Source organism: Heteronotia binoei, chromosome 4, assembly GCF_032191835.1.
Source record: "Heteronotia binoei isolate CCM8104 ecotype False Entrance Well chromosome 4, APGP_CSIRO_Hbin_v1, whole genome shotgun sequence".
Classification (NCBI taxonomy): domain Eukaryota; kingdom Metazoa; phylum Chordata; class Lepidosauria; order Squamata; family Gekkonidae; genus Heteronotia; species Heteronotia binoei.
In genome coordinates, this window is record NC_083226.1 from 62,490,813 (window position 1) to 62,612,708 (window position 121,896).

A 121,896-nucleotide genomic window follows, 5' to 3' on the forward strand; every position below is an offset into this window, starting at 1 on the left:
TGGACTAAATTGACATTTGTTTGGGTATTTCTATTTACTTGGAATGTAGAAGAGGAGGTGAACTAAGAAACCTAAAAACTATTTTAAAGGAATGGATTAAGATTACCTTCCTGTATATAAAAGGTGTTTATATAACTGAATCAGCTAGAATTTCATGATGCATGCAATTTGTAATTTATATAATATCCAGTGCTACATTTATTAAAATGGGGTTTACTGTTCCTGGTATCTTCCTTTGTATTTTGAACACACAGGCACAAATTGCCAAAACCACCTCCATGAAATAGTTACTACATATGAGCAGAAGTAGTCTTGGCACCACACACATTTTACTCATGGGGTGCTATTAATAGCAAAATGGCCATCCTCCCAAGACTGATCCTAGAAATACAGCAGGAAGGCTACCAATGAAAGATTGGATGCACAAGCTCACCTGCCTATGAAATGCAAATGTTTGCCAGCACACACGAAACACGCACAAGTTTCGGCTTGGAGAGGCAGGAGTGGCCACAGTAACAGCAGAGTGGCAAATTGACACTTGTTTTGGTGCCTGCAGAGCAGATGCCATTCACCATTCTCACAATATGTTTGCCTTGTTACCAGGGTGTGCATATGCGTTCGTGAGAATGGTGAATGGACAGGTTTCAAGCCTCCCCAATGCATTAGATACTAAATTTCAACAACCCCCCAGAAATTACAAGAGAGACAGGAGAAGCAAATCCCACCTCCTGGCCTCCAGTGCCTCTTTCACTTAAGAGTACAGTCTTATTCTTGAGCTACCCTCTGCTCCAACTGCGCTTTTGTCACAATGGCAACAGCAGCAGCAGCAGCAGTAGAAGCAGCAGGGCATCCAACTGCAGTAGCAAGCTGACAAGTGTGATAAAATGATCTTCCTTAACTAAACTCGTAAAGCACTGGGCAATAAAACTCAATCTTCTGTAAAATCCAATTAAGTCATTATCTGACTGATTGTATCTTTAATTGAAAAGAGAAGTGACAGTAAATTTCTGTGATATATCAGGATCAATCGATACCGCTATACGATTCAGCCCCGAGAAGTGATTTATAATGTCAAACCCATATAGGTAACTCCACATTATTCTCTCTAAAACCACTGGTGGATGAAATTAAGAGTAAGTGCATTTAATAAAAAACAAGATGGTCAGGTTATTGATTACAACAGATGGGGGTGAAATCAAATAGATGTTTTCAAAGCACAGAGTGAAGAAAATACAAGTAATTTCTTTTCCCCCCCTGTTTTAATGCAGCTCACCAACTATACACACAAGGAAATTTGGTCATCAATAACATTTTTATTTCAGGTACTGCTGCAACTACAGTGAACAATGAATACGATTTTTTTTAAAGACTAGTTTCATTTCAGGTTGGCTTCTGTAACCCAAGGAAAGTACATGCTAAGCAATTTTTAATACAATGCTGCAAAATCCATAGTAACTTTTTAGAAGATACTGCTCATATGAAGCTAGGATCGTAGCCTAATGCAAATAGGTTAACTCATAAAATGCAAAATTATGTTAATGTCATGTTGCTGAGAGAACACATGCCTGTTCAGAGACTGGCATCTTCCAACAAGCAACCATAAAAGTAACTGAATTGCAGAGGGTTTTTCCCCTCCTTTAAAAAGCTATCGTTCTTAGACATATTTTCCCCACTGGAGTTTGTAAACCCTGGAGGAGCCCTATATCTTCTGGGGATCCTTTGCTCTTCTGTAGCCTCTTAAAAGTTTTAAGTGAAAACATTTACTTTGTGCAAAGAATTTATGAACCTTTTATGGCAGTTCCTAAAATTCTCACTGCATCTAAAACTGTATTTATCTTCTTCTGAACATTGTTAAGGCATTAACTAAACCTCTTTGCACTATAGAAATCTTATATACACAAATTTAAGTATCTTATCAGTTCATCCAACTGTGATTGCATGTTATTGGCAAAATACCCTGTTTTTATAACTACAATTATATCTCGTAATTTTTGTTTAGTGTCCCTTGAATGGACAGCACAGAAATGGCCACAGCAATCTGTATGGCTGTGGTCCTTCAACTAGTGTAGCAATCTGATGTTCAGTACCCACCACAAGCATAAAGGGGATAAATCAAACATTTCTTTTCCAACAGTTACTTCTGCATCAATCATCGCAAAACAGACAAACACAACAAGAAGGCACTTCTCCAAGGGATCCAGGATTTGCTCAGCATCGCTTATTCACCATCTTCCAGGACAGCATTAACGGTGAACGTACCAGAATCGGAGGTCGACTCACACTCCAGAACAGCTTTGGTGCTCTCATTGCTGATGGGAGAACTGCTGGAAAGGGAAACCAAGCCAGAATCCTGACTACTGGGTGGTGAAAATACTGAGGAGGCAATGGAGAAGAGGGAGGGTAAAATGAAAAAACCACAATTAAAGAGGGGGAAAAAGAGAGCGCATCACATACACACACAAAACCACAGCAAAATCAGGCCACAGGAGAATCACTCCCACCTCTTATCCCACCAATGATGCATCTCTCCCACTGCTGTTGGGGATGGAATGTGCCCCTTCATTTTTGGTACTTTGGGTTACACATGTGATAAAGAGTATTTCCCCCTCCAGCACCCATGAATCAGAAATTGCACCCTTATTTCCTTCCACCAGGACACCCTTTTCCCAATTCCTACTGAATCTATGCTGACCACTGGGGGTGTTTTATGACTGCTGCTTCTTCTCAGAGCTTGGAATCAAGGACACTTAATGAAAACTGGATCAGAAAAGGGTTTCTCTCTGGGCACAACTGTGATTTCTCCTGTAATCCTGGAGAACAAAATAAAAAAGCTCCAAACAGCACCCATGGCATTCCTAAAGCAGTTGGGGCAATCTATATAAGTCAGTGCACCTGGATCCTTCAGGAAAGCATATAAAAATTTTTCATGTAATTGTTGAAGAAGTCTGTCCATATTAAGAACTGGCTCTTGAATTGGCTCCTAAGTTATATTTGAACAGCATCCAACATCAACACAGTTAATGATATGCCTTAGAATGTACTGCTTATCAAAATATAGGACATAACAAGGAATTGTCTCTTTCATTCTGTGTTGGACTTTGGAAAAGTCAGCAATGATGATCTGGGCTGCTCTGCTCCCAACAAAAGGCTCAAGAGAGGAAAGAAACTTGTGACAACCACATGTAATCACTGATTACTAAGCCATATCTATTATCCTTGCTGATCCCACACAATCAAGGCAATGAACATAAATTTCTGCATGGATTCATGTCCTGCTTTTGGAAAGTTTTAGCTGAGCACCAAAAGCACAACAGAATCCGGGTCAGTGCTACTCAGTAGGCCACCTCCTAGGGAGCCATCTGGCCACAGGGGCGGTGAGTGCCCCCTCCCTGTGCACCACCTTGGGCCCCATCCCATCCCCTTGCACTTGCCGTTGCCTGCCTCTCTGCTGTCCTCCTCTGCCTCACATGGAGTGCTGCAGGTGGTGGCGAGGAAGGGGCTGACTTAGGCATACCACAGTTGCTGCAGTAGGACGGGGAGGGGGAAGCCTGAGGGTAAACTGAGGCCATCCTTTCCACACCTTCAGACTCTTGGCAGCTTGTGTGTGTTAGCACCCAGCCAGCAAACAATTTATCCCTTGCTGTGGAAAGGCCTGGATGCATTCCCTCATCCCTCCCTCCATCTGCCATTGCCACTGGCAGTCCCACCCACTTCCCCATGTGCAGAACCAGACTGTATGCTGGAAGGTGGAAAAGGCCTGACAGATGCTGCTTCTAATGGTCTTCTTTCAAGCCATGGGGTCTGAGAGCAGTGGCAGCATCTTTGAGTGGTCACTGAAAACAGGCCTGGTCCCAGGCACTTTCCGCAGCTTAAGGAGATCAGCAAGGGGGTCTTCTGGAAGGGCATAAATTAAAAGATGGGGCTTTGGGCTCATGAGAGATGGAAAAGGTGGGCTACTATCCTGTGGGGATTGTTGAATGCTGCTGGCTTCCCTTCCTCCTTGGAAATGCGGAGCCTCACTGTCTTTCTCTTCAGCACAAGGATGAGAGAATCAGAAATAGCTCAGCCAGGGGAGATAGCTGTGCTGTGAAGGAAGGATTCCTCGAACTTGCATGCCACCTGAGGGAAGAGGCAGGCAAGGGCAGCCTCGCCTCTCGGGCCCGCTGCTGCACTTGCCTTCATCACCTCCAGTTCCACACCACCACCACGCCCCGCCCAGGCACACACGGTGGTTGGTTTTGACTTTACCCATGGGTGAGGGGGAGGAAGGGCACAGGCAGCGGGGCAGGAAGTCAGGGGGGGGGGCCTTGCCTAGGGTGCCAAAAAACCTGGCACTGGCCCTGAACAGAATAAATGCAACACTTTATCATCTGTGTTTGCTTTAAAAAAAACTTTACTAAGAGATAAGAGAGGGAAGGGTGCATTGGAACTGAAAATAACAAAGCATGAACAGACTAAGTAGCTTCTGCTGATCTAAACTCCATCCTGGCTAAAACTCTTGTGGTCTCTAGAACAAAGAAAATGAAAGTTCCTCAAAGCTGCCTACATGACTAAAAGCAAGCAATAACCCCAGTAAAACTGCTTAACCAATAGAGTAACTTAGATATCCTTATTTAGAATAGCTCCTCCTTCTTCTCTAGAAGGAAAATCTACATGATGTGTAATTGGCCCTATGCTAATAACTAGCTGTAAACACAAACTCTTTCATGACACAAGTGGATTCACTCGCATATTCTAATACCTGCTCTAGTGTGAGAAGTACCCAAGTGATGCGGGTCCATCATACACTAGACTAGAAGAAGTTTTCACATGTCCCTCTGGAGACATCTGAGTTAATCACAGGGAGGTAGTTTTGTACTTGCAGCCACATTGCCAAGTTTACGCAGATAGTAGGTCCAAATAATTGGTGCTGGGGAAGGAGCACATTAACCAAAACAAGACAGGAGGGAAGAACCCCATCTGCACAATAATAAAGCAGAACCTCAAAATGGAAGTATTAAAGAATATAAAAACAAAAACAGTTCAAGAAATATTTGCAACATTTCCTTCTACAAAAGATACAAAAAACAAAGCAAAAGGGTCTGTGACCTTGCACACCTTTGATGAGTCAAGATCCACCCACAGTACTCCCTTCCTGCCTAGCCGGGATGTAATTAAGGAGAAGCTGCAGTGGTAATTTCTCTCCTCATTAACTTCCTGATTGGTTTGAGGCTCAGAATTCCATCGGGCTGCCGTTTGTCACCAAATCCAAATGGCCAATCGTTAAGACTAATGTTTGTGTAACTAACTGCCAGCATCTGTCATGGCTTCTTGTACAACAATAATAGTGAAAGGGTAACATTCATGCTCCTCTGTTAATTCAGCATGTATTCATCAATAAGGAAATCTATGATGTAATTAGCAAAATGCATTGGTAGACAAGTGCAAGAGAGTCATTTGTAGAAAACTAAATCACAGGAGAAGTTGCAGGAGTCCTTAATACTACCCATAATACTTACTCAATTTTCAGTGTTTATAGTTTAGCAGAGAGTAATGCTAAGATCTTTTCGTTACAGAGCAATTCAACTCCCCTTGACTTCACTGATTTAAAGCAGCTGGATTTCACCCAGTATTTTCAAACTATGGTGGATCTAATAAAATCCCTTACACACAAGGGGTAGTGTTAATGTCCTTAACTCCATCATTAAACCATTAGGTGTTAAAAAGAAAGATGCTGACATCACTGAGCATGCCAATTCACATGCAAGAATCCATAAAGGGGGCATTTAAGAACTATTTTAAGTATTACTAAATGACAGATCCTCAGCCATCTGAGGCTCCACAAACTTGCAGCTGCTGTCCCTAATCTTGTAAAAATCTAGATTCTTCCCTTTGTTCCTTATCTGCAAACAACGGAGAGGGATCATGTCTAAGTTAGGCCACTCTGAGGCATACAGCAGTCTTTCTGTGGAGATAGGAAAGAAGAGGGAGAGGGCAGCTCCTCACAGAGAGGGAGCTTCTCCCATCAGAGGGATAGAAACCTTTGGCCTACTCCCACCCCTGGATGCGGAAGGGAGAAGAAAACTCATCCAAGGAAGTCTTCTGTCACTGCTGAAGCACAATCTTCTTATCGCTTTTTTCCAATCAAGTCACAGCTGATTTATTATGACCCCATGAGATTTTCAAGGCAAGAGACATCCAGAGGTGGCTTGCCATTGCCTGCCAGCACATCACAACCCTGGCATTCCTTTGACACCTCCCATCCAAATAGTCTCCAGGGTCAACCATGTTTAGATTCTGAGATCTGATGGCATCAGGCTAGCCTCAGCTGTCTAGCTCTGGGCTCACATCATTTAATGCCATTAAAGATAATGAGCAGTGCAGTGCTTTATGAGTCCTTCGAAGTCTAACGCAAGAACAGTAGTGGTCATCAATTTATGGGTAGGTGCCATTTCATTAATTGGGAGGTGCTTAGAAATGTACGAACATGTCTACATGCTGAAACTGAGTCTTTTGGTTGGTTGACATTGCTAGGCAAACTGTTTGGACAGAATTACTAGCTGCGAAGGACAGAACTGTGGTATCCTTTAACAGTTGCATTTTTAAAAGGATTTCAGTAGATGTAGTTTATTCAGCCTTCCTGACAAGCTGTGATTGCCAAAATTTTCCCTTCAATGTAAACACTAAAATACAGCAGTCTGATTCTCCTTTGCATCTGACTCTGCCTTGACATTTAACTTGAACAGTTAAGAACATAAGAGAAGCCATGTTGGATCAGGCCAATTGCCCATCCAGTCCAACACTGTGTCACAAAGTGGCCAAAAAACCCAAGTCCGTCAAGAGATCCACCAGCCCTTCCATTGTGCCCCTCCCCCCAAGCACAAGAATACAGAGCATCACTACACCAGACAGAGAGTTCCAACAATAAGCTGTGGTTAATAGCCACTGATGGACCTCAGCTCCATATGCTTATCCATCCCCCTCTGGAAGCTATCTATGCTTGTAGTCACCACCACCTCCTGTGGCAGTGAATTCCACGTTAATCACCCTTTGGGTGAAGAAGTACTTCCTTTTATCAGTTCTAACCTGATTGCTCAGCAATTTCACTGAATGCCCGAGTTCTTGTATTGTGAGAAAGGGAAAAAACTACTTCTTTCTCTGCCTTCTCTATCCCATGCATAATCTTGTAAACCTCTATCATGTCACCCTGCAGTTGACATTTCTCCAAGCTAAAGAGCCCCAAATGTTTTAACCTTTCTTCATAGGGAAAGTGCTCAACTCTTTAATCATTCCAGTTGTCCCTTTCTGCACTTTTTCCAATGCTATAATACTTTTATTGAGGTGCAGTGACCAGAATTGTACACAGTACTTCAAATGAGGCCGCACCATCAATTTATACAGGAGCATTATGATACTGGCTGATTTGTTTTCAATTCCCTTCCTAGTAATTCCCAGCATGGCAGTAGCCTTTTTTATTGCAATCGCACACTGTGTTGACATTTTCAGTGAGTTATCTACCACAACTCCAAGATCTCTCTCTTGATCAGTCTCTGCCAGTTCACATCCCATCAACTTGTATTTATAGCTAGGATTTTTGGCCCCATTGTGCATTACTTTGCACTTGGCCACATTCAACGTCATCTGCCACGTTGACGCCAACTCGCCCAGCCTCAACAGATCCCTTTGGAATGCCTCACAATCCTCTCTGGTTTTCACCACCCTGAACAATTTAGTGTCATCTGCAACCTTAGCCACTTCACTAAGTTTCAGTATATTGTTTTCTTCCAAGGAGGTCAACTGTTGCAAAATTTATGTGGACACTGGAAAATTGAGGAAGGCAACAATCAACTTAGAGAGAAAAATCCAGGCAGCCTATGTGTGGGACCAGCCTCAAAAAACATTCAAACACCCTCCCAAAAAGTTATCATTTTCTCCAAGATATAATTTTGTTCAACTTTCTTCCCTTACTCATTCTCCAAAGGACAAAGACAGGTTGCTTACCTGTAATTGTAGATTTTCGAGTGGTCATTCACACTCATGGGATATAGCGCCTGCACCAATCCCCCGAATCGGTACCTAAAAAGCCCGGGATTTTTTCACGCTCGGCACCAGTGAGCATGCACAGGCATCCCAGTATGCATGCTCACCGGAGCCAGCGCAAGGATCCCACCAGTTCCTTCTTGACTGCTGGAAGCCCCTAACATAGGGAGACCATCAGCAGTGGGGAAGGAGGGCGGGTAGTGTGAATGCACAGATGACCACTCGAAGATCTACAGTTACAGGTAAGCAACCTCTCTATCTTCTTCGTGGTCTCTGTGCTTCACACTCATGGAAGATTAGCAAGCAAGACATACCTGGAGGCGGGAAGACAGTCAACCAGAAGACACAGCTTGCAGCACCGCAGTTCCCAGATGAGTCCTCTGCTGAGCATGCACATCCAGAGTGTAGTGCTTCATGAAAGCATGCAGAGGACCAGGTGGCAGCCTTGCACACATCCGTCAGGAAAACGCCTTTCAGGAACACCACCGATGTCACCATCGCTCTAGTAGAGTGTCCACGAATGGGCTTAGGCAATGGCTTATTTGCCAGCAGGTAGCACAGTTTGAGCCACTTTGAAAGCTGCTGAGATGAAATTCTGGAGCCCAACTTAGGAGCAGCATAAGAAACAAAAAGATGCTGGTCCTGACGGAAACTTTTAGAACGACTCAAATAAAACAATAACGCACGCTTAACATCCCAACCGTGCCACCGACGTTCCTCATCCGAGGAAGGCAAGGGATAAAACGCGGGTAACCAAATGTCCAACTTAAGGTGAAACTGGGAAACCACCTTGGGAAGAAAAGACACATCAGGAGCCAATTGACACTCAGGACTCCTGAAAAACTAAATATGGGTAGTCACAACGAATAGTCATGAACTCCCCTACATGGCGTGCAGATGTGATTGCTACCAAAAAGGCAGTCTTCCAAGACAGAAGCTGTAGCGAACATGTTGCCATCGGCTCAAAGGGACGCCAAGTCAACCTGTCCAACACTAAAGTCAAATCCCACAACTGTGGGGGTGACCTTGACAGAGGATGCAATCTGAGCAGACCCTTTAGAAGCCTCTTCGAGTGAGGGTGCGCAAAAACTGAATGCCCCTCCACGGACTCATGGTATGCTGATATTGCTGATAAATAAACTTTAACAGAAGAAAAGGAAAGTCCAGCATCCACCAGAGATAACAGAAAATCAAAAATCACTGATAGCCCCACCTGTTGGGGTGAGACTGCAGGGTCAGGCAAAAACTGAAGAAACTTCCCCCACTTCCTGTCAAAGGAAGTATGGGTAGACAACTTCCTATTATTTAGGAAGATGTGTTGGACTCTGCTGGAGAACTCACAAGGTCGATAAACCACGCCATCAGCTTCAGGTGAGGCACGTTGTGATGGAACACGTGACAGTCCTGGGCTGACAGAAGGTCCGGTTCTGCCAGAAACTGATAAAGAACCCCCCTCATTAGTTGAAGCAAGATCGGGAACCAGTTCTGCCGAGGCCACCATGGTGTCACTAGGATGCAGCGTAGCCTTTATCTTGCAATTTTGTTGACAACTCTTGTCAGCAGCGACAGAGGCGGAAACAGGTATAGGAACCAGTCGTTCCTCAGGAACATCAGGCCGTCTCCCAATGATTCTGGATCCATGCCCCCACTGGAACAGAACAGAGGACACTTCCGATTGCTGGCTGTGACAAACACATCCACCTGAGGATACCCCCAGAGCTGAAACACAGGTTGAAGAAAGCGCCACTGTATCTCCCACTCGTGCGGAGATGCTGCTCCTCTGCTCAATGAGTCTGCCTGCAGATTGTGCACCCCTGGAAGGTGTGCAGCCTTTACGTAGATGTCGTGCTCCAGGCACTCTATCCACAGTTCTAGTGCTAGAGCATAGAGCCATTGAGAGACTGTCCTGCCCTGCGCCTGTTGACATAACAAAGGGCTGCAGTATTGTCTGTCAACAGGGCCACCGCCTTCCCCGCCACCATGGGATGGAAAGATCAAAGGGCGAATGAATTGCCAACAGTTCCAGATAGCTTATATGGCAATGAGTCAACTGCAGAGGCCAAGGGCCCCCCACACACAGAGTCCATGTAAGCACCCCAGCCCCACAAATACGCATCTGTGGTAATCGTCACTGTTGTTACAGGTAGGTGGAAGGGAGCTCCCTGACAGATGTTGTCTCTGGATTTCCACCATTGCAGGGACCGGAGGATCGAGGGTGGAATTGTGAACCTCTTCCGAGGTGAGTCCCGTAAAGGCCGAAACTGTCTGAGAAACCACAGTTGAAGACCTCTCATTCTCAATTTTGCAAACAGCAGCACACTTGTAGTTGCTGCCATCAGCCGCAACATCCGCTGTAGCTGCTGTGCTGTGCCCCATTTCCGACTCTGTAAAAGATTTACAAGATTGATAATGTCCATTGCTCTCTGCTGAGGCAGAAAAGCGCGGTGAAGGCTTGTGTCCAGCAAGGCCCCTATAAACTGAACTGTCTGTGATGGTGTAAGATGAGACTTTGTCATGTTGACCTGCAGACCTAAGGTGTAAAGAAGACGAAGAGTAGTTGTGATATGGCTGGATAGACGTTCTTCCGACTCCGCCACAAGGAGCCAGTCAATATATGGAAATACGACTATACCTTGAAGCCGGAGATGTGCAGCTACAACACTCATCATCTTGGTGAACACCCGTGGTGCAGTGCACAGGCCGAATGGAAGGGCTTTGTAGTGGAAGTGGTTGGAACCTATTGCAAAACGAAGGAAATGCCTGTACGCTGGGTGGATGCTGTCGTGGAAGTAGGCATCCTTGAGATCCAACGTTGCCATCCAATCTCCTTGGCTGATGAGAGGAAGGATTGTTTGCAGAGTGGACATTCTGAATTTCTGGTACGCGATAAACTTGTTCAGATTCCGAAGGTCCATAATTGGTCTCAATCCCCCATCCCGTTTGGGAACCAGGAAATAACGAGAGTAGAACTCCCCCATTCTGGCCTCTACTGGGACTGGTTCTATGGCTTGTTTCTGCAAGAGGTTGCTCAGCTCCGCCAGCAGAGGTGGGGAAGGGTGTGTGGTGACAATCACTGACTGAGTCGGAACCTGAATGAAGTCTATCTTGTATCCTTCTGCTATGATGGAAAGAGCCCACCTGCCTGTGGAGATGGACTCCCAAGCCGAAAGGTATTGACAAAGGTGGATGAGTGATGAAGGAGGGGTGGCAATGCGTGCTACCGAAAAGTCAAAGGTCCTGCTTTTGTGGGCAAGCACCCTTAGATTTGCCAGTGGTTTGGGATGCTGAAGCAAACCTGTTTTTTATTGTTTCCCCTATAGGGAGACCTACTTTCTGGTTGGGAAGAGCGAGGTCTTCACGGCTGGTCAGGGGAGAATTTTTGGTAGGGCCTCTTGGGCCAAGATTTATGCCACTGCTTAGGCTTGCCTGCCCCAGAGGAGGCTTTCTTGAGGTCTTTATACTTTTGTCCATCTCTTGGAGGACACTGTCAGTAGTTGAACTGAAAAGACCTTCACCTTTGAAAGGCAGGTCTTCAACAAAGGTCCTGGTGTCAGGCTGAAGAGCTGTGGATCTTAGCCAAGAGTAAAGGCGTAGGGAGACAGCAGAAGTGATGGTTTTTGCCAATACGTCCACCATGTGCTTTGCTTGGCCACAGCAAAACCCTCCTTTTGCAGCTTCCTAAATGAAGATCTCTTCTCCTCGCTCAGAGAGGACAAAAGGGGTGTGAGCTGCTCCCAAATGGAGTATTGGTAGCGGGTTATGCACGCGGCATAATTGGAGACCTTCACTTCCAATGCTCCTGCTGAATAAAATTTCCTTCCTGCATTATCCAACTTCTTGCCCTCTTTGTCAGGTGGGGAAGAATGAGTCTTGCGCGCCTTGGATGATGAGGAGACCACCACCGAGTTGGGCTTGGGGTGGGAGAACAAAAACTCAGCACCAGCCTCCTGGACCTGATATATATGGTCCAGTCTCCGGGAAGAAATAGGTGTAGATGCCGGTTTCACCCAAGGCTCCTTCACCGCCTGCAGGATAACTTTTGTCACAGGCAGGGCCATAGCCATCAATGTGTCCCTCTGCATAATATCGAAGACCGCGTCATCAATGACTGGCTGCGGATGAACCACTGTGTGAGAGAGGGAGTGTGCCAACCGCTTCACCAGGTCCTCGTAAGACTTCAAATCTTCCAATGGAGATATGGGAAGATTCTCAGCAATAAGCGACTCTGGCGACGGTTCCACCGCTCTGTCAGGGTCATCGGTACCGACCTCGGAGCTGGATGATGAGGAGTCTCTTCTCACAGAGTGCTTGGAGAGTATCGGAGTCAAAGTTCACTCGGGTGACCGCAGAGATACCGACGACCGCGCCTGCACTTCCTCCACCCTCTCTTTGCGTCTCTCAGGAGGGATCGACACCAATGCCAAAGCTCGCTGCCTTGAGTGATGGGAAACGTTCAAGAGATGAGAGGCTTTCAACCGCTGATCCCGTTTGGGGAAGTCACGTGCAGGGTACCACTGTTATGGCGGGTATGGGTAACCATAAGAGCAAGGCCAGTGACGATCACACGGCGGAAGTGGCGGGAAGCGTCGAACCATAGCAGCTGGTTCCAGCTCTCTTTGTCCCATAGTCGGTGCGAGAGGTGCCAGGGGGTTCATTCGGTACCAAAGCCTCGATCTCCGATATCAAACCACTGTTGCTCTGACGACGCGATCCCGATCTTGATGAGTGGGTGCGCTGGGTCAGGTCTATTTCCTGCTTCGATCCCAACAGGCAGATGGGCTACGAAGCTCTGCTTCTCGACACCGAAAGACTCCTTGGACGTGGAGATTCCAGGATTTTCCGGGGTGGAGCAGCTTGCGTCGATACCGAAGCATCCCGAGTAGGAGAAGGAGTGCAGGAAAGTCTGTTCCTTCGCTTCTTCAACTTCTTCAGGAGGGACAATCCCCGAATCGTCCCAACATTTCTTGGCCGGAGTCACCACTAACCCTTCAGAGGGCGTTTTTTGGGCTGGCCTCACTTGGTTGGCATATCGGCCTGTATCAGTGACGACGGATCGACTGATGTAACCGTCGGAGCCAGGGTGGCTTCCCCCATTGATACCGACAGGCCCGTTGCCATTTTCGGCGGACAAAGAGCCGATTCCACAAGTGCTGCCAATAAGCCTTGCCGCCCGGTTTTTGTGGGTTTGCTTTGAGAAGCAGAAGCAATGCAGGCACGAATCGACACGATATCCCTCGCCCAGGCACAGTAAGCAGAGGGAGTGACCGTCAGGAGGTGCAATTTTGCTACCACACGGCAACATTTAAAAAAAACCCAAAGCCTTTCCATAGGCACTGGAATCCACACAGAACAATTTCTGAGGGAATGGGGGAAAAAATAAAGCCCCGAGGGGCAAAGTCCAACAACAACAGTCTTTTTTTTTTCCAAACAACAATAACTATCTATAACTAACTATTAACTAAGAAAACAACAAACGGGCTATATCAACAAGAAAAATCCAAAGGATTACAGTACCGATCAGAGCAAACGAAAGGAGACCCTCTCAGAGCAGCGGTCAAAAAGGAACTGGCGGGATCCTCGCGCTGGCTCTGGTGAGCATATGTACTGGGACGCCTGCGCATGCTCACTGGTGCCGAGTGCAAAAAAATCCTGGGCTTTTTAGGTACCGATTCGGGGGATCGGCACAGGCGCTATATCCCATAAGTGTGAAGAACAGCGACCACGAAGAAGATCAGCCATTATTTTTCTCTTTTCATAGGGATCATAGGTAGAGAGGAATTTTTCCAAAACTATTTAGTAGTCAGTCCATCCTGGAACTGAGATATGGATATGCAACTCTCAGGATTGAGCCACACTTAGTGGAATCTCGTACTGTTGCATCTTCTTTGGTATGTGTCACAATCATCTGTATTTAATTTAGCCAATATCACAGTGGTAATGCAAAAAAGAAAGTACACAAGCACCAAACTCAAGTCATTAGTGGACTGACGTCGTACAAAGAACTTGAATGATCTCCTGTAAGTCAATGGCCTGGAAAACATAAGATGCTTCTAGCGATGTGAGAAGCCACTAGGATAGTCATGCTTGGAAGGCAAAATGTTCTTTGTGTTTACATTTAAAAACCATTAGACTCTTTAATAAGAAACATTTTAAAAAAGATTTAAGCTCTCAAGTGGTGCAGTTCATTTATTTAAGCTCTTTCACCTTCTTATTCAGGGAAGAAAAACATCTGTTCTCTAAGCTGCTCGGTATTAAGGAGCTAAAAGCTCAATTCTAACTGAAGAAAACAAAAAAAACAAAAACAGAAGTATACAAAAAATGGGGTGGGATCTCTATCATTTCACAGTGAAAAATGTTGTGATATGATTGAACTTGGCTTGGTGATGTATGGATTATGGGATGCAGACACATAAATGATGGATTAGCTCTAGTTTGGAAGTGAGACATGTAAATGCCAAGGGGCACTATTTTGGTCTAAAGCAGGGGTGTCAAACATGCAGTTCGGGCCTCCAAACAATTGGCTGTCATCTGCTTCCTTCTCCCTCTCTCTTGCTTCCTTCTGTATAACAACTTGCTTTGCAAAGCTTGCTCAATCGCACAGGAACTACAGAGCAAAACCTCTATTTTCTCAATTGGCTAAGGCTCCTTCCTTGGGGAGGAAGGGGGGAGGAATAGTTTCCTTTGCCAGATTCTCTCAATCACACAGTTGAGTTACTGAGGCAAACCTCTTCCTTCTATTGAATGAGGCTCCCCCCGCGCCACAGTCCCTAGGGAAGGAAGGAAAGAGCCAGAGCTTCCTTTGCCCAGTTCCCTGGAACCCATGAGGGAAATATAAAGAAAGCAGCTTTAAAACCAACAAGTGCTAACGTTTTAAGCATGTTTTTTTAATATATATATTTGTGTTTGTCTGTGTCCTTTATAAAATTGATATCTCTGCTACCTAATCTTAAATAGGTGCATGGCTCAGCCCAACATGGCTCGGCCCAACCTGACATGGCCCAGCCCTTCAGGGTCTCATTTATGTCAGATCCAGATCCAGCCTTCATAACAAATGAGTTCAACACCCCTGGTCTAAAGCATTTGCTATTTGAGGAAGCTGTCACTGGTTAAAAACAGGTTTCTTACCTGTGATGATGATCTTCGAGTGGTCATCTGTGCAGTCACACACATGGGTTATCCTCCAGGATCGAACCCGACCTCGGAGAATTCAAAGCAATCTTGGAGCGTTAATTTTGGCGCACGCTTCCTCTCGTCCCGGGGAGGAGGCATCCATTGTGCATGCCTAGATGAGAGGGAGGCGCTTCACCCACCCAGTTTCTTCCCGCCGCCGCATAGGTGGAAAATTTTTATTCAGGAACAAGAAACCAGCAGCAGGGAAGGATGGGCGGGCGTGTGTGACTGCACAGATGACCACTCGAAGATCATCAGTTACAGGTAAGAAACCTGTTTATCTTCTTTGTGGTCTCTGTGCAGTCCCACACATGGGTGACTGGAAAGCTATTTTGTCTGGAGGCGGGTGCTGGATCTGTAACCAAAGGAAGGTTAGTTATGCATATAAGAAGCAATATCATACTTACAGTGTAGGTAACTGGGGGCATCAGTCGAAGATGGATTGTAGTACAGTCTGTCCAAAGGGCGTGTCATGCCAGGCACAGACATCTAAGGCGTAGTGCGAGGCAAATGTAGATGGAGATGACCAGACCGCAGCGGCACAGATGTCATCCATCGAAACACCCCTACAGAAGGCTGCTGAGGTTGCAACGGCTCTAGTAGAGTGAGCTCGTAAATGTTCAGGTATAGGCTGTTTTGCCAGTCTATAGCATAATGTAATAGCAGCCACAATCCATTTAGAAAATCTCTGCGTTGAGATTTTAGTGCTTTGGTTGTGGGTTGCGTATGCTATAAAGAGTCTAGTGTCCTTTCGAAACTGGCATGTCCTTTCGATGTAAAAAGGCAAGGGCTCTACGTACGTCCAGGTTATGTAAAGTTCGTTGACCTGCATCGGTAGGGTGTTGGAAAAAGGCAGGTAAAGCCGCAGGCTTCTCCCAGATGAAATGCTGAAACCACCTTTGGTAGAAAGGAGGGGTCAGGGCGTAGAATGACTCTGTCATGATGGAAAATGGTGTATGGCAGGTCTGCTCTAAAAGCACAGATGTCGCTAGCTCTCCTGCCAGAAGTAAGTGCTACTAGTAACGCTGTCTTCCAGGACAAGAGATGTAAAGGGATGGATGCCATGGGCTCGAAGGGTGGCTTTATTAGCTGGCTCAGTACAAGTGACAAGCTCCAGGTGGGATGAATCTGGCGGATTGGAGGATGAAGGTGGAGGATTTCTTTCAGAAAGGCTTTAGTAGCATAGTGGGAGAAAACAATGCAGCCTTCAATATGCAGATGAAACGCAGAGATGGCCTTTAAGTGGACTTTTAGAGAAGAGTATGAAAGTCCTGAGTTAGAGAGAGATAAGGTGTAGGCTAAAATTTGAGTGATAGTGGTGAGTTCAGGTCTGAAGTTATGTAGAACAGCATACGCCGAAAAAGTTTCCATTTCAAGAAATAAGATTTTCTGGTAGCAGGTTTTTTGGCGTTGAGTAAGACATGCCGAACATCTGGAGGAAAATTCAGAAATCGATTTTCCAGGCAGTCAGACATAGAAGTGCTGGGTTGTGGTGTAAAACCTTGCCTTCTTGTTGTGAAATCAAGTCCTGAACTTGGGGAAGTCGGAGGAATGTGTTGTCTGAGAGGAGAAGAGAGGTGAACCAAGGTTGACGGGGCCACCATGGTGTAATCTGGATGCAATTGGTCTGATCTGACTTTATCTTTTGTAATACCCTCGTGAAAGAGGGATTGGTGGGAATAGGTAGTGTAGTGTCCCTGACCACTGCTGGAGGAAGGTGTCCCCGCCGACAGTGGGGATGGAGGGCCCCGAGTGTGAAAACACGGGCACTGTGTCTTGTCTGGAGATGCAAATACATCTACTGTCAGAGTTCCGAAGGTCTGGAACACTGCGTGCAGGTAACAACGGTTGAGGGCCCATTCGTGGTCGTTGACTAGATGGCGACTCAGCGTGTCTGCTTGGACATTTTGGACTCCTGGTAGATGCACCGCTGTCAGGAAAATGCCGTGGGCAATACTCCAGTGCCATAAGGATAGGGCTCGTTTGCACAGTAGAACAGAGGCTGTGCCTCCCTACCGATTGATGTAGAAGATGGTGGCTATATTGTTGGAGGTGACCTGAATGTGGTGGTTGTGAAGAGATGGAAGAAAGGATCTTAGGGCTCTGTGGACCACCGGAAGCTCTAGACAATTGATGTGAAGGGATCTCTCGTAATCCGTCCATTGTCCCTAAACTGTCAGTGCTCCCAAGTGGGCTCCCCATCCCCACTTGGAGGCATCGGTCGTGACAATCACAGAGGGCAGTGTTCGTACGAACGGCATTCCTGCCAAGAGATGATGATCCACTGTCCACCACCTTAGAGATGGGATAACGTGAGATGGAACCATAAGTAAGGTCAGTTGGTGTTGTCGTTGTGGATGAAATGTCCAAACAAACCATAGTTGAAGAGGGTGCACGTGAAGTCTTGCAAAACAGAGGACAGCGGTGGTGGCCGCCATAAGGCCTAACATCCTTTGAAAGATGAGGGCTGTTTGGGAACGATGTGTTATGATCGTATTGGCTAAGGATTGGATATGCTGCACTCTGTCTGCTGGAAGGTAGGCCTTGTGAGATATCGTTGACAGGCACGCTCCTATAAATTGTATGTTCTGAGTGGGATTCAGGTTGGATTTTGCATGATTGACCTGAAGACCTAGTACAGACAGGAGGGACAGGATAGATGAAATGTCCTTCTGAAGTGGTTCCTTTGTTTGGGATACGACTAGCCAATCATCTATATAAGGGTAAATGGAGACCTGTTGTCGAAGTACTGCTGTCACCACAGCCATACATTTTGTGAAAACTCTTGGTGCTGTAGAGAGACCGAAGGGGAGAGAACAGAACCGATAGTGCTGATCTCCGACAGCAAACCAGAGGAATCTTCTGTGATGGTGACTGATGGTGAGATGGAAATAGGCATCCTGTAGGTCTATCGACGCCATCCAGGCCTGCTCTAGAATCAGTGGTAGGATAGATTGTAGAGTAACTATGCGGAATTTCTTGTAGTGGATATGAAGGTTGAGTTTTCGAAGATCCAGTACAGGGCACAGCCCCCCGTCTCTCTTCGGGACCAGAAAATAACGGGAGTAGAATCCCGTGTGATGGAACTGTGGTGGAACTGTTCTATAGCTCCCTTGTCCAGCAAGGTGGCGATTTCTGATTGTAGAGGAGGAGATGGGTGTGTAGGTATGAACCTGTGGAATTTTGGAGTCGAATCGAACTCTATGATGTAACCCCTGTGGATGATTGCTGGGATCCATGAATCCGATGTTATGGATTGCCACATGGGGTAGAATGGTCGTAGTCTGGTGGTGGCGTCTGGATGGTATTGTGGCTGGTCGAGAGGTGGAGGGAAGAAGTCAAAGAGACTGCTTTGGGGCCGCTGCTGACTTTTTTGAGGTTTGTGGACGTGCTCTCTGCTGAAAAGGCTGTTTTGTCAGAGGAGCCTTACGTTTCCAGAATTCGGCTTGTCAGGGGGATTGAGAACGTTTGTAATACGAAGGTTTCCAGGTTCTCTGCCGATTAGGCTGGGATTGTGGTTGAATAACTCCCAATCTTTTGGCCCGTTTCCTACTGTCGTCAACAGTGGTCAAAATGTCATCCGTGGTGGCATTAAAGAGGCCCTGCCTGTCAAAAGGTAAGTCCTCTATTTTGAATTTGATGTCAGGCTGCAGTCAAGAAAGCTGAAATAAAGGTTGTTGGAGTGTGCAAGTTCATCCTTCAGTCCTGAAAGAGTTCACTAGTTTATGCATGCATGCAAAGTTAGTTATTTAGATTAGGACCAGTTAGCTTTTACACAACCTCCCCGAAATGTCAGGGATCCTTCCGTTATGACCCCCGGTTAGCTCTCAAGAAATTAAAGCACCCATAGCTGAGCTAAAAAATGGAAAGGCACCAGGATTGGATGGTATTCTCTGAAGTCTTAAAAGAAAATTCAGATTGGTGGACACAATTTCTTGCACCCCTGTCCACATATATTGAACAATCTGTCTGTGTCCCTAAGCAATGGGGAAAACTATTGCCGTTCCTATTTTCAAAAAGGACAAAAAAAGTGACCCTGCAAATTACAGTCCTACTAGCCCCCTAAATATTATTAGTAAATTGTACTCAATGCACCTTTCTTGATCAATTTGAAACTTAGATGTAACAAGAAGAGATCATTTCAGCAGAACTAGCGGGTTTTAGGGCAAGGAAGATCAACAACGGAGCATTGTTTGAACTTCAACACCTAATAGGGAAGTATTGTGCCAAAGGACCAGATTTGAAGGCAGCCTTTGACTCAACATCATGACAGAGATTATGGCAGAAATTAGAATGCTCCACGATAGATTTATTTATTGTTTCGATTTATATCCCGCCCTCCACGCCAAAGCAGGCTGAGGGCGGCTTACACGTTCATGTATATACATGAAATATAAAAATACATGAAGACATAAAAAACATAAAATCATAAAAATATTAAAACGTTTCAAATGCTATAGATTTTTAGATGGTGATCTGTTTAATAAAATGGATAGCTGCCTATTCTGTTTTATATTAAGTTTAGATAAAAGATTATTATTTCTTATATAGGCCCTATATGAGGAATCCTCTCTTAGGGTGAGATATAACAAGGACACCTTACAGACCCACATTTGGTGGGTGGATTTCGAGGCATGTCATTTGTTTAACCACGCCACTGATACAGTAGTTGAATAACGTAGGGGCCAAAATGCAATCCTGACTTAATCCTTGTTTCTTTTCACTGCTTACTGATTCACCAGCCTTGTATATATGATGATCTTGGTTGTATTCTGACATTATAAATAAACTGTTTGAAAAGTTTTTTTTTTTAAGAAATAGTAAGACAGGATGTTTCTTATTTTTCTCCAAATGTAACCCTTTTTTGTTTTCTTATATAGTAAAGCTTTTTCTTGAACTCGTACACACATCTGGCTGCCTTCATTACTCTGCTAAATAGTCCAACATAAGGTTATGGGCCCAGCACACTTCTGCTGCGAGGCAGCTGTGTATATTTGAGAGGTAAGGATCTGAGTATTTTTTAAAGGAGCTTTTTTTGTTGTTCCTGGATGTGCATTCCTCCCAATCTCCTTTGGATTGTAAATTGAAGGACTAAGTCCCTCACCAGTTCTCATATTTACCCCACAGGACAGCTGAAAAGAAGTCCTCCATCTGCATATACCAGGGCAGAGGAAGAAAGCAGCTTCCAGGTACAACATCACCCAAAGAGATGAATGACAGAAACAATGCAAACAAATGCTGCCCCGCTAGCTAAGCAATTTGTAAGAGAATCCCCCTCCTCTATCAGTCAAATTCCAAAGCTAGAAGAACAGAATGATCTAATGTGGAAAGCCAGAACTTTATATGCATTGGAAGGGCAGAATGTTACCAATGCAATTGATAAAGATTTCCCAATCAAGCTGAATTTAAGAAGCTGGATGCTAAAGCAAAGCTCCTCATTTTAACCTTTTTAAATAATGAAGAAAGCCCTTTGGTGGCTGAATGTGGCACTGCTAAAGGTGTGTGGGAGAAACTTAAACAAAAATTTTCTCAGTGCACAGAAAATCAAACTCTGTTTTTAAGATGAAAACTTTTAGGATGCATGAATGACAGCATATATCTACTCATCTAGATAAACTGATGGCAGCAGTATCAGAGCTACGGGCAGCAAAAGTACAGTTATCAAAAGGGGAGATAAATGCTGCAATTTTAAATAGCCTTTCAAGATCTTTCAGGAATCAGGTAGCTGTTTTGCAAGCAATAGGAAAATTCAGACATTGAACATACATTGCATTACCTTAAAGGATGAAGGTGTGAGATGGATGGTTAAGGAGGAAACACATTAGATATCTGCTTTAAGACTGAAACATTAAAAAGGAAGTGTTATGTTTTCATTGAGAAAAGAAAATTCTACAGATCAAAGAGAAATGCTCAATAACCTAAAGAGTGAAAAGCAAGCTCCTGCACTCAAAGCAGCTGTTTCAAAGAGCTGAGAATCAAAAGAATAGGAAAACTAACAAACTATGCCTATGTAGTTGTGGGAAAATATGCAAATGTAGAGAAAAACAGGTTGCTTACCTGTAACTTATGATCTTCGAGTGGTCATCTGTGCAGTCACACACATGGGTTTTCCCGCTGGAACGAACCCGACCTCGGAGAATTCAAAGCTAGCCTTAGGCGTTATTTTTGGCGCGCACTTCCTCCCGCCCTGGGGAGCAGGCATCCACTGCGCATGCCTGGAGCGGGGGGAAGGCGCTCCACCCACCAGTTTCTTTCCAGCCGCTGTTAAGTGCAAGATAGTCTGAGAAATGTAGAATCGCATAAACAGCAGCGGGGACGGATGGGTGGGCGTGTGTGACTGCACAGATGACCACTCGAAGATCATAAGTTACAGGTAAGCAACCTGTTTATCTTCTTCGTGGTCTCTGTGCAGTCCCACACATGGGTGACTGATAAGCTAACCTGCACGGAGGTGGGTGCTGTTTCTGAAAGAGAAATTTCAGAAGTTAGGTTATACATAACAGATGAGTAAAAGGTACTCCCACTCACCATTGGAGAGCATGGCATCTCAGTTGAAAATGGAGCGGAGTACGGCTTGCCCGAAGGAAGAATCTCGCCGTGCATGAATGTCCATAGCATAATGCGTGGCGAAGGTGGACGATGAAGACCACACTGCTGCTGCACAGATGTCTTCAACGGGTATGCCCCTCGCAAAGGCGGAGGATGTGGCTAGTGCCCTAGTAGAGTGACCCCTTAGAGGTTCTGGAGCTGGTTGTTTAGCTAACTTGTAACAAAGTGATATAGCTTCAACCAGCCACTTAGACAGTCTCTGTATAGAGAGTTTCTGTCCCTTCTTGTGGGTTCCGTAGGAAACGAACAATGCAGTATCTTTACGGAATGCAGCAGTCCTGTCCAAATAGAAGGCAAGGGCTCGACGCACGTCGAGGTTATGGAGAGATTTCTGTCCCGAGTCCGAGGGGTGTTGAAAAAAGGATGGCAACGTGGTTACACTTTGGAGGTGGAAGGGTGACACCACTTTAGGTAAGAAGTTTGGGTCCGGCCTCAGAACCACTCTGTCGTGATGAAAGACAGTGTAGGGCGGATCAGATCGAAAAGCGCAAATGTCACTGGCCCTTTTAGCTGAGGTGAGTGCAACTAGCAGGGCTGTTTTCCACGATAAGAGGTGCATGGGGATAGACCCCATTGGTTCGAAGGGGGGCTTCATCAATTGACTAAGCACGACAGATAGACTCCATGTAGGGCAGAATTGCCTCGTCGGCGGTTTAAGGTGGAGAATTCCCTTCAAGAAGGATTTCGTAACAGGATGTGCGAATACTGTGCGGCCCTCTATGCTCTGGTGGAAGGCGGAAATGGCGGCCAGATGCACCTTAAGTGAGGAGTAAGTGAGGCCAGATTCCGAAAAACAGGTTGCCTACCTGTAACTGATGATCTTCGAGTGGTCATCTGTGCAGTCACACTGATGGGATTCAGGCGCCTGCGCCGACCACGATCGGTAACTTCAAAAGCTGCGGATTTCCGCGCCCCCGGCCCGGTGCGCATGCGCACCGCCCCTCCTGCGCATGCTCACCGAGCCCGGAGCGGACATCCCGCCAGTTCCTTCTGACCGCTGCATGATCCGCTGATGGACCGGCAGCAGTGGGGAAGGTGGGCGGGTAGTGTGACTGCACAGATGACCACTCGAAGATCATCAGTTACAGGTAGGCAACCTGTTTATCTTCTTCGTGGTCTCTGTGCATCACACTGATGGGAGACTAGCAAGCCAATATCCTACCTGGAGGAGGGTGCTCTGGTCCATCAGCAAGACAGCGACTGCAGCACCGCTCGGCCAACCGAAGCTCCGCGATGCCATCTCAGGTCCAACGCATAGTGCCTGACGAAGGTATGCGGCGAGGACCACGTGGCTGCTTCGCAAATGTCTCTCAAAGGCACTCCCTTCATGAAGGCCGTCGAAGTGGCCATCGCTCTGGTGGAGTGAGCTCTGATGGGACCCGGCAAGGGCCTCTTATTTAGTAAGTAACAGAGTTTAATGGTCTCCGTGATCCACTTAGAGATCCTCTGAGCCGAGACCTTGCTCCCTTGTGATGCTGGGGCATACGATAGAAAAAGTCTGGAGTCTTTCCGTAGCGGCCCCACTCTGTGTAAGTAAAAGGACAGCGCTCTCTTGACATCTAGTGCATGGAGTCTGCGCTCTCCGTCTGTAGTAGGGTTCGGAAAATACACTGGCAAATATATTTCCGTGTTTAAGTGGAAAGACGATATCACCTTTGGGAGGAACCTGACATCAGGTCGCAGCCAGACCCCTTCCGCACTAAACCGTAAGTAAGGGCTGTCACAACGGAGAGCGGCCAGTTCCCCAACTCTCCTAGCTGACGTGATGGCTAGTAGGAAGGCCGTCTTCCACGTTAGTAACTGAAGTGGGCACGTAGCCATAGGTTCAAATGGTCTTCCCGACAAAGCTTGCAAGACTCCCGGGAGGTCCCACGCTGGAGCCGGAAACTTTATTGCAGGGTAAAGTCTGGCAAGGCCACGAAGGAATTTTTTAGTGTCTGGGTGAGTAAACACCGAGTGGCCCTCAATGTGCACATGCTTAGCTGATATGGCAGCCAAATATACTCTGACTGAGGATACTGCTAGACCCTTATCAATCAGGGCGAGGAGGAAGTCCAGCACAGTGGGAAGACCTGCTCTGGAGGGGTCTACCCCGTACAGTGAGGCGAATTCTACGAATTTGGCCCACTTGTAGTCATAGGACTTCCGAGTGGATAGCTTCCTGCAATTGAGAATGACTTCCTGCGCCCTAGCTGATATTGATGCTGTTATAGCTTCCACGCCGTCAATTTCAGGTGCGGTGCGTCGTGATGGGTCACCCGCCCCTGATGCGACAGTAGCAGATCTGCGGCTGGGGGAAAATGATGAAAGACCCCTCTGGAGATGCTCAGTATTGGGGCAAACCAATGTTGCCTTGGCCACCAGGGGGTGATAAGGATCCCCCGCGGTCGTTCGCTGTGAATCTTGTAGACCACCCTGGTGATGAGCGGAATGGGGGGAAACAGATAGATGTGTTGCCCCTTCCAGGGGAATAGCAGGCCGTCCCCCAACGATCTCGGATCTGCTCCCCCTCTGCAACAGAAGTTCTTGCACTTCGAGTTGTTTCGGGTAGCAAATACGTCCACTTCCGGGGTCCCCCATTTCTGAAAAACTGGTTGAAGGAACCGCCAGTTGATTTCCCACTCGTGCAGCATGGCACCTCCACGGCTCAGGGAGTCCGCACGAGCGTTGAGAGTGCCGGGGAGATGTGCTGCAGTCAGTGTTGTTTGAGTCTCTCTGCAAATCTCCCAAATGCGAAGCGCAAGCAGGCAAAGCTTTCGGGACACTGTACCCCCCTGCCTGTTTATGTAGGCAAGGGCTGTTGTATTGTCTGTTAGGATCGCCACTGATTTGTTGGTCAGTAGCTTCCGAAAGGAGAGGATGGCGTGATGGACTGCCAGTAGCTCTAAAAAGTTTATGTGGTACCGTAGATGGCATGGTGGCCACCTGCCCCCAACGCACATGCCGTTCAGATGTGCTCCCCATCCCCATAGGGATGCATCCGTGGTTATCGTCAGGGATGGTGCCGTTCTGTGAAATGGAGCGCCTTCTATTAGATTTTGCCTTCGGTGCCACCATTGTAGGGAAAGTAGAACTGGTACTGGAAGGACCATTCTGCGTGACGGGTGGTCCCTCAGATGGTTGAACGTTCTGATGAACCACAGCTGGAGACTTCTCATGTGGAACCTTGCAAACTGGATGACCGAGGTGGTCGCGGCCATCAGCCCTAGAAGACGTTGGATCTGTTTCGCTCTCACAGTGGGGTTGTGGAGGAACTCTGACACTAACGAGATAATGTCGTTTGCTCTGTTTGGTGGAAGAAAGGCCATGCACCTTCTGGTATCTAGGATTGCTCCGATGAACTGCGTCCTTTGGCAGGGTTGGAGGTGTGACTTCCTGTTGTTGACCTGCAGTCCCAGTTCCTGTAGGAGGGTCAAGGTTATCTGGATGTGGTGTAAAAGACGATCCCTCGAGTTTGCTACCAGGAGCCAATCGTCTATGTACGGGAACACTGTTATCCCCTGTAATCTCAGATGTGCTGCCACTACTGCCATGGTCTTCGTAAAGACCCTTGGAGCTGTTGAAAGACCGAAAGGCAGCGCCCGGTATTGGAAGTGAGATTTCCCGATAGTGAACCTGAGGAATTTTCGATGATCCGGATGTATGCTTATATGAAAATATGCGTCCTGCAGGTCCAACGTGGCCATCCAATTGCCCTGGTTGAGAAGAGGTAGAATGTTTTGCAGGGAGGTCATCCTGAACTTGTGATGAGCGATGAAGATGTTGAGCGCTCTCAAGTCCATGATAGGCCTGAGGCCACCATCCCTCTTGGGGATTATAAAATACCGGGAATAAAAACCTTGTCCTTCCTGACCTGGTGGAACCGGTTCTATTGCGTCCTTGTGTAGAAGAGCTTGTACTTCCTCTTTTAATGTGGGGGATGAAGTGGTGTAAACAACTGTAGGGATGGAAGGGTATTGCTGGAACTCTATTTGGTAGCCTGATTGAATTATAGACAAGACCCATTTGTCTGTTGTAACTCTGTTCCAAGCTTGGACGAAGGGATAGAGCCTTGTCTGGTTGCCAAGGGACGGGGATGGGAAAGAACACGGTGGGGGACAGTCAAAGGCCCTGTTTGGGCTGTCGGTTTCCCTTTTGGCGGGTAGTTGGGGTTGAAGTTGGTGAGTACTTCGTTTTAGAGCTATATTGAGTTTTGGAGAAGGAACCCGAGCCCTTTGGTCTCCACTGTTGGTCTCCTTGTTGTTTCAAATATGGTTTCTTGTTCCAAGTTTTTGACCAGGGTCGTTTGGTCTGTGACTTTGATGAGGTAGATACTCCTAAATTCCTTGATGTTCTAATACTTTTATCCATTTCTTGTAAAACGGTGTCAGTATTAGCGCTGAACAGTCCGCTGCCATCGAATGGCAGATCTTCTATATAAGACTGGGTATCTGGTTGGAGGGCTGTAGATCTCAACCACGAATGCCTTCTGAGTGTCACAGCCGAGGAGATGGTCTTTGCCCCAACGTCTCCCACGTGTTTTGCAGAGCTTATCTGTTGCTTTGCCAGTTGGATGCCTTCCTTCTGCAGTTTCCGGATCGCTAACATTGGTTGTTCCGGAAGGGTTGGTAAAATTGTGGAAAGTTGGTCCCACAGGGCATATTGGTAGCGTCCCATACAAGCTGTGTAGTTTGCCATCTTCATACACAGTGAGCCTGCTGTATAGAATCGCCTACCCAAGTTGTCCAGTTTTTTGCCCTCCCTATCGGGGGGGGTAGAATGGGTCTTCCTAGCTTTAGACGAGGAGGCAACCACTACCGAGTTTGGTTTGGGGTGGTTGAAAAGGAATTCAGCAGTAGACTCCTGAATTCTATACATGTGGTCCAGCCTGCGTGAGGATATCGGTGTCGACGCAGGCTTGTCCCATGCAGATTTGGCCGTGTGCATCATTACTGTTGTTAGGGGTAATGCTACTGCTGTGGAGGTGTCGAGTTGCACGACATCAAAAACGTTGTCCGTCACTACCGGTTGAGGTTGGATAGTAGTGAGGGCTAGTGTCTGGGCCATCCGCTTAATGAGGTCACCGTAAGATTTTAGGTCCTCGGAAGGGGATATCGGTTGTTCTTCCCCGACCTTCTGAGAAGGTGATGGTTCTTCAGGAGAAGAAAGGTTGCCCTGTTCTTCCGAGGTTGATTCTCCCTCTGACTTAGAGTCCTCCGGAGACTCTGAGTGCTCCGACCGGGGTTGTGGTGTGTCCGGGGTTTTGCTAGGTTCTGGAGTCACTTTTTTGTGTCCTCGGGGCCGAGGGGAGCTCCCCTGCTTAGGGGGTTTTTCGGTGTCGGGAGGTTTCGACAGCGACGCCGATGGTGTATGCCTTGGTGTATGGTACGATGTCCTTGATCTCACCGACGCTTCAGATTGTTGGTCCCACTCCAATTGTCTGGGGGGCAGCCAAGGGAAAACTGACGGCATCGGATAAGAACCATACAAGTACTGCCACTGTCTCTGGTCCCACGGTATCGGGGGTGGTGGCTTCGGTAGCGGTGAGCTTCCTTTAGGTTTCGACCTCGGTGAGCGAGTGACCGATGATCTGGCTTCGGCCGAATCTCTCGATCGGTGCCGACGTCTGGGGCTTCTGGAGCGACTGTGGGATCGGTCCCGACGTGTGCTTCGGGAGCGGTGGCGTGGGGTAGTAGATCTGCGTGGGCTGCGCGATCGACCCCGTAATGGAGTGGTGCGATCGTCTCCCCTGGGTTGAGGGGATGGAGTTCGCGGGCGACGATCTTCGATCGGGCTCTGTTCCGTTCCCGAGCGTTGCGCAAGCTCGATGTCGCGGTCGGAGTCCGACGAAATCGCTATTTGCGTCGACATGGAGGAGAGTGTCGGTGGGCTGAGTCGCCGTCTCGGGGAGGCAAATAGTTTCAGAGGCGGAACTGAACCTGTTGCCAGTCGCGCTGGCGATGTCGGGACGGAGGCCGCAGAGTGCCCGCTGAGTTTGGGCTTGTCTGCCTTTTTCTTCTTCTTCGCCTCGGTGTGGGCTACCTTCTCCTCTCTAGGCCGTTTCGCAGGCGTAGAGGAGTCCGACTTCGGTGCCGAGCCCGCTCTGTTGTTGGGGCGATCGGCGTCGGTAAGGGCCCTGTCGGCATCGACCGACTCTGATGTCGATGTGGTCGACATCTTCTTTGGCGAAAGCGCTCTTTCCATTAGTGCAGCGGCTAGACGGGCTGCGCGATTTTTCTTTGTTTGCTTCGAGAATTTCGAGCAATGCGAACAGGAGTCGGGGATGTGGGACTCTCCCAGGCAGAGTAGGCAGAGGGAATGTCCGTCTGGTGGGGCTATCTTGCTGCCACACCTCACACACCTCCGAAAAAAATCCCCAGCGCCTTTCCATGCGTGGCGGGAAGGATGAGGGGGAGGGGGGGATGGGAGGGTGGAAAAGAAGCGGGAAAATCCCGAAGAAAATCGCCCCCTTTTTCTTCAAGTCCAACACAATAAACTAAAATAAGAAAGATAAAACAAGAAATTGGAAATCCACAATCCTAATATATATAAGGACAAAAGCACCGACCGTAGCGTGAAGATCAACTGATCCAGGCGGCGGTCAGAAGAGAACTGGCGGGATGTCCGCTCCGGGCTCGGTGAGCATGCGCAGGAGGGGCGGTGCGCATGCGCACCGGGCCGGGGGCGCGGAAATCCGCAGCTTTTGAAGTTACCGATCGTGGTCGGCGCAGGCGCCTGAATCCCATCAGTGTGATGCACAGAGACCACGAAGAAGATAGAGAGACGGTGTAAGTAAGGATCTGCGAGATGGAGGAGGACGCAGGGTGGAAATTATTGCGCATGGCATATTGAGTAAAGCGTTTCCATTTGGCGGTGTAGGATTTCCTAGTAGAAGGCTTCCTGGCGTTCAGAAGGATGTGTCTGACATCGTCAGGAAAACCTAAAAACTGATCCTCCAAGCTGTCAATTTGAGGACTGAAGGATTGTGGTGTAGGACCCTGCCCTTCTGTTGTGACAGAAGATCCTGTACCGGCGGGAAGCAGTGATAAGTCCTGTTGGATAGGAGGAGTAGAGTGGTAAACCACGCCTGGCGCGGCCACCAAGGAGTGATTAAGACACAGTTCGTGTGGTCCAGCTGCAATTTCTGAATTGTCCTTGTTATGAGCGGGATCGGTGGAAAAAGGAAATGAAGTGGGCCGTTCCACATTTGTAGGAACGCATCCCCTGGTGACAGGGAGGATGGGGGTCCTCTCATGTAGAAAATTTCGCATTGAGCGTTGTCCGGGGACGCAAAGACATCTATGGTTGGGACACCAAACATAGTGAAGACAGGGAGGAGATACTTCCTGTTGATAGACCATTCGTGATCGTTCACTGTCATCCTGCTCAAAGTATCTGCTTGCGTATTCTGCACTCCTGGTAGGTGCACTGCAGTCAGATGGATTTTGTGAGCGATGCTCCAATGCCACAAGCGTAGTGCCATCTTGCAGAGACGGGAGGACGCGGTCCCTCCTTGCCGATTGATATAAAACACAGTCGCCACATTGTCCGATGCTATTTGTATGTGGCGACCGTGCAGAGATGGCAGGAAGGATTTCAGTGACCTGTGAACAGCAAGGAGCTCGAGACAATTGATATGCAGGAGCTTTTCGTTCGCCGTCCACTGACCTTGGGCCATCAGAGAATCGAGGTGAGCTCCCCACCCCCACCTCGACGCATCTGTGGTGACAACAGTTGAAGGTGATTGTTTCAGGAATGGCATTCCTTGTAGAAGATTGTGCTGGCTTGTCCACCACTGTAGGGATGGCAGAATGTGGTTGGGAGCTGAAAGTAGCGTCTGTTGTGATTGGCGCTGTGGGTGAAAGGTTTTGACGAACCACAGTTGAAGAGGTCGCATGTGGAGCCGAGCATACGAGAGAACAGCGGTTGTTGCTGCCATCAGACCCAACATGCGCTGAAACACGAGAGCTGTTTGCGTCGGATGGGAGATTATACTGTTGGCCAGGGTTTGGATAGTCGTGACCCTGTCCATGGGTAAGTATGCCATATGGTCTGTGGTGGATAGATATGCCCCGATGAATTGTATTGTCTGCGAGGGGGAGAGTTGAGACTTTTGGTGGTTGACCTGCAACCCTAGGGTAGTGAGTAGATGAAGTGTTATTTGAACGTGGTCCTTGAGCTGCTCTTCCGAGGCTCCCACCATCAACCAATCGTCTATATAGGGGTAAAGGGCTATGCCCCGCTGACGGAGGAACGCTGCTACCACTGCCATACATTTTGTGAAGACCCTTGGTGCGGTTGATAGGCCGAAGGGGAGTGCCCTGAATTGGTAGTGGGCATCCCCTATGGCGAACCTCAGGAATCTTCTGTGGCAGCTGCTGATGGTGATATGGAAGTACGCGTCCTGCAGGTCTATCAGGGCCATCCACGCGTCCTTGGGAATGAGTGGCAGTGTGGACTGTAGGGTAATCATACGGAATTTTGTGGGACGTATGTATTTGTTTAGTCTGCGTAAGTCCAGGATTGGGCGCTGGCCCCCGTCTCTCTTCGGTACCAGAAAGTACCGGGAGTAAAACCCCGTGCGATGGTATTGGGGGGGGGATTGGCTCTATGGCCTGTTTGGCCAGAAGGATGTTGATTTTGTCTTTTAGAGCCTGTGAGGGGGGCGTTACGAGGAAATGCGAGTTCTTTGGTTGTGAGGTGAACTCTATGAAGTAACCCTTCTTTACAATTTGCAGAACCCAAGAGTCCGTTGTTATGGACTGCCAGGTCGATAGGAAGGGGAGGAGTCTGGGAGTGGAGGAGGTGAAGTCAAAGAGACTGCTTGTTTGGAGGAGTGGTCTTTTTGGGAGCTTGCGGTCTTTGGCGTTGTTGAAAGGGTTGCTTTGCAGGGGGTGCCCTTCTTCTCCAGTAATCAGATTGCTTAGGGGATCTGGTGCGCTTGTAAAAGGGGGTCCTCCAAGGTCTCTGCCTGTTACCCTGAGGTTGCTGTTGGGTTACCCCCAGTCGTTTCGCTCTCTTCCTACTGTCATCCACGGTGGTAAGGATGTCGTCCGTGGTGGCATTAAACAGGCCCTGCCCATCAAATGGGAGATCTTCTATTTTATACTTAATGTCCTGTTGTAAGGAGGACGAGCGAAGCCAGGCGTGTCTCCTGAGAGCTATTGCGGTTGCCATTGATCTGGATGTGCATCCGACTGAGTGGCGAACAGTGTTAATCTGTTGCTTGCTAAGACGATTGAGCTCTCTTAGCAGTTTGGTGGCTTGTCGTTGTGATGTTTCAGGTAACGATGGTACCAGAGTGGTGAGCTGTGTAGCAATGTTGTGTGCATATGCCGCAAAATGAGCCATGTAATTATTGATTTTTACTGATGCTGTGGAGATTGAATAAAGTTTTCTCCCCAGTGTATCTAGTTTACGCCCCTCTTTCTCCGGTGGTACAGGGTGGCGTGTTTGCTTAGTTTTTGACGACGAATGCACAATCATAGAGTTAGGCGCTGGATGGTTAAACAAAAATTTTGACTCCGGGGCGTGAATTTTGTACAGTGACTCGACACGTTTGGATGTTGGTGGTATAGAGGCTGGCTTATCCCAGGCCTCTTTGAGGGCCTCTAAGTGGACTGGAAGCATGGGCAATGATGAAGTAGCAGGTAGGTCTGCATTGATCAAATCGTGGACGACATCGGTAACCTTGGGAAGGTCGGTGGTTAACTTAATGTTCAAAGTTGTGGCCATGTCGGTTATGAGGTCCAAATAGGACTTGGCCCCTTCTGAGGGAGAGAGATCTGCAGGCTTGACTATGTCAGAGGCTGGGGAGGCCGGCTGAGATAAGGACTGTGAAGAGTCTGAAGCCTCAAGGTCTGACTCGTCTTCGTCCCGTGGATCCTCGGGATCCGGTGGTAAGGGCGGTTTAGTTTGCTTAGATGTTGATGGTGTAGGAGAGACTGGAACTCGATGGCGAGGCGATACCGCATGTTCGGAGCGAGATGACAGGTGGCGTTGGTACCGTGCTGGACTTTGTTGTTGTTGGTACCGTGCTGGACTCTGCTGTTGTTGGTACCGTGCTGGACTTTGCTGCTGTTGGTACCGTGCTTGACTTTGCTGTTGTTGGTACTGTGTTGGGCTGTGCTGTTGTTGGTACCGTGCTGAATCCTGTGGTTGGTACCGGCCCAATTCCTTCTGCTGCTGGTACCGTGCCGGGTCTTGTTGTTGGTACCTAGACGAGTCGTGTCGTTGATACCGGCCGTGGTACCCTTCTCGATGTCCCACATCCTGGTGCCGTGAGTCACGGTGTCTACGGGTGCGGTAGGATTCTATAGAAGGGGATCTTGACGGTGTATAGCGCGGATAGGAGCAGCGGGATGGAGAGCGTGATCTGCTATAGTACCGACTCCCCTCGTCTCTACTGAGGGATCGCTCACGGTATCGTGTGGTCTTCTCCCGGTATGGGGATGTCTGGTACCGGTGCTTCATTCTAGGGGACGCCAGATGTCTGTCCCTAGAGAGTGATCTTCCGTGACGTCTATCGGGTGCGTGGTCTCGATGGCGTGGAGAGTCGAAGCGAAGTGGAGACACCATAGCGTCCTTGTAGGTACGAGGGACAGTAACGTCCCGGAAGGAGTCAAGGTCGAGCTGTTTTTGCAGTTGCTGTTGCTGTAGAGCTTTTTGCTGCTGCAGTTGCTGTTGCTGAAGAAGCTGTGAAGATGGCTGTGTAGGTTCCTTCGCCAAGAGGTCCTCCGGCAGGAATTCCTGTATTGAAGGCGAACGAGAGCCAATTCGGATGACCTCGGATTCGATAGCATCTACCGGAGTCAGGACTGGAGGCGGTGTTGGAGCCGTGAGCACTCGGAGTGAAGAGACCGCTAAGGCGGCTTTCGCATCCGAAGCTGACTGGTGAGGCGAAGAAGATTTCTCTTTTCCCGTCGAGTCACCATGTTGTTTCTTGGAATCATGGTGCTTCTTCGGGTGTTTTGAGGGCTTAAGCTTCCTGGGAGTCATAGCCACAGAAGCTGCCTGGACCGTACCGACCCTCTGTGGAGATTTCTGCGGATCAGAAGACTGAGACATAGCTGGGCGCAGAGATTGGGTCAGTAGGTGACTATTCAGTCTAGCGGCGCGGTTCTTTTTAGCTTGTTTGCCGAACTGGGCACAGTGAGCACAAGCGTCAATCCTGTGGGTGTCGCCCAGGCAAATTAGGCACAAAGCGTGGCCGTCTGAGGAGGGGATCTTAGTCCCACAGCGAATACACTTTTTAAAAGTGATTTTAAGTACTTTTCCTTCCATACGCCCGGGGGGAGGGGGGGGAAGGAGGAAAAGGGGAGAGATAAAGGAAACAGGAGGATATAACAAAGAATTTTTTTTTCTTTTTTTTATACTATACCAGACAGAAGTAAACGTGGGGAAAAATGAAGGAAGACGTTAGCGGTAGCGGAGAAAGGACAGTTGAGGAGGCTAGTTGAGAGGAGACGCAACGAGGAAGGACTATCCCGGGCGGCGGTCGGAAAGAAACTGGTGGGTGGAGCGCCTTCCCCCCGCTCCAGGCATGCGCAGTGGATGCCTGCTCCCCAGGGCGGGAGGAAGTGCGCGCCAAAAATAACGCCTAAGGCTAGCTTTGAATTCTCCGAGGTCGGGTTCGTTCCAGCGGGAAAACCCATGTGTGGGACTGCACAGAGACCACGAAGAAGATCCTCTGGTTGCTTGATTCTGGATCTCATTGTCATGTCTCTCATGACAAAAGTTTTTTGTGGAGCTGGATGAAAATAAAAGACAGTCTTTAGTTCAAGCAGATGGCAGTCGCCAACTCATGGAATTGGTGTTAAAAACCTATGAGTTTCCAGCACAAGAGGGGAAGTGATTGAAATCTTGTTGGAAAACTATGCACCTCTGGCAGACCAAAATTTGCTGTCTGTTAATAAGATTGTATGACAAGGGAATCATTTCATTATGCAGTATCTTTCATCTTGAAGGCAATGATTAAATACTAGCTGAGGAAAGTGGTAGATTTGAGAAATCTGAGAAATGTCACTAATCAAGTGCATCATATTAATCAGCAGAAATGTCTGCATACTGACTACATGTAGGCATGCATTAGAGGCTGGGCTCCCATAATATCAAGTCTACAGGACTGCAAAATTGAAGTAATTGGATGTGACCGAATGCAGGGTTGTTGTGATGTCTGCCTTGAAAAGGGGACAGCACCTAATTATAGCAAACAGCAGTGTGCACAATGAAAAGCTATTGGAGAAAGTCTACTCTGTTGGTCCTCCAAGTTGGTGGAAATATGTACATCCTGACATTCATGGTCTCAGCAAACTGTTTTGTCTATGTGTCTTTGATTAAGTCTAAAGACCAAGATTTTGGAAAACTTAAGAACTACAACTATGCTGTGAGAAATAAGTGTAATAAGGCTCCAGAGAAATAGTTTACAGACAATGAGACTGAGTATTGTAGCAGGGAGTTCCAAAGGGTTATTATTTATTTTTGGATTTATATTCCGCCCTCCCCATGTGGGCTTACGGCAGATCACAGATAATAATGAGGCTGTTTGGCAAACATAATAAATAATTAAAATACATATAATAATTTTTTAAAGTTGCACAATTTATTGTGCATACAATCTCAGATACAGGGGCTTCTAAACTTTAATGTTCATTTATTCTGGGCTGCATAGAAAAAATAGTGTCTTCAGTAGGGGAGACTTTTTTTTAATTGGATGCCCACCGCCCCAGCCAAAGGCCTGGAAGAACAGCTCCATTTCACATGCCCTGCAGAATGCTAGAAGATCCGGATCTCATGCAGGAGTATGTTCCACCAGGTTGGGGCAGGGCAGAAAAAGCTCTGGTCCTGGTTGAGCTTAGGTGGATGTCCCTTGGGCCAGGGACAGCCAGCAGATCTTGCTTGGCTGAGCACAAGGCTCTCTAGGGCACATATGGAGAGAGGCGGTTCCTCAGGTATGTTGGTTGCAGGCCACACAAGGCTCTGAAGGACAATACTAGTACCTTGAAGCGGATCCAGTACTCAATTGGCAGCCAGTGCAATTGGAGTAGCACTTGCTCCTCCCGGAGAAGGGAGGAATAAAGCAGGGGTGTCAAAACTCATTTGTTAGGAGGGCCAGATCTGACACAAATGGGACTTTGTGGGGCTGGACCATGTGTGTCATAAAATGTAATGTGTCGTAGTGGAGACATAAACTTTATAAAGGACAAAGACAATTAAAGGTATTATTTTTAACTTAAAATACAAACATACTTAAAACTTTTGCAATATTTTGTTTCAGATGGAAAGGTAGGGAATAGTGAGATTTGGCAGCACAATTTTAAAAATAAAACATCAAGAAAAAGCACAGGTATCACACAGCAGAAAGTAAAAATATAAAATGCTCTGAGCCTGGGAAAGCAATGAAATAGATTGCAAGCTTCTTCCCCGCCCCCACAGGGTCTCCTCAGAATGAAAATGGCTCTCCAGTGTAATATTTCCCTTTGGCTCTGGGTTCCCAGGTACTCATTAGGTCAGGTCCACTGAGCAGACACAAGCTGGCTCAAGGCATCAACCCTTTATTTGTAAGGACACAACTCTAGGAAGCATGAGCTTCAGCTGTCTATATAGAAACATTGAAAGCGAAACTGATCTCCACTTCATTGAAACACATTGCAGCACAGATCTCCACTCCACTGAAACACATTGCACCACGCTGAAACTGATCTCCATTCCATTGAAACACATTGCACAACATTTTGCATGGAAAACGTGGAATGGAAACATGCAACATTTTGCACGGAAAACATGGAATTTTTCATTAAGGCCTATCTATCTGGGCATAGACAACATAATGGGAAATCTATTCCATGTTTTCCTTGCAGCTTTGCTTCCTGTTTCAGCCTGCAAAGGCAAGGCAGAAAAGGCAGGGAACTGAGAGAGCAGGGAACTTCAGCAGCCTTGGAGATTCAAACGGTGAGGACAGGAGGGAGAGGGGGAGAAAAGAGCTGTGGGGGCCTGATTAAAGCCCACAAGCCAAAAATTTGACACCGCTAGAATAAAGCATGATTTATTCTCAACAAAATGGGTCAGCTGAGTGCCTTAACAGGACCCTAATGGAAATGGCACATTGCCACCCTGCCCTGGATAGCCTCGGCAAGTCAAATATCAATCTCAGAAGCTAAGCAAGGTTGACCCTATGGCAAGTTCTTGGATGTGAGAACTCCGTGGAATACCAGAAGCAAGAGGCAGAGGCAGGCTGTATCAAGCTATTTCTCTGAACATCATCCATGCCCCAGTAGGGGTTGCCATGACTTCCAGGCTTGCATGCACACACATGCACAATACAAGAAATACTGAAAAAGAAAGAAAAAAAAGAAATGGTATGTTGCTTACTCAAGCAAGAACCAGTAAACTTAGCAGTCTATCTCCACAACAGAATCTCTTCCATGTCCACAGGAAAAACTCCATTTGGCATGGAAATAAGGCAGGCCTTAAGCATTTGAAGTCCAAAACAAATGTATCCAAGGAATGATGGGGGAAGCTGGATCCCAAAGTTGAAGTGGGAATCCTAGTGGGATATGCTCAAGGTACAAAAGGATACAGAGTTATGAATCCTAAGACTTTTGAGATGAATGAATATAATGCAGTGCATATAGATGAAAGTAACATACTCAAAGCTCCTAAGCCAATAGAGTTCACAGTGCAAGGAAGCCAGGATGCTGAGGATGCAGTCTCTTTCAGTGATATGGCCATTGCCTGCTGGATATGCCAACCAACAGGAGATCCCTCAATCAGAAGGGAAGGTGGAAAAGCTGGGCCAGAAGGAAGAAACCATTGCTGTGAGAGAGTCAGCAATAAGCTATAAAGGAGTACCACTACCAAGGCATGGCTTGTGTTCAAGTGTGCAACCTAAAAGTGCATCCCCAAGCTGCAAAGAAATGATTGAGCAGCCTTCTTCTGTTGTCAAGAGCACCACCTGCAGAATTCTTCTAAGTATTGCAGCATCAAGAAGAATGTATGTTGAGCATCTGGACACTGAAACAGCACTCCTCAATGGAGACTTATCTGAAGTCAAAACTTTAAACAAGGAAAGCTACAAAGTCAAAACTTTAAACAAGGAAAAGCTGAACCCTTTCTATTTGCCAGACTTAAAGGTGGACATTATCAATATATGCTGACTAGGCTTGCCAATCCCCAGGTCCCAGCAGGAGATCCCCCAGTTTTGTAGGCTCCTCCCCACTGTCTGCCAGCTGGCTGGTGGAGGGAAGCCCTACCCCCACAGCCACCATATGCCTTTCTACCTTGGAAAGCTTAGAAGACACTTGGCAGCTCCTTGTGTTTTGGAAGGTGTGTGCACCTTTAAATCTCAGCTAGTGGAAACCGTGAGTAAATGTGAGTAAATTGAACCAGCTTACCTCAACCTCAAGAATGGAGTCTTGCATGACAGCAACCAACAATACAGAGAGGCAGTTGACAAGCATCTCTATCTAAGCTCAGTGTGGAAAAACTAACCATGTGAAGCTGACATTAGATGTTTCCCATCTATGACTGCTATCAGGCCTGCTAGGTCTCCACTGTAATCTGAGTCTGTCTAGTGCCATCCATATTAATCACCGATGGAAGCTGATGCAGGTATTATGTTAAATGCTTTAAATAGGGGCAGTTATCTGTTGTTTATTTATTCTGCTATGTAGTCCCGGCCAGTCAACCTACCAATCACAACAGTTTAAAATAGAAATGTAGATATACTTAAAAACATGTTCCTTTTTGTATCTGTGGTCAAGTAATGATCCCAATTATCAATCAGAACCTGAACAACTGTTAAAACAGCACAAAATAATTTTACCTGGTATCTCAGCAGCTATACTTACACTTCCTGCACAAAGAAGCTAAGAGCTCAGCCTCAGAGCTAGCAGGCTGGGGATAAACAGGTTGCTTACCTGTAACTGATGATCTTCGAGTGATCATCTGTGCAGTCACACACATGGGTCTTGCCGCAGGCAACGGATCCGTACCTCGGAGCTCCAATAGCTCGCCTATAGCGTCTTTTGGCGCGCTTTCCTCCCGCCCTGGGGAGCAGGCAGCGACTGCGCATGCCTGGAGCGGGGGGAGAGCGCCCATTCCACTCAGTTTCTTCCAGCTGCCGTTGGCACTGACACTATACAAAGTTAAGCAACGATTAAAAGAGGCCAGCAGCGGGGAAGGCTGGGTGGGCGTGTGTGACTGCACAGATGACCACTCGAAGATCATCAGTTACAGGTAAGCAACCTGTTTATCTTCTTCGTGGTCTCTGTGCAGTCCCACACATGGGTGACTAGCCAGCTAAATGTCCTGGAGGAGGGTGCTGGTAAAAGAAAGAAGTTAGTCACGTAATCCAATCACATAATATTATGCAACATAGAGATGGAAGCGGATGCACTCACCCCTGACTTCAGTGGAAGATGGATCTGAGGACCGCTTGACCGAAGGAGGCGTCACGTCTTGCACGAACGTCTAAGGCATAATGGGAGACGAACGTGGATGGTGAGGACCACGATGCAGCTGCACAAATGTCCTCTAGGGAGACGCCTTGCAGGAAAGCCGAAGACGTCGAGACCGCTCTAGTAGAGTGGGCCTTAAGACCTTCGGGCAGAGGCTGTTTAGCCAGTTCGTAACACAACCTGATGGCACTAACTACCCATTTAGATAGTCTCTGGGTAGAGATTTTGTGTCCTCTGTGAGGATTTCCGTAGGCCACAAACAGATTGGGGTCCTTACGGAAAGGTTGTGTACGATCAAGGTAGAAAGATAAAGCTCTTCTAACGTCCAGAGAATGCAGGGCTCGTTGTCCCTGGTCGGATGGGTTGAAGAAAAACGTTGGTAGAGAAGTTGAAGTCGATAAGTGGAACTGGGAGACGATCTTTGGAAGGAACGCAGGGTCCGGTCGCAGAACAACTTTGTCCTTGTGGAAAATAGTGTAGGGAGGATCGTGACGGAAGGCGCATAAGTCACTTGCCCGTTTACCTGAGGTAAGGGCTACCAGCAATGCAGTCTTCCAGGAAAGAAGGTTAAGGTCTATGGTAGCCATTGGTTCAAAGGGAACTTTCATCAGGCAGGAAAGAACTAACGATAAACTCCAAGTCGGGACGAAGGGCTTAACAGGTGGATTGAGGTGCAACATGCCCTTAAGAAAGGACTTAGACAAAGGATGGGAGAACACAGTTTTGCCATCAACCGGGTTATGGAACGCAGAAACTGCAGAAAGGTGAACCTTTAAGGAGGAATAACAGAGTCCTGATTTCTGTAGAGAAAGTAGATAATCAAGGATCAGGTTAAGGGGTGCTGACTCTGGCTGCAGGCGATTAGAAGTCGCGAAAGAGCAGAAGCGCTTCCATTTGCGTTGGTACGAAAGTCTGGTGGAAGGCTTCCTTGCGTTGAGGATGATGTTGGCTACCTCTGTGGAGAGGCAGGAGGATGTATTCTCCAGGCTGCCAAGGCCAGAACCCGAGGGTTGTGATGTAGAACCTGACCACTGGCCTGTGATAAAAGATCACCCGCCGGAGGAAGGCGGCGGTACGTGTGGCGGGACATTTGCAGAAGTCTCATGAACCACGGTTGCCGAGGCCACCATGGAGCAATGAGGATGCAGTGCGTGCCATCTCGTGCTATCTTTACCAACACCCGTGTCAGAAGGGGGGTTGGTGGGAAGAAGTAGTGAAGAGGACCTGTCCAGCTGTGAAGGAAGGCATCGTTGCCCCTCCTGGAATAAAAACGAGGACATTTGGCATTCTCCCTGGAAGCAAAGACGTCCACCTTGGGCGTTCCGAAGCATCAGAAGATATGACGAAGGTAGGTCAGATTGATGGACCATTCGTGGTCGTCTATGCGAATCCTGCTGAGGGAGTCGGCCAGAATATTCTCCACACCCGGGAGGTGAATGGCAGTCATGTAGATGTTGTGCTTGACACACCATTCCCAGAGCAGTACGGCTATACGGCACAGGCGGAGGGATCTGGTGCCTCCCTGCTTGTTTATGTAGTAAACTGTTGCCATATTGTCCGTGGAAATCTGAACGTGTCGGTCCCTTATCAGAGGGAGGAACGATTGGAGGGCCCTGTGTACAGCAATCAGTTCTAGGCAGTTTATGTGCATGGCCCTCTCGGAGGGAGTCCAAAGCCCCCTGACGGTCTTGTCCTCTAAGTGGGCTCCCCATCCCCACTTGGAGGCGTCTGTTGTCACGACAGTCATCGGAGGAGTCGGTAGAAACGGCATGCCTGCGAGCAGATTGTCGGGTACAGTCCACCACGTGAGAGATAGAAGTGCTCTCTGTGGAACAGTGAGTAAAACGCTCTGCGATTGCGCCTGAGGATGGTAGGCTCGTACAAACCAGAGCTGTAGTTGTCGCATCCGTAGCCTGGCAAAGTAAAGGACAGACGTTGTGGCGGCCATGAGGCCCAGCAGGCGTTGGATTGTGAATGCAGACTGACGAGGCTGTTGTTGAACTGACTTGGCTAAGGCAATGATAGTTAGTGCCCGATCCTCGGGGAGGAAGGCACGATGGAGAGAAGTGCGCAGAAGGGCCCCTATGAACTTGAGGTCCTGGGTAGGTTTGAGATGAGATTTTGAAGCATTCACCCGAAGGCCCAGGGATTTCAGAAGGGTGAGAGCTGTGTTGAGGTTGCTTTGCAGTCGATGTTGAGTCGGAGCTATGAAAAGCCAGTCGTCGATATATGGGAAGACTGGGATGTTCCGGATGCGAAGAGCAGCGGCCACCACTGCCATGCACTTGGTGAAAACGCGGGGTGCAGTGGAGAGGCCGAATGGTAGGGACACATATTGGAAGTGGTCCTGGCCCATGGCGAATCGCAGATACCTCCGATGCTGAGGTCAAATGGTCACATGGAAGTAAGCGTCCTGGAGATCTAGAGAAGCCATCCAGGAATTCCTGGGAATCAGGGGCAAGATGGACTGCAGGGAAATCATTCTGAACTTCCTGTATTCGATGTGTCGGTTGAGGTTTCGCAGATCTAGAATGGGACGCTTGCCTCCATCCCTCTTGGGGACCAGAAAGTATCTCGAGTAGAAGCCTGTCCCTCGATGTTGAGGAGGGACGGGTTCTATGGCATTTTTCTGGAGCAAGTCCAGAATTTCCTGATGGAGGAGTGTAGACGGGGGGGTAGCAATGAAGTAGTGGTGGCGAGGTGGAGAAATGAACTCGATTGCGTAACCTAGGCGCACGATGGTCAGCACCCAGGAGTCGGTTGTGATCGAGTTCCAACTGGGAAGGAACGGAAGGAGACGTGTGCTGTAGGACGGTGGGGTTTGAAGAGCAAGTGGGTTTTTGAAAGAGTCAAAGAGACTGCTTAGTCTGGAGGGAGGTCTTCTTGGTTTGCTGGGGCTTAGGTCTCTGTTGGAAATGAGGTTTTTGTTGTGGACCCTTTCGCCTCCAGTAGTCACTTTGTTTTGGTGACCGTTGTCGTTTTGGAAATGATGGTCTCCAAGTTTTCGGTCGATTGAACTGCTGGGAGTTTGGTTGGGAAAGAGGCCTAGGCCGTCGAAGGGTAGGTCCTCTATCTTCTGCTTGATGTCGGGCTGCAAGTTAGTAGAACGCAGCCAGGAATGACGGCGCAAGGCGACGGAGGAGGCAAAGACTCTGGAAGAGCAGGAAACAGCATGTCGTACTGTGTTTATCTGCTGTTTGGAGACTCTGGACAATTCTGAGACCAAATTGGAGGCCGTTCTCTGAGAGGTTTCAGGGAGAGAAGGGATCAAGGGTGTGAATTGATTGGCTAGATTGAAGACATAGGCAGAAAAATAAGCCAAGTAGTTGTTGAGCTTAGAATTGGTAGAGGCCAGAGTGAATAACTTCCGTGCCAAGGTATCCAGTTTTCTCCCTTCGCGATCTGGTGGTGTAGGGTGTCGTGAGGGCTTGGCCTTAGTTGCAGAATGAACTATAATAGAGTTGGGCGCTGGGTGAGTCGCCAAGAATTTAGCATCCGGGGCATGAACCCTGTAGAGCGAGTCAAATCGTTTGGAGGTAGGTGGGACAGAGGCCGGCTTGTCCCACGCCTCTCGCAACCCCTCGAGATGTACAGGTAGCATCGGAAGGAGCGACCCTGGTGGGAAGTCAGCCTGTACTAAATCATGTACAATGTCTGAAACTTTAGGAGAGTCAGACGGCAAGGCAATTTGGAGAGCGTCAGCCATAGTGGTGATGAGATTTAGATATGCTTTGGAAGCATCTGATGGTGAAAGGCGCAGCTGTGGTGCAGACTCCGAGGCAACAGAGGCAGGGTGGTCCTTCGAATCCGATGAAAGGGAGGATTCCCGATCAGACTGGGAGTCGTCAGCATTGGGTGAGTGGTGCGGAGCAATCGATTCCGAAGCCGAAGCCCGAAGCTTGGGAGCGTGAGTGTCCTGGGCTGGTCGAGTCGGAGAAATCCGGATGGGAGCCGTGGGGGCTCCGGAGGGAATAGTAACGGGCTTGTTGAGGTCCCGAGGACGATCAGGAACTGGAGACAGAGCCGACTGCCGAGGGAGGTGATCGGATTCTCGAAGCTCGGAAAAGTCTCGGAGTCGATCGACTTCACGGGTTCGAGGAGAATGACGGATTGGAGGAAGGTCACGGAACCGACCGTATGCTCGGGTTCGGTGAGGATCATATGCTCGGGTTCGAGGAGAGTCGTCATAGCGGATCCGAGGGGCAACGACATCACGACCGAGGTCTAGATATCTGGAGCGGTGAGTTCCCTCGTAGGAAGGAGAACGAGATCGGCGATGATGAGACCTAACCCTTGGTGAAGGTGATCGTGACTGAGAAGAGTAGTCGTAGCGCGGACGAGCATACGGGTCATACCGGTCATAGTAGGCGGAGGAGCCGGAATCGCGGTGTCTCCGCGGGGAGCGAGAGCGAAACCGAGGAGGCATAGGTGTCAGGGAACGTGATCGAATCCGACGCGGTATGTGCTGGGTCTCTGGAGAATGCGAACGAACTCGATGAGTAGAGTTTTGGGTCGCTGAATCCCTATAGAGGGGGGAAAGTGCGACGTCCTGGAAAGATTCGATTCGAAGTGAAGACTTCGCGTAGTGTTGAGTAGGATCGGATGGGTCGGGTTCCAAGAAGTCCGATGGAACCACGCTGTGGACCGACGGTGAACGAGACTGAATAGGAATCACTTCTACGGCCGTAGAAGACTGATGAGTGAGCTGCGGCATGTCAGTGATTACATCTGACGGAGCCGAGAGTTCCGACGGGAGCCGGAGTTGAGCAGTCGAGGAGGCATCCATAGGGTCAGGAGCCGAAGTCGAGGCCCGATGCGAGTGCGAGGTCGGGTGCGACTCGGTCGAGTGCGGCTCGGAAGACTTCCTCGGAGTCGAATCAGTCGCTTTCGAATGACGTGGTGCTTTCGGCGCCAAGTCCTCGGAGCCAGAGTGACGCGACTTTTTTGAAGACTTATGGCCGGTCCCGGCGTGCTTCGAAATTTTCTTTACGGACTTGTGCGTCTGCTTTTGAAAGAGAGGCACGTCCGAAGTGGCCGAATCTCCCGCTCTAGGTGGGGGAGGCGGCGAGGCAGATGTGGGCATCGCCCGCAAAGACAATTCAAGCAGAAAGCTCCAGAGCCTTGCTGCGCGATTTTTACGAGCCTGTTTTCCGAAATTCGCACAGTGTGCACAGGAGTCGACCCGGTGGGCTTCTCCAAGGCAGAAAAGGCAATGGCTGTGGCCGTCAGTGGTGGGGATCTTAGCCCCGCAGCGCCTGCACTTTTTGAAGGTAACCTTCACTTCCATGCGCTCCGGACAAGGGAGGGGAGGGAGGGAAAGAAAAGGGGAAAGGAAGCGCAGAAACGGATTTTTTTTTTTTTTGTATTTTTAAGGGACGAAAATAGCAAGGAATAAAAAGGCGAGTGAATACAATACCAGATGGAGATAAGGATGAAGAAGAAAGCGAGCTAAGGAGGAAACGCAGCGAGGTAGGTGATGTCCGGGCGGCGGTAGGGAAGAAACTGAGTGGAATGGGCGCTCTCCCCCCGCTCCAGGCATGCGCAGTCGCTGCCTGCTCCCCAGGGCGGGAGGAAAGCGCGCCAAAAGACGCTATAGGCGAGCTATTGGAGCTCCGAGGTACGGATCCGTTGCCTGCGGCAAGACCCATGTGTGGGACTGCACAGAGACCACGAAGAAGATATCATAGAATCTCAGAGTTGGAAGGGGCCATACAGGCCATATTGTCCAACCCCCTGATCAATGCAGGATCAGCCTCTAGAGCATCCAGCAAAGGATGGCCAATAAGTTCACCAGTTTTAGCATGTGGATTTTCCCCCTGCAAAACTGGGGAGTTTGGATTTTCAGAATCCTGAATTTCAGCTGTGGCAGGCCCCACTGTGCAGATTTGCCAATCTACATGAAGGCTAGCCCTTGGCTGCTAGTGGTTTTGTTTTTATCCAGGAGAACAAACCTTGCTCAACACACAAGAGTTAATGCCTTACACCATTCCCACTTCCCAACCAGTCACTTTCAGTAAAATCAATGAGCAACTAATATGCACTGTTACTTCAACAGAAACAGACTACCTCAATTCTTTTCTTTTAAATGACAGGAGAACAAAAAAGAAATTGACACTTTTCGATTGCAGAGGCTGAAAATGGTGCTGCTAGAAAATATATGATGTCACGCATACCTGTACAGCCATGAATATATTTCTATTTAAAATATCACTGGCTTTCAAAAAATGTAAACAACTGTTATTCTACAGTGTGAAGAATTAATTATTTGGCTTTACCCTCAGCTAAACCTATTAATTTAAAAGATCTGGCATGCAGGCTTTACATGAAAACCTTTGTCTAAGTAACGCTGGGATATCTGGTTCATGAAGCAGACATGCACAAAAAAATTATGGACAAGCTTTAGGAAAATAGCAGCTTTGGCATTTGCATGCCTGATCTCCTTCAACAGGTCTACAGAGGAAAGAAATATCATTTATGATCGCTCATTTGGCTCAGCAACAATTGCTTTCAAAAAAGGAAAAGGAGAACAGTGTAATTGAACATAAGTGCTCTCTTTAGTGGTTTAGCCTCCGACAGCCTGAGGCAAGAGCTATGCTGATGTCCTACAAGGCCTGACAAGAGTGCTGACTGCTAGAGCTAGCAATTACCCTGGTATTTAACCAAATCTATCGCTCATCAGCACAGCGTTTAGTGCGGGAGTCGGAGCGAGACAGGCTGACATGGAGCACAGTTACTTAACTGTCCCCTCCAGCGATTATGCTTTTTCCGCAGCTCAAGAGTCATGTCAAATTAAACAACAACACATTGACTTTTCACTTCTAGAAACATTAAGATGTGATTGACAACTCCAGGATGCTATAAGTCAGCCACTATAATCAACAAATGGAGGTTCTGCTTATTTGTGGGGCAGATTTCTTCATCTCCCTGCTTCTGCCCTTCTCCCAGAGTATTTCCTCCTGCACTCTTTTGCTGTCTTCTCCAGTTTGCTTCATGGGCTCTCTTTGTAAACAACTGATATTTTCAATCTGAGAAGTAGAAGGTGGGGATAGAAGAGGAGCAGAAATGATTACTGGTTTTAGGCAAGAAGCTGTTTCCTTTCTCAATTATATACAATTCATTTTGCAGAGCCTGAGCAGCCTCAATGCAGGCTAGTGTTTGAAAAGTGGCCATATAAGAGTTCTAGCTACTACTATGAATGGCTGTTTCCTCTGTGTAGGTTCCAACCCCTAATCGCTGCTGGTCTAGCATGTGGACAATAAGCGACAGGGGCAGGAGAGACTACACACATTTCAGGTATCAGGATTACAGTATGAACATTAATGTTTCAGAGGATAGTTGTGTGGGTCTGCAGTAGATCATTAGGTTCAAGTCCAATAGCACCTTAAAGGTTTTCAGGGCATGAGCTTTCAAGAGGTCTGATGAAGGCAGCTTTGATTCTCAAAAGCTTAGATCCCCAAATTTGGCTGGTCTTTAAGGTGCTACTGGACTTGAATCCTGTATGCGAAAAGCCTCTTAAAACGTGCTGGTAACTTAAGACCCAGAATGCAGTACCAACAAACCACATATGACCTAGTTCTGTCTCCTTTTCAGTCAGTAAAGGAAGGCCATGCAAATAGAGGTGTGTGTGCTACACAGATAAGGTCTCCAGTTTTTCTCATTGGGTTCTATGTGTACAAACACCTATTCCAGACTTCTGACCCACATGACTATCAAACCATGCAGGTCCCACACCCCTGCAAATAAACCTCCCTGAGGACAGAAAGGACTGGTGGGTAGATGTAGATGGAGGGAATATCTGTGATCCTTAAATCCATAGACTGCTGGATCAAACTTTTTATCAGCAGGCCTGTTTCCATTATATGCATCTTTCCTTTGCTACACATTTTTATACAAGCCAGTTTTCAGTTCTCATCTTTTAGCAGCACTGACATTCTGGCATTGTGTGTCCCCTGCCATCTGGGGCATGCACAGTGGAAGCCAACATGACCAAGCAACAGAAAACGGGGTGAACACAGAGATGAATGGTCTCCACATCAAACAATGCCATGGCAAAGCTGTCAGCAGGTATTTGTGCAATTTGAAGCAAAACTTGCTTCCCTGGATAGAACACAAAGCACTATGTAAAATGGACCAATGGTCTGATTCAGGGCAAGGAATGTCCATATAGCATCTATCTATGAAAACTGGGTGGCTTCCGCAGGATGGAAAAAGCATCCAAGATCATAGCGTCTCAGGCCCTGTATCAGGAGTTGGCATCACCAAGCATCTGAAATTCCTAATCTGGCAGAGCCCTTTGAAATGACTGATCAGGAATGCTGACAGTTCACTGTTGCCATTACCAGTGTTTCCCTTTCCTCTCTGTCTGGTTTTCAAAGCAGCCTTTGATTCCCAGTTCCACCCATGAGATGCTGGCAGTGGCTGATGCTGTTACCTACACCATCCCAAGGGATCCAGACCGAAAGACAAGGTGGATAAATGCCCCTGAATTGGACCGAAACAAGAAAGTGAGCAGAAATGCAGCCAAAGATTCCTGAAGGGGCCAAATTGCTGTGCGAGCAGGGCAGGGCTGGAGGAGGTCCCCTTCCCCTCGTTCCAGCAGGAGAACGGAGGGAGCCTCAGGCGACCGTGTTTGCTGGCCCTGCATCATCTGGGGAGGCCAACCTGGTTGGTCAGTTCTAATTTTGGCAGGTGGTGACATGGAGCCTGCTGAAGGTTATTTAAAGCAGCAATTTTTCATGGGATACCCACCCACCCATTCTCTTTTTTCAGGTTCTGGTGGTTTCTTTGTCACAGCTGGCAGTTTTTTTGCCCATCGGGACAGATCCATTTGGGGGAGACAGGCCTGCATGCCCACCTCCTCCCCTTATGGGTACTCCCTTAAGGGGTTTGGGGTGTGAGCCACCAGCAAACGGGCTGTGGGATGGCTTGATCGAACAGCAGGTGGGTTGTTCGATTTCTTTGGATCCGCCCCAATGCTTCGCCAATACTCCCTGGTTTGTAATCAATAAAAGCTGTAACCTGATTTTATTCCAAAAAGATGTGTGGTGTTGTTGTTGGGGATCTCCATAAGACCTCGCCTTACTAAGTCCTGCACCAGCAATGCAAGAGGAGGGGTTGGCAAGTGCAGCAAGAAAAAGGAGCACCTTCAAGCATGGCACCAGGGAGAGAGAATCCCCAGCCAGTCAGCTCACCTCTCCCCAGGTATGTGTCAGTATATACTTGGGGAGCAGTACTGTGGGTCTTTTGCCAGGGCCTAAGAAAGCAGACTTGTTCAGTTTTGCTACACCACCCTTCATGTCCCATCTCACAAAGCGAAGAAAACAGACAATATTAGCAGGCCCTCTTCTCATACACACCCCATCTTTTTGTTATGTTCCTTCTCTCTTCTTGTAACTTGGATATGGAATTTAAGGATCAAGCAGCAAATCAGGGAATATGCTTGCTTCATATAATATCAATTCCTGATTACCAGGCTTCTGTAACAAACCTTCAGGGAGATTATTTTAAATACCACTCCTTAGAAGGCTGGGATGCTTGTGTGAAATGATTTTTAGCATCACAAAAGCACCATAGCCTTTCCACAATGAAAATCCTGAATGAAGAACCATAAACTGAATACTAGCAATGGCAATTTTTAAACTTTGAGGCATACTTTCTTAGATGAGCACATCTCCTGAGTAGGCACTGTTGACTTGCATATTCTAAGTGGGAAGAGTTAAAAAGATTTGTTGCTGTTGTTTTAACAGACTATAATACAAACATAACAAACAGGAAGGCAAAACATTGTCACTCAAAAACAATGAAGTTATTTGGACTGGATTGTTGATAAGGCATATGGCAAGAACTGCATCCCCCTACACCAAAGGTTTCTAACTAAAAGAACAAGCTAGAAGCTGAAAGGACACTGCTGTGGAAAGTAATTTTTAGGACAAGGATGCCCCAGCACCACCTTGCAATATATGATGCTACAGCAACATAAATGTTGAATGCAGTTCTGATCATGAGAAGGTCCTTGCCAGCAAAGTTGTTGAGGATTACAACCAACAAGACTAGCATTTCCGATAAAATGTAATTAAACATGTAAAGGACAAACCAATGATACATATGCAACAACAAAGAAAAATGTATGTATATTTACAGATACAGCTCCTGCAACTCTGTGCATCACACAGAAAAGCTGCATGCAAACAAGGCTATATGCATATACGTATCCTTATTACAGCTACCTATGAGCAAGACAACTATACAAGTCTCCCCCACCCATATCTGTATATGTAAAAAAAGTATATTATATATTACCTAAATACATATAAAGCTAACTTTTCAGTCTTGAGAAAACAAAAGCTATCCCCATATAACAACCAAATTCCAACATAACTCAATTTCGACATCTCATCTGGTGTGAACTGCACTCATTCCTAGTGTAAACCCCACCGCGCTATGCAATGATATACTGTAATGTCACATCGCAATCTGGATTTACTATAAAGGGCTTCTGACGAGTTTCAGAGCAGTAAACATTGCAGCGAGGTGTATTTCACACTGAGCTGGTTTTTATGAAGAACACTTCACCGCCCAGCCACGGCACCCAGATGATGAATGGTGAAAGATGCATGACAAGCTTCATCATTGTTTGTAAATCTTAACTGTTCCTGCTCACTAACTCTGGAGGCAATTTTCAAAGACAGCGGCCGACAGAAGGACAGCACAGCTTTCCTGAAGGTTATTCAACTTGTACTTGGCCTAAGCTCTGCCTCTGAGGAGCTATGCACTGGGAAATAAACTTGCTGGTTACCAGAACCATAGCATTAAAGCCATGTTGACAAGAGCAAATCTGAAGAAATCACATCAACCAGCACATTTTCCTTGGATAACCTGAGTGGTTAGATCCACAGAGTGAATGTGAGGTCAGGAATTTCTAGCTAGCCATCAAGTGCTAATGAGTCTATCAACTTACTTGGAAATCAGTTATGGAAAAATATGGCATTCACTGCCCAATACTATAAATGCTTACTCAGATATAATCTCTACTCAGTTCATTGGGTCTGTATTAAGTGAGCACGGGATTACACTCCACGAGATTTAACCATACTTTTTAATGTCATTGGGATGTTACAACAATACACAGGTTCTGTATTTATTTATTTGGAATAACTATCACTACCTGATCTTAAATCACAATAATCAATGCAGGTTACAATGTCAGGTTTATCCATTAATTTCCCCTCAAAAATATTTAGAACATATGCCATCTTTGATTACTTTTCCTCCACCCTGGCTACACTTAGAACAGCTAAAATATGTTAAAAATTGGGCTATGTTATTACACTTAAAGAACTTGCACAACACACATACCTCTCCCAGCCTCCTTCATTTATGGCCTGTCTTAGTTACTTTGAAGTAACAACTCCTTTGGCTTTCTTTCAACCTCTGATTCTTTGCACCATCAGAAATAGTGAAAACTAATTCTGCTTTGTTACCTTGAATAAAGAACCCTTCTGTCCACCTGCTCCAGGAATCCCAAGGTGCTTAGCCTCTTCTCCTTTGGATTAATCAATAAGAGTTGATTGAAATGACTGAGTTGACAGCAAAGGACTAAACAGACCTTCAGTAATTAGATGGTTTCAAGTCGCCATTATTCCACCCTGAGGGAAACAGCAGCATGCTTGATATCTCAGGTATCTCAGCTAGGATTTCAGAAGCCACTGCAAGCTCATAGCAACCCAAATAAATGAAGATGGAAAAGAAGCTATAACACTTATGGATTTCCTGTCTGTAAACACTTCTCATCTGAGCAGGGCCTTCTGAGGGTGCCACCCTTCACAGGCAAGATCAACAAATGCCTCTACATCTGCATTCTCTGTTGTGGCCCCCACCCCCATCATTTTATCTACCTTCTATGAAAAGTTTCTACTTTAAGGCAAACTGTTGCACCTCACAGGACAAAAATTATATGCTCTGTAAGCAAAAAGCCTTGCGTGAGTCTTCTCTTTCCCAGATTGATTTCAGAGAGGTATAGCCATAGCCAGCAGTGGGGCGGGGAAGTGCCCCCTATAGAATCGGCAACATAGGAGAGATTAGGGAAGATTGGGTGGAAGGTACTGCAGATTCTATAGGGGGCATCATTCCTGTGCCCCCCTGCTGACTATGGCCCTGCAAAGAAGGGAGATTGTGCTGGATTTAAGCAAACTCCCCTAACAGGTTTCCCGTTATTATCCTCTGTTCAGAGAACAAGACTTGCATTTTTTTGGAGCACCTGGAACCAACAGTTCTATTATTATATTATCACTGAAAGTTGAATTATTGAATATTGGACAGTTATATTATTATATTATTGAAATTACAAGTCACCTCCATGGATCCTAAACATGGTTATAAATGCTATTGAAATAGATGCTGTCTTTGGGGAAATACATTTAGTACTGAAATGCTGAAGTAATCTATAATGAGGGTTGTTAAGGAAGGTTTAATAAGCAAAAGTTGTCCCCTCAGAATTTGTTTTGTCCTTCCCTATTTTCTGATGTTGTCACCCCAGTAAACCAATAAGAAGTTGGCAGTTTCAGTACTGCTGGGGAACTAAATAATTAACAAGATTTGTTTTAAATATTGTTTTAAATCGTGTAAACGACTGTTGTAAGCCGCACTGAGTCCGCTTGCGGAGAGGGTGAGATAAAAGTCTATCAGTTTATCATGATTATTTTCTGATGTTGTCACCCCAGTAAACCAATAAGAAGTTGGCAGTTTATCAGTTTATTAGCAATATTGCTGGGGAACTAAATCATTAACAAGAGAGATATGTTGCAAGCAAGTCTCATTTGAGGCCAACTGAAATCCTCAGAGTTTCAAATTTATATTGTTCCAATTCCAAATTCTTAGTGCTTCTTCTGTTAAAATGAAATAATATCCTCAACCCTTTTAAAATGTATGATTTAAAGCTGAAAAGTAACAAAACATTACAGAAACATCTGAAGGGTGAACTACTACCTGTTACAAAGCAAACACCTCCACCCCATGTTTTGTTTTGGGATTTGCCTGAAGAATTCACAATTAGAAGGAAGGTGCTTAACTCTTCCCATAATTCTCTGTTTTTCCCTGATGAGCTGCCTTTTTGGTAATAGTTTCTACCTCAGTCTCCAAGATCACCTGGGGACAAATGGCCACAGGAAACAGAATCAAAAGGTGTGAAAGAGTTAAGCACCTGTGCCTCCTGCAAATCTTCCTCCATTTTCCTTGGTTGTCTTGTTAACAGCTAGATGTGTGGCAGCAAAGGAGACAATATAGAACAAGCATTTCATGAGGGAATAGCCAATTTACAAAAAATTAAGATCTTCTTTCTCTATTGTGATATTGTTGCTAATGACAATGTCTTACTTTTTAAAAGAAAAACCTGCAACACCAAAAGATTAAGCAGCCTCTCTGGTCTCAGTCCTCTTTACTGTGAGCTGTGACAATCTGCACTCTAGTTTTGGCCATTGGAATTTTGGTGGAGAGACTCATGCAGCAGCAGGGCTGGAGTGCAGCAGATGCATACTTTCTCTGCATGTCAACCTCAGTCCCCATTAAGCAAAAATTACATGGGAGTGGTGCAGCAGAGTTCCCTTCTATGCTTTTATTTGTAAAGGGGAAGACAAGAACAGAGGCAGCACACTTGTAGGGGAAAGAGGCAAACGTACAGTGTATATATGTCAATAGGAATGAAACCCTGACTCTTTCATATAATTCATCTTACTTACATGGCTTTACAGTAAGGAGGCAGAGCTAGAAGAAAAATGCTGAAATAAACTAAGTGCAGTGAGACAAAAATAAGGCAGGAGTTCAAGTCTATTTCAAATTGAGCACAAACTCCTCTGGTGTTCAGATCCATTTCCAAAATGACATTACCACTTGCTGTCACCTTCTTCTCCCCACTTTTACTTACCCAGCAGAAACACTGGGCACAGTGATAATTTATATTCACCCTTCAGAGGTTTCTATAATGTTTTGTTACTTTTATTTATTTTTATTTATTTATTTAGAATTTATATCCTGCCCTTCCCACAAGTGGCTCAGTTTTAAATCATACATTTTAAAAGGGTTGAGGATATTATTTCATTTTAACTAAGAATTTGGAATTGGAACAATATAAATTTGAAAGTCTAAGGATTTCACTTGGCCTCAAATGAGACTTGCTTGCAACATGTTTCTTATTTATTTATTTACTTATATTAGACTTTTATCTCACCCTCTCTGCAAGCGGACTCAGGGCGGCTTACACAGTCGTTTACACGATTTAAAACAATATTTAAAACAAATCTTGTTAATGATTTAGTTCCCCAGCAATAATGCTAATAAACTGATAAACTGCCAGCTTCTTATTGGTTTACTGGGGTGACGACATCAGAAAATAATCATGAGGGAAGGACAATTCTGAGGGGACAACCTTTGCTTATTAAACCTTCCTAAACAACCCTCATTATAAATCACATTAGCATTTCAATACTAAATGTATTTCCCCAGAGACAGCATCTATTTCAATAGCATTTATAACCATGTTTAGGATTCATGGAGGTGACTTGTAATTTCAATAATATAATAATATAATGATCCAATATTCAATAATAATAATATTCAACATTCAGTGATAATATAATAGAACTGCTGGTTCCAGGTACTCCAATAAAATGCAAGTCTTTTCTCTGAACAGAGGATGATAACAGGAAACCTGTCAGGGGAGTTTACTTAAACCCATCACAATCTCCCTTCTCTGCAGGGCCATAGCCAGCAGGGGGGCACAGGAATGATGCCCCCTATAGAATCTGCAGTACCCTCCATCCAATTTTCCCTAATCTCTCCTATGTTGCAAATTCCATAGGGGGCACCACATACCCCCGCCCCCACTGCTGGCTATGGCCTCATGGCAAAGGAGTATCAGAAAGCCCAGTATGCCCTGGTGAGAATGTCACACCCTAGTGCTTGAATACCATCCCACCCCATGGAAGCTCTGCTGTGAGGCCCTTTATCATCTCAGCTGCCTTGGGCCAAAGGAAAAGAGGAGACAGTTCCCAAAAAAGCTCATGGGAGACTGGAAGTGGCGCTTTGGCTCTGTGCCACCCCTGAGGATGCCATTTGAAAAGAAAACTGTTTCTCAACACCCTTCCAAACTGAGTTTGAGGGGGAAGAAGGGCTGTTGCCCACAATCCACTAGGATCTGAGAGAACCAAGTGTGATTACCTTCCCTGGCATGGGAACATACTGAGTAACACTCTCAGCCTAATCCAATTCACAGTGAGTGGTGGGTGGTGAAGGTAAGTAGCGGAGGGGAGAATTATGCTGCAAACTGTTTTGGGTCCCCACAGGGGAGAGAAAAGAAGATGACAAATATATGTTATGGATAAGTTTTTTCAGGATCACAGTCTTTGTATTAACCCCATTCTAGTTTCTTTATCAGTTATTTTTTGTCCCTCCCCCCATATTTTTAAGAAAGATATGACTGGCAGACAGAATCCCTGTCAGCTATGCAAATTCTATTCAGAGTTGAACAGAATCGAATTCAGAGTGGTGTGCCCTTTATCTGTAAAAAATGTCTCTAGCAAATATCGTCTGACCTGTTTCAGTGAGAATCAGAATATTTGTTCAAACTTCTCATCCTTAATAAAAGAAAAATATAAATCAGAGGCAACTGATCTTTCCATCCCATCAACAAATATGCAGAGTACATAGGGAGTTAACTTGGCAGAACACTATTAATGAAATTGTTGGCCTAACAGTGCTAATATATGAACTGGCAAGGCCTCCATAAAACCGTTACACCTCAGAGGTGAGCACAAGACTTCATGAATTATAAGAACAAAACCTTGGCTGTTAGCTGTGGTTTAGAGGACAATCATCCCTCTACTCTTCTTCTGACCAGAAATCTTGCTGCCAATGGTCAGTGCTGCATCCTCCAATCACCAAACAATTCAAGCAGTGGTAACTCCAGCAAATATTTCTGCTTTAATGACTATTGCATTTCCTGTTTCTCTCATGGTGTTTCTATCCCATCTTGCTACAATAAAACAATTCACCTAAGGACCTGTTTGCTTTAAGGCATACAGACAAGGTAAATTTAAAAGAATGTACCTTGAGAGAAAGAAAGATAATAAAGATGGTGAAATCTGTGACTTTTATTTAGCTTTTCTTTTAGTTTTCATTATCAAATGCGGAGAATTAAGGCTACAACACCAGCAGTATTGCCAAGGGCAATAAGAGATTATGTTGTGTTGATGAAGCTCCTGAGCCATGGGTGGTGTCAGCAGTGGGCAGGGCATTTGCTCCTTTCTCCCAAACTTAAGGGAAAGGGGTCAATGTGGGGAACAGGAGTGGCTAGAGGAGGAAGGAGCAGTACCAAGGAGCCAGGTGGGGAGCAGTTATCCTCTGTTGCTCACAATCCACTAACATTTAAAGCTGACCAGAGACTGAGCTGTCTAGTATTACAGGATGTGGGAAAGACAGAAAAATCTCTGGTTGCCATAAACTGAGTCACTTAGATCTTAGAGGTGCGACACCACCTGGGTATGAAAGGAAGTCGAAAAAGGCAGGTTGAAGCAAGCAGGGGATTATGGAAGTAGGTCTGAAAGGAGGAGTTGTTCATAGTAAGAAGTAGTGAGGGGTTCAAGAAGAGGAGGAAGACTTAGAGAGCAGGTGAGGAACGACATCTTGAATAAATCTGTGGCTAGTATATGCTGTTATAGATGCTGAAGTGACCAAATTGCCATTGCAACGGAGAGTGTAGAACTTATGAAACCTCCAATCTTGCTAATCTGTGCCTCCACAACATGTCTGCACTAAGACATCCGCTAGTTTGATTGACTACTATACACATTGCTGTAAAAGTTAGCATTTTAGGGATATGTCAAGTTTCGTTTTGCCAGGAGTTTCACAGCTTAGTCAAGCAGTACTATCAGCTGCAAACAGAGCTCACAGATTGTACAAAGGACTCTTACAGGGACTGTGGCTCACTAGTAGGGCATCTGCTTGGCATGTAGAAGAACCCAGGTTCAGTCCCCAGCACCTCCAGTTAAAAGGATCAGGTAGGAAGGAGGTGATGTGAAAGAACTCAGCCTGAGACCTTGAGAGCCACTGCCAGTCTGAATAGACAATACTGACTTTGATGGACCAAGGGTCTGATTTAGTTTAAGGCAGTTTCATGTGTTCATCTTTAGCAAGTGGGCAAACGGAAGATTCTGTTCACTTACCGTGAAGTCTTCCTTCTCGGTGGTCCCAGAGTAGGTCAGTCCTGATCTATGGGAACATAGCTCCTCCTCTCTGTAGGCAGGGCCAGCAAAACAAGTTCCTTCCAGGAGGGGGTGCTATTCCCCTTAACTTTCAATTCGTCTTCAAGCCAGTCGACTCTCAACTAGAAACTAGAAAACAAACTGCAACCGAGGAAAGAAACACCACAGTAATATCTGTCGTCCCCTCCCAGACCCGGAATCAAGGAAACATACACAGAATCATCCAACTTCCTTTATTCATAACAGTGGAACTGGACAGTTTGGTACAACCAAAGCAGAATGCCTGTAACCAAAAACTCCCCATGTGCAATTACATGGTCCACAGTAAACTCAGCAATGCCCTAACACCCGGGCCTCCCGATGTATTGATGCAAAGACTGAGGCAATCCCATACCGGGTGGGGAGGACTGATCCACTCTGGGACCACCGAGAAAGAAGACTTCACGGTAAGTGAACAGAATCGTCCATTCTCCAGTGGTCCCAGTAGTGGGTCAATCCTGACCTATGGGACTTAAAACAGCAGTTCCCGAGGGTGGGCCCACTCAGTCCTTTGGATCAAATAGCAGTCTGCAACACCCTCCTACCAAATGCTGGCTCAGCTGAAGCGAGCTTATCAATACGGTAGTGCTTTATAAAGGAATGAACGGAGCGCCAAGTGGCCGCTCTACACACCACCTCCATCGAAGGGAAAGCTCTGTAAGCTGCTGAAATGGCTGCTCCCCTTAAGGAGTGAGCTGTGATGCCTGATGGAGGCTCCAATCCCCTGGCCTTATACGCCTCGATGATGCAGCCTCGCAACCATCTACTAATTGTGGATTTAGAAATGGCTTTTCCCAGGGCTCTGGCACTAAAAGAAACAAACAAGGAATCAGAAGACCTTAGAGGCTTAGTTCTGTCCAGGTAAAAGCTTAAGGCTCTGCAAACGTCTAAACAGTGCCCTAGTCTCTCCTTTTCGTGCTGCGGATTGGGACAAAAGGAAGGAAGAATAAGCTCTTCCAATCTATGAAACAGTGAATTAACTTTTGGGACAAAGGCTGGGTCAGGTCTCAAGACCACCTTATCTCAGTGGAAGACACAAAGATCTTAATCTCAGACACCCTGCGTGCCAAAGTAATCCCCACCAGGAAAACCGTTTTAAAAGTAAGCATCTTTAAACTGCATGAAATCATAGGCTCAAAAGGCTTGTGACTTAATGCCTCTACATTCAAATTCCAAGAAGGGAACCTGTGTGCCTGCAGTGGATTAAGGAGAGACTTCCCTCTTATACAGCGTTTGATGTGTGAATGTTTGGACAGCAACTTGCCCTTCCTATCACCTCTCACCGCTGAAATGGCCGCTACCTGCCTTCGGAGGGCGTTGGTACTAAGTCCCTTCTCCAACCCCGCCTGAAGAAAGGCTAGCACGTCTGCTATCTTAGCAGCCATTGGGTCTGCACTATTCTCCTGACACCAGGATACAAAAGGTCTGCCAAGTGGCATTGTACACTCTATTAGTAGACATTCGTCTAGAGGCCAGCATGGTATCTACAACCCCTTTTTGGTACCCCAACTCAGTCAGTTGCCTCTGTTCAACTTCCAAGCTGTGAGTCTTAGCATCTCCAGTCGTGGACACAGTGCCTCTCCCTGTAGCAGAAGATCCTTCCTTAGCAGAAGTATCCAGGGTTTGGCTACCCTGAGACGCATCAACTCCTGGAACCAGCCCCTTCTCGGCCAAAAAGGTGCTATTACTATTACCTCTGCCCCCAATTCCTGTACCCTGAGCAAGAACCTCTGCAGCACCTGGACTGGGGGAAAGGCATAAAGAAGAGTCTTGGGCCACTCTGCGTGCAATGCATCTGTGCCCATGACCTTTTGAGTTTTTGTTCTTGACTGGAAGTTTGGAACTTGATGGTTTAGGTCCGACGCAAACAAGCCAACCTTTGGAAACCCGAACCTCTGGCAAATTTGACGGAAGGCCATCTTGTTCAACGACCACTATGCTGGATCCAGGGTCTGACGGCTGAGCCAGTCCACTAACATGTTGTCCTTTCCTGCAACGTGTGTCACCTTCAGGGACCGAAGATTTGTCTCCGCCCAGTCCATCAGCAGAGTTGCTTCTTGCTGCAAGAGTTTTGATCGCGTCCCCCCTTGCTTGTTCACGAAGGCTTTCGCCGTCATGTTGTCCGTTTGGATGAGAACATGTTGGCCTTTCATTATATCCAAAAGGTGGAGCAGAGCTAGTCTGATCGCCCTCAGTTCCAGGACATTTATACTGTTGGAAGTCTCCTGACCGGACCAGCGCCCTTGAACCATCTGTCCTTTCGCATGTGCCCCCAGCCAAACAAGCTGGCATCCGTCATCACGCCTGTTCGAATTGGTTCTCGCAGAGCCTGTCCGGCTTGGAACCTCCGTGATGACAACCATTGCAAGGCCACTTTCACCCATTTTGGCACTCCTTCCTGGAGCAGCTTCCTCTGAGCAATGGCTGTCTGGAAGGGACGTAGGAAGGACTGGATAGGTCATGTATGGGAACATGCCCATTGCACAAGGTCCTGGCACGAGACTAAGAGTCCCACCAATTTTGCTAGAGTCATCATTTGTGTGGTTTTGGCCTGCAACACTGAATGGATCAGTTGTGCCAGTTTTGCTTATCTTTCCTGGGAGAGGAAGACTCTGTCTTTCCTGGTATCGATCTGCACCCCCAGGTGAAGGATGGATTGAGCCGGTATGAGGGAACTCTTCTCTCAATTTATGACAAACCCATGGGAGGATAGAACATCCATTGTCTCCTTCAGGGCCACCTTCATCTGCATAAATGATGGTGCCTTGACTAGGATGTTGGCCAGGTATGGAAACAATGACACTCCCCTGAGACGCAGGGCATCCACTAGAGTCACCAGTATCTTTGTGAAGACTCTGGGTGAGGACTTTAAGCCGAATGGCAATGCCTTGTATTGGTAGTGGCTGCCGTCGTAAGAGAATCTCAGGAAACAGAGGTGCCCCTGCCGAATTGGTATGTGTAAATAGGCCTCGGATAGATCTATTGATGCCAGAAAGTCCCCTTTTTGTAGGGCTAGGAGAATCGACCGCAAGGTTTCCATCCGAAACTTCTTCGTCTCCACCTTTCTGTTGAGTTATTTCAGGTCTAAGATTGCTCTCACATCCCCATTCTTTTTTGGGACGATGAAGAAGATCGAGTAGACATCCTGGGTCCTCTCCTCCGGCACCGCTTGTATAGCCCCTGTCTCGAGGAGATGGAGGATGGCTGATAGCAAAACCTGATGTTTTTGAGGAGACTTGTTCCTGAGAACTTCCAGGAATCTGTCCTGTGGAACTATCTTGAATTCTATACTGTAGCCCTTGGACACCGTCTCCACCACCCATCTGTTACTGTCTGTCTCCACACTTTGGCAAAGCATTGGAGACGACCCCCTATAGCCCCTGGGGGACTGATCTGGGCATAGTCAGGTGGTATTGCCTTTCCTCGGGCCTTTGGAGGACTGCCCTTTGGTATTGAAAGATGAAGATCTGGAACCGCGGGGCTTCTGTTGCCATCTTCCCCTATAGGATTTGGAGTAATTTGACTAGGAGTCCCTCCTTTGATCCCAAAAGGACTGGAAGCGTCTCTTATCTCTGTCCTGCTTTTTGGATGGACGAACCTTCTTATCATTGTCCTCCACCAGGTAGCGCTCTAGGCCTTGGCCAAAGAGCAAATTGCCTTTAAAAGGGACTGCTGCTACTTTGGCTCTTGCAGACGGATCTATGTCCCAGTTTCGCAGCCAAGTGTTCTGTCGGGCCGTCACGCTCGAGGCTATGGCTCTCGCAGATTGTTGCATAGCGTCCAGAGTGGCGTCCGCTGCAAAGGCCACAGACAAGGCAATCTTCTTTAGCTCATCTTGGGCAAGTCTTGTTCTGCCTTGGCCAATTCTGAAGCCCACAAATAAATGGCTCTGACAGCCAAAGAAGCCAACACTGATGCCTGCAAAGAGATGGCTGAAGCTTCAAAATCCCTTCGTAGGGCTTGTTCAATCCTTTTATCTGTGGGGTCCTTTGGTGTGCCATCTGCATCCAATGGTAGGATGGAAGAAGAGGCGAGCCTGTTAACTGGGTCATCCACTCTGGGCAGCTTGAGCCGTTTCATGGCCTCTGGAATAAGAGTGTAAAACTTGGAAAAAACTGAATGGGTCGCCTTTGGTTTGGCTGGGTGTTCCCATTCTGCCTTCATAATGGAGAAAAACCCTGCTGGCAGTGGTACCAGCTGTGGCTTAGATCTGGCCTTAGGAATAGTTTTCTCTGACCCCCACTGGGAAATCTGTTTCCTCTTCTTCTTTAAGTTTAGGGTCATAATACAGTTCCAAGGCTTTGACAATTTTAGGGAAGAGCCATGAATAAATGTCAGGGGGAAACAACCTATTCTGAGATGGTTGAATTATCTCCACCTCTTCCTCAGAAAGCTCCCCTTCTTCCTTTGAGGAAGATAGTTCTGAGTCCTCAGAGTCTTCCCCTAGCTCAGACACTTGAAAACTTTCCAAATCTATGCGTCTCTTCTTTCTCTGTGAAGGGGCAGTCTCAACTTCCTCCTCCACCAGATGCTTAGTCTTTTTTGTGCATTTTTTAGACTTCAGCTTGGGGGTCTGACTAAGATCCTCTTTGCTAGACTGTACTTCTTGTTTAACTATCTGTCGGATCCAGGCAAAGAGATCTGCCTTGGCCTCTGTTCCAGATAAATCCACTACTGGGCTTTCTGTCTGATCCTCTTGAGAGGGGGAGTCAGACAAGTCCAAATTACATATAGCTGTGTCCTTGGCCTTGGGGAATTCAGATGGGGCAGCCATTTTGAAGTGCCCAGGATACTGTAAAAAGAGAAGACACAAAATGGCCGCTTTTCCCACCTAAATTCTTCTTTCCCTTCCACACCCTGTAGGTCCTGTTTAGGCCTTACTACTGGGCTGTGGGACTCCCTTTCATTCTTTGGACCTCTTCTCCGTATGGTCTTCCTTTATGGAAGTAATCAGCTTCTGGACTAGTGCTGTTGTGCCTTCTGGAAAAACCCCTGGTACTAGGGGCCCTTGAGGCTCAGTTATGCCAGCAAGAGGAAGGGTGGGGGGCCCAGACTATTAATTAAGTCCTCCCCAGGCAACCTTGCACTACTTTTCCCATTCCTGAACTTCCTCCTCCACCAAAACCCCCATTACATGGGTCTCTGGGACCCTACCTGTTCCTCAGGAGGGAGGAGGAGTTAGTCGCCGTCCTGTCCACGCTGCCGGGTCCGGACAGAGGCTCGGGATGTCCACAGGGCCACTGACACGTGTGTTACTGTCTCCGCCCCAGTCATCTGCAGTCTCCGCTGCTCGCCGCCATGTTCAGGGAGGCGTGGGGAAAACTGCAGCCATGTTCCTGGGTCTCCCGGCTTCTGCCGGACTCCAGGAAGCTTCAGGTGCTGAGGGAAGGGGGGAGAGTAAGCTGCCCTGTCCCTTTCCTCATCACTTCTGAGGTCTTATTATTATTATTATTATTATTATTTGCAAAGTTGAGCAGAAGCTCAGCTGGCATATCCTGCTCTGGAGGCAGGGCCAAGCAAAACTGAAAGGGGAATAGCACCCCCTCCTGGAAGGAACTTGTTTTGCTGGCCCTGCCTACGGAGAAGAGGAGCTATATTTCCATACGTCAGGACTGACCCACTACTGGGACCACTGGAGAACAGGAATATTTGGGTTGGCAGCAGAAGAGCAGAGCCAGGGTTCACTCAGTAACTACTATATTCTGGGTTGGGTGTTTGCAACTATCAGCTCCAATGGCCACCAATTGTCCCCAGCCTGTTTTGTTTACAGCCCAAAGGTTGTTAGAAGTCACTTCTACAGGGCAGCAATTCTCCAAGTTTGCTCTCCGTGCCACTCAGATCATCAACAGGCTGCTGCATTTAGTAGCAGCTGCAGTTTACAGATCATCTCCAAAGGTAGACCCGCACAGAGCACATTAAAGGAATCTAGCTTCAAGTTTCCTGAAGTATGTATGGATCAACATTCAGTGTGGTATAGTGGTTAAGGGTGCTGGGCTAGTATCTGGGAGACCCAGGTTTGCAAAGGAAGCTTGGTGTGTGACATTAACCAGTCACACTCTCTCAGCCTAATCTACCACTCATGGTGGCTGTGAGGATAAAGAAGAAGAAGAAGATATTGGATTTATATCCCGCCCTCCACTCCGAAGAGTCTCAGAGCGGCTTACAATCTCCTTTACCTTCCTCCCCCACAACAGACACCCTGTGAGGTGGGTGGGGCTGGAGAGGGCTCTCACAGCAGCTGCCCTTTCAAGGACAACCTCTGCCAGGGCTATGGCTGACCCAAGGCCATTCCAGCAGGTGCAAGTGGAGGAGTGGGGAATCAAACCCGGTTCTCCCAGATAAGAGTCCGCACACTTAACCACTACACCAAACTGGCTCTCTACACCAAAATGCAGGAGAGGAGAATAATGTAAGCTGCCTTGGGTTCCCACTGGGGAGACGGGCTGGGCATAAATGTATTAAATAAATAAAAATAAATAAAATATGGATCAGAATGGCCAGATTAGATGCCTCCAAACAGGCAACCAGCTTTCTAACTACATACAGCTAGAACCACTTTTTTTTCTTTTTTCTTTTTGCTGTTGTGGACACCTTTTTCTCCAACAGGAAACTGGGATCTAGCAAGACTCCCAAGCTGTTAACAGAGTCTTTCAGTAAAAGTTGTACACCATCAATGGGAGAAAGAGCACTCTGTTTCAAACTACTGGCCCTTCTAGTCAGCCTCACCACCATCATCTCTGGAGTCAGGTTCAGCTTGTTCTCCTTCAGCCACCTAACCCCCACATTCAGACACTGGACCAGGAGAGGACAAAGACAACAGCAACCAGTGGCTTATTCAGAGTAATATATGGCTGGATATCATCAAACTGATGACAATCTATTCTAAAATGGAGGATGATCTCATTAAGAGACCTCACATAGATATTAATTAACATGGGAGCTAACATAAAGCCTTGTGGCACCCCCACATCATGTCCCAAAGAGATTATTCAACATCTCCAACTGCAACTTTCTGTAAGTGGTTTGACAGAAAAGATCAGAACCCAGACCTTCCAGGTACCTCTGCAGTATCACATGGTCCACCTTGTTGTCAAAGGCTGCTGTCAGATCTGACAACAGCAAGACTGGTGCATTCATTTTATCCAAATGAAGATGGAGATAATCCACAAGTGCCACTAAATCCATCTCTGTCCCAAACCCAATGCCTGAAGACAGACTGAAAAGGATCAAGGGCAGATGTCTCATCCAAGTATTTCTGGAGTTGCTCTGCAACTGTTCAAATAACCTTTCTTTAAAAACACAGGTCTGTACTTTTAAAAGTCTCAAAACACCCTACTTGGCTAGAAATATTTTCAAATGCCTCAGCAATGATTCATTCAGGTTAGGAAAAGACCCCGCAACAAATGTTCTGGGGACTCACCCACTCTGTATTTCTCTCTGTGGATCAAAATACCTGGTGGTATGAAATGATACGGAATAGCATTCACCTACAAGATGACTCACTGGATGGTTTTTGTTCATACTCAGGATCTTTGCTTGTATTTGCAGTTCTTTGTAAAATAAACTAATTGCCACAATGTGTGCCAAAGAAAAGCACGTAAATAGTTGTAAAAGAGAATTAGACAAATTCATTAGCAGACAGGACTGTCAACAGCTACTAGCCATGCCTGCCAGGAAACAAACAATTATTATAGCATTGGAGAAAGTACAGAGAAGGGCAACTAGAATGATTAAAGGGCTGGAGCACTTTCCCTATGAAGAAAGGTTGAAACGCTTGGGACTCTTTAGCTTGGAGAAACGTCGACTGCGGGGTGACATGATAGAGGTTTACAAGATAATGCATGGGATGGAGAAAGTAGAGAAAGAAGTACTTTTCTCCCTTTCTCACAATACAAGAACTCGTGGGCATTCGATGAAATTGCTGAGCAGCCAGGTTAAAACGGATAAAAGGAAGTACTTCTTCACCCAAAGGGTGATTAACATGTGGAATTCACTGCCACAGAAGGTGGTGGCGGCCACAAGTATAGCCACCTTCAAGAGGGGTTTAGATAAAAATATGGAGCACAGGTCCATCAGTGGCTATTAGCCACAGTGTATGTGTGTATATAAAATTTTTTGCCACTGTGTGACACAGAGTGTTGGACTTGATGGGCCGTTGGCCTGATCCAACATGGCTTCTCTTATGTTCTTATTCGTTTATTTACTGTGTAAAAGTAGCCAGTTTAAGACAAATAGTGATACAATCTCTATCAAATTTAAAAATAAAACCCCCACATTCATACAAATTTAAGAACCTATAGCAAACATTGCTGAATCATTATAAAATTCCACCTTCCAGCATCCTCGCAATACTGGTGTTCCATATTCTATCCACAAATGTCAATTATAAACACTGTTCTCTCCCCAGCAAGGCATTCCCAAACTTTGGAGGCAACCACAGAAACAGCCCTGATTTGCTATTCTAATTTCCTCCCTGATGTGCCTGTATGTTGGGGGAGGGACTGTGGCTCAGTGGTAGAGCATCTGCTTGGGAAGCAGAAGGTCCCAGGTTCAATCCCTGGCATCTCCAAAAAAGGGTCCAGGCAAATAGGTGTGGAAAAACTCAGCTTGAGACCCTGGAGAGCCGCTGCCAGTCTGAGAAGACAATACTGACTTTGATGGACTGAGGGTCTGATTCAGTATAAGGCAGCTTCATATGTTCCCCAGAGAGCACTGCGTTCAGGGACACAAAACCTATTGTCCATCCCCAGCCCAAAGGAAGCCAGGCTCTGTTCCACAGTGGCTAGGGTCTTCTTGGTGGCAGCTCCAGAAATGTGGAATGCCCTCTCGGAGGCCACAAGGACTCTGTGGGACCTTTCTCAATTCCACAGGGCCTGCAAAACTGAATTGTTCTGGCAGGCCTTCAACATCTAACTGGGAAGAACTGCCACCTCACATTGCTGAGAAGTTACAAACATCATATGATCACTAACAGCAAGATGATCCCACCATACCAAAAATTGTATAGCACCACAAAATGTTTTTTAAATGTTTTAAACTGTATTTTACTGGTTTTAAAATTGTATCATACTATTGATTGTTAGCTGCCCCGAGTCCACCTGCAGAGAGGGCGGGATAGAAATTGAACATGATAAATAAATAAACAAACAAGGCCTCTCCTTTGCTTGCTCTAGCAAGTACAGGTGGGATAACCATATAGGAAAACAACACTCTCTGAGGAATATCATGTCTAACTGCTTAAATGGAAAGAGCATGTGAAGCCAACTGTGGCATAACAATATGTTCCCACCTCTTTACTACTGCCAGGATGGGTAGGTAAGGAAGCAGGCAGTATTCAAGTGCAATCTCATGAGAGCACCATGTTAAACTTCAAGGTTTCAGAAGAAGGAATGGCAATAGACAAACACAATGCCCAGAAAGGAAGAGAAGCTAGCACACCAGGTATATTCAGGGCATTTTTTCCCAACAGCAAGACTCCACTGGTGACATGACATGCCATCAGCCATGAGCAAACACAGACATGCCATCAACCATGAGAACTGTTTAATAACATCATGACTTTGTCTAATCTAGATTCCACTTCAGTGCTTTAAAAGTTTTCCAAATTAAGATACTGGTGGGGAGATACCATTACGGGATGGCTATCCCCCCATCATGCTCTGCTGTTGAGCTTCCAGAGCTTGGCTGGCCACTGCTAGAGACAATGGTGAACTGGATGGGCCCATAGTCTGATCCAGCACAGCAATTTTTGTGTTCTTTTCTAACAGATCACAGCATTTGGAAGTGATTTGCAGATGAACCATGACTCTGGATTTTGTTTTGCTGTCCCTTTTAAATGTATTAGGAAATGTCTTAGGTTAGAAGGTATATGATATAGAGAGGGTTCTGTAGGGCACTCTGAGCTTCCTGGAAGGATGATATAAAAATGTGACAGATGATGTCACAATCTTCCAGAAGCTCAGCAGGTCTAGATCTGGTCAGTGCCTGAAAAGCAAACCATCTGGGAGCCTCATATACAATTCTTTCAGTTCCACAGAAGAAAAATGAGAAATAAAGTAAATTTTGTGTCATTTGTGTTAAGTGCATCATTGATCTCAGTGATGTTGCTGTTTCTGTACAACTCTCTGTACTTGTGGCACTTTGTGATCTGACATATGCAGGTTGATTTCTGGAAATATGGAAGATCCTACCACTTAGCAGAAGTTTGGCAAAGTGATCCTTTGCTCAATTGCAGCCTCTGTTTCTATTATTCACTATGACTATCCCAATGACATGACACCCAGTCACACTCCAGTCAGTTTTAGGTAAATCATGTTAACTATATATGGATGAAATGTTCACATTTAATCCAAAGTAGCTATTTGATTTTATACAGGTTTGGGCACTGAATTAACTACCTGGTACTGAATTACACCAGCATTCCATAATACAACAATTTCAGGACGGTAGCTCTCTAGCGGTGACCCCTCCACATGTAGACTGAATGAACAGAGTGGAAGAGTGAGCTCAAGTGTGCTGGATTGACAGTGTTTGGAAAGCAGTATAATCCCTATTAAAACTGTGGCAGAGGAATCTACTTAGTATACACCAAGCAATGCTAAATGTGTGCAACTGTGCATATAGACTCCCCCCTCCCCAGCTATTTCTTTTTCCATTCTTAATCATGGAAGTGAGCACTAAAGCTCCATCAACAGAACTCTGGAAATTCTGCTCTGCTTTTGCTCTGGGATTTGTGATGTTATCAATACACTGATTATATATTTTAAAGTCCAATTTACTCCCTTAAAAGCTAGAAACTTACTTGAAATTTAAAAAAAACCTTGAGATTCCTCAGATGCTGAATAATTTATTGAATACAGAATTCTACACTTGCACTGTGCAATGATAAAATGGCAAAATACCCACTGACTATACTTGCAAGTCATATCAAGTATTTTGTTCATTTATTTCTCTTCAGCTTTATTCAGTGGCTAAGTATGTGGCAGCAGTTTTATGCTAGTTTTGCGATTCATTCAGTTTCAGATTCTGAAGCACCTCTGAAGTGGCTGAAATTCATTTAGGTAACTAATGGGGTGTGTGATAAAGGGGGAATGTATTTTGAACCAACGAAATCTTCCATTTTTGATACAAGGCATCTTCCACTGTCCACATCCCTTCATCCAACTCAGATGTGTAAATGCTGCATTTGAACATTTGTCTTGCTTTTGGATTGAAAATGTACAGTGTATGTTTGAAATGATGAATGCGTTAGGAAAAGAGTAAACTATTAGGAGGACAATAAAAAAAGTGTGCGGAGTGTTTTTATTCACACTCTTCACAATTGTACCTGTACTACTTGAGCCTGGCAGGTTCCCCTGCTATGGAAAAAAGATCTGTCAGAGCTTGGAAAACACGACTGGAGCTCAGTAAATTACATCGCCCTGCTTGTCCACTACTGATTGATGAGCTAACTTAGGGAACAATATCAGTATGTGGAATATCATCTGGATGAGTAGTCAATAATGATTGACCGTGCAGCACTTTGGGCAGTTTAAAAAAGCACAAGACACGCTGCTCTCCCATAGACTCCTAGAATTATGTTTGCATTTGGCTAAGTATTTCCAAAAAAGTTTCTTCCCCCACTGTTCTTGTTTCATAAATACCTGACTGGAGAATTTGCCAAGACTAGAAGAAATATTATGGCTAGCACTGCAGAATCTGAAACCATATGGTAGGGCCACTAAAAAAGCAGCAAAGTGTTGCTGTCCCTTAGTACCTGAGGTGAGAATAAAACTGAAGTTCAATAAAGAGTGAGTGAACAAAGCATTTATGGAGCAACTGAGAAACCTGTAAGCAAAATTTTTGGGCTGGACCCTTTGCATCATTAGTGGGAGATGTTGGCTGGATCTTTCCTGCCTTTTACATCACCCAGAGGCTTCTTGTGAGGACTAAACAAGGAACAGTGGAGGCTGGGAGAGCCACATGCACACACACAGACACACAAACTTACACAAAAAAGGTACTGCAATGAAGATGGGGAAACAAACAAAACTGCTTCTCTGCCTCTTCCACTGGAGGAAGTCTCCTTGCACTGGAGGAATGGATTCACAGGATCTAATCCATATACTATATTACTTGTATCTTGAGTTACACATTTCTGACTAGATCACTTATGCCTTGTGTTTTGAATTGACAGCCCACTTGACTCCTGTTATGTCTTGGTCACTGTACACTTACCACTGGCTTTTGTTTCAGAGAAAGAAGGACTCTCCTCACGAGTAAAAATCTGGGGAACGCAGGCAGGGATGCCAACACTCTGCCCCAAGTAGGAGGTGAGGGGATAGTAAGTGGGCATCCCATACTGCGAATTCATACCATGACGGTTCTCTGGGCTTTTTACCTGTAGAGAGAAACAAAATGGAAAGTCATACATAACACAAATCTGAGACAGGCACACAGAAATGTACTTGCATTTACTGAATCAACAGGAGAGGTAAGGTAAAGGTAATCCTCTGTCCAAGCACTTAGTCATTACTGACCCATGGGATGACATCACATCATAACATTTTCTTGGCAGGCTTTTTTGTTATGAGGTGGTTTGCCACTGCCTTCCCCAATCATCTACACTTTACCCCCAGAAAGCTGGGTACTTATTTTACCAAACTCGGAAGGATGGAAGGCTGATTCAATCTTGAGTCAGTTACCCGAACCCATTTTCTGCCAGGATCGAACTGAGGATATGAGCAGAGCTTGGGCTGCAGTTACCACTCTGTGCCACAGGGCTCCTGCCAACAGGAATGACTACCCCCTCAATGAAAGTACTTAAATTTACCACTGAATCTGTAATTAGAACTGCCTGCTTGAGGATCCTTGTGTTGAAATCCTGTTTGCTTCCCAAGCTAATTGTACCAGTTGAAGTGTTCTATTTTGCCCTAAATGCTTTCAAACTGGAACAATGTGACAGTTTTGAGAGTTGAAGGTGGTATACTCAAGAGTCACCATGATGTACACACTTATTTCAATATCACTGTACTTAGAAACTTTGGGGAGAACTTCAAAAGCCTACCCTGACCAGAGATAACTGTAAGACCACTTGACTTTTCCAGTACACATTTCTGCACAGATGATTTGTCTCTTAGTGTGTAGCCAGCATGGAGTCTTATTATACCACTGGTAATAAGGCCCATTGTGGAGAGAAATACAACAGGCGCTAGAAATTTGCTGGGGAGGGAAGGAAAAGATAGAGGGAGGCAAGGTATGTTAAGAAGGAAGTGCCTGGGAAGTGAAATGGAGAAAGTGGGGAAATGTGGGGTAGGTTATCAGAGAAGGGGAGGATCTTCAGATGAAGAGATTGGGGTGGCAAAAGAGATGGGGTAGATTGCTTTCTATCTTCTCCCCACTCCCAGTAGCCTCTATCTAGGAAAAGTGCAGTCTTTCTTCACAGTGGGGACCAAAGCAACTTACATAATTCTCCTCTTCGCCCTTTTGATCTGCACAAGTACCTTGTGAGGCAGGTTAGGCTGAAAGTCTGTGACTGGTCTGAAAGTCAGCTTCCACAGCAAGAAGCTGGGTCTGGCAGACTCTGCTCTGAAGTGCCAGATGCCATGTCACACTGGCTGTCCTAGGGGGGTGACCTCAGCAGGGTATAATGACTCAGGGTGTACCATTTTCTCCTGGGGAACCAATATCTGCCTATCTGGAGAGTTCTGAGTGATTCCAGGCCTCACCTGGAGATTGGCAACAATGGTACCCCAGAAGGATATGGCTGGCTTGGAAGTGGAGTCTGTGGCATTGTACCCGAGTTCCCATTCTTCCTCAAACCCCACCTTCGCCAGGCTCCACCTCTCCAATCTCCAAGAATTTCCCAACCTGGAGTTGGCAACCCTCTCTCCTTCCCAGCCAACCATCAACCTGCCTTTATTTGACCCAGCCAATCTGCCTTTATTTCACTTCAGCTTTCCATGTCCTCCCCCTCTTCCAGTCTTTTTCCACAGTGGGGACCAAAGCAGCTTACATAATTTTCCTCTCCCGCTTTTGATCCACACAACCCTGTGAGGTAGGTTAGGCTGAAAGTCTGTGACTGGTCTGAAATCACCCAGTCAGCTTCCACGGTAGGAACCTGGGTCTGGCAGATCCTGCCCTGAACCACTGACTGTCACGTCGCAGTAGCTGTCAAAGTGATTGTGGGCTGAAACCATATGTCATACTTCCACTTAAACATACTTTAAATATGATAATTTTGAGTCATGAACTGGGCTCTATTTCTTACACTTAGTAAATAACTGCAGCACCACCCCCTTTAATGGTACATCAGTAAAGTATGTATTTAAAACATTTTAAAATCATACCAGAAACTGATTATTTCCCTGAGCATCTAATGGAACACCATTTATGAATCTTTCCTATATCTCTTATACCTTTAAGAAAGATATCCAAGACACAGCTGCAAGGAGTTACCTAGATTTTTTTTTAAGAAGAGTTCGTTTTCAAGCTTTTGGAGAGAGCATTTTGCTATCAAAATTCAGAAGATTTTTGCATTTGGTTAGAAAAGAGGTTCAGAAATAGCTGGCTCCTAATATAAATTTATATAAATGTAAAGAGCCCTATGGCGCAAAGTGGTAAAGCTGCAGTACTGCGGTCCGAACTCTCTGCTCACGACCTGAGTTCGATCCCAGCGAAAGCTGGGTTCAGGTAGCTGGCTCCAGGTTGACTCAGCCTCCCAAGGTTGGTAAAATGAATACCCAGCTTGCTGGGGGGAAAGTGTAGATGACTGGGGAAGGCAATGGCAAACCACCCCATAAAAAAGTCTGCCATGAAAACGTCGTGATGTGCCATCACCCCAGAGTCGAAAATGACTGGTGCTTGCATAGGGGACTACCTTTACCTTTTTAATATAAATGTAATGCAAAGAGCATTTGGCCAGCCAAATCCAGAAGGCTTTTGCATCTGGTTAGGGAAGAGGTTTAGGACTGGCTTGCTCCTAGTATAAGTACAAACAAGTGAGATTGAGAGGTAAATTCTTAATAATAATCAAGAATATATTTTAAACATTATTCATTTAACATTTCTAAAAGTATCCACTTCCATTCAGCTTTGCGTGGTAGCTTGCTATAATTACCATGGTTTATTCCAGCATGAGAAATTCTGAAGAAAATAAAGAGGTTGCAGAGAGTATTTTGCCAGCCAAATTCAGAAGGCTTTTGCATCTGTCTAGAGAAGATGTTAAGACCTGGCTGGCTCCCCAATATTAACACTGAATTGTAATAAGAAGCCAATAACTTTGAAGAAAATAGAAATACTTCTAAGGAAGACTTTTGATGAAATGAGCCTACATCCATGTGCTTGTTGGATGGACTTTTCTTTGCAATCTTGCAAAGCTGAACTTCCTTATAACATGTTTAAAAGGATTTATATGACTTCTTTAAAATGTTTTACTAAATATACTGTTAGTGGGTGGGTTGTTGTTGTATTTTCTGAACTGGAGCAAGCAGGCCTAGTTAAGTCATACCAGTCAGGGGCATCAAAACAGACCTGGAAAGGGCCTCCTCCACCAGCCTTGTACTTACAGAATCAAGCTTGGCTGTTGGGTTGCCAGGTCCAACTCAGAAAATACCTTTCGGGACTTTGAGCGTGGAGCCAGAAGACGTTCCCATTCCGCCCCCCCCCCCCCAAATAAAAATACAATATTGCCATTCCCCTGAAAACTGTCTTCATTTCCTTGGCCCCCAGCAGCTGACTGCACATTCACTAAATTAACATGAACACACACACACTCTCTCACACAGAAAGCAGCCAAATAAACAAAGTTTGCTAGCACACACTTTTGTGATCTCACAGGGGCAATTACTCATTAGAGCAATTTACTCACTTGTATTTCAACCAACTTCTTAAGATTAACAGGAAAATGAAGGCAGAGCAGCTCCAAACAAACAGAGGGGCTCTGCTTACTTCCCTTCCTTTTATACACTCGCCAGGAAGCTCCAGGAACCTTCAGCCAATTGGGGGAAGGCTTTCTGTGGCTGTTTCCCTCCTCCTCCTTCAGCCAATGGAATGCAACAGACCTTGATTGGTTTGATGGGCCAAAGGTTGATAAAGTGCAGTCCCAACCAATCATGGTATTCCATTTTGCCACCACGAAAGGGCTTGTATATATGATATTATTATACTATATATAATGCTGTCTTGTTTCAAGATGTCCTGTATTCTAAGCTTAAAGAAATTCAGACCATACTTTCAAGATATTTATATCATCCTTATTACATACTTTGTGCATTCCTCTAATCTGGTGATGAACCTGGTCCTTACAGCAGCCTCAAATGCAAATGATTTATTCCAGCTTTGGACTGACCCAGAAACTGGAAGCTGTGCCACAGGAAACTGAATTGAGGTTGCTTGATCAAAACTTATCTCCATGATTCACATTCCCTCATAATGTTGTCTAATTTGGACAACTTTTTTGTCTACCATAAAGGCCACAAACAGAAGTCAGGATTGAGTGCATGTGGCAGGTCTATGACTGATCTTCCATTTCAGAAAAGCCAAGACATTGATCAAAGTTATCCTTCAACCTAAATATACTGGATACCAACTGAAGAATTGCCTTTATGTACAATCATCTATGAGACGTTATCAAAGGACAGAACTTCTAATATTAATCCTTGAAATTCATCTTCCTTTCATATACACAACCTGCCCTATTAATGCTACCAACATTATTGGGAACCTCTATGTACAGCTGAACTTTTAAATCTGCTACACATGCCATTATCTTTGGTTTTTCCCTCCTGAACAGCCTCTAAAATAACCACCAGATAGGGACAATATAATTTTTAGCAGCAATAAAATGGCACCACTATCCAGTGGTGCTGAAAGGTTGTCTAGTTTGTTTTCCTTCTCCTGGGGATGTGAGCAGTGACCTGCTTCCTTTCAAGCCTTCTTGGTTTTCTTTCTTCCTCCCCTATTCTTAAAAAAACCACCCACCCTAAAATCCCAGGATCCAATGAATTATTACAACTATTATTATTAGTATGTGGTAGCCTGCTAGCAAGAGACATGTTTTATAATCTTATTACCCGCACCAAGTCTGTGAACCACGGTACGACCGACAGATGGAGGCTAGGCTCTGCAAACAATCTGCGTTGGTTTAACCACTGAAGAAAATCTAGAAAGCTTTAAGTTTTGTTTTATTAAACTGTTTAGAATATACACCACAGTAAATCTGAACCACAAGGTTTCCTTTTTATAGAGCTTAGCTACCCTATTTTATGGTAACACTAAAGAACCAGCCAAACATAAAAATGCTTGACCTTAGCACTGTATTATAAAGAAGGCCTAGAAGATCATTTACCCAATGAGGATGGCGAGAGCTTTGTATTCACTTTCTTCAAACATCGAGCATTCTCACCTTGACCTGATAAGAGGGGACTGGTTAAGGTCAAAAACTATACCATAACCCAGGGCATGAAGAAACAGGCTAAGAATAATCTAATGAATAATCTAATGAAAAAGTATGCACTGAGGTGAATTTTCCAGTGTCCAGGTAGAAAACAAACATCCTAGTCATCAATAGCAAACTATTTTTGTTATTTTAATGCTATTTTTTCATTTTAAGGCTATACTGGGCACAAACAGATCCATGGAAAGTTGAACTTGTGAATCCTGGAGACCCCCATTACATATTTATTTCTAGAGCATACATTAAGCGTGCAGTATCCCTAATCACATACATTGTTAGTCTAGCTTCTTAACTTGTTACTGCCCATACCGGAAAAAGGAAATGTGTACATAATCACAACATATCAGTCTCTCACTAGACTGATCTTTCTGCTTCAGGCAACAAAAGGAAAGGTAAAAACAGCTGCTTTATACCCATCCTACAATGACAGAACAGGTCACATGGCTGTTATGGCTCCTTTGGTTATCTCCAGAAAAAAAAAATCCCACAAATTCTTCCTCTCTGGTAAATGGAGTTCACAAGATCATCAAGGCGAGACACAGAAAACAGATATCATTCTCATGAACAATGCCATAAGCACTTTCTGTCATGGGTTATTTACAGGGCTCATCTCAAGGAAGTGGCCTTGCTTCTAATTACTAAACGAAGTAATACTGTTCAGCATTTACACTTTAGGACTGTTTGGTGTTATTGAGTTGCAAGTCTAACCTTCTGAGACAATATGGCCGGGGGTGGGGTGGGGTGGGGGGTGGAATCACCACAATGATTTGCCTAACATTTGATTCCAGAGTGAGATACACAAACACTATCTATATCTGTCCCACCTTGATAGACAAACTTAATTAACCTTTGCTATTCTGTTCCAACCTACTGTTTTAGACAAAAGCAGTGACCCACAAACAATATGTTACCATCAGAATCTCAACTGCTCTGACATCAAGAGATATAGCCCTATCAGCAGTATCGGAAAATAAACAGCTTAGATTAGCTTCCCCAAGAAATGTGGATTATATTCAGGTCACACTTGAGCTGTCAGAAACATTAGGTTACTTTTAGCATAAATCTGTATTGTGAAGGGTATCTTATAAATGCTGTGTATGAGCTGCTCCTTGCATGGCAACTGGTTTAAGTTGCTGAGAATCTAACAGTACTTTAAGAATTCTGGATCCTCCATTTAAGATAATTCAGACCTTTTGTATGTTTTTGTAAACTGATTTGTCATCCCCCTGCCAAAAGATTCTGGCTAGTCATTAATTCTGCAGTTTTCTATTTTAGAGAGATGTACAAATAATTATATCTTGTGCAAGGGATGACATTCATCTCTATCCTTCCTCTTATTTAATTTGCTTGATGTAGTTATTTCTAGGCCTCCTTCTCTGTTGTATGTCATTCCAGTTTCCCTTCAATTGTACATTGTCTACTGTTTCTATAGTATATACCATTCCTACAGTCTATAACAGGGCTGGTAAAATATTCCAAATCTAAAGGAGCCATAACATGAATTTTGAGGAATCTGGCAACCATACACTGGAGGCACAGGGTGTGTGTGTGTGTGAGAGAGAGGTTTTCCAGCTCTGGACAAAGACAGTTTCTAATGCTATGCCCTCTACTTGCCAAGCAACAGTCTTCATGGGAGCCATAATATCTGATACTGGTTCATCATTTGGTGACCCTCTAGGCAGGTGTATCAACTTACCCAAAATTGTTTTTATATAGTGAAGTCAATGGGCTGGATCCTACATGTGTTTCCACTGACAAAAGAGGGAGAAGCTGCCATATTTGACCACCAAAAAAAACTATATCAAGGATCATCAGGTATAAAAGCATGCAGCAGAATGGGGGCTGCAATGAGAACTGGAACCAGGTGAGATGGAACTAAAAAAACCTGTTAGGACCCAGTTCACTATGTGGGGTAGAGCCAAACAAAACATGCTTTAACCAGCTCCCTTCTGAAGACTATAATGAGTTGCTAAGGGGGTTGCAGATAACATTTTTTTAGTTCAGATGGCAACTATTTTCAGAGCCTGTATTCTGAAGTACTTGAATTATGTCTGTTGCTTTTTTAAAAAATCCTTCACACACAAGTTGCTTAGGTCAACAAGCTCAACACCTCTTGTAATTAACAATGCAATATATCTCTCGGTACAGCCAATTAATTTTTCATTTTAGCTTTCCATGGCAGTTATTTTATCTTTTCTTCCCTAATCATTGTCATCAGAGAGAAATAAAAACAGAGCTACCTGAAAGGGAATATGCAATTCCTCCGCAACCCACGTTATATGTAAAATATAAAGCTTAGATATGTAGTTTATATTCAGGGAAGTATTCAGGGATGTGCATCTGAAGTTTGGAGACCTGATCCCAGCCACACCCTTTTGTTAGAAGGCAGACTCTGCAGCTAAGAAAAGTCATTTGATGACTGAACTATGAGGATAAACTCTCTATGGAAGATTCTAGAATGCTTGTTCCTATATGGACAAATTCCTGATAGCAAGAACTTAATGTAAAAGCACACTGGAACGTATTAGAATGAGACATGGATGGCAGCTACAAGCTGGCTGATCCAGAGAATGGACTATCGAATACTCACCATGAAGGGTCCTTCTCTGAGGAAAGGAGCACATCTTGGTGATTCCCACCATCCATTCATTTTTTCCTCCATCTGTCTTTGCTGTAGGAGTCACCTGTCCTCTCAGTTCTGACAACTCCAAAAGCAGTTAAGTTACTCTTTCCTCTAAAACAGACAGAACATAGAACAGTATTTTTTTTTTGGGGGGGGGGGGGAGAAACAAATAAGTGTAGAACAGTCAGGGCAAGAAGAGATTCTACTGACATCTTGGTTGACCATGACTTTGGGAAGGACAAGACATGCTTTTCTCAGAACAGAAGGTCCCTTCACAGTATGTATCCAATGGTCCATTCTCCCTCTGAGGCGGGGGACATCTTGGTGGGATCTCCCAGAGCAATGTCTTCATATCTGGGATGGGTCATAATCTTCAGTGTCTAGTATATGTTGTCTCCTACTGAAGGTGGCATTTGCTGAGTTGTAGCTGTTTATCTTATAATGCCTTATAAATATGAAAATAGATGACCACATTGCCACCTTGCAGACCTCTTCCAATGTGGCACATTTAGCAAAGGCTGCATTAGTGGCAGCACCTCTCACTGAGTGGATTGTAATTCAAGTGGAATCTCTACTTTGTGAGTTTGTATGCTTCATTGATACAGGCTTTAAGAGATCTTCTGATGGCTTCCCTGTTGGAAATCTATGTACTTGGGGAAGATCCTTCAAGGCTGCATCCTTGAGGAAATGATGCCGATATGGAGGTTTGACATATTGATACCTTTAACTTAAGTTAACACTGTGGATAGCACTGCAACCTGGCATCTGAGCATAGCAGTCTTGGTGAGACTTTCCTACAGGAAGGAACATGATGTTAGGGCATCCATCACTTTGGCCTAGGGATGAATGAACTGATCTATCTGGTAGTTTGTTGGGGATGCAAAAAGATCCATTAGTGTGAAACTAAGGGGCTTGTGATTAGGCTGAACAGATCTCTCTTGAGAGACCATTCTCCCTGTTGGATTGCCTGCCTGCTGAGCCGATCTGCTTGGATGTTTGCAGTTCCCTTTATATGTTCTGCCTTGACTGAAGCTAGGTTTTTCTCTGCCCATGCTAGAATCTTAGCCATTTCCCTGTGGAGTGCTGAGTATCTTGATTCCCCCCTCCCCCATTTGTTGAGATACATTTTGGCTGTGATGTTGTCTGTTTTTACTAGGACATGGGAATAAGCTATCCTTGGTCCAAAATAAAATATGAGGTAGATTACTCAAAGTTCGAAAGGGTTGATGGATCCTTTGCTCCATTGACCCTGCACTGGTTCCTCATCCAGCATCATTCCCCATCCGACAGGCTGGCATCTGTGAATATATGTTTCACTTTTGGAATCCAGTACCTCTTGCCCTGCAGAAAATTTGGCATTTTTGTCCACCAGATGAGGCTGGGCTTCCCCAGGAGTGGAACCCAAATTGATCTGGGTCTGAAAAGGTCTTCTCTTGATCTGGATTGTGAAAAGGTCTTCAAAACTGTTGCACATATCCAGCATGGAATATGCCCCATTGTATCATACTATGCTTGTGATTAATTGTCTGGAATTGTTTCCTGTGGCCCCAGAAGGTAGGACCAGAACCAATGGGTTGAAATTAAACCAAAAGAGTTTCCGGCTCAACATTAGGAAGAACTTCCTGACTGTTACAGCAGTTCCTCAGTGGAACAGGCTTCCTCGGGAGGTGGTGGGCTCTCCTTCCTTGGAGGTTTTTAAACAGAGGCTAGATGGCCATCTGACAGGAATGAAGATCCTGTGAATTTAGGGGGAGGTATTTGTGAATTTCCTGCATCGTGCAGGGGGTTGGACTAGATGGCCCTGGAGGTCCCTTCCGACTCTATGATTCTAATAAACCCATGAGCTTGGTGAGTGTCATCAGTGAAGCTGATCTACCCCTGATTACTGACACTACCATCTTTCTCATCTTCTTGTATGGTAGAAATAGACAGCTGGATGTGGTGTCTATGATCACATCTAAGTGCTTCAGCCTGTGTCAGTTCCAAGGAGTTCTTTGGAAGGCTTATGAAGGATCCATAAAATTGTAAGCATCAAACAGTTTTCTCCATGTCCTCCCATGATTTGAGCCAGAAACTGGACCTGATTAGTAAATTGTCCAAATAAGGGTGGATGTGAATAGCTTCTCAGCTTTACGACTGGATTGATTAGGATCTTGGACAAAACCCTCAGAGCTGTTGAGAGTCTGAATGGTAGGACTCTGAACTGCAGGTAGTTTTCTCCAACAAAGAATCATAGGAACCTTGAAAGTGTCCTTGAAAGACCAGTATGTGCATAAAAGCCTGTCAGGTCTATGGATGCTAGGTACTCCTGCAGCTGTAGAAATCTGGTGATTGATCGAAGAGTCTCCATTCTGAAGTGCCTCAACTTCACAAATTCATTGAGGTATTTCAGATTAAGAATTGCTCTCCAATCCCCATTGTTTTTGGAACTGGAAAGAAAATGGGTATACTCCACACCCCCTTTCTGAGTGTGGAATATAACTGAAGGCCTGAATATTGAGAAGATGTTGTATCACCTTACTGGTTCTGAGTTGTTTGTGAGGGTTCTTGTGGGTTGGGGAAATTAGGAATCGCACTAGTGGGTGTCTGGCAAACTCAATGGTGTACCCTTTGGTGACTATATCTACTCCCCAAACTGTCAGCTTGGGAGTTGTCCCAGACATTCTGGAAGTGAAGATAGCAAGTCACACCTTGGAAAGTTTCCCATCTCGGTCAGGCCTATCTATCCTGTTGTTTGACTGCCTGTTAAATCTGGGGTTAAAAGTTTCCTTCAGATGTATCTTCCCGCATCTTGTTTGAATCTAGGTAGCCTATGTTGGGCACGAAAGGAAAAATTTTTAAAGGGTCTTCTGTCATTATATCTCAATGTTCTGGGAGTGCCTTATTCTTATCCCTAGTCTTCCTCAAGATCCTGTTGAGTGCATCCTCAAACAGCCTGCCCCCCTGGAATGGGAAGGCCATGACTTTGGCATTAGAATGGTAATCGACCTGCCATGTGCACAACCATAATGTCCTTCTGGTTGCCACTGTTCAAGCCATGGCCCTCAAGGAGAAAATTAAGGAGTCCAATGTTGTGTCCACTGTGAAGGAGGTAGCTTTAAGAAACCTGTTGATTCCCTCATGAAGTTAGCAATTGTTGTCTGGGAGTAGCTGAAGGACTTTCTTGATCCAATCTGTGGCCGCCTTGGACACTACAGAAGCCATAGCAGGTGCCCTAATTGCCACAGCCATGCCTTTGTGTGCCTTCCTTAACACAAAGTCCACCCTCTTTTTCTGTTAACTGACTTCTTCTGTGCTGCTTTAGTTTGCCAAACAGAAACTCTGCTAGCTGATGGGTCTTCTGAACCCTCATGCCTTGAAGAGGAAGAAGAGAGAGGACTGGATAGGGATCTGCCCGCTCTAAGGTTACCCTGGTGACAGAAGTGTCCAGTTTCTTCCCTCATGGTCTGTCTAATGAAGAGAAAAATTCTGGAAGGAGATTAAACGGCCCTTCCATCAGCCTGACATGATGTCCTCTGGATCAGCTCCTGGTTCAATGGAAGCTGTAATCGGTGTCTGCTGTTCGCTCCCACCAGCTCCCACATTGTCCAAATGGCTTGTGGAGGCAGAAGGTTCTTCCTCTCAGCCTCTGCTTTGACTTGCAAATTGGGTGCCACTTGTAGTCAGGAGGCTTGACCAGATTGTAGGCTCTGTAGCTGTCTAATACAGGCAATGCTTTTGTGGCTCCCAGCAGGGCAACTTGGCTGAAAGGGCTAAGGCAAACCTTCTAGGGTCCGTGCTTGCCTGAATGGAGGTCTCCTTTGCTCCTGCTGTGAGGGGAGTCTCCAATTCTTCTGAGAGGAAAGTGTTGATGCCCTCTCGCTGTTCCATGGCTTGAGCAGCTGAAACTGACACGCTATGCAAGCTCATTGGTGGGGAATAGTTGCTACGGCTGTTCTCAGGCTGCTGGTCTTTGTTTGCTTCTTCCCTGAGTCCGGGAGCCAAGTAAGATAGAACGAGGTGATAGGTGAGTAAAAAATCAGATACATATTAAGGTTTAAGAAATGAACAAAGATAATAAGAAATAGTTAGGGGTTAGAGTGGATGCAAGACAGCCTACTGTCATCTGCTCTCCCTGATGAGACAGGAACAGGACTGAGAGGGTGGGTGACCCCACAACATAGACAGGGAGGAGAAAAAAGTTGTTCCTGCCTTTCTGAATGATCAGTGGGAATAACTCACCAAGATGTTCTCCGCCTCAGAGGAAAACTACCAACTGCTTGTTCTAAAAGATCTGGAACAATGAAGGTTGAACTAGACATGAACTAGACATCCCTAGGTCCCACCACTGCCATTTTAAAGACTAACTCAGGCATTTCCCCAAAGCTGCAGGCACCCATTCTCCTCTTTGCTGCATGAAACAAAAGTGAAGCTTCAACAGCTGGATAATGTAGTACAGAATAACAAGTAGAAACTAGCAATGTGACCCACACCAGTCTTTAGCATGCATTAGTTTTTCAGAACATGAACCAAATGGGTAAGGTGGTATAGTTTTCTAAAACTAATTTATACTGGTGTTAGAAACTTTTGAGTTTCACTGCATTTGCATATTCTCCTCTGAAACATTTTCTGTGTGAACCAGCTTTCTTTCCATTCTGTTCATCAGCAACTCAAAAAGTCCCTTCTATGATAACAAAGTTGGTCTGGTAAAAAAGGTAAAGGTAGTCCCCTGTGTAAGCACTGAGTTGTTACTGACCCAAGGGGTAACGTCATATCACGACATTTTCTTGGCAGACTTTACAGGGTGGCTTACCATTGCCTTCTCCAGCCATCTACACTTCACAAGCACCTTTTGAATGCAAGCTAAACTATAACAAACAAGTGAAAACTTTCAAGGGTATAGCTTTGGTTTTCCAAAATCTGCAAAGTTCTACCCATGGAAAAATTAACAGCCCAAATTATATTACCCCAAAGGTACAAAAAAGAAAAATAGATATTCTATTAAAATAGTAAACATAATTGCTTTAGCAGATAAATGTCTGGCAACAGCTACTATAAGAACAAACCCATGCAATATCTTTAATTAGGACCAACCCAATGGCACATAATAGCATGCAAGCTTTTGAATTCTCCAAAACTCTTCATTAGGCCAGATATTACAAAACAAAAAAGAGGGGAGAAAGCAGATTTTTCAGGTCATAATTTAAGACCTTGTTATGTGGTAAAGCAGTAGTACTGCAGTACTGTGGTGTGAACTCTCTGCTCACAACCTGAGATCGATTCCGGCGGAAGCTGGATTCAGGTAGCCGGTCCAAGGTTGACTCAGCCTTTCAGTCTTCCGAGGTCGGTAAAATGAGTACCCAGCTTGCTGGGGGGGGAAGGGTAAAAGACTGGGGAAGGCAATGGCAAACCACCCCGTAAAAAAGTCTGCTGTGAAAACTGATATTACTGATACTGATATTAGATTTATATCCCGCCCTCCACTCCAAAGAGTCTCAGAGCAGCTCACAATCTCCTTTACCTTCCTCCCCCACAACAAACACCCTGTGAGGTGGGTGGGGCTGGAGAGGGCTCTCACAGCAGCTGCCCTTTCAAGGACAACCTTTGCCAGAGCTATGGCTGACCCAAGGCCATGCCAGCAGGTGCAAGTGGAGGAGTGGGGAATCAAACCCGGTTCTCCCAGATAAGAGTCCGCACACTTAACCACTACACCAAACTGGCTCTCCAAAACTTGGCTCTCCAAAACGTTGTGAAAGCAACGTCACCCCAGAGTTGGAAACGACTGGTGCTTCCACAGGGGACCTTTCCTTTCCTGCTAGTTTATGGTGGATCTTCTGGCAAGCAAGAAGAATTTGATTTCAGGTTGCTGCAGGCAAGAGGCCATAAAGCCAAGAGGTAATAGATCAATTAAACTCAATTAAACTCTATAGCAATAAGGCTCCCCATGTCCCTATTTTGTTTTTCCAGTGAGAATCCAAGCTACTAAGCCAATAATGTATCACTTTGACATTTTCACATTATAGTCATTACTGTTGCTCTTTTTAATAACTTATTTCCTATTGTATATTCTACTTGTAGTTACTTCATTATTTTATTATTTTTAGTTAACTGTTCAGTAAAGATGAGGTTCTCAATGTGATTTATGAGTGCCACTCAAATGGGAACTGCCTGCTTCCGTGGTGGCATCTTGCTACACTTTCGTACACAGGGTTCCTTTATCATCACAGCTACAGCTACACCTCACATGGGATTGTGCTGTGATTCTACAGTTATTCCATCCATGCCAAAACAAATATTCCTAGCACTCTCCAAACAAGGCCACTGGTCTAGCATACAGCACACCCCAACCTCACTCCTTTGCATAGTACCTGCCACTGGTTTCCTGAATGGCTTGACACATAGGTTGCCAGGAGGCTTCGGAGGCTGTTTTTTGCAGGGGACCCTACCAAGGAGCTCCCCATGTCTCCAGAGGAGGTTTCATTGGCCACAGCCATCTGGTATTGGGAGCAGTTGTATAAGCTGTTGCAGTAAGGATATGGAGATGGCTGGCAAAAACTGCTGTAGTTGGTGGAGTCCACAAATAAATCAGATGTGCTTTCCAGATGCCCTCTGCTGCTCAGAGAAGGAATGTCCTGAGTGAGCATCCATCCCTCTGAAAAGAATGGAACATAACAGCTGGTTATGAAACATAAAAAGAAGTAATTTTTAGAAGTCTTACTTTCAATACATTTCACACCCTGCAGAACAAAAGAGTAGCAAATAGGAGGGGCTGACACGTGTAAAGAAGAGACAGAGTCAGAGGGACAAACAGGTCCAAAGCATTCCCAGTGTGTTTTATCCTTTGATTTCCTCCTGCACACCTCAACAACATCTTTCATCCAATATTCTGTCTTCTTGTAAAAGCGGGAGTGTAAAGCACTTCAGCTGATTCCCTCCTTTCCAAACAGATGTGCACTGCAGATGAATGGGGATGTGACCTTACTCTTCTCCCACCCACCCCTTTAAAATAAATGGCAGGATTGGATGAGTTTTGCACACTGTGGCAGTGCAAAATCATAAAAATTGTGCATCATGAGCAAGGAGCGCTGAGTCATTAATGTCAATGACATCTCGGACAATGGCTGTTCTTACGGGGAATACATTTTACAATCATAGTAAAATGGATTTACTACTTCGAAGAAGTTTGGACAGTCCAACTGCACACTGGCACCTGAAGGAAGATGAAAGGGCTGTGCATAACGAACAAGGAAAAATACATATTTACTGTGTATACACACACACATACAAAGAGTGACAGGTTCTGTAATGTTAGCACAATGGAGCATATCCTCTGGGGATTTAAGATGGAATTCTGCAAAGTGACCCCATCTGAAGAGAACTGGGAAAATGTGTTCCAGGAATACAGCTTAGCCAAGCTATCATGTCAGTTCCCAGCATTAGACCAACAGTGAACTGTTTGCTTTCCTTTGCCTCTGTACATACAGGCCTTGCACAGCTCAATTCTGGTATGATTTAATGATGTCAGGAATTGGATGTAAAAAACAGAGCTACTTGTTCCTAACAAAAGAGCTGTAATTTGATTTAAACCGGATAACAGTATTAGCCATGTTATAGTTGTAAATCGTCAATAGCACTGTGTATTAAAGATTTCAACAAAAATGTCACAGTAGAAATTAAAAGTCTTATGCAATCTATAAACAAATCTGTCCGAGCATCTTTTGGATAATTTTTTTTAAATATAAATCAAGAGTACATCTCCAGTGTATGTACTAATGGCTTCTTAGGAGAATAAGAGTTGGGTGAAATTTATAACAAGATGAACCATCTTCATAGGAAGACACTACAAAAGTAGCTCATTGTCTTCAGTTTAGGAAAGAAATGTGTAATAGGATAAAAACGGAAACATATAAAGTATTGATTTTTAAAAGCAACTAACATTTTACACAATATTGTTACTATCAGAACTGTAGAAGAATACTAAAGAAAATGAATGCACAAGTTTAAAAAGAATAATCTTCTAAACCTCACAGCCATGGAAGAAATCGTCTAAAGGGATGAAGGCAAAAAGATTCTAAAACTACAGAGGGAACTTTAGTTCACTCAATAGAATTAAAAATATAAATTAGTAAGCAGAATAAAGGATGGAGTTTCTACTAGTCAGGAGAAAGGATTTTTCATCGTTACATCTCAATTCACCTCTATGTTTTAAAATCCTTAGACAGCATCTTTGCTACCTAACCCCACAGTGTGAAATGTAGTTCTCTCTTTCATTCCAGATCAATGCACCATATAATAAATACTGTTATCGATCCTTCCATGTTGTACAAAAGGCTTCAAGCATACACCGTATTAACAGTAGTTAGCAATAATTCATTTCAGGACAGGGTGTGTATTTTTACAGTAAGTTTTGTTGTGGGATAAAAGCTGCAGGAGAAGTATATTTTATCTGTGTAGCCAGTGAGTCCAGGCAGTGTGCCACTAGAATTGGAAGCACATGGGACATGTCCAATTTGCAGCTCTCCTGTGAAGGCATTTAATGTTCAACCAGACCCTCCTCAAAATGGTGGGGGTTGTTTGGAGCAACAATTCCTAAGAACAGGCAAGCTGCCTTATATTTTGTGAAACCTCTGATCTATCTAGCCTAGTAACTCCAACTACTACACCATGCTGGCTGTCTTCTACTACTATAAAGCAGTACATGCTCTCCTATCTGATCCAAAAAAGGTCATTTTGATGTTCTAGGATTTTGGCTGCTGGTGTTAAATTCACTAATTTGTTTGTATGGGTATATGTGGAATCCAAGATCAGAGAGAGAAATCTTTTGTTTCTTGCTTCTTACAGTCTGATCAGTATTCCCAAGTAAACACATGCCAATATTGCTAAATCCTATAAAAAACACAATAGATTATAAAAAAACTCTCCTGTTCGTTGCATCCTGAAACTCAGCACAAACACGAAGTGCTCCATGACTTAACTGTTACTGTCATGACCCAGTATTCAGAGACAACTTTTAGGAGAGGACATTCAGGGACTGGTCAACTTCTACCCCTAAAACCCCCAAATCCAGGCTGACTGCAATAACTTCTTAAAGAGAACAGAATTATTCATGTGCAATAGTTCTCTTCAGATGGCAAATTAAGCCGAGGTCTCAGCAGTTTCCCAGAAACACTGCCCCCTCCCAAAGAATGATTCCCCCACCTCCCACCCCCATCATTAGCAGACCTGGCAGTACTTCAGGCTACAGTGAATTTGTATAATTCACAGCTGCCTTTGAGATTTGAGGTTGGACCTTGAATGAGGCTGGTGTGAAATCACTCCCTAAAGCCATAATCAGAAACCAGTGGAACAATATGTTTCTCCCACCAGGCTGTCGTGACAGAGCAATTCTTGTGTTCCAGCATATTCCTGGTAGTAGCCAGCTTGTATGCTAAGACATCAAGTGTCTTTACTGAATGGAAAAAGAGCACAACAGAAGCCTGAAGTCTCACTCATTTTCTTCAAGTAAATTGTACCTTTCCAAAAGAAACTTCCCTTGCAACTTTGAAGGGCTGCTGTGGTTTCAGTACTACACTTGTAGTTTACTATAAAGTTAATCTGCTACGCAATATTGTCTCCAGACATGGCAGTGTTTTTTTCCAGCCACCCCCAAAAAGACCCATTATCTGTAATTACCCATTACCAGGCATAATTATTTCTCCTAGGCTGCTCTACAACCCCCAGGATTTGATGCAGTTACAGCTCACTGCATTATGTTATCAGGGAAGCTTTCCTGACCTTTAGAACAGGACTCACCATACATACAGAAGTGGGCAGTAAATTGTTTGAGCATGTGATTTATTATATGGGTCCCCTTGGATGGCCTGTATGCTTAGAAGTCAGAAATGTTACTTGTACCCACTGCCAAATGCTAACAAAAATACTTACCACAAGAACAATTCACAATCAGCTAATGCCTACCATGATTTCTATGTAGTTTTAATGCTAAAGCTAATGAGGGACTTTGCAAGTGTTGAACTGCATAGTGCATCACTACTCAGGCACAGTTGCTGTTCTTCAGTTGCTGACTACTAGAAACTCCATCTACACATACACCATGTGCATAAAAACAAGAATACGAGATAGCATACCAGTTGCTAAGAGATCAAAACATCTCACTTTAATGTAATAGTGGCTGGGAAATCAATTTTTTTGGTTTTCTGAAACATAAAAATTGCTGTCCCAGCTTCTCCTAGCTATCAATTCATTTCCTACTGATAAGTTTTGTACATCACAACTATTATTTATTTATTTGCTTAATTGCCCCATACTGGCCTAGGCCAGGCTCTGGGCGATGTACATCAGTAAAATACAAGTTAAAAACACAAGAAATACACAGAGAAACATATCAATACAATTATCCTGATGGCATCATGCCAATTATTGGATAACAGTTACATGGCATAGCTGGAGTATGTCTGCTGAACTATACCACTACTTACTGTCCTAAGCTTTCTGTCTGTAACTAATAACAATATGACAACTCACCCACTGAATAAGTATCTAGTAAATCTGAACAGGAACACCATGAGAACAAGTCAGACCTGGTACACAAAATACAAGGAGCACAATTAAACTCCTCCTATTTTTAACTAAGAAAAAAATCTCCATGGAATTTTTAAGGACTTCACAATTATTTATTTATCTATATTTAAAGTATGCATATGCCTGCCTTTTTCCTGAGCATCTCGGGACCAATTATATGGTATCCATATTTATTCCCACAATTTTTACTTGTATATATAAAAGAGTTCTAAAATCAGTCTTACGTAAACTACAGGCTGTAAACACATCACAAAGAGTAAAACCATCTATTTATCATGAAGGGTAAAACCCCTTCCTTAAATTCTTGCTTATCATTTATGAAAACTTTAAATAGCAATAATCTATTATGTTCAAAATTATTTATTTTATTAAATACCTCTCAGAGCATTACATTCATAGCAAGTAGTACGCACTTAATAGTTCTCAGGATGCATTTGCACTTATTGGACAACACATTGTACATTCAGAGAAGTGACATTTTACTAAGCAAGTGAAATGCTGCCTGCACATTTCTCTTTGTATTTCCATACACATCAATGCTAGAAGGGTAAGGGTGGATTCTAAAAAACTGTCATGGAAAGTGAAATGCCACTTCTGAGGGTTGAAGATCTCTCATGAAAGATGTGGCAAGGGCAGACTTCAGTTCAAGGGAAAACTTGTGCCAGCCCTCATAAAACTCATGCTGCAAGGAAGAATTCTGCCAGTTCCATTTCCTGGTAGCCCATGTACATCCCAACTCTCATTAGTGGCATTTAGGAAGACACAGGTATTGCAGTAGGATGGAAAACATGACCTTCCGAATATCTATTTGTAGTTTTCAGAGTATCTCCACAGAAAATTTGAGATTTAATCTGCTTTTGACCCATCTCTTGCCAATATGTAAACCCCTCCAACTTCCTAATAGAGCAGGAACTTGTAATTCAAACAAGAGTTGTGTAAGAAAATGACTTCATTTAAAACACAAAAGAGGAAAACTCATGGAAGGAAATATTCCTGAGAGGACAGCAGTGATGATCTAGCACAAAATTAAGCCATTTTAAATCCTGTACATGTTCATGTACAGTTTGACTGTGCCATACACACTCCATACCATACTAATTCCAAGTATTTAGCAAGTATGTTCAATTCCATTCTTCATTACAAATCTTAACAGTGCAATCCTAAACAGATCTTCTCAGAATCCTCTTGATGTGTACTCACTGAGGTTCACTCTAGGAAAGTATTCTCAGGATTGTGAGTAAACATGAACATATATTTATGGTACCACAACACAAACATTCTACCAGCAGTGAAAATAGAAAGTATGTTCAAAATCCATGGGCATTAGTTCAGTAGGATATTTCGAATTTTGTATGGCCTTGCATACTATGGCTATATAAGGGGGGTGGTGTGGGGGGACTCAAGTATTCTCTCTGTCATCTGTCCATACTTAGCTCAACATATATAAACTAGTCAAATCTTTTACCAACATTCCATCACCCTCCCACTGTGTACTATTTCCTTATAACAAAACAGTCAGTCACTAAGAACTTCTTTGATGCTGCCAGAGAGTATCTGATGGGCCCTCAAATATGTCCAGAAGGTTTCATACAATCAGAGTGCTATTTCTGTAAATATTATCAAGCATCCTCAGAAGGACTATCTTCAGGAGAGAAGAAAAGCTGTCTGTGGGCAGGCGCTGGCTTTATCCCTAAAGACGTCAATGGCTGAGCTCACGTGTTTCTCAAGGTTTATCCTTTTGGCCAGAAACAACGCTTAGTTGTGTGTTTTAATATAGCGAAAGAATGAACAGCGTTTTCCACATCAGTGATAAGGTGGTATAATTCATTGCTGACTGCAGTCACCTAGTCTAGGAGGAGCAAGCCTGCATTATAAGAAACAGAAACTGTATTCATCAATTTGCAATTATACTTGTGTGAAAAAATAGAGCTCCCATTATTTTGTACACAATCAATCACAACAGATATCACATTTTAATCACATCAGGCAACTGCCCAAAACCACTAACAACTGCTTCGCATGACATGTTATAATGCAAAAGGCTCTCCCCTCCTCCAAGTTTTGCGACATTACACACAAACACTTGAGCACACACATGAACCCTGTGGTTAAATCTGAAAACCTTCTTCAAAGCTGCAATTGCTGCAGGGAAATACAATAACGATAAGCCCCCCAAATTATAGAGAGTTTGTAGTCAGGTGTTTGGAGCTCAGAAGGCATTTTCTCATGGTGATAAACATTATGTATACTGGTTAGGTTCCCAAGTTAGCTTGAAAAAGCCTATTAAATCCATAACTTAGCTGAAATACTACATGCTTGCTAGAAGAAACAGGCAAACAATATGGGTGTCATATTGTGCAGTAATTAAACAAGATACAAACAAAATAACAGTAGAACAACTTTGAATTTGGTTACAGGAAACATGTTTTATTAGAGAAAGTTGGGAATGTGTAGCACAGATTAAACTGTGGGAAAGAAGGGGTCTTCAATTCATGTATAAAACTAAAATTCTTAAAAGTTTTTTAAAAAATTCAGGACCAAGAACAGCTAGCAAAAACACTTAAAACAAAAGAGGTGGTCATTTAAATACAAATCCCCACTCACTTCATCTCTGCTCCCCTTGCTAGCCTTCTCTCCCTTTCACTCCAGCACTCCCAGGCTCCTGTGCTGTCCTTCCTCAATCATCTGTTGCCCTTGTCTACTGCCCTGAACCATGTGAGTCACAACTTGGTCTCTGCTGTGTTTGTAAGTATGGCTTCTTTGAAGTTGGGAACTTAACACATATTTTTCTACAGAAATCAACTCCAACCCTGGAGATGCATTTTAATTCATGAGAAAGGCATGTGAGGACAGTGACTCTGAGACTGTAAATTAATGTTAAAAACTTCAAGGAAGTCTCAATACAAAAGTTTTTTTAGTCCTATCTGGTGTAACAGAGTGATGTACCAGTCTGGGAATGGAGCAGGGATTTGGGAGAGTGCTGCTGATGTGTCGCTTCAGGAATTACTGGAAACTCTATGGTTTTTGTTATAAATGGGTTCGGTCATCTCTTTTCAAACAAGGACTCATTTATTCAGGAGCAGTCACTCAGCGTACAACAAAATGACAGTGAACAAATATATAGTCAGAGCATAGAATACCATGCCCCATCAGGCAGGCACACACCAATCCCTCCAAAATGCCTCACTTCCTGATCAGCCAATTCTAGCAGAATGGCCAATCAGAATGCGGGCATCAGGATCCTAGCCTACAATGGATGTTTGCTTCAGCTTAGGCATTAACTTGGTACATAACAGTTTTATCATAGACTTTCCAGCAATTCCTAGAGAGGAGTGACATCATTTGAGTTTCCCCCAGAAGTGACATAATGCTATTGTGCCAATGGGAATGCTTAGTTTTTTTCTCTCTCTGGCAGCAATGGGTATATGGCATCTGAGGAACTACAGAGGATGAAATAGGAACTTAGCTAGTTTGGCAACTTAGCGAGTTTGGCAACAGACTCATGATGAGACTGCAAGAACATTCTAGAGGACATTTATGAGATCCTATGAGATGGTGCTGAAGACCACTAAGAAAGATTTTTATGCCGTCTTCATTGCATCTGCTAGCACTCACACGACACAGTGATTTAGAATAATTGATCATTAACTTCTCTCACTGAAAGATCTCAAAATATTAGTAATTTGGCTATTAGCAGTGTGGCTTCTGTGAGCTTTTTTGTGGATAAAGTCTTGTTGCTTTGCCAGGATCTGCCAGCCAATATTGATAGCAGTATGGGAACTGGAGGCCCATTGGCCACTTTCCCATCCATTACTGGATTAATTCAACTGGCTCTCGCAGGCAGAGATTGTCAGGATCCTCAATGATGTGAAACCCTGTACTTGCCTCTTGGACCATGTCCATCATGGTTGGTAAAAGCCAGCAGTGATGGAACATGGAACCCCTAGTGGATATTCTATATCTATCCCTGATTTCAGGGGTCTTCCCCTAGGAGACTAAAAGATCTGCCAGGATCTGCCAGCCAATATTGACAGCAGTATGGGAACTGGAGGCCCATTGACCACTTTCCCATCCGTTACTGGATTAATTCAACTGGCTCTCACAGGCAGAGATTGTCAGGATCCTATATGATGTGAAACCCAGTACTTGCCTCTTGGACCATGTTCATCATGGTTGGTAAAAGCCAGCAGTGATGGAACATGGGACCCCTAGTGGATATTCTATATCTATCCCTGATTTCAGGGGTCTTCCCCTAGGAGACTAAAAGAGGTAGTGGTCAGACCACCCTTAAATAATCCACCTTTAGATCCTAACTATCTACCTGCCACCTGGTATCAAATTTACCATTCTTGTGTTAAGTAGTTGAAAGAGCCATAGCAGAGCAGCTTCAGAGTTTGGCCCTTGTTCCTTTCCAATCCAGTTTCTGCCCTGGCCACAGGATGGAGATGGCATCAGTCCTTCTCACAGATGATCACTGCAGACAGATGGATTGAGGCAGGTCAACGCTGCTGATATTTCTTGATATTTCAGCAGTATTTGACAAGGTCAACCACAACCCTCTGACCCACCGCCTCACCAATTCATGGAACAACCTTGCACTTTTTCTCCTTTCTCCAAGATTGGGGATAGAGAGTGGCACAAGGTGAGAGGGTCTCACCACAATACCCTCTGGTATGTGGTGTCCTGCAAGCAGCAATCTTCTTCTCAATGTTATTTAGCATCTTTATGCACTCCCTCACCCAGCTGGTGTACAGTTTTAGGCTGATGACATTCAGTTGTAACTGTTGATGAGGGGTTGGCTGAATGCCATCAAGATTTTGAAAAGAGGCCTGGAGGCCATGGTTTGTTGGTTAAAACAGAGCTGGCTGAAGTTAAATCCATCAAAGATGGAGGTCCTCTGGCTGGGCTGGGGGGATACAGGATTGGAATTTCAACTTCTGGACAGTGCTCTGTCTGGAGCAACCATCAAGAGCCTGGGCATGACTTAGGATATCCTTGTCAATGGAGGTCCAGGTCACAAACGTAATTAAATGGGCATTTTACAATTTACATCAGATTAAATGTTGGTCCCTTTCCTGTCTCCTCCTGACCTAGTTACAGCGATCCATGCAATGGTCACTTTCAGAATGGACTACTGTAATTTGTTCTATTCAGGGCTACCCTTGAGGCTGACCCAGAACTTGCTACTGGGCCAGAATGCAGCTGCATGGTGCTCACAGGAACACCCTTTAGAGCACATATTCACCCAGTGCTCTACCAGCTGAATTGGCTCCAGATTGAAGACTGGATCAGGTTTAAGGTTTTGCTGTTAACCTTCAAAGCTCTAAATAGTCTGGGACAGCCTCTCATGATGTCCCACCCACCAGAGTGTGTTATGCTCTAGTGATCAAAATTTGCTAGTGATCCCTGATCCAAAAAGTATCCAGCTGTCCTCAACCAGAACTAGGGCCTTTCCAATCCTATTTCCAGCCTGGTGGAACACTCTTCCAGCTGAGATCCAGGCCCTGCAGGACGCAACGCAGTTCTGCAGAGCCTGTAAAAACAAAGTTATTCTGCGAGGCCTATAGTTGAGGACAGTGGAAAGCTCCATCTTTAATTGTCTCTCCTCCTTTTAGACCAGACAAACTATACACCACTCCTCACTGAGTCTTATGCCATCTTTTATTATATCCAATCAAATAAATAAACATAACAGGCAAGGGAAAACATCATAAAAAGAAAAAAGAGGATTGTGAACCCAAGAAAAGGTGGACAGTCCATCCCATTTCTGTCCTGGAAGTATGCTACTGGACTTTCACTGTTCTAATTCATTGTGTTCTCAGTAGTAAATTAATTAGCAAATTCAAATGGTAAGATTTTTCTATATAATTGAAATCTGGTGTTTAGGTGATTGCTTGCCCAAAGAATTTCCGCTTACTACTACTTCTCAATCTACCCAGGATTGTGGTTGAGAGGCAAACTGGAAAGTGGTGACACTTAGAGCCACCCTGTAGCCCTGACTGATATTATATCCATCACATTTTCATTCCATCTCTCATCCATTTGAAAGCAGGGCATACATGGCGCTCCTCTCTTCCACTTTCTCCTCCCAACAACACTGTATGGTAGCCCAAGGAAAACACTTGTCCATGGTCACCTACCCAGTAAGTTAAAAGGCTTGAGATAGCCAATGTGGTATAGTGGCTAATAGTGTCAGCATAGTATCTGGAAAATCCAGGTTCAAACCCCCACTCGTGTCATGGAAGTTTACTTGGCAACCTTGGGCCAGTCACATTCTCTCAGCATAACCTACCTCACAGTTTGTTGTAAGGATAAAATGGAGGAGAGAACAATGGAAGCTGCACTGAGAAGGGAACAAATGAATGAATTAAATAAATAAATAAATAAATGGGGCTTTAAACACATTTTCCCAGTCCTTAATGCTAACCACTACAACACACTGGCTGTCACAAAGGTTATGTAATCCTCACTTTATCAAATAGCAAGAGATCTGAGGATCGTATGGTTAAGTTGAATTTGCTTTAGATAAGAGAAGACTGGAAATTTTAGGTCTCTTTCTGATATTTGCTAGTTACAGATAATAAAGCAGATAACCAATTAATGAGTTTAGACTGGAGTAACTCCACGCAGAATTGCACTGTTAGGAGCATTTCATGCATTACTTGGTCCATTGCCTGAAAGTGTGATGAAGAAGCATTATGAGTTAATCTGGAATCTATTTACAGCTAACAAAATCTTAAAAGGAAAATGTTGGCATTTTTCAGACTCTCCTATGTTTTCTGACTGGAATACTGAAGCATGGGTTATAGCAGAGATGGCTAAAATTGTGCATCTTGTTTACAAGGAAGAGGATACAATAATCTTATCAAATACTTTGGAAATAATAAATACAATTTAAAAGAAAAGACTGGGTAAAAAGTTTCATCAAGTCAATATTTTGTAACATTTTATATAGTATTTCAAAAGGTGATTAACACAGTTTCCAAGATCTACTAACATGAATGGCTGCCACATTATGAGACCATTTAGAAAAGATGTGAAGTCTCAGTTTATAATACAGCCACCTGCTATTCTAAACAAACAAGTCTGAGAATTGAAAAAGTCACAGTGGTGAACTCAGAATGGAACAAGTTCATTATCAGAATATCAAAGACAACATTAGAAGGGAGTTTAGGCTATTCAAGGATCTAAAGGGAGACTTTGGCGGAAATATGACTGGGATAAAATCATTATAGCTCATACTAAAAATAAATTAAGGCAGTTGAAGGCTGATAGGAATTCACCAGTGACCACTTCATTAGGAGCAGAATGACAAGAGAAACCCAGTTGGTTCCCTAAAACTAACTAATTTTTTAAAAAAATTAAAATGGCAATGCAGGGAGTTTTCTGCTCCAGCTAAAGAAAAGCTTTTGGAAACAAGTAGAGGGCGGTCTTAGGGCTGCCATATATGAAAAAAAAAATATCCGTAAGTCCTTGCAAAGCTCATATACAAATACAGAACACATAAAAGGGATTTTTAAAAGGCTCAGTTTACTCTAAAAAAATAAAACACAGTTTAAAATATAACCAAACCCCAAATCTATTATATCACTTAGGGCTGCAGGCTTCAGGAGGTGAAATACAAATCGATAGACCATGGTCAAATTACTAAGAATTCATAAATATTTCTACTGCAAGCTTCAATGGTACAGGCAGGGCTTCTTTTGTAAGAAAAAAAACCCAGCAGGAACTTGTTTGCATAATAGGCCACACTCCCTGATGTCACTATTGTTTCACATAGAGCTTTTAAAAAAGGAAAAGCCAACATGAACTCATTTGCATTTTAGGCCACACCCCATGACACCAAGCCAGTCAGAACTGCATTCCTGTGCATTCCTGCTCAAAAAAAGCTCTGGGTACAGGTCATTGAAAGTTAAGTTCAATCAAAATACAATGTTTACAGTTTTGAATGCTGCGATACAATAATCCAATACAGTGCTTGTGCAAAGTCTCTGGTTTTAAAATATTAGTGCCAAAAATGGTATCTTGTACCAGAAATCTAGTCCAACCCCCTGCACAATGCAGGAATTCACAACTACGTTGATTCCCCACACTGCCATGAAAGCTTGCTGGATGACTTTGGGCCAGTCACACATAACCTAGCCTACCTCACAGGGTTATTATTATTTATTAGATTTGTACCTTGCTCCTTTCCCTTCCAAGCAGGGAAGACAAAACAGAAACAGAGCTAGACTGTGCCTCAAGGGTCATCTAGTCAAATCCCCCACAAAGCTGAGGAAACCCCACAGGTGCACAAATGTACCACTGTGTTCTGCAGTGCAGGAAAAAAAACATACTTCCAAATAGCATCAAATCTGGGCAAATAATCTGTGTGGAAATAGCCAATTTCTTCATTTCCAGATATTAGGCTGCAATATAATAAAGATCTGCTTTTTAAAGACAGCCCAAGAAAAAGATTTCTTCATGATTTTCAAAGTTGTGGATTAATTTTATATGCCATAACTATAACTTGCTAATAGTAATAATTTTTAAAAGACAGAATTACACCCAATCCAGGCTCTTGCAATGGTTTAGCACAAGAGTATCAGTCTGGCACATTGAATGTCCCAGGTTCAATCCCTGGTCTCTCCATTTAAAAGGTCAAGATAGTAGGTGATGGCAAAATCTCTGAATGAAACCACATCTACCAGGCACAGAAGTTACTCTGACAGACCACTGGTCTGGTTCAGCGTAAGGCAAATTGTCATGTACCTGGAGGATACTGGCAGCAAGGTGCAGTGGTAGGAGTGCAGGACTAGGACTGGGAGACTCAGTTTCAGATCCATGCTTACCCTATATTACAGGGTTCTTATGAGGATAACTAAGAGGAGAGAAGAATACAACCTGTTCTGGGTCCCCACTGAGGCAGGAGGGGAGAAAGGGTATAAATGAAATAAATAAATACATGTATTTTCAAACATCAGGCTGTCAGTTTCAAATTTACTTTTTTAAAAAAAAAAACCATAGGCATACACCTAAGAAGCTTCTTGTGTGAAGAAAAGTTATGTGTTTCAAGTTTTCCTTGCTTCAAGCTATGGAAGATTAAAGAGCCTTCTGATGGGAAGTGAAAGACAGCAGCTCACTAATGCAGGAGAATTGGAACAAACTGCATAACAAAGCTATGATACAGCTAACATACCACTTATATAATACAGCCAACACACTATCCATGTTCCTTAGCCATAAATACAGAAGGAGTTAATGCAGGCATAAGGAGTTCTCTTTGGCACAGTCTCTCTGCCAATGATGCTTAAAGCACCTCCTTATCTTCATGTAGGCCATTCCACAGCCTAATTACACTTCTAGTTAAGAAAGGAAGTATCTCCTAACTTAATTATTTTCCTTGATTTTTTCAGTCTCAAGCCATCGCTCTCTGTACACCGCTGCAAGCACTGTAAATAATTCCTCCCCCCACCTTCATATTACTACCTCTCAAATATTTATAGACTGTTATATCTACCCTCAGTCTCCTTTCTACAAGCCGTACATCATTTTTGGCACCCATCTACTGATCTGCTTGGATTCATCTATGCCTTCTTTTCATAATAAGATGCTCAAAAAGAACTTTCTCCGCATTTTCCTGGTTTTATTATTTTTCTTCCAGAATTGTGCCCCAACCCCCCATCAGCACGCTCATCTTGCTCTCACTTTCCAGGAATTCCAGGATTCAGGGAATTCTATATGGTTGAGAAACCAGGACTATATATTCAGAATGTACACAAGGGATTCCTTGTTAGTAAATAGCATGACAAAGAGAAGACTAGACTAGATGTGGGGGTATGGATGTTTATAAGGACACTTTCAAAGCAGTACTTCTCCATGTATGTATCTGAGGCACAAAAAGCCCTTAAGAACAGCAAAAGCTCTCACCAAAGATAGTGGGAAAGGCCACTAGTTGAAGATGCTAAAAGGTCAGACTGAAGTAACTGGACAACTTTGGTCAGGGAACAACAGCTGTTGCACCCAACTCCATAACCACAGACTCTGGAGACTACCACCTTCCCCCTTCCCAACAGTTTTCACTTCAACAGTTCCATAAGTTTTGCCTCATGTTTTATTTGAAACTTTGAACATGTTCTGCAGCACTGAACACTGAAGCACAAGATGCATAATGAAACTTCTTTTTTAATGCGTATTTACATTTGGAGGGAGGGCAATGAGTGGCAGAAGAAACTCAGACTTCCCCAAGCAATATCTCAAACTTACTGGCTGCTTTCTGGTAGATGTTATGAAGATAACTGGAAACCTGCGAGGACTTGAGGGGACTGGGTTGCCAGGTCTGAATCAAGAAATATCTGGAGACTTCAGGAGTGGAGCCAGAAGCAAGGTTATGACAAGCATGACTGAACACTGAAGGGAGTTCTAGCCATCACATTTAAAGGGACTCTGTGCCTTTTAAATGCCGTCCTTCCATTGGAAATAATGGAGGATGGGGTACCTTTTTTGGAGTCCCACAGAATTGGTCCCCCTGGTCCAATCTTTTTGAAACTTTGGGGGAAGGGGTTCAGGAGAGGCACCAGATGCTATGCTGAAAATCTGGTAGCTCTACCTCAAAAAACAGGGGGGGGGGGCAGAGCCCCATGGATCAAATTCTCCATTATATACTATAGGGGCCAGTCTCCACAGGGTATAATGGAGTGCCCAGCATACACCCCCCATACTTTCTGAAGTGGGGAAAGGGCTTTCAAACTAGAGGATCCTCTGCCCCCAACTGGGGATTGGCAACCCTATGCGGGTGGGGGATTTCATTTCTCCTTCCTCTACTATTTCCTCTTCCCCTTCTCTCAAAGCTCCCACAACCTCTCTCCTTTTCTTACTTCCTTTCTCTCCTTCCCACCAACAGCCAACCTACCTTTATCTATCCTTCTGTTTTTGTCTTACCTCCCCTCACAGCAGCCTCTTCCTAAGAAAACCAAGGCACAGTTGCATGATAATAGCTGCTGGGCCAGGCCTCAAGCACTTGTGGAAGGGGCACATCACTTTCCACTGTATCCTTCTCAACACATGATTTCCCTTTTCCTTTCTCTTGGCAACCCCCATATTGTCTCCCCTTTCCCTGCTTCATTCTTTCCTTCTCAGTCATCCACCAATCTGTCTTTTATGTGTCTCCCACTTCCACCTGTATTTATTTACTTCATTTATAGCCTGCCTTTTTCCACAGTGAGGACTGAAGCAGTTTACATCATTCTCCTCTCCTCTTTTTTATTCTCACAAGAACCCTGGAAGATAGGTTAGGCTAAAAATGTGAATGACCCAACATCGCATTGTGAGCTTTCATGGCAGACTGCTGATTTGAATCTGGGTCTTCTAGACGCTACTCTGAAGCTCTAGCTGCTGTACCACACTGACTTTCATAAGGTGGCTGCTGCTCAACATAAGCAAGCAGCCAGGCCTAGGTGAGTCATGCAAGTCAGGTGGTATCAAGTCACCCAATGGTTGCTGCCAGGCCTGATCCCAAAGAGTTCTCCCCACAAAGGCAAAAATAGCCCCAGAAAGGGCTCAATCCCTTCCCATGCCTAGAATGTTGTGGTGGCCTAGCAACGACCACTAAGGGCTTCTGTTCTTAAAGCTACAGATGCTCCTTTTAACATTTGAGGGTGGTGCGTGTCCCAGAACCAGCACATTATCCACCACAAAGCACTTGGGTGAGACTTCACCCAGGAAAGTGGGCAAAAAGTGCCAGCTTTCTCCACATCTGGTAGAAGGTGCCATCAAGTCACAGCTAATTTATGACAGCCCTATAGGGCTTTCAGGACAAGAGACAAACAGAGGTAGTTTGCTGTGTAATAATAAAGATATTACCACCCTCCTCCATAAAAACTTTTCTAATACTTCAATTATTCATACTTTCTGACCAACCAAATTTACCAGTTACTGCCTCTCCCCCATTTCCCTTATTTTATGCTTTCTCATCATGACATGTTCAGTCATTTTGAGTTCTGACACATGTAGACTGCAAATCAAAGCATACCTTCTCAGAAGTAACTCCTGCTGAAATCTGTGAAATGTTCTTCTAAATTCATATGATACTGGATATTAATCTAGTAATGATGCAGAGAATTATGGATGAACAACAAAATCTTTAATTTGGATTATGAAGTGTAGTGGTTTAAGTGCTGGACTAGGATCTGGGAGACCCAGGTTCAAATCCCTACCTTCCCTGGAAGTGTGCTGGGTGACCTTAGGCCAGTCACACCCTCTCAGCTTAACCTACCTTACAGAGTTGTCGTGAGGATAAAACAGAGGAGTGGGTCCTAACTGGAGAGAAAAGCAGGGTATAAATGAGGTAAATAAATGCATTCATTTATAAGAACTGGGCATTTCACAACTTACAGTGCCATCCTGAACAGTTATGCCCTTCTAAGTCCACTGAAGTCAATGGGCTTAGAAGGGTGTAACTCCACTTAGGACAACACTGTTGATTCCTCTATGCATGAGTGAACTTTCACTAAGAACTCCAGAAGGATATTAGAGAAATATTAAGACCTCTTTGGAGGACCAGGAGATGGCCTTTGCTCATGAAAGAGATGATCAGTCCAAAGCAGAATGTGAACACTGGATGCTGAAAGGCAGGGAACTGCTCACAAAAATTATGGTTTCTATGCCTCCCCATCCTACTAAGGACAATTGCAGGACCAAGTCTGTATCAGACACAGCAACAGGTATGCAGAGAATTTGGGAAAGAAGAGGGCTAAAATAATTGGGAATCATCTCTTGTTGGAACTCTGCTCAACATCATCTACAAACCATGTTTAACCATTCAAAGATATCCAGCATGTCTCACTTTCTAATTTACCACAGTTCTTAATATAATAGAACCCATTTTCAGAAGCACAGTCCTAATTATATGGTTCATTTTGTGTTCACAAAACATTACATAAAGCAAATCTCTTTATTTTCTCCACCTTTCTTGAAATGTTATTGTGGTAAACTGCAGTGTATGCATTTTCAGAGAAAACGTAAGCAGGATTTTCAGTGTTTTCTATTCTTTTCTCACATGGACTTTAAAGATAAACTAATTTTAGAAGGACTTGTGTTACTATGGCTGAGATAGGGTGTGAGCATACTGCTGAGCATAGCTGCTCTTTCCTCTCCCCCATTCCACCCCCCCTTTTCTTTGAAGAACGGCATGTCAACAGAGGCTTGAAAAATTGTCTTTGGTCTCTCAATGTGCCATAATATTTCTGACCTGCCAATAAAATGGATACAGCAAGAAAAAGACTTTTCCGGTACCTTGTATGATTTGTGTGACTCCTTCACACCCTATTCCTCTCACTGTAAACTATGTGCAGTGTGATGAAGTTTGAAAGAAAAACTGCTAGACCTTTGGGTTAAAAAAATCATGCAAGAAAAATGAATCTGCTGCCACCAGGATCTCCGGAGATGCCCAGTAGGAAATCCAACACCCAGAACAATCAAAAAGCCATCCTAAATCTGGTAGGCATCAATGAGGCCTCTCAAAATTAGACAATGGTGGAAAATCAGAGAGCCAGTTGTCTTTTCCCATCAGATTTTGCACTCTTCTGAGGAGGGAGCTGTACTTTGGTTACCAGGTGCCTGATAAAAGAGTGTAAAGTGGCTCTCAGAAGACAACTGTGTGTGTGTAGTGGCCTTCAGGCCATTGTGACAGCAACTGGGAGTTCAGACAATGAATAGTAGAAGCAACGCAGTTCTCATACCATACAATGGTTTAAGTTTTGAACCCTAAGCATTTACTTGAAAGTAAGTTCTATTGAAAGCAATGGATTCTATGGTTAGAATGTGAGCCACTGAACCCCACATATTCTAGTCATGGCATTAAGGGCTTTTTTTCTGGGGGAATTTACCAGAATGGAGTTCCAGAACCTTTTCGTGAAAACAAAACTCTAAAAAAAGTTTAAAAGTTCATGAGGGGCACTGGGATAGCATGACAGTCTTTGATCCAACAAACTATGTTAAAACAGGTTGCTTCAAGGTCATTATTCAGCGTTAGGCACCAAAAGCAAGACCAGAAAAGAAATGAGGAAATTGGTAACATATTTAAAGTTTGGAAGCTGCTTTAAAGTAGAAGTCCATAGCACATGAAAATAATATTGTTTCAAAGAATCCTGCGTGTTTCTCCTTCATTTCCCTCTTCCAGAACCCCCCCTGACATTTATCAACTGTGTCGGGGTTAGTGCACTGCCCTAAACTTCTCCCTTTATGATTAATATTCCAGAATTAATTTCTCTCATTCTTTGTAGGAATTTATCTTTTTTGAGAAGAATTCTTCTTTGAGAATAATTACACAGGTTTTGTTAAGTCTTTCAAAGACTAACAAAAGTATCTAATAAATGAAACAAATAAAGTAGGTAGAAAACATAATTCAAGTAATATGAAATCTCTTTTTGCATAACTGGATATCTAATTTGCATGTCTATCTTACCCCTAAATTATGTAAGTAAATTATCACCTGTATCTCAAGACATATTAATATTATGCCAAATGAATGAATTAATGTTATACCAGATGTTGTCTATTTCTGCATGAAGATAAATGTGTAACAATTAAGGCTTTAATTCAATTAAATAATTATTGATTACTCACCTGCCTTGGAACAGAATGAATTTAAATAAATCTCCATTTACCAAAACCTCAACATGGCAGTTGATGGAAGAAAGGTCTATTTTTCCTGTTTTATAATCCATATTTTTGTTTCCATTCCTTACATATCTAAAACTCCATTCATACCTAACATATAAGGAAATAGACCTATTGCCCTTAATTCCATTAATTACAATAGGTTATATTAATTAATAAATGAAAAATTGAGTCAATCTACTAATGAAATATTGGATTAATTAACCTACTAATTTACTAAGTAAAATGTTCCTCCCTAATAGAAGACTTCAGCAGAAAATTCTTGACTCTTTGTGTAAATCATTGCAGAAGCGATTAATTCCCATACTTAAGAATCGGAAAGAACACGTTTTTTATATATCATCTGAATTCTGACCTACCTACATTTACACACTGAGGACAATACCAAGCAGGTCTTCTCAGAGGTAAAACTAACTCATGTTATTCCAGGGGGTTTACTCTCAGGACAGTGCAGCCATTGTCAGATAACTTCTAACAGCATCCACACATACCCCAATCTGGAACTGCAATGTTCTGTTTAAAATAAAGTCTGTGCAACCCTGCACCCACAAAAAAATGACATTTTGGACCCAAGCAGAAATCAAAGCCAATCCAGGCTTAGGGATTGTTTTATTACTATCCTCTTATGTGTTGCTTCAAGCTAAAAAGCCCACAGTAGACCCTTTCCTCCTCCTTTCCCCTTACAGCCTAAGATGTGCTGTGACTGGAAGCCAGGTCCCTTTGCAGAACATTACCTGTTGATGAGGCAGCCCTTGAGGTTGCTGTGGTTGTCATGGACTGTGTGGGGCTGCTGCTCTTCATCAGTAAGCAAGAACCACTGGCATTGTTCTCTTTCTTCATGTACATTTCTGTGGCACTCGGCAAAGGGATGGGATGGCTGATGCCCAGTTCTTCCTCTTGAGCTTGCTGCCTTCTCAGGGCCACCTGCAAACAAGAAGATTTCAGCGGTGCTGGCTTTCTAGCTTGAAAGGGGGAATTTAAATGACATAAATGAGATAAAAGTCAGGGCTCAAATCTCCATCTTAAACTGCTTAGAAGTGTTAAGACAAGGACATGGCAGGGAGTAGAAGTCAAGATGGCTGCACAAAACCCTCTCTAATTTATGCTCACTTAACCTTGGAAACTTCACTAAATCATTAAAAAGTTTTGTTGCAAGGAATCCTGAATCACAGCTGTAATTATGGCACATCCAGCTTCTTGGAGAATAACACAGTCCAATAAACACTGCAGTATTCTGTCATTCTGCAAACTGTGTAAAAAAGGAATTGTGCAGAAGGGCACTTCTATAAAGGAAATAAGGCTGCAATATAATGGGGACAGATAATTCATTGTTTTCTACTTTTTAAAGTCCATTTTTGCCCTGTTTACATCATGTCTGTTACTTTTTTGCATTGTTTCTAATGTTTTGGATGCCCCTTGCTATCTGACTGCAATACATTGGAGTGGATCCAACCATCCTTAAAGTACCTGTTCTCCAGTCTACAACTTCCTTCCACAACTTCCAATGGAATCTCCTTAGATTGGAGGAAAGCTTCAAACTTTAGACAAAAGGAAGGGTGGTATATAAATATTTTAACAAACTTTACTCAGTGTAGGGATAGGATATGGGTATGATCCACCCAACTGTGTAATCTTCTCAACCAGAAAATCAAGGTATAAATAAATAAAATAAAAATGAATATGTATATATTTATTTACTCCATGCATGCCCCACCTTTCTCCACAATAGGGATTCAAGCAGCTTACACTGTCATTCTCTCCTACACCTTATTATCTGAACAACCATGTGCAGTATGTTAACTTGAGAGTGTATGACTGGCCCAAGGTGACCCACCAAGTTCCCTGGCATAGTAGCTGTAGGACAGTGACAGGTCCATGAAATTGTCAAGCAATTTTAAAAATATATTCCATAGCAGCAAAAACACTACAAAAACAATGTTGCTCTTAGCTTTTATAGTATTGGGGGGCAGGATCATAATTCTTCTTTGGGACTTGATTGATACAGTCAAATGTCTGAATAAGTTTCTGTTATACCACCTTGCATTCCATATGTATAACCAGGGCCAGCCCTGCCACTAGGCAAATTAGGTGATTGCCTAGGGTGCCGGCCTTCTGGGGGCCTCAAATTGGGCACTCCCCCATGTGACTTGGTGATGTTTTCTGTGGGGGGGGGGGGGGAAGCACCAGAAGTCAGCCTTGCCTAGGGTGCCAGACAGTTTGGGGCTGGCCCTGTGTATAATCCAAATGTGCTTGAGGATGGCTACTCTGAGATTTCTGAAAGTGACCAGGGAGGCTTGGGGTTCTTCATATCAAACTTGGCAGTTGTCTTGATGTATTACAATCCATGCAGTTGGATGGTAGTACAGTTAAACCCTTTCTTAAACAAAGGATTCTAGATATCAAAAAACACGATTTGTTCCAGATTAAATGTTATTCTTCAAGCACAAGAAACCTGAATCGAATAGTTTTGATGCCATACTTGCAGAATTTAGACAAACTGATTATAGAAGAGCCTTCACACTCATGAAAGCGAATATGCTCCCTTCAGCAGTCACAGAAGTTAAATACAAGATGCACCCCTATGAGGAAAGGTTATGTATCTGCGGAGATGGGAGGACAGAGATGAGAGAGCACATGCTCTTTGAATGTAAACTTTATCAGAACATTCACTCGACTTATATTAGTCCTATTTGTGACCAATTCCCAGGGAGAGATTTTAGCGGATAGGAACCAGGAAATTACTATGAAGGCTGCAACATTTGCTGTACAAGCCATAAGACTCCGTAAACAACTAATGGATAAAAACATTTAAATGTCTATGAAATATTTTAATTTATAACTAGAAATGTTTTATATATATGGAAACTGAAATTTTTATGTATATTTTGTATTGTGTCCAAGTTCAAATGTATACCTTGCGGGGAGGAGGTTATGCCAATTGTTACCTATTTTCTTTCTTTTTGGATGTGTCTCTGACCATATTAAACTAAACTTGAGTACAATCCTGTCTGCTCAGCATATAATAATTTTATTTGCTCTTTTCTGAAGAACTCAAATGAATCTGCACCAGAAATTTCTATAAGGGCACTACAAAGAAGGCTGTTGTATTTTCAATTACGTACTTTCCTACTGATTCCTAACATTCAGTTTGTCTTTTTCACTGTTGTTATAAACTAAGCTGATGTTTTTCACTGCCATTACAAACTAAAATGATATCTGCCATAATCTTATGGATCAGTTCAGATTCTACTGGAACATATGTAGTTAGAAACATTGGCCCCATATTTCTCAGCCTGGAGTCTGCTAATTTACCAACTTAGTTTGTGTCTGAAAGTTGCCTATTATCAGCTTGTAATTATTTACATACCATGATTTATATTTCATGATAAAGGACAATAAAAATATGGTTCCGTTCACACAAAAGCTCACAGCCCAACATGCCTGAAGTTAATAAACATGTTTTAAGGGTATCACAGAAGCATACTTTACAGAAGTTAAGATACAACGCCAGTTCTTGGGAAATCACCGTCACACGCCGATGTTAAGTTTCTCTAGCAAATCTGATGAAGAACTGACTTCCTCTGTTCAAAAAGCATATTCCAGAGGGGGGAGAGGAGGCCCAATATCTTTATATATAATATGGATTTTTACTTCTGGCAGTTACAAGGAATCAAAGGACTTGTGCCACAGCAGGGGAGCAGTCTGGGAGATGCAGCCAGCCCCAGTAGCAGAAGAACAGGCTGTGCTATAGTGGATACATTTGCAAGAAGCTGGAGTTTTAAAAAGCATGAGGCTTGCACAAATTTGTGCATTAGGATGGGAAACTGCAGAGCAGAACACCATCATTGTCAGAACAGAATTTCTCTTCAAATGCAAGCATTACTTCAATGAGAACCTCATGCTTCCTTTAGCTGTGCACTGCTGCTATGGTTCAAGCAAGTATGTATGAAGGCCAGTATCTCCCTGATCCCAGCTTCAGAACTGCCAGAGCTTTCTTTTCCCTTGAGTAGATTCCTGTACCTTGAACAAGCTGCACAATAGCTGCAGTAATGATGGCAAAACCCTGATCTGAGCCTCTGTGAGAAAGATGGGCAATAAACAGGCTAAATAAACAAATGAATAAATAAAAATTTAACTGGAGATGCCAGAGACCGAGACCTTATGCAGCACACAAAACAGATATTCTACCACCAAGCCATATCCTCTTATGCAGGTTAGGGCCAGCAATGAAGAGGAAGATCTTGCAAAATAGTGAACAAGTTGAATTCCATGCTAAAATGCAACAAGGGTCCCTCATGAGATGTCCTACTCAAATCTTAGATGCTCTTATACAGAGCTTAGGAAACAAGCAGGAGAAACTGGAAATGACTGTACAGGAATGTAAGTATTAATAGGCATTGCTGAAAAATGGTGGGATCACTCTTGTGACTGGAATATAGGAACTGAAGGGCAACTCTTCAACAGGAATAGATGCAACATTACATATTAAAAATGGATACGTATAGAAACCCAGGAAAATAATTGTGGTGTAGTTGAGAGCCTGAGGCAGCTTACAATTGAAATAATAAAGTATAAAAACAAACAAGAAGCCACTATAAAACAAACCCAGGGATATAAAACCAGAATAAAGTGATGCATTAAAAAACCCAAACCCTCAGGCTTGCTGTGTATCATAAAACAACTTGAAAGATAAAGTCCCTTGTTAAAAGTCTACATTTACAAAATGTTTTGACCTGGTGCCTAAAAGTCAGAAAGGCAGCTACCAGGCAAGCCTTCAAAGACAGAAACAAAAAATTAAAAGCTCATGAGTGTTGTAAAATTGGTCTGAGGTTCATACAGTGAAGTTTAGTAGGAACAAATTTAGGGTTTAAGAATCTGCTGCTTGGCCTCGACACACATATTCTTAGGAAATGGGAGGACCTGGTGGGGCATTATAGTGCAGACAGTAGTTTTATACAAAGTACTTCACCTGTGCAAATAATAGTGATGTTCTAAAAAGATGGTGGGACTTGATTCTAACTAAGTACAATTGGCCTGTATATCTAAAATGCTCAATGCATCTGAACAGGATCTTTTACTGAAATCATCAGATTTTCTCGGTTTTAATGTATTTTTGTAACTCAAGTGGAAGTTGATAATTACAGCATTACATATTTTGTTCACTTTCCATTAATGCTCTTATCAAAATCTGGCCAGAATTTCTTTCTCACTATACACAAGAGGAGTTCTCATCAGCCCTTCAGCACTTTCATTTTTACAACTATGCAGGTTAAAAATGGCTGGGCTCATGACAGAAGGACTCATATAAAGTCCTTGCTGGTAGAGATTTTTGAACAGAGAGACTGAACGAAGATTTGGAAGAGTGCTAACTAGAGATATCCAGCACTAGTCAGGAGGCTGGACTTTTTTCACTTGGGAGCCCTTGCAACTCTGCAGTTCTATTAACATACCAAAGGTCAATTTCATCCTACTGAAATCCAGGACACTAGAGACAGCTAGAGCTCAATCTGGTTACGTGAGCCAGGCTGTGATCTAAGGGAGAGGGGACTTCAAGCCTGCCATGAGATCTATAACTTTCAGTGTACCAGGAGGGAATGTCTGGACCCTTTTCAGGAACACAGATCTCACTGCTGGTCTTTGTCTTCACCAAACGTAGCCACATAACTAAGAATTAGTAGCTTGCCCTTGACTCAAAGGATTCTCCTCATCTCCCTATCCCACCTCCCAATTTCTGTGCCAGTGTTCCATGGCAATTCCTGTCCTCTCTTCCTCAAACCTGCTTTGCCCATCTACAGACCTTAAGCCCTTGCACAGCAGATGCCATGATCCTCTGATGTGGGTTGCAGATAGCACATGGGGGGGCGGATTTGCAGATAGCACATGGGGGCGGCCAAGCTGGGCAACTCTCCAGTCCAAATGCAGTCAAAACTCCAGGACTGATGTTGTGTGTGTGCAAGCATTTTTAGGGAGAAACCCTAAACTGGTCTACTCAGAAGGTAGTTCCATGTTACTCCCAGCACAGTGGCCTTAAGTTTACAGCTTCTTTATCATTTCCACCTATTTGCGTAAGTGAAAATTTGCCATGGGTCTTTTTTCCCAAATCACTTTAAGCAAAAGTGTACTCTGAAAAAAAAATTAAACATGCATAGTCAAATTGGAGATCAAACTCCGGCACTAGGTGTACTATCAAGAAGCATCTGCGTGGGTGCATTCTCTTCTGAATTCACTGCAACTTGCACACTTCTTTTTGAATTTTCTAATCAGTAAAGAGGTTTTTAAAAAAATTAACATTACTAATTTTAACCACATGGATTCTAAGCTCCTGAGTAGCCCTGGCGAGGAAGACTACACTTAAACTTCTGAACAATTTTGGAAACCTGAAAAGACACTGGGCTTTCTCAGGCTACTGAGCTGCTGGAATCTGGAGAAACCCCGCAGCTGCTCAGCCTAGACCTCCCAGTTCCCCCGGGGATCCACAGAGGAGAGCGCTGGGGCGGGCGGGGGGGCGCTATACTGAAGTCAAGACAATCTTGGGGAGTCTCTATTTTTCTTCCCGGCAAAGGAGCCAAGCAGCAGGATCAGAAATGAACTCTCCATTCGACGGGTAGTGCAAGCAACCCTCGCAGAAAGTCTCAGCGATAACAGAATATTGTTGGAGAAGACACAGAGCACACACACTAAATAATGCATTCTCCAACTGGACTTTGCCAGTTCATTCAGTAAAATGCAATTGGAAAGTGCATCATTTAGCGCGTGTGATGGCAACCAGAGATGCCCATGGGAGGTAGAAAGCGACAGGCCACCTGCACCCTTCAGTGATTATACTGGATTCGTGGGAATCTTCTGGAAGGCGAGCGGGAAGCGAGTGCAACCGATGCCCGGGCTTCTTCTAGGGCGACGAGCGCCTCGGGCCGCGCAGCTTCCTGGAGCTGTCGAGCAGAGGTGGCTTGCAGAGCCCCAGCCCGCGCCCCCCCCCCCCCGCCCCTCCAGCGGCATCTCCCGCTCGCCAGGTCCCTAGCAGGGCAGGCAGGGACTCGACGCCTCTGCAAGTGCCGCCGCCGCCGCCGCCGCCGTCGGGGTGCGCCCCTCCCGCTGGCTGTCGGGGCCGGGCGGCTCACCTGGGCGGCCATGACCCGCTGCCGCTCGGCGATCAGGCTGCACTTCTTGCACTGGCAGTCCCGCCACATGCAGAAGCGCTTGTGGCCCTTCAGCGGCGAGGAGTAGCCGTGGTTCCTGCAGCGGGCGCACTGGGGCCGCCGCGGAGACTTCTTGCCCGCAGCCCCGCCCTTGGCCCCCGCCGGGACCCCCCGCTTGCCTCCCGCCGCCGGCTCCGACGACGACGACGAGGAGGAAGAGGCGGCCGGGGGCTTGCCGAAGGCGGACGACGAGGAGGTGGTCTCGTGGGACATGGCGACAGCCGGGGCTCCCGGCGGCTCAACTGCACCCGGGCGGGCTCTTGGGCGAACTTGAGAGCACGCGGCCGAGAGGCGGGCAGCGCAGGCCCCGCCCCTCCGCTCTCTCGCCCTCCCCCAGCCAGGGGCCACCTTGCTTGGGCCGCCTCCGCTGAAGCCCAGCAGCCTTCGAGACCCAAGTGCGGCCTGGAGGTCCCACAGCCCGTCCCCTCGCAACACAGGGCGTGAAGCCGCCGCCTGGCCTTGGCAAGCCTCCCCTTCCCCGTCACCTGCTGCTGCCGCCGCCTGATCCCCCCCCCCCCCCTGTAACTGGAGCAAAGCGGGCCTGCCTCGTGGCCCTCGAGGGCCTGCCCCCCCCCCGATCCTTTCCATCCCGGCCCCGCGTGGCCTCCTGTCTCTTGCAAGGGTGGTTGGGGCAGACGGGATTCTGAGTTCCCTGCAAATAGAAAAGAAGGAAGCAGGGCAGGGCAGGGCAGGGGGGCTGCGTGAACTCTCAGCAGGAGCAGCAATCTTCCTCTCAAACCACCTTCAGCTCTGGGGAAAACGAAGAACCCGACAGTCTGTCTCCAGCCCATGAATCAACTGTACATTCTTTGCACAATGAAATCATGATCTGGAAAGGAAAATTGTCTTTTAGCCTCTGACATTAAAATAAAAAACCCTTGTGAATATGGTTAATGTAGCATGGAACACAAGAAACAGCCACATTAAATGTGAATAATAATTCCTAGCTATGTGGCTGTTTGATTCCAACGACCTGCAGGAGGCATTGCACACCTTCCGGGGAAGAGATGTAGTTACTGAGAAAAGACCCCACCCCTCCTGAGAGTTTGTCTTTTTCTTCTTCTAGAAATCTCCTGTGGGGGTGAGTGTGTGTGTGAAAAATGGTGAGTGTGGGGTAGGAATGGGAAAGCGTTGACTTGTAAAGGTCAGGTTACCAGATGCCCTCTGTTTAGAGGAGGACTTTTTTTGTGTTTGTCTTCTTTGGGGCTCTTTTTACAAAACTGATGAAAATCTTCTTTTGGTGTTTGAAGACTAGAAACATTCCTACAAATAAGGCTGCTTAAAATGAGATTTGTCACGGTGATCACTTGTTTGAAGTGATCAGTTGGGAAATCTGTCCTCTTTTGTGCTTTTCAAAATATAGTAACTCTAGTAAAGGTCTTGAGTACCTTGGCGCAGAGTGGTAAAGCTGCAGTACTGCAGTCCAAACTCTCTGCTCACGACCTGAGTTCGATCCTGGCAGAAGCTGGGTTCAGGTGGCCAGCTGAAGGTTGACTCAGCCTTCCATCCTTCCGGAGTCAGTAAAATGAGTACCCAGCTTGCTGGAGGGAAAGTGTAGATGACTGGGGAAGGCAATGGCAAACCACCCTGTAAAAAGTCTGCCATGAAAACGTCATGATGCAACATCACCCCAAAGTCGGAAACGACTGGTGCTTGCACAGGGGACTACCTTTACCTTTTAGTAAAGGTGTACAGTTTGTAAGATCCTTCTGCAAACACAGGAGCTTCAAACAGTCCTTGTGAAAGGAAGCTGAATGTTCTTGTGCCTACAGAGCTGAAGTAGGTTTGCCAGAGTTTTGCTGCTGAGGCTGTTATCTCACAGCTGCCTCTGGCAAACAGATTTCGCAGCCTTGTGGAGCTGTTAGACTAAAGGGAAAAAATGGATGTTTGTCTAGTGTATCCACCTTTCCAGATACTTGCTTGGGGAGGCTTGCAATTAAAACAATACAGCAGTTATTATACACAGATCAAAGTGGGCAGCCGTGTTGGTCCATTTCAATGTATCTGAAGAAAAGTACATGCACACAAAAGCTCATGCCTTGAATAAAACTTAGTTGATCTTAAAGGTGCCATTGGTCTCAAAGGTGTCATTCAAACACAGCCAGTCAAAACAAGCGGAGCAAAAAATATCACAGACATCAAACAGCCTAAAATGATATAAATAAAACAGTCCGCAGGCCTGAGGTAGATTCCCTAAATCAGCCAAATACATATAAAAATAAGCATCAAAATGCCTCAGCCACTCTGAATTCTCTGAAACACCATGAACGTTGCAAGGAAAGAAAAGGGTGGGGATGCCAGGAGCCCTCTGGTAGCATTGTTTTCAAAGACTGATCCTTTGACTCATACAGTCAAAGAGGGAGCTGGTTGTGTGTCCCTAGCCCTGCAGCATATTTGAGAGATGGAAGGTCAGGGATATAGTCAACTTTGCCTCCCTTTGTTGCTTGTGCTACCAGCAACACATGATTGCATGCACACCACAAGTGTCCCCAGTAGATGATACATGTTGATCTTTGTCTGTATCCACCCAAGGTATGGTCCAGGATCTGAAGTCACATCTCATTAAAACCAATCAACTGAGGAAATCACTACCCTAGTTAATTTCTGCCAACTTCACTGGCTGGTGTAAAAGCAGACAGTGAACAAATACTCTGTTAAGTCTTTTTCGGATGGAAAAGAAAAATGGAGGAGTCTCAACAAGTGTTCACGAGAGATGCTGAAATTAACTTCTGAATGGTGGCATTTCACCAGCTTGCTGTGTGCAGATTAAAATATCGATGTTTTCATACTTTAGAAGTACCATCTTTACAGTTTTAGTCTAGGAGAAATCACTCTTATACCTCCAGAAGAAAGCATTAATTTAGAAAATATATTCTTGGAGATAAGGAGTTGGATCTGTTAATGCAGCAGCTCTCTCTCTCCCCCTCCTACATCCGTGAAGATGTACTGCTGAAAGAGCAGAAAGGATGAGTTCACCCCCCAACACACACACTGCAACCTCTAGAATCTCACAGCTGTTAGCAGATAAGGGTCCCCAAACCCCAAAATAAACTTTCCCAGAGCCAGAAAAAATGGTGGGTGGGGAATACAGGAAAGGTTTCCAACCATGAGCACGTTCCACAGACAAATCTCTGTATAAGATGCATGCTGAATATTTTATGACTATTCACAGAAGAGAATATATGCCCATTTGTGTTTTTTAAAATAAAAGACATACTTTTGGAGAACTACTGTTTTATTAGAAAGTTGATATTTTGTGCATCAATAATATGTATTATAGCTATACATTTTAAGCAACTACATGTTAGAAACAAAAGATATTTTCCACATCCCTGTTGTAAACTCTTTTAGCCTGACGATCCCATGCTGATTATCAGGGTGTCTAAATTTATTGATTTTTTTAAAACATTGTTATGCCACCTTTCCAGAGAAAAGTCATCCCTCACAGGTGGGACAGACAGATCTCCCTGGGGAGGGCATCCTGTTATTTTAGTGCAATGACTGAGAAGGGTCTTTCTCAGATTGCCACCTGTCTAACCTGCATGATGGGGACAGTTGAAGAAGGGCCTCCAAAGATGTCCAGACCAATTGGAGAAGTTCATCAAGGATTAGATGGTCCTTAAAGTATGTTAGAAGGTCCTTAAGGTGTATAGGGCTTTGGGGCCTGGGAGCAAATAGGCAGCCACTTATAGATGGAACATGACTGAATTATATTCCATCCATAGAGCCACTCCAGTTTGTATTCTGGATGCAGCATTTTGCACCAGTTATAGCTTCTAAATACTCTTCAAGGGCAGCCCCACTCAGCACACATTGCAGTAATCTAATCTTGATGTGCCAGGCATGCACTGCAGCAGAAAGATCTTTTTTGCCCAGGAAAGGCCACAGCTAATTCACCAGCCAAAGCAGGAGTCTCTGGCCACTGCCACCACCTGCTTGCCCCACAGGAGCCCCAGTTCCAGCAGCACCCCTAAGCTACAAACCTGCTTCAGGGGGAGTACAACCCCATCCTGACTTCATGTCTGAATGTGCTGAAAGTTATACAAGTCATATTGGATCCAATGCAGCAGCATCTTTCCAGTCTCTAAAGAAGGGTTTTGTAAGTTCCAGCATGCAAGCTGAAGAGCAGCACGCCATAGTGTTTCCCTAGGTAGGCAGCAGGACCCAGTCTCTGCCCAAATGTCTAGTCATGGCAGAATGGGAGATGATGGACATAGTTTAAGCCTGTCATTGCCTACCAAATCTGGGTCCAGGATTGCAGTGATCCCCCCTCCAAGAAAAGGGATACCTTGAGAGCCTTTAAGAAAGATCATGACAATGTTGAACATTCAATTAAAGAATTATTTAATGAGTCAAGCTGTTTAATTGTATTGTGTTTCTGAAGTTGGCTGGGCCTGATCTATAAAGGAGAAATAGAGAGGCCCACAGAAGCGTGTGTGTGATTGCTGCTGCTAAAGCTATTCCTGACCTGGATGGCCCAGGCTAGCCTGATCTCATCAGGTCTCAGAATGGACCTGAGAATGGTCTCAGGGATTAGCTACAGTTTGTACTTGGTTGGGGGCTGTGAAGGAATACCAGGGTTGCTATGCAGAGCCAGGCAAGGGCAAACCACATTGGAACAACTTTGCCTTGAAAACTCTACATGGTCTCCATGAGTTGGCTGCACCTTGATGATACTTTCCTCCACCACCACCACCACCACCACCCAAGCCATCCCTGCCACTCAGCTACAAAGGCACAAAGTCCTGTTTGAGTCAAGAACTGGCAAACATTGGAAACATATAGAACTATATCAGCTGTTGCTACTGTAGCCTTGCAGGCCAAATACAAACACACAAGAAGTTGCCTTTTGCTGAGTCAGACAAATATTGCCATTTCTGAGGAGTTTCTTACTAAAGCAAGACATCATCTAAAAGATCCTCTCGCAGGCCCAGTTTCAGACAAGGCAGACATGTCATTTTTTTCACTTGGTGATAGCTAATTAGATGTAGTCTATAACCCACAACAATTTGAATTGAACTGCTGTGGAGGCCGGTATTTATGCCAAGCATGTTTATCCAGCTATTCCTCCAAAGAGTTCAAGGCCATACATAGCTCTTCCTTCCTCCTTTTTATCTTCACAGCAACCCTGTGATGTAGGTTAGGGTGAGAGATAGTGACTGCCCCAAAATTACCCAGAATGAGGATTCAAACCTGGGACTCCCAGATCCTTATTTGATACCACCAGTGTACAATTTTCCCTTTTTATGAATTGTTCTTCAGCTCACAAAACTTTGGCATGTCTGAATACATTTCTAGACAGGGCTGTCAAACCCTGAAATAAGATTTTGGCTGGTTCCTTTTCTTTTGTGGATCATTTGGAATAAATGACCTAATGCAATAACATTAATGAAATAATTGCTTGAGAGAAAGGATGCCCTGAAAGCCTTTCAAGGAAGATTGTGCCCAGTTTTGAACCTTCAATTAAAGAATTATTCCATGAGTCAAGCTGTTTAATTGTATTGTGTTTCTGAAGTTGGCTGGGCCTGATCTATAAAGGAGAAGTAGAGAGGCCCACAGAAGCAACTGCTGTAATACTCCGCACTGATCTTCCAATTCATTTTCAGTGTACTGAAAAAATTAATTGGACCAGTGACTTAGAACATTGAGGGCCGCTGCATGACTCATTAAACTGACATTTTGAACATTCGTAATTCACAATACAAGACTGATAGAATCCTATATGCATTCTATATGTTTGTGCTCTTTTATCACAGACTAGCACTAGTACATAGAAGGCCTTTCTGATTAGAATGTCACCATCAATTGAGAGAGAAGACAACCATAATGGAGCTGGGTTTGATAAACTGGCTGAATGTGACAAAGGAAGCTCAAGTCCCTTAAAAGAGGCTACACGATTAATTGCTACCTTTTTATTTATGATATTTAATCTCTTATTGGATACAGCCAGCTTTCCAGTGCAGTGGACAAGGTCAGAAATAAGTAGCTTGTTTCAAGCGATTAAGCAAATGGGTTGCTAGTAATAATTTTGAATGTGATTCTTCTTCTCTGGAAGAGGTTGCATTGGTCCCAAGAAAAATAATAATTTACCACAACCACAGAATTGCCAGAATTAAAAGAGATCTCCAGACAACAGAGGTCAGTTTCCCCAGAGAAAACGGCAGCTGTGCCATTATAGCTCTCTGAGGTCCCTCCCCTTCCCAAACCCCATCCTCCCCAGGCTCTATCCACAAAATTTCCAGGAATTTCCCAACTCACAGCTGGCAACCCTAATTTGAAATGGTGGTGGTGTCAGCTAGGGATACAACCTAACACCAACAAAAGCACAGGCCTGCTTAGCATTTCACACAAGACAAGGCCTTAAGATCACAGGCTTGAAATCCCCCCAAGCCCATCTGCCGCCTTTTAAAACATTCAGCCTAATGAATGGGATTGCCAGCTATGGGTTGGAGAATACCTGGAGATTTTGGGGGTGCAGCCTATGGAGGGTAAGGTTTGGGAAGGGAAGGGAGTTCAATGGGGTATATAATGCTACAGAATCCACCTTCCAAAGCAGCCATTTTCTGCAGGTGAACTGATCTCTGTCATCTGGAGATCACCTGTAATTCTAGAACAGGGATGGCCAACGGTAGCTCTCCAGATGTTTTTTGTCTACAACTCCCATCAGCCCCAGCCAGCATGGCCAGGGGTGTTGGCCACCCCTGTTCTAGGAGAGTGGCAGCAACCCTACAAGAGTTCTGGAGAACTCAAAAGCTTGTACAGTTTTGTATTATTTTGACTGTGTCAACTCTAATAAAAGTTGTGTGCTTTCTGGTTTTGTATCTTATTCTGTCATCTTCTCGGCTGGAAAAAGTGTGACTAAAGAATTGCGCCTCTTGGCCCAATAAGTTTTTGTGCTACTCTATATATGTGCCAGTCCTCAGCCATGAAGACCGGTGTTATGTATGTGAGTCAATTTTATTAGTAATGGTGTTCCTGCCTGGCTCATTAGAGCCTGAAGTAGCTTGGGGACTTGGGAACAATGGGTAGTAGGATCCAAATCCATGCTGCCTTGTGCCAATCACAGGCCCCCTGCTGGTTTGAATGACCTAATAACATGCTTGCGCAGAACCCAGTGTTGTATATAGTTGGCCCAGTGGGCCGTTCTCCAGTCTTGTAGTGCAGCCACCTACCATGCTGTACTCAATAAAGAGCTTGTTATCACTACTGCCTCGTCTCATTCATGCATAGAACCCATTTTACAACCAGCATAAGAATTACTTTTCAGTAATTTCCTGCTGTATGCATGTCACCACTTCTGCGGAAACAATTCAGCCTGCTGCAGCACTCCAGAGGGAATAACCCTTGTTTGTGTATAGGGTGTAGGCTGCAGCCTATTCCACTGCCTGACAATGTTTGGGGAGAAACACTGCAGCCTGCTACATGGAATAGCAAGCTGGAGATCCATTCTGTTAGCACGCTGGTCATGAGAAGACAGGCGTCAGCCTGCTGTTTCAGCAAAATGCCGTTTTCTTTTTTGTGAGAAGATCTGATAATAGCTAATGGTACTCAGGCTGTAATGTTAAGAACAATCTCTTGGGAGTTGGGTTGCCAAACTCCAGATGCCACCTAAAGATAAGGTTGCCAATCCCCAGGTGGGGCTGGGGATTAAAGTTATACAAGCCTCCGTGAAAACCAGCCTTGAAAAAACACCAACATGCAATAATGTATGAAAAATACAAAAATTTTTATAGTCACCCATAGATTAAACATGTAACAAGAATGTCTGCTCCACCCGTTCCCAAACTATTTCAAATTGCAATTAATGCAAACTTCTTCCAAGCAGGAGGGTCTGGGTTGCAATTTCAAGAAGTAAATGTTCTCACAAGAGTCCAGTGCTCCAGTATGAAGAATTTCCAAAGCAGCTTGGCAAAATTATATAAGTGACAAGGTTGTACTTGAGCCCTTGTTTCACTCCACCTTCCACGAGCTTCCAATATATTTTTTACAAATTTCCAGATGAGACACTGGATGGAAGCAAATTGAAGCATAAGTGTCTTATCTGGAAATTTGTAAAAAAAACTATTGGAAGCTCGTCAAAGCTGGAGCGAAATGAGGGCTCAAGTATGACTTTGTTGCATATATAATTTTGCCAAGCTGTTTTGAAAATTCTTCATACTGGAGTGTTGGACTCTTGTGAGAACATTTACTTCTTGAAATTGCAGCCTGGATCCTCCTGCTTGGAAGAAGTTTGCATTAATTGCAATTTGAATGACTTTGGGAACAGATGGAGCAGACGTTCTTGTTACATGTTTAGTTCATGGGTGACTTTGTATTTTTTATAGACTATTGCATGTTAGTGTTTTTTCAAGGCTGGTTTTCATGGAGGCTTGTATAGCTTTAATCCCTAGCTCTGGTTTCCGCGTGTTCCTGTTTGGTTGCTCAATCCACAGGTGGGGGCAGGGGATCCCCCAGTTTGGAGGCCCTCCCCCCCGCTTCAGGGTCATCAGAAAGTGATGAAGAAATGTCTGCTGGGCACTTCATTATTCCCTATGGAGACCGATTCACATAGGGTATAATGGAGATTTTATCTGTGGGTATCTGGGGCTCGGGGGGATGTTTTTTGAGGTAGAGGCACCAAATTTTCAGCATAGCATCCAGTACCTCTCCCCAAAATTCCCTCCAAGTTTCAAAAGGATTAGATCAGGGGGTCTATATCTATGAGACCCAAAACAAGGTGCCTCTATCTTTCATTATTTCCAAGGGGGGAAGTCATTTTAAGAGTGCAGTCCCTTTAAATGTGATAGCCAGAACTCCCTTTGTTCAATTATGCTTGTCACAACCTTGCTCCTGGCTCCACCTCAATGTCTCCTGACTCCATCCCCAAAGTCTCCTGGCTCCACCCCCAAAGTTCCCAGACATTTCTTGAATTGGACTTGGGAACCCTACCTGAAGATCTCCTGTTATTACAATTGTTTAGGAGGGTGGACTGTATGGCATAATACAATGCTGACGTTCCTCCCTTCCCCAAGCCACACCCTCTCCAGGCTTCACCCCCTAAATCTCCAAGTATTTCTCAACTCAGAACTGGCAACCCTACTTGGCAGTAAGCCCCCACTGACTGCCATGTCTGAGTTGAAAAATACCTGGAGACCTGAGGTTGCCATGTCTGTGTTGAAAAATACCTGGTGACTTTGGAGGTGGATCCAGGAGAAGGTGGAGGTTTGGGAAGGAGAAGGGCCTCAGCATGGTACCATAGAGTCCACCCTTCAAAGCAGCCATTTTCTCCGGGGGAGCTGATCTCTGCCAGCTGGAGATTAGCTGTAAAAGGAGATCTTCAGGCTTAACCTGGAGACTGGCAGTGCTAGTTTGTCCCCTCAAGAATGTTAGCTAGGGACTTCTTTCTCAAGGAGGGGTGTGTGTGCTGCAGGAAGTAAAATCTAGGATAAAATCTCTGGGGTATTCCTACAGCAGAACGAAGCAGTAGGAGTACTCCAGAGACACCCCTACTTTTTAATTTTTGTTCTTTTGTAAATATGCAAGGGGGCTACCCAATCCAAGTTACAGTAAAAGTTCTGTTCTCAGTTATCACTGACAACTGGTAATTGTTTACTAGCGTATTTTAGATTTTTTTAAAATTGTAATGACATGTGCATGCCTCTAGTCAGCTGTAGCAAACAAAATCTCATGCCTCAGTAAATCTATTCGCCTTTGTGAAACCATAAGACTCATGTTTGCTTTTGCTGTGACAGACTAACATGGCTACCCCACTGGAATTAATTCCTGTGAACTTTACTGCCTGATACCATTCCTGCAATGAACTTGTTAGCCCTGTTCCCGTTATAGTGAATGCAGTTAAGAAAGGGACAATGCATATTCATGTTACAAATGAAACCAGAAACCAGTATTTGGATAAATGTGGACTTTAAGTCACATGTTCAAGTGTATGCGTGTTGAGTGTAACATGAGAACTACTTGATGCACGTATAAAGAAAAATAATAATTTACATACATAAAGTGTACATTCATTCAATGTAACTTGTGAACATTGTTTCAGGGAATAACTGGAAGTAGTCAACAATCAGCAAGAACACATCAGAAAGTCATAGGGCCTAAGTGGTGCTTTTAAAATAAGATTTATCCTCCATTTCAGATTTGTCTTTCAAGGATGGATAATTGCAACAGGAACAGCACTTGATGTTTGGAGCTTGACATTTATGAACTTACCTGTCACATCCAGTGTGAACACACAAAGCTGCCTTATAATGAGTCACGGCATTGGTTTATCAAGGTCAGTATTGTCTCTTCTGACTGGCAGGAAAGACCCACAAGTTACAGTGAATTTATAGTCTGTGTACAGTGGACACTTGATTTTTCTTTATAAATGTGTTGAGTAATTCTCATGCTGCATACAATGTAGGTACACTGAATGTGTAATTGAAACTCCACATTATCTAGGAACTGGTCCCCAGTTTGGTTTGTAAACTGGATGTCTGTTGGCTCTTTCTTACAAACAGGTGTACACATGTACATGTAAGTGCATTCAATGGGGGGGACAAACTACAAGTGATGGTAAGTAGGGGGTCCATTTCATGGCCTCTGATGTCATTTTAAATGCATCTGTAGTTCTTTAAAAATTGCTGTGAGGCCCCAGCCTGGATTGGGTGCATGACGCAGTGGCCCCAGGAGCTCTTGTTCCTTCCTGCATGCATGTTAAAGAGAGATAACAAAGAATTTTTTTTTCAATTAAAGGACTGAGAAAGTTCACATCTTTGACAATATGATCTCACCCTGTGACTAGGGATGCCAGACCGTCATGCCAGGGGCCCTCCACTTGGAGCTCTACCTCCCTGTTAACCGCTCAAACAGGGAAGAACACGGAAATTAAACACAATGTGCCTTCATGACCTGGAAGTGACATAGGCATGTTGGGAGAGGGAGGCGACATTCTGTTTTTTGGGTAAAACTCTATGGTAGAAACTAACTCTATCATAGAGGCCCTGTTGAGGAGGGGTAAATCCCTGGTCCTGATAATTTAACACACACACCTATCCTGTGCTGAAAGGTCTGAGGGACTTGGCAACTCTGCCTGTAACACTTACATTTATGAAAATTAATCAATTTAATAAAAAGGTAAAGGTAGTCTCCTCGTTTCCAACTCTGGGGTGACATCGCATCATGACGTTTTAATGCCCCTATATAAATCGATGGTGCGGCCTCATTTGGAGTACTGTGTACAATTCTGGTCACCGTACCTCAAAAAAGATATTATAGCACTGGAAAAAGTGCAGAAAAGGGCAACTAGAATGATTCAAGGGTTGGAACACTTTCCCTATGAAGAAAGGTTAAAACGCTTGGAGTTCTTTAGCTTGGAGAAACGTCGACTGAGTGAGGAGTGACATGATAGAGGTTTATAAGATTATGCATGGGATAGAGAAGGTAGAGAAAGAAGTACTTTTCTCCCTTTCTCACAATATAAGAACTGGTGGACATTCAATGAAATTGCTGAGTAGTCGGGTTAGAACTAATAAAAGGAAGTACTTCTTCACCCAAAGGGTGATTAACACATGGAATTCACTGCCACAGGAGGTGGCAGCAGCAGCTGCAAGCACAGACAGCTTCAAGAGGGGATTGGAAGAAGAAAATATTGGATTTATATCCCGCCCTGCACTCCGAATCTCAGAACAGCTCACAATCTCCTTTATCTTCCTCCCCCACAACAGACACCCTGTGAGGTGGGTGGGGCTGAGAGGACTCTCACAGCAGCTGCCCTTTCAAGGACAACCTCTGCCAGAGCTATGGCTGACCCAAGGCCATTCCAGCAGGTGCAAATGGAGGAGTGGAGAATCAAACCTGGTTCTCTCAGATAAGAGTCCACACACTTAACCACTACAACAAATAAACATATGGAGCAGAGGTCCATCAGTGGCTCCTAGCCATAGAACTCTACGTCTGGGGCAGTGATGCTCTGTATTTTTGGTGCTTGGGGAGGGGCACAGTGGGAGGGCTTCTAGTGTCCTGGCCCCACTGATGGACCTCCTGATGGTGCCCGGGTTTGTTTGTTTCTTTGCGATTGTGTGACACAGAGTGTTGGACTGGATGGGCCATTGGCCTGATCCAACATGGCTTCTCTTATGTTCTTATGAAAATGACAATAAACAAACTTCAAATTTCTTTTCTTTTTTCATAATAAGACATAGTATACAGAACAACAATTAAGTTTATATAGCAATAATTTACATGTAACAGTTCAGGCCTCTTGTGCTTAAGCAGACCAGGGTCTCAATCTTTTCCAACTTCTATCTGGCCAATCCTTTAAAGATGTATAGACGTGCAGCTCTGCTCTGCCTGGGTCTGTTATCTGTTCTTTCTTTTCAGAAGTTTCTTGTAGCCCTAGAATATTAATGTGTAGTTTTATAGAAAAGTTGGAGTGCTTCTGAGATAAACTACCAGCAACTTCAGACCCTCCAGCCATTCTGGGAAGATCGTGCCTTTTTGTCCTTGTACAGAATACCCCAATTCTTTACTGCCTCTCCCACTGCAGTGGACCCAGGGTTACACTTCTACATTTGAAAAAGCATGTGACAGGGACAATAGCTCCTGGATCTGGACCTCACCATATCTTTTAAAGAACTGCAAATGCTTTTAAAATGGTGTTGCCAGAGATCCAGGTTTGGATTCCAACTCTGCCATGGAAGCGTGCTGGGTGAGCTTGGCCTGGTTGCTCTCTTGAGTTAACCTATTTCAAGGTAGGATTGTCGTGCCCCACCTGCCACTGGCTGGGTATGTGGGGGTAGGGTTGCCAGATCCACTTTGGGAAATCCCTGGAGATTTCCTGAGGAGGACAGGGACCTCAGTGCCATAGAGCCCACCCTCCAAAGCATCCCCTTTCTCCAGGGGAGGTATTTCCAGGAGACCCCCAGGTCTCACCTGGTGGCTGGCATCACTTCTCACAGTGTTGTTGCATGAGGATAAAGTGGGGGAGGAGAATGATGTAACCTGCTTTGGGTCCCCATTGGAAAGAAAGGAGGAGGCATAAATGAAGTAAATAAAATTAAATAAATAAAACTGTCAGTTGGCTTGCCAGACATGTCAGTGTGTGTACTAAAAACACAACTGATCATGAATCTTTAGCCACTTTGTAGAAGAGAAATTAGGAGCTGAAGCTTTTTTGACAGGTTGGTACTTAGACTGGTAAAGCAGTTTCCCTGTTCTGTTGTGGCAAAGACAATGCCCAAGAGTGGGAAAACCTGGAAGATAGATATCACTCCTTCTGCTTGCTCTTGGAAAATGGGTACAGATGTGGTGATCTATTTTCATGATATGTTATATTTGAAATGTGTAAGAAAGAAAAGGAAATACAGGGTCTGTTTCAGGGTTCCTTGACCACTTGTTGTGGGGGCTTTCCAGCCAACACTTAGGAGAAAGTTTAATGCAAATTGCCTATTTATCTATTTTCACAATCAACTGTAATCATGCTCTAGAACTTGGCATGGCCAATCAAGTAACATGATGCTTCATTTGCAAACCAAAGGAGTGGGTATTGATGATGTGCCAGTAGGCCATAAGCCTTCCAATGGCTCTGTTACACTGAGAAATATATGTTTTAGCCAGCTTTATCATGTTAGTTTCTATGCTTTCAGATCTTTAAGCAATATGGTAGCATGCCACAGGCTCTGCCTGATGAAGGATGCAGCTATGGTCCCACCCTAATATTACCCACTATAACGTGTGAGAGGAAGAAAGAGTAGATAATGGCTACATAAACTGGACTTGGAGGAAAGCTGCACATTTGGAGCAGTATGCTGGCATCCCTTCCATTTGCTGCTCCTAACATATAGTATCCTCCACAACCCCTGCCATCAAGCAGATGAGGCCCAGTGCATGGACCTTTGTTTCAGCACTTCACACACACACACAC

The 121,896-nt window shown here is 44.6% G+C and overlaps 1 protein-coding gene across 1 annotated transcript; it reads right to left on the minus strand.

Moving 5' to 3' along the window:
* Window positions 1-1,294: 1,294 nt before the first annotated feature.
* DMRT1 (doublesex and mab-3 related transcription factor 1) lies at window positions 1,295-108,086 on the minus strand. Its single transcript, XM_060237414.1, has 5 exons — window positions 107,919-108,086; window positions 101,535-101,724; window positions 81,930-82,213; window positions 67,742-67,904; window positions 1,295-2,373 (listed from the first exon to the last, which is right to left on the minus strand). The coding sequence occupies exons 1-5, from the start codon at window positions 107,985-107,987 to the stop codon at window positions 2,219-2,221; spliced, it is 861 nt and encodes a 286-aa protein (XP_060093397.1). The 5' UTR covers window positions 107,988-108,086; the 3' UTR covers window positions 1,295-2,218.
* Window positions 108,087-121,896: the final 13,810 nt, after the last annotated feature.

Bases quoted from the DNA above. Each gene is read 5' to 3' on its own strand.
- DMRT1 (XM_060237414.1), bottom strand. From the start codon at position 107,987: ATGTGGCGGGACTGCCAGTGCAAGAAGTGCAGCCTGATCGCCGAGCGG. The intron at 101,725-107,918 runs GTGAGCCGCCCG...TCTTGTTTGCAG, and splicing joins AGCGGGTCATGGCCGCCCAG to GTGGCCCTGAGAAGGCAGCA. The intron at 2,374-67,741 runs GTAAGTGTACAG...TTGCCTCCTCAG, and splicing joins CTCTGAAACAAAAGCCAGTG to TATTTTCACCACCCAGTAGT.